Below are 128,541 nucleotides of genomic sequence, written 5' to 3' on the forward strand. Positions count from 1 at the left end.
TATTTTGAGGACATAACATAAGAACAGCCCTGCTGGACCAGGCCCAAGGCCCATCTAGGGGTGTGTGTGTGTGTGTTTTAACACATTTTTTATATCCCGCTCTTCCTCCAAGGAGCCCAGAGCGGTGTACTGCATACTTAAGTTTCTCTAAACAACAACCTTGTGAAGTAGGTTAAGCTAAGAGAGAAGTGACTGGCCCAGAGTCACCCAGCTAGTATCATGGCTGAATGGGGATTTGAACTCGGGTCTCCCCGGTCCTAGTCCAGCACTCTGACCACTGCATCACGCTTGTCCAGCATCCTTTTTCACACAGTGGCCCACCAGATGCTGCGGGAGTTGAGGGCATGCCCTCTCTCCTGCTGTTACTCCCCTGCAACTGGTATTCAGAGCCATCCTGACTCTGAGTCTGGAGGTGACCTATAGCCCTCCGACTAGTAGCCGTTGATAGACCTCTCCTCCATGAAGTTATCCAAGCCCCTCTTAAAGCCATCCAGGTTGTTGGCTGTCACCACATCTTGTAGCAGAGAATTACACAAGTTGATTATGCATTGTGTTAAAAAGTACTTCCATTCGTTGGTCCTAAATTTCGTGGCAATCCATTTCATGGGATAACCCCTGGTTCTAGTGTTATGTGAGAGGGGGGGAAATTTCTCTCTATCTACTTTCTCCACACCATGCATGCTTTTATAGACTTCTATCATGTCCCCCACTTGTCTGCACAAACCGGCAGCAGCTTCTTTAAGGTTGCAAGCAGGAGTCTCTCTCAGCCCCATCTGAAGATGCCAGGGAGGGAACTTGGAACATTTTGCATGCAAGCATGCAGAGGCTCTTCCCAGAATGGCCCCAACCCCTGAGGAGAATATCCTGCAGTGCTCACATTTGGTCTCCCATTCAAATGTAAAGCAGGGTGGACCCTGCTTAGCAAAGGGGACCAGTCATGCTTTTTACCACAAGACCAGCTCTCCTCCCACAGACCAGCTCTTCTCGCATCTACTTTCCCTATATATGTGGGAATCAGTCCTAAGAACCTGATTATAAACAGAGGATAAAAGTGCATTCAGCTTCCCTCCAACTCACTGAACTTACAAAGGAAGTTGCTTTATACCGAGTCAGACCATTGGCCTAGCTCAGTATGTCTGCACTGACTCACAGTGGCTCTCTGGCGTTTCAGGCAGAGGTCTCTCCCAGTCCCACCTAGGGATGCCAGGGATGAAACCTGAGACCTTCTGCATGCAAGCAGATGCTCCCCATCCCCGAAGGGGAATATTTGGCATCAGGCTGTGCTCACAGGTAGCCATCCATCCCAATGCAAACCAGGGTGGACCCTGATTATCAAAGGGGACAAATGCATGCTTGCTATCGCAAGACCGGCTCTCCACCTCAACTTGTACAGTGTCATGGCTAAAAGTGTGAGCTGCAAGGCCCTTGTTCAAAACTGACATCAGTTGTACGTGCCTCTGGCCGCCTCTGTGGCTGGCCCTGGTCTTTGGAATGCGCTCCCTGTTGAAACAAGAGCTTCCCCATCTCTGGCAACTTTTAAAAAGGCACCGAAGACACATTTTTTTTCACCCAGGCTTTTAATTAGATTTATGTTTTTAAATTTTTTATGTTGGGTTTTAAATTTTTTTAATGATTTTAAATTGTTAGTTGATTTAATGTTTTAAATGATTTTAATTGTAAACCGCCCATAGACATAAGTTTGGGGCAGTATAGAAATATATTAAATAAATAAAGCAAAACAAATTTTTAAAAAATTGATTATGTGACTTTACACGAGCCACCTTATACAGTCCTATTCAAACAAACCCTTTGATGTATATACTTAGTGGTGCTGGTGGGGAGCCCTAGCTGCTGGCCCAACTCCTGACATCGGCACTTTCAGTGGACTGTATTAAAGGGGCCTATGTGTGCATAGCTGTATATACCATGGGTTGCACGACTGGGAAGCCCATATGCACATGCAGCTGAACATACATAAGCTTCTCTTTCAGGGACAGACCTTTCATGAGGTGAGGCATTTGCCTCAGGCAGCAGATTATTGGGTGCAGCAGAATGGCAAGATTCCTCCACCACCACCAGAACAGCTCTTCTGGCCTGATCTGACCCTTGCAAGTTTTATAAGGAGTGCAGGGAAAAGGCTGCCTTCCTTTCCTTCAGCTCCTTGCAAAGATTGCAAGAGGCACAGGAGGCTGCTGGTAGCCTTCCCTGTTCTGCATTCCCTTATCATGGCAAAGCTTGTAAGGATTGGTTTTGAAAGGGCGCTGATGATCCCCACCGAAGGTGTGGGGCAAGGCAGCTCATCTTCTCAGGTGCCGCAATAATTTAGGCCACTCCACCACATAGGAACAAAGGAAGCTGCCATACCCCTGCTAACTTGGAACCCCGGCTAACTTGGCAAAGAGGCACCTTTTTACGTGGCGATTCTCTTTATTTAGCAGGGGGAGAGTAACTGGCCCTATCCACCCCCTGCATAGTACCTCCAGTGACTGTTGCTGATGTCTATCTTATGTTTCTTTTTAGATTGTGAGTCGTTTGGGGACAGGGAGCCATCTTATTTGTTTGTTATTTCTCTGTGTAAACCACCCTGAGCCATTTTTGGAAGGGCGGTATAGAAATCGAATGAATGAATGAATGAATAAAATATAGAACCATATTACTCCTATATTACAGGAGTTGCACTGGCTGCCAATAAGTTTCCGGACAAAATACAAAGTGCTGGTTATAACCTATAAAGCCCTAAACAGCTTAGGCCCATGGTACTTGAGAGCATCTTCTTCTCCATGATCCCCATCGTCCACTGCGTATATCGGAGGAGGCTCGTCTGTGGCTACCTTCATGTCGTCTGGTGGCCACCCAGGGACAGGCCTTCTCTGTTGTCACCCCGAGACTTTGGAACGTGCTTCCCGTGGGAATAAGAGTCTCCCCATCTCTAGTGGCTTTTAAAAAGTGTCTAAAGACTCATCTTTTTACCCAGGCCTTTTAGCTTTTTAACTTTTTAAACTTTGGATTGTTTATTATTTGTTTTAAACTGTTTTTAGTATTTAATTGATTTTAATGTTTTGTTTTTGTTTGTTGTGAACCATCCTGAGACCTTGGGTTGGGGCAGTATAAAATGCGGTATAAAAATTGTCTACACAGACTGGCACTGGCTTCTCCAAGGTTGCGGGCAGGAATCTCTTTCAGCCCTATCTTGGAGATGGCAGGGAGCAGTGTTCCCTCTAACAGGTGTTCCCAGGCACTGTTGACTACAGTTCCCAGAATTCCCAGCTGCAATTGCTTTTGCTTGGGGATTCTGGGAGTTGGAGACAACATCTGGGAATTCCTGTTAGAGGGAACACTGCCAGAGGGAACTTGGAACCTAGATGCTCTTCCCAGAGTGGCTCCATCCCATATCTTACAGTGCTCACACATCAAGTCTCCCATTTATATGCAACCAGGGCAGACCCTGCTTAGCTAAGGGGACACGTCATGCTTGCTACCACAAGACCAGCTCTCCTTGCAATATCCCCCTGAATGCTGGGGGTGTGGCCAGCAGATCGGGGCGTAACTACCATTAGGCAAGGGGAGACAGTCGTCTTGGGGCCCCACTGCCTCAAGGGACCCCCAGAGGCACGTCACATGTCTCCCCACCCACCTGTGTTGCACTGCCTATGAATTATGTTGAGTCTCTTGGAGATTGGCAGTAGCAGAGAGTTAAAAAACAGATTCAATGTGAACTAGATATTCACCGTATTCATAATGGGGATGTGAGTGTGAGTGCACTATATATTGTGAAGTGTGTTTGTGTGTGTATATCAGCAAGGGGCCCATTTTAAAATCTTGTCTCTGGGCCCACTCCAACCTTGCTACGCCCCTGCAGCAGATGTGTCCCCCTCCCCGCATTAGCCCTATTCAGACTATATTGAACACTTGTACGATGACTGTACAGTGTTCACAGGAACAGATTTATACACAGGTAGTTTGTCACACCTTACGTAAAGCAGTACACTTCCTATCTGTACCATGCATTTGAGGGGCCTGTACCCAGGTTCCCTTTTTAAAAGAGCACTTTTTTTCATTGACACAAAAACTTGTACGAGTGTCTACAGACATCTGTACACTCATACAGCATAAGATCCAAACTGAGTATATTCATGGAAGGTTTTGTTTGAGTAGGGCTTCAGCTTCAGACCCCTATGTGCAATATAACAGTATTGGCCTATCTTAGAGGGGTGTAAGGATTACTCAGATGATATGTGAAGTGGCTTGGAACACTCAGGCCGGGTAAGCCAATGATTCTGGTCACTATACCAAGCCTAATGCTGGTGTAACCAAGCCCTAATCACATGTTATATGTAATCTGTATACAGTGTATGTGCATACAATTCTATACACATGTACAGTTTTTCATATATTATGTTCAACACTTACTCCATGTACCCTGCATTTCAGGAGGCCTGTATCCAGATCCATTTTTTAAAGGATGCATGTACAATCATTCACACAAAAGCATGTAATTGTGTACAGACTCCTGTACAACATGATGTCTGAAGCTAAGTGGCCAGATTTGGCTTTTTAAAAGGCAAATTCTGGCTTATGGCCCATTTGACCCACGAGTATACCCCTTAGGTTCTGGCCACCCTGGGAAGGGCTCTAGTTTAAACCCTATACTCAGCTGCAAAGAAGAAAGCAAAACAATATCAGACGGGACAATGGGGCTAGTCACATGACTTCACATGCGATTGGGAGGGCGGGGCTAGGGGAGGCCGGGTTCAACCTATCTTCCTCTAGATGTCGACTCAGAGTCCCAGCAGCACGCAAGCTGCACACTCACATGACCAGTGCTTCCAGGAGCAGCGTGGATAGTCATCCGGGCACCGTGGGTAAACAGAGGCAGGACTCATTGTCCTGGCCTCTGAGATTCCCAAAGTGCAACCCAGCGGACGACCCCTCTAGGCGCCTGTCTCTGTGTCAGCAATACCAGGAGCCAGATTAAGGGTGCATTTGTGCGGATCCTGGTGCTTCTCACAGGCAGCCAAGCCCAGTTAGCTGCTTAAGCCTGGGCGTGGCTGCTTGTGAGAACAGCTTAGTTGTCCTTAAAAGACAGCCTTGACAGTCTCAATTGGCTTGTTATGAAGATGTATACCCTACCTTTGGATCACTATGACCCCCCAATGCGTCTTGTGGAAATAATGTGCAAAATTGTTATTTTGCAAATAACAATGCAAAACAGCCCCTTTGTCCTCTGGCTGATGACAGAAGCCAGAATGTACTTTCTTTCACTTCTCTAGTCCCCAGATGACCAGCAGCTGGAGCAGAGATCTTTCAGGCAGGGAGGAGGGGAAAAACTTCCTGCAGCTGCTCCTTCTCTGGCCAACAACAGGTGCCAGTCTGATCTTCCCCTTGACATGGTGCTCTCTTTCTGGGAGGTAGGGGGTACAACCTCCCTATGGCTTCTTCCTTCACTCCAGTGGGAATGTTCAAGACATCAACCCTTCTACAGAGGTGATATTATGCTGTTGAAGGAAGGAATGGGTGATGAGCAAGCACAGGGTCCTCAGACTTCCCCTAGTCTCTTCATGTTCCATCTCAGCCCAGTTCTCCTCCTGAGCTGGTCTTATTTCACCAGCAATGGATACCATTGGCATAACAATGGCAGTATACCAATATATCCCTCTGCCAGTGTATCTGTGGCCTCCACTGGCACCAAGTGACAAGATCAATCCTATTAAGTCAAGGATAGGATCGTGCTGAAAAATTCTATACAAATACCACCCCGCCTACCCACAAAAAATGTGTCCACACAAAAATGCACTTCCTGAAGAAATACAAGGCTTAATATCTCCAGCAGCCTTCAAGACGTCCTTAAAAACACTTTTTTAAAAGCTAGACATTGAGGTTTGTTTGTTTTTCAAAATTAATTATTTGTTTTATTTTAAGGGTATGTTTTTTAGCTGTCAACTACCCAGAGACATTTTTGATTTGGTGATATAAAAATGCAATCAATCAATCAATTTTTTTTAAAAAATACTTCTTTAACCTGAAGTGCAATCTTCAACCAGTTCATCAAACCAGTATAAGCTTCAACTGCAGCAGGATAAGCACATATATCTGTTAGATATGTGAGGGTGATGAGATTTCTATCCTGCTTGGCCTTAGACAACAATTTCAAATGTGGCCCATTCATTGTAAGGTGTAATGCTTTGTGGCAATGCTGTGCTAAGTGTTCTGTTTGCATAATACAAGCTAACAGCATTTGCTGATTTCATCCCCAGAGAAAACAGTACTGTAATAATAAGAGTATTTTGTATCACCACTTCCCTGGCAGCCTTACTCTGTATATATGGAACTGGGATATTATTATTTCAATGATTATATTAAAGGAAATCTTAATTCTGTGTGCTTTGTCTATACATCTTCTAGAGTAGCCTCCTGTGAACAAAAAAAGGGACTACACATCTCACTAATTATGTACTAATCATGTACACAGATAATATCTTATTGAGGTAATGTGTTTTATAATTTGATATTTGACTCTACACAGAGCAAATATTTTTGTTTAGGATTTCATCAATTACTTATGTAAGGTTTGGATGATGCAACAGGGTGTGTGCAGCATGGGTGCATTCCTTGAAAGGCAAACAAGGTACACTATGATAAATATTCCTTCCAGGTTGTATGGGTTATCATGATGACCTTTCCAATTGAGCACCAAAATTGAGACATAATTTCAGTTTATGGTTTTCCCCCCACTTCAGTTTCAAATTTAAAAAGACACAATTTACCTGGAGGAACTTAACACATCATTTTAACAACTCAGAAAACTCAGATACCTATACCATCTTGCGTACTTCTATACCAAAGATGGGCAGATCATGTACCGCAGGCCAATTTCTGGTGGATCATGCCTGCAGGCTGTTTGGACTCCAGTAAAGAATGTTGGACGATGATCTAATGTTCTTAAGTAACAGTGTATATTTAAGATCACTTAACACTGACAAGTTATGCCTCTATTGTTAAGAGTATCTTGACAATGTACTTTTTAGTAAACAATAAAAAACACAAGTATACCAAGCAAGAGTGAAGTCAGCTCACTACTGTTCTATGCCAACAGAAACCATTCTAACAAGAGGGCAGGGCACTGCCTGATTAACTTAACTATTTTGTTAGCCTTCGTGCCTTATGGAAAGCAAGCTTATGAGATCACCCAGCAGTGTGTGTGTGTGCATGTGTGTGTGTCCCTATCAACTTCACAATGCCTGGACCAATATGAACCAAAATGGGTACATATTCAGGGATACATAGGGGCATCTCATTGGCAATAGTTAGTGATGACATCATCCACCCCAGTTCAAGATGGCAGACGCGTAAATGTTTGAGGTGCAAGTGGGCTAACTTGTGAACCGTCTAAACAATTTGAGCAAAATTTGGAACAATTGTAGTGAGTGACACATAGGGACACTTCATCGGTGTAGTCTGTGATGACGACATCCATCCCAATTCAAGACAGCAGAAGCATGAATGTTTGAGGTGCAAGTGGGCTAACTTGTGAACCAAATCTGAACAAAATTTGATTTGAACAAAATTTGCTACCACGGTAGGGACACATAGGGATGCCTCAACTGCATAGTTTGTAATGATGTAATCCATCCCAATTCAAGGTGGAAGATGCGTAACTGGCACAAGTGGGCTAACTTGTGAACCACCTAACCGATTTGAACCAAATTTGCTACAGTTGTAATGAGTGATACATAGGGACAACTCAATGGCGTAGTCTGTGATGATGTCATCCACTCCAAGATGGCAGAAGTATGAACGTTTAAGGCTGAAGTGGGCTAACTTGTGAGGATGGTAATGAAAGTAGGCAGATTACTTCTTACCAGAACAACTTGTTTCTCTTTTTCTCTGGGCACAGTACAGCGACCAATCTCTGTGCCAAGCCAAAGTACTTTGAAATCAGCTGATAAGACAAATGAGGTTGGGGTATGTGTTAGTGTGTTACACATGGAGCAGTAATTGAGAGTGGAAACCAGCTACTACTTAGCCACACTCAGTATTGTCTTATCTATGTAGTTGCCCATTGGGTGAGCAGCCATTATGACAACCAAAATTTTCCGTTGTGAGGTAGAATGCTCCATGTAGTGTCAAGTTGTTCTTTCTCAGTCCAATTCAACACAATTTATAACTGCAGATTTGCATAGTGAGATTTATATTAAACCTCTGTGAGTTGCTTGCCTTGCTTTGGTTTTTGATGTTAAATTTTAATCAACCATGGAAACATTCTTTTTAAGCTTCTTAGAGTAAGCAAACCATTTTAGGCAAGTCAGCTGCCCTAGAGAGGAGATATGCTCCTAAAACCATATGTATAGCCAAACTACAGTAGAGTAATAATGCTATTGTTATATTTGGGAGAGATAAATTATAGTGACCAGTGGAATACCAAATAAATGTAATCTCTAGTTCAAAAGAGAGTATATTACAGCTTGATTTTGAAGTCTGTGTGTGATAAAACAATTGCAAAGGTTTCAGTTTTGTATTCAAGAGGCAGCACATCTTTACCCAGATACTTGCCATAGCTTTGCTAGAAAGAGTTAAGAAGGTAGATTGTTGTGATGGCAATAGAAGCATAGGAAGCTGCCATATGCTGAGTCAGACCATTGGTCTATCTAGCTCGGTATTGTCTTCACAGACTGGCAGTGGTTTCTCCAAGGCTGCAGGTAGGAATCCCTACCCATCTCTGAATATAAAAGCAAAGAGGCCCCAGAGTCCAAACTGAAGTGGGTAGATACAGTAAATATTTTGGGGATTAAATATGGGATTAAGGACAAAATCTGGGGGGAAGAAAAGAAAAAGTAATGCCTAAAATCACCATGTGGAAAAAATGGAGCCTTGCCATGTACCAGAAAGCAGTTTACATCCGGATTTACCTGATACCCCCGGTGCACAACCTGGCGGTAGTCTACCCTCCTCCACTCGATCTCCTTCGGAGAGTTGAAAGCCAGGTCTTCCGTCTAGTATGGCACATGGCGTCCTTCCCTTTGGCCCGTGTGGTAGCATTTAAGGAGGTTGAGCGGGGAGGCCTAGCTCTACCAGCCCTGCAACCCTATTTTGTAACTGAATTCATGTCCCACAATTTTGGAAATTGGATTTTCGTGAATGTCCATAACATGTCCAACCGCCTGCAAAAAACCTGGGTTTCGCTTTTCGCTCTACGTTGGCGAAAGTCAACATGGGGCATAGCGTGGTGGGGGAAAGGTTCTTTCAATGGTAATATCACACAAATATTGAAAAGAGACCTCCTGGACTACTTGAGAGATTTGTTATTCACGCTAAAAAAATGGAAGGTTGAACCGGATTTATTTAAAGGATCCTCCTCAGTTAAGCAGCTAAGGAAAACAATTTATGGAGAGATTCTAGAAGTGGGTTTCTTAAAACCTGATTTAGAACATAAACGCTACAAACACCACACTTCACAGTACTTGTTGCAACCCGATCACCCTATCACTCTCTAAGGAGAAAAAGTTCCCATTTATGGGAAACGAGGTAGCGTTTATACCACCAAGTACTGCTGCTTAATGCGGCTAAACCATGGCTCCCAGAGGACCAGCAAGAGTGTCCTAAAATCACCTGCAAACAGAAAGCTAGTGAGCTAGGCAAGACATTCAGGGAAACCCACTCACATTTCTTAAAAGAGTGTGTGGTAGCCAAAAGAGTATAGCAGGGAGTAAGCAAGTTGTTAGAGTGGCCTGATTTGGAAAAACAGACTTGGGAAGAACTAACCTTGGGTTTGAGCAATAGAACTTCTTTTTGAGGTCCCAGAAAGAAACTTTCAAGGAAACGAGACGGAACGGGTGCCCTCATACTAGGGAACTGGAACGCCCCCTTCTCGTAATCAGGTTAGTAAACCTGTATGTCATTTATGCAATGCTCCTGCATAGGAATAGGGAGGGAAGACGCGACCAAAAGGTTCACGTGGATGAGACCGTAAATTTATTCTGGAAAAGTGTGTATGGTTATGTGCAAAAAGACAAGTGTATCTCTTCTAAACAGCAATGGGACAAATTGTGGAAATGGTTGTTGGACGTAACCCCCCAGATTACCTGATGTGCCTTGAAATCCCACCCCCAGAGTTATAGTATTGCCTGCATATACTTTATAACCCTGTGGGTTACCAAATCCTTGTGTGTAAATCTTTGTAGATATATGATGTACAAACAACCACTTTGTACATAATTGTGCTTTGATAACGTACTGTATGCTTTGGTAGTTTGTTGGTTCAAAAAAAAATCTTGTCCTATTTTAAAAAATAAAATAAAATCTTGTCCTATCTTGGAGAAGCTAGGGAGGGAACTTGAAACCTTCTGCTCTTCCCAGAGCGGCTCTATCCCTTGAGGGGAGTATCTTACATCGCTTACACATCAAGTCTCCCATTCATATGCAACCAGGGTGGACCCTGCTTAGCTAAAGGGACAAGTCATGCTTGCTACCACAAGACCAGGTCTCCTCCCCTATGAAGAAGCAGTGAGGAACTGGGATCACAGTAGTCTGGGATTACTGCAATGGTAGCATGGGAAGAAGGGAACTGTTGTATTCTGTCTAGTAATCTTATGTGTTTCATTGTTTGGCTGTTTGTCCCAGTGGGGTCATTGCCTGAGGCAATGCAAGGTCAAAAATTAGACTTCAAGAGATTATTTTTGTCATGCTTCTTGTTTCCCCTGCATTGAATCTGTTCAGGCGTTGTTGTTTTTGCCCCTCCCCCCTTACAATTTTGACATACGGCACAGATAGAACATAGGACTGGAAGACAAAGCAGCTTATTGGTCACTTTTGGTTCACAGATACCTTCAAAGCTGTATGCTAAAATATCAAAAGACTTCAGCATATTCTAAAGTTCAACAGGAATTGTCATCCTTGGAACGTTCTTCATGCTAGATGCCTCATATAAGTGGTAAATGCAAGGAATTACACCTGAAAAAAATGAAGTTAATCCATTAATTTTTTTAGTAAAAGGATGTCTACTGGAAAGTGTGGGAGGCTGAAGGAGGCAAGCAGGAATGTCTGAAATACACATTAAGTTACCGAACACTTGACAGTCTGCCCGGAGCTCTCAACAACCACCCTCATATTGTTAGAAATTGGAACATGGTTGATTTGCATATGAGAGAAGTGAAACTGAGATCTTGTTTCTATGATATAGTAAGGAGCACAAATCTCCTATAAGGAAATGAACAGAAATCACACCACTTATGTAATGTGTGAATGCTATCACACATGTGATGATCTGCCACACAACTGAAAGGTACCATTTGGCACTGGTGATCACTCCTCACTGAAGCATCTTAACAAGTCCGTGGGTAAGAAACTTGTGCTAAGTTTATTATTACTAAATAGTTTATTATTAAGCACTCCGCAATGCTTTCTGCACAAAAGAGAGTGCCATATTCTTGCAATCACTCCTAATTCTGACGCCATAGGGAAGAAGGAACTTATGAAACTGCCTTTTACCAAATCAGGCCATTGGTCCATGTAGCTCAATATTATCTACTCTGACTGCCATCAACTTCCCAAGGTCTCAGACAGGGTCTTTCCAACCCCATGAACTGAGATCCTTCAAAGGGGAGTCAAGGAGATTGAACTTGGGGCTTTCTTCATACAAAGCATATGATCTGTTGAGCTGCAGCCTTTGATCAGAGAGATTCAGGTTAGGTTCCAATGGTGCTTTCCCTTCAGATGAAGTTTGAAGAAAATTAGCCAATGCTATCTTTCTAATAGCACGTGTCATGGCTTTCAAATGAAGTGTGAGACTGTCTTTAAAATGGTCTGCTCATTTTGTATGTCTGAATTGTATCCAATCAATTAGTCTGCAACTAGGATTTTTTTTTTTGCATCTTTAGCTATTTGTTCCCTGATCTCCTACGTACCCTTAAGAATAGAGCACAGAAGTCTATCAGAACCAGGCCAGAGCTAATGCAAAAAACCTACAAGAGCACTTGCAAGTCTTTCTGTTTTCATGCATTCCTCCTGCCTGTTTTGCACTTCTCGGCACAAAAGTGACTTAGTCCTCCTGTAGGCTTTAATTATGTTGAGAGGTAGCCCTTAGCAGCCACTGGTTAAACCTTTCAAAAATATTGAGCAATGGTTGCTCCTTGTTTCAAGGAACAACGAGCAGTTTGGAGTTCTCTATGAGTTTTAATACAGCCATACTGTACTTATTCTGAAGAGAAGACACCCATGACCTTCTAGAGCGGGTAACGATTAACCGCAAGAAGGGTCTTCAAACTGGCAGCGCAGGAATCCAGCCGACGAAAGTACAGCATGCGATACGCCCCAGTGATTTAGGCACATTGTTGTTATGACGGGATCAAGGGTTTGGCAAGAAACCATGAGTTCCACACACCCCATTAACTTCTAGGAGCCCGAGCCTGCCTTTTTATGTAACCTCCTCAGGCGGACCATGTGCTTGTGCAATGCACAACACAACACAGACTCCTCCTTCCACAGTTCCCCTCCTACCAAGCACACAGGAAAAAGGAGGAAAAAATAGGAAGGTTGCAGGAGCTTCCTTAGACCCAGACTCCTCCCCGCCCGCTGCTTCTTCATCTTCCTCCTCCCCTTTTATCCTCCTCTTCCTCCTGCTGGCTGGAGCTTTTGTTTTTCTCCCCAGCTCTCTATTTCCCACACGTGATTGCTGTGTTGTTGCACTGAGGGCTTGGCGGGGAGAGTGCACCTATAAATGCTAATAACTTTGGCCCAGGAGAGGAGAACGGGGTGGGAAGCACGGCAGGAGCAAGAGGAGGGGAAGGCAGGAAGGAACGGAGGAAGGCGGGGAGGGGGTGTAGAAAGTCGGGCGCGCGATCCCTGCAGGCAGCCAAGAGGAAGGAGGGAAACATGCCATGCCAGCCCAAACTCCCCTTCTTCACCCAGCTGCTGCTACTGCTGCGCCCTCGCTTCGCTGCCCACTCCTAACCCTCCGCCTGCTGCTGCAGCCTGAGAGTTTTGGTCGCCGCCGCCGCGAGGATTATCATTCTTGCCCACTCCGAGGGCGGGCGGGAGAGAGCGGGCGCGCCAGAGACAATGGCGGCGGCGGCGGCTGCTCTTGCTGCCGCCGCCGCCACCACCAGCCGCAGCGGCAGCCCTGGTAGCGCCAACAGTGGCGGGGGCGCATTCCATCAGCAGCTGGAGCCCTGCCTGAGGAAACAGCCGTCGTCGCCGCAGCAGCCGCCGCCGCCGCGCATGGACCCCCGGCGCAGGCAGGCAGCGCTCTCCTTCCTCACCAATATCTCGCTAGACGGACGGCCACCGGCACTGCAGGACGACGGGAGCAGCGGCGAGGAGAGCGGCGTTGGCGCTGTAGCCGTGCCAGCACCAGCGAGGGCTGCTGCTGCTGCCTCGGCAGCCTGCAACAGCAGCGGCACCACCAGGACTCGCCACAGCCTGAGTGCTGCTTTCCAGTCGCCCGCCCCGCCGCAGCAGCACGGGGCTTACCCCAGCGCCTGCAGCAGCAGCGCCAGGCTCATGAGCCCCCTGGGAGCGGCTGGCCCGCAGCAGCAGCAAGATGACGCTGAGGTGGATGAGGACGAAGATGCCTTTGCCAGCGTGCAGGTGCCAGTGGCGGCCGCCTCCGCCGCCGCCTTCCTGGGCTCCTCCGGGACCCCCTCTGCGGGCGGCGCCAGGGGTCGCCTCAACTCTTTCACTCAGGGAATCCTGCCCGTCTCCTTCGCCAGAGCCGTCCCGCAGAACTACTGCTGCCTAGAACAGGGCCAGGTGGGCACCAGCGCCTTCGAGCTCCAGAGGTCCCGGTAAGTGAGATGGAGACCCTCTTCCACGTGCCGTCCGGAAGGCCCTTGGGTATGGGGCCTCCGGACCACATGTCTAAAGAGAGAGGCAGAGGGCCCGCGGCCTCTGATCTAGAAGCCTCCTAAGCCATGAGGTGCAGGGGACAGGTCGTGGGTACTTGGTGGTGACGTAAAGCCACTCTGCACATGTTCAGAGGAATTTGTTTCTTTATTCTTCTTCAGCTGTTCCAGGGCTGATACTCATGGTGCTCACTTATGCATTGCCTCAGATTAAACCCTCTGGCCAACGTAGATTTCAAACTATTGCAGACCTTGTATTATTTTTCTTTGTAAACCACTTTGAGAACTTTGGTTGACGAGCGGTATAGAAATGTAGTAGTAGTAGACCTTAATTTCTAAAATGAGATGTTCCAGAGGAGCTTGAGGAAGTTTACCACTAATCCCAGAGGTGTCAGTTGGCCTAATCTAATGGTGAGGGGAAAGTCACTCAGTACAGTGCGCAGTGCACACTCAAAAATGTTTTGTATTTTTACAGACATTCAGGCACTGACTAGGACTCCTGAGACCCAGCAAAGGGTCTTCTATAAAGCTGAACTCCAGTCAGCATTGGCTCTCATTATGCTCTGGGGAAAGAGCCTGGGATAACGCATTATCAATATTCTATAATGAGAATTAGTTATCAATAACCAACCCTTCATTAACATTGCTCTACTAAGTGGCACAGCAGGGAAATGCTTGACTAACAAGCAGAAGGTTGGCGGTTCAAATCTCTGCCGGTACTATATTGTTAAATTGTTTTTAGTTTGTTAAATTGTTTTTGGTTTTTGTATATGTTTTTAATTTATTTTATGCTATTATTAACCACCCAGAGATGAAAGTTTGGGGCGGTGTACAAATCTGATTGATTAAATAAATAGGGCAGCAGCAATATAAAGACATCATCTCAGACTGTGCAGGTGGAGGCAGTGGTAAACCCCTCCTGTATTCTTCCAAAAGAAAACCACAGGGCTCTGTGGTCTCCAGGAATCGAAATTGACTTGATGGCACACTTTGCCTTACTAACAGTCAAGATTGTTAAAAGGTTGGTTTCCCCCCACCTTGTCAGTGCAAGTCTACAGGTTGAGTGAGAAATCTATTCCATTATGTAGCTCTCTCTTTTGCAAATCTAGGTGCACCCAAACCCATTTATTTTATTTGGTTTAAAGGTAAAGTGTGCCGTCAAGTCAATTTCGACTCCTGTCGCCCACAGAGCCCTGTGGTTTTCTTTTGGTAGAATACAGGAGGGGTTTACCATTGCCTCCTCCCTCAGAGTCTGAGATGATGCCTTTCATCATCTTCCTATATTGCTGCTACCCGGTGTAGGCACACCTTTTTATGCATAAGACCAGGCATAGATCAAGATGATTTATAATAGAACTAGATGGGATTTATTCCAGATGAACTCTGAATCCAAATGTGAGATATCTATGTGAGATGTGTTGCTTGAATGTATGAAGTGTACTATTCTGTGAACCACTTGTAGAGCCTCTTTAATGTTGACTGTAAATTCCCTGAGCAGGGATCAGACTATGTTCTTCACATCATCTAGCATACTAGCAATATATGAATGTTAAATAGTAGACTATAGTACTAAACCTAATCCTGGAATTTACCTGCTAACTGTGCCTCTTTGGTTGGCAGTGCCTGTCTAACTTACTTTGAAACTGATTTGCTTAACTTCACAATGTTTTCACATTTTTGAATGTTTGGAAATGAAAACTCCTTAAATGCTTAGAATGTTCGGGAGCAAGGTATGATCTGAAAAAGACATAAATCAATCAGTGCTCTTCAGGTGGTAAGCAAATGCCTGTCATGAAGCTAATATATTAGAAATATTTTTGACAAAGAATGCTTCTGTTTTCCCAAAGAAACTGGGGTTTATTTGTGTCCACTTAACATAAAACAAGTAATCCTCCTTTTCAAAAAATTGAAAACGTATTTTTTTTAAAATAAAGTTCCAAAGTTATATACAAACTTTGTTTTATTTTGTCAAATAATTGGAGCATTTAAAGTTGTGTGGTCGAGTCAGTGTCGACTACTGGTGACCACAGAGCCATGTGGTTTTTGTTGTTTGAATATGTGTGGGGGGGGGATTACTGTTGCCTCCTCCCGTGCAGTATGAGCTGATGCCTTTCAGCATCTTCCTATACCGCTGCTGCCCAATATAGGTGGGAAACACACCAGTGGGGCTTCGAAACAGCAACCTCTTGCTCCCTAGGCAAGTTACTTCCTCACTGCTCCATTAGGTGGCACCCACCTTTATCACTCTTCTTTGTTCATGTAATATAAGTTGCTGCACCTTGTGCTCCCATGTGGGAGTGCCATATGTTCCCAGTGTAAATCTGGCAACATTTAGAAAAGGGCACGCTGTATTGTATTGATGCTATGAGGGCACCTTCATAGACTGGCCAAGTATCAGGACTTGATTTGGAATATCTAGGTTTGAGATTCTCCCCCCCCCCCACTATAGATGTTTGTGAGTGCAGTTACCAATACCACTTATGTACCAGCTTTGAATCACACTTTTAGATATGCTTTGCATGTTTGGCCCCATCATTTTAGAACTCCTACCATCTAATAGCCAGTCAAAGCCAGAGTTGGAACATATCTTTATGTTCTGCTTTCTTTTTAAATTAAGTTGTTTTAAGTTATTCTTGTATATAACTTAATTTGTATATAACTCAGGCCACCTCCAGCCTCGTCGGAGGGCTGTGGGCCACCTCCAGCCTCAAAGGCAGGATGCCTCTGAGTACCAGTTGCAGGGGAGTAACAGCAGGAGAGAGGGCATGCCCTCAACTCCTGCCTGTGGCTTCCAGCAGCATCTGGTGGGCCACTGTGCGAAACAGGATGCTGGTCTAGATGGGCCTTGGGCCTGATCCAGCAGGGCTGTCTTATGTTCTTATATGTTTTTAACTTGTTTTATGCTATTGTTAACTGCCCAGAGTTAAGTTTGGGGCGGTGTACAAATTTGATAAATAAATAAATAATAAATATTTGTGAAGTGTTGTAAGACTTTTTCTGTTTAGGCAAGTTCTTGAAAACTTATAGCATATAAGAACACTGCTAGATTAGGCCAAAGGTCTCTGAGAAGCCCACAAGGAGTGTTTGAAGGCAAGAGCTCTGTTCTGCTGTTGCTCCCCAGCAACTGGTAGTCTTGTGTTTTTTGAGACAGCAGATCTGACCACAATCACTCTTGCCTTGGTCGCACCAAGGCTTGATTACAGCAGTGCACTCTATGTGTAGCTGCCTCTAAAAAGCATAGGAAAATGTCAATTAGTTTTATTGTATTTCATTACTATATTGTTGTGCACCTCCTTACTATTTTACTATAATAGTAACCTGTGATAGACCTCTCTCCTACAAATTCTTCTAATCCCCTTTGAAAGACAACTAAGTCGGTGGCCATCACAACAGCATGGCAGTCTATTCCTTAAATTATGCATTATGTAAAGAAACACTTTCTTTTGCTTATCTTGAGTCTACTTGCAATCAGTTTTATTGGATGACCCCAAGTTCTAGTATTAAGAGGAAGAAAACCGCTATCTACTTTCTTTACAACATGCATAATTATATAAATCTCTTATCTCCTTCCTTACCCATTTAAAAAAAAAAAACAATTGTTAGCCATCCTGATAAGGAAGGTGCTCCCACCACCAGATCATTTTAGTGGCCCTTTTATGCACCTTTTTTCGATTTTATAACAGGCTTTTTGAAATGGAAATGTAGACTTGAGGATGTTGGTATCTCCTCCCCACCCCCCATGCTAACCACATTTTAGTGACATATTTTATATTTGCTCTTTAGACTATTTTGGTAATGTTGCAAGCTTTAAAAAAATATGTCAAGCCAAAAACACCCGGAAGAACTGGGGCCCCAATAATATCTTCTCGTGCAAGAGCAAGACAGGGCTTGACAAATCCCAGGTGCCAGGAATCCATGGTTCCTAGAAATTTAACTTTGGAACCTAGACAAGGATATTCAAAGTTATTTAATAATATTTTTGTTTGCCCCAGGTGCCCTGTTTCTGTTCTAAGTATGTTACTTGTAAAGAGGGTCCAGATGAAGCCCATTTATCCTCCAGCTCCACAGTGTCTTTCACTAACTCCAGTAGCTTTGTCAAGGGCTGATTGTGTAGCTCCCAAGTTTTGGGGCTGGTCCCTAGATCCAAAGAAAATTTGACAGGACCTGGAGTAAAGATCACACTGTGACCTGTTCAGCGCAAGGTCACCAGCAACCCTCTTTTGCCGCATGGCATGGCATTAGCTTGACACTCTAATGTTGTCAAGCATGACATTAGCTTGACTTGTTTTGGTTTGAAGACATACAAATGCATGTGTTTTTAAATGAATAACTTGGGAAATGTTTGTTCTTCATCTGGACTTTCCTGAATGTTCCTCTGTTGTAATTAAAATGCTTTTAGTGCCACAACCAGATGGTCAGAGTCCAGCCTTCCATCCCCTTCCACCCAGCTTTTGATAGTTTGGTCTGTCAGTAACATACAAAGTCCTAACAAACCATTTCTCTCTCTTTCTTCCCACCTCCCCACAAATCCCATCTTTTGCCAAGAACCAAGAAGTTGGTTTTTGATGACAAGTAAGTATTATAGAATGCTGTGTTGCTGCACTCTGCAAAGGAGCCCGCCCTGGCCAACTCTCTTGCAAATCATGAAAGAAATAGCAAAGAATAGCTTCGATAACTTCATTCTCTTCCCTTCCCCTTTGCCCTTCTGATGGCTCTGATAAGCTGTCAAGGTGAGTTTTAGCATATTATAAAGAGATCTGTAAACTTCTCTTTGAATAAGGTGCTCATTCCAGAGGATTATAGCAAAAATAATTAGAAGCTGATTTTTGCAGTGTCCAGGTGGTAAAACTAACAGTCTATGATATGAAATAATTTGTGTCTTTTAATCACTAGTATCTTCTTTGACTGTGATCTGTCTCTGAATCTGATATCTTAATCCCTTCATTTTATTCTCTGTTGTTATCATGCATTACTCATGAACTGAGGCACCACCTTCACTTGCATTCTGAAGCGCAGCATTGATCTCTATTTAATGGGAAGCTTCTACAGCATGTTTGTTTAAAGTGTAAGCATTCTGTTTACCTGTTTAAAAGATCAAAAAATGCTGTCTTGTAGGCAAAGATTAATGAAAAAATAACAGACTTTAACTGACAATGCACAGATTGCAGGAACTCTCCCTTAAATGCTTTGAACATGATCAGACCTTAATAATGGAAATCTTTAACAGAAGAGTGAGCATTTAGCTGCTGCAGGACAATTTAGGCATTACAGTTGAAATGATATGTGCCTGGGCTATGCTAGCTGTCAGGCTGATCTGAATTGAGTGGAGGGTATAATAAGACAATAAAACATCAGGAGCAGAGGCACATGAAAGCAAATATGTACAGTATTCTCCTTTGCTTATGTATGATTGTACTCTTGAAGACAGAGGAGGCAGCAAACTTTGTATTTCTCTCCTAAAGAAGACAAGGAAATCAATCAATCAATCAATTAATAAGAAAACAAAGGGGAAAGGACAAGATAAGCTTGATAAGACTAGTATTTTTCTCTTTGTACTGGAGCTCATCAGTATGGGATTAGTCACTGAGCATGCTTGAGACAGGCCAGAAATAACTGAACAGTAGTTCCTCTCACCAGAGGGTGCCATCCCCAGTTCTGGTCCTGTCTGCTTGAGGCTTGCACGCTGAGAGTGTTTGCTCTGCTGGAACTTGTTTTTTCTTAGAAATTCTCTTTCCCTACCCTGTTTTTCCTTTCTTAAAGTGTGCAAGGGCAGGAAGGAGCTTGCCTTAGGCCAGTTCTACTTCTTTTTCAACCATTCCAAAACTGTGTTTTCTTTCTAAATTCAGCTGATGTTTTTTAATTAACTCTTCTTTTATTGTATTTTTGTTTTTGCATTGGCGACTGCTGGGCGTGCTGCCTCCATTATGGAGCTTGCCCATGCTGAGGATCTATTTTGAGGCTCTCTCTCAGAGGGATCACTCACCCCTGGGCAGGTGATGGTGGCATTGCAGCCCATCCCTGCAAAATCTGCCCTGGCAGCTCCTTTTACTGCTCCAGCCACCCCTGCCCCGGCGGTGGTGCTTGTTCCGAGCTATCTCTCTTTGTCTCGCAAGGCAGCCAAAAGAACCAGGCACAATAAAGAAGAGAATAGGAGCAAAGGTAAGAAAGCTAAAAAGCTTTCAGACTCAGTACTCCTCAGTGAGCATTTACTCATTCAAGAGGTATGCAAGCGGTCCAAGGAGCAGAAAGCAAAAAAGGGGAAGGATGACCATCACCCGGTGGGTGAGCCATTGGTGTCTACTAGCACTTCCCCTGTGGTGGTTGTTGAGGGGGAACTGGCTGATCCGCACAGTCCCCTCGCATACCACTCAAACCGGCTGACAAAAAACAGAGTGCCAAAGGAGCCTTCGGGCTTGGAAGAACAGAGGGATCTCACTCTGGTTGGTGCCATGCCATCGGACCTGCTTCAGGCCGGGGGGGGACCCTCTCCGATGGGGGGGGAGATATTTTTCAAGGGGGTGCCTGCTACTTATTGCTCAGCCCCAACCATGGGCTGCTCTAGCTCCCTTGTGCCCTTACTGCCCCCCTCTGGTGGCGCCTGTTGGTTCTGATTGGCCTGTACGACCGAACAGACGCCTTTCATCATCCTCCCAGATTCCAGCCCAAGGAGGGAGGCGATTCCTCTAATGGAGTGCGGACGGTTTGCCCCCAAGCCACTCGGGCTTAAGACGCAAATACATCATTCTGTGTCATCTTCTGGCTCTGAGGCTGATCTGAGGGCTGCAAAATGCCCCCAGAAAACCAGGTGGGCCCAGTGCTTCTGCCTATTCGGCCTCCTCCTGCCCAACCCCTCGTTCCCCGCCCCCCTTCCCCTCATTCATTCTGCTTCTGATCCCGTCACCCATTCCTGTGCATCACCATGACTCCAATAGGGAGGAGGCATATCTCTTAGAGGAAGAAACCACTCCTGTGGTACCTATCTCCTCTCGCCTGTTTTCATTGGCTGACTTTGATGTCCTCTTATCCAAAGCTAAACAGGCAATTAATAATGTATCACCGGTGGACATGGTACAACCTTCAGAAGTAGATCAGAATCTGTTCCCTTTCTCTTCAGGGCCCTCGGCTTCTGTGCCCTTTCCATCTTTGTTTAAACAGGTTTTACTGACAGAATGGCAAAACCCATCATCCTCTAGGCCTATTGGTTCCTGCCCTAGGAAGCATTATATGTTATCACCTGAGGTGACTTCCTTGCTGGCTATGCCCCAGGTGGAAACCTGCCGCCGCCGCCATTGTTCAAATGGTTTCAGGGACTCTCCTGAATATTGAGAGCCAGGAGCGACACAGGTCTACAGAGGACAGAAAATGTGACTTATTGCTTTAAAAGGCCCTTGAGGCCTCTTCCACGGATATTGGGCAGCCACAGCTAACTCAATTTTTGCCAGGGCTTCCATTTAATGGGCTAAGCAATTGGCCCCTTTAGTGCCCCCAGGAAATCCCAAATTAAGACTGGGCATCAATAAAATGGCTAAGGCTGTGGCCTTCATTTCCAACCTGTCTGGAGCATGCTCAGGGACTAATTCCATACTGATGAGCTCCAGTTACAGGGAAAAAGAACCCTTCACAGGTTTCCTTTCTAAGGTTTGATTTCTGGCTGGCTGGAAGTGGGTTTTTTTGCCAGAGCAGTTAGTCTTAGTGGGGGATTAGCTCCAGGTGAGTGACTCACCTTGTGGGAGGGACCACATTCCGGAGGTGACTCAATTTGCTAGCAGATCTTGAAGACAAATCAGAGACCAGAGGAGCTTTACAAACTGGTATCGGGAGAATTTTGCAGGCATTTTGTCATAGTGTAGCAGAACTCGGTGGGGAGGTACACAAGTGAGGGGTGAGCTCCACTTGAATCAAGATGGAATCAGACTGCTGGCACTTAAAATCAAAAAGGTAGCAGAGCAGCTTTTAAAATGACACCTGGGGGCTTGCAGACGGGAACTGGATGGTATCTGGTTTGGTGAGCAAAATTCCCTAAGTTGTAAGGGTGCAAATATTTTGGATAAACCAGAAGGGGCAGAGTAGAACCAGGAGTAGAGCAAAAAGAAACATGACAGCTAGTCAAAAAGGTCAAATAATGCTAAGGGAGAGAGCATGCACCAACACTAGGTAAGAGCCTAGGTGTATAGGTGTCTATATACTAATGCCAGAAGCCTCCAAGCAAAGATGGATGAGCTGGAGTGCTTGGTTACAGATGAAATCCTAGATGTAGTGGGCATAATGGAAAGCTGGTGGAATGGTGAGAACCACTGGGACAATGTTATTCCTGTATACAAACTCTACATAAGGGACAGGGAGCAGATGATAGCAGGGTGGAGATTCCAACAAGCTAGATAACCTAGGAGAACCAGAGTCCTCCACAGAATCATTACGAGGACTGAAAGGAAATGTGTTACTAGTGCTATCGCCCTCCAGATCAAAACACTGAGAGTGACCAGGAGTTGGAGAAGCAAATCAAAGCGGTGTCAGAGAGACAGAGCGATAATAATGGGTGACTTCAACTACCCACTCATAGACTGGGCAAATTCACATTCAGGTGATGAGAGGCCACATTTCTAGACATGCTAAATGTTTGTTCCTTAGAACTCATGAAACCAACCAGAGAGAAGGAAACCTTGGACTTAATTCTGAGTGGTGCCCAGGATCTGGTGTGGGATGTCAGAATTGTAGAATTGTTGGGGAACAGTGACCATAATGCGATCTAATTCCGTGAATGAAGCATTGTAAAGGAGGTCGAACACAGATGCGTTGGACTTCAGATGAGGAAACTTCTCAAAAATGAGAGTGGTAAAAAGGAAGCTGAAAGGGAAAGTCAGGAAGGTTGTTAATGGAACTTCTTCGGGGTGACTGGTGAATACCCCTAACTGCATTTGGGCAGGATTGTGTGGGGAAATTAGCAAACTAGAATGGAGGAGTCCCACATCAGAATAAACTTGTGCAAAGTTCTGGTCCGGGAAATGAACCAAGAGTTGGTTGAGATTCATGAATGCATTCGGTTTATTCAAGGGTTTAGGGGTACAGTGGAAAAAGTTGCTTATGGCAATATTATCACTGAAATATGCCACAGAAATTAATCAGGTAGTTTGCAAAGAGGCAATTTACCTTGGTGTCTGAATCAGGCTGGCTAGAGGAAGAGGGCTTTAGAGAAACGGGTTTTTGGATTGAGGAAAGAACAGGGATAGGGAGGAGCCCAGGATGGGGGGCACAGTGGTGGTTATACTATTTTGCTCCTTCCTTTTAGTGGCGATTGGACCCTTATGGCTCGGATGCAACTAAAGGACCTCAGGAATGGGGCTGGGAGTCAGCAGTGAAGAACTGAACACCATTCGGGGGTTAGGCAGCAGGGGTAAATTCAAAAGAGATCTGGTCCCATGTAGGGAAGATTGCAGAGAAGTTGCTTCTTGTAGCAGCAAGGTGTGTTGCCCAGATTGGGCCAGCTGAGAGTGGGAATAGTACAAAGTGCAAGACACAGCCTGATATTATGGTGGGTGTCAGTTCAATTGCCCAGACAGCAGGTGGCTCCAAGGTGTAGAGACCAAAGGAAGCTCATGAAACTAGGGCCAGTTATAGCCTAAAATGTGCCCTGGGGCAAAGTGCTGACCGCTCTTCCTGCCTGAGGAGGGGAATTCCTCTGAATCACCAATTGTCTTTGTTGGTTGTGTTAAGTAAGGACAATGGTGTGGAAAGGTCAAGAACAACCTGTATGTAAATGGATGTCCAAGGGCTTATCTGTCAGGTCAAAAAGACCCAGTAAATCTACCAGGTTTTTCTTAATGAGCACATCTCCTGAGTTTCTTTGGCCATTGTCCTCTTTTGTTGGGGAGGGGAGTGACGTTGGGGAGGGGAGTGGCATTGGGGAGGGGAGTGGCATTCGTTCACTTGCAATGCCTTATCTGCTTTCCTGCTGACATGATTAGTTTTCGTTGTTTGAGGCAATAAAAGAAGGGTGGAATAATAGGGTCGGTCTTTGGGCAGAGAGACCTTGACGTTAATTCGGGTCTGGATGGAGGAAAAGGCTCAAATCAAATCCTCTTTCGATTCACAAGATAGCTGGCAAACTTGAGGGTAATTGTCCCACTGCCTGCTAAGTTAATTGTCCATGTATCAACAAATGATGATCCCATGAGGGTTTGAGCATGTTAAGAGTGGGAACTACAAGCCTGAAGTCCTAGACATGAGCAGAGAGGCTTCTGGAAGCCTGCAGAAAGGCTGTGCTGGCAACAGGGTTGAACCACTCCAGCAAGCATGGAGCTTATTTAAAACCACAACAATAGAACCTCAGTTGGAATGTATACCAAGAAGGAGGAAAGGTTCCACCAACTTAAGAGGATGCCATCATGGCTAACAAGTCAAGTCAGGAAATCTATAAAAGGGAAAAATACTTATTTCAGAAAATGGAAGTTCTGCCCAAATGAAAACAGGAAGGAATGTAAACTCTGGCAAAAAACATGCAAGGAGACAATAAGGGATGGAAAAAGTGTTTGAGGAGCATATAGCTAGAAGTGTCAAGGGGAATAACAAAAGCTTCTTTAAATATATCAAAAGCAGAAAACCTGCCGGGGAGGCGGCTGTACCCTTAGATGATGAGGGTGTGAAAAGGATTTTTAAGGAGGATAATGAGATTGCAGAGAAGCTGAATGAGTTCTTTGCATTTGTTTTCACGGCGGAGGATACTGACCATATACGCACTCCAGAACAGATCTTCTCAGGCGTGGAGGCTGAAGAACTGAGCCAATTAGAGGTGCCAAGAAAGGATGTTCTAAACTGTCGTGAAAAACTAAAAATTAACAAATAGCGAGGGCCAGATGGCATCCACCCAAGAGTTCTGAAAGAACTTGAATGTGAAACTGCTGGTCTCCTAGCAAAAATATGTAACTTGTCCCTATAATCAGGCTACATGATTGTATTCTTTTCTCTTAAATTTTTTTTCTCTTTTTTTAAATAAACGGAAGCCATTTTGTGGCTCCAAGAAATAAAATATTGGCCAGAAATGACCTCTGCAGTTATTTCCAGCCACCTCCGACCTGCAGATAAATGAGGTCGACAAGTCCCTCCCCCTGCATATGCCGAGGTTGGATGTCTTTTACCTGAATGCGAATATATGAATCCGCAGGATAATGAGCTTTCCCTGTATTTTGATCTGATGAGAACAGAGAGAAGGATGGATGCTTGTTTCTGCAGCTATACTAAGCTTCAGAGCCACCTGGAAAGCAGCAAAACAATCTCACTGTTTCCTTAGATTCTCCAAAGTTAAGTATGACGTCAGAGAAAAGATCCTGCCTCTCCCCAGCTAGGAAGGAAAAGGATAAAGGGTATGTTCTTGACATTACATTGGTGACCATAAACCTTGTATGGCTACTATAGCCAAACAAAATGTGTGTACTCTCACTGCAAATAACTGATTTATGCTCGTAGTAGTAGTCTTCAAAAGATTTATTCAATCAAGTGACACCATAATTGCCCATAGGTATACAAATATCAGGAAAGGTGAAGGTACACAGTATGAAAGCTACTTTTACTCCCTGTCACCATGTTGTATGTATCTCATGGTTTTAAAAAGCAATAAATATTTCATAGTCACTGAGAGACACATTCTGCCCTAGATTACATTCTGATCTGTAGTTCATAATTCAAACATGTTGCAGAGGGGACAGGTAAGAGAAATAGAGTATTTTTGTTTGGATTTTTTAAAGCTTTGGTGAACATAGGAAGCTGCCTTATACCAAGTCAGACCATTGGTCCATCTAGCTCAGTGTTGCCTACACTGAGTGGCAGCAGTTCTCCAAGGTTTCAGGCAGGGGTCTCTCCCAGCTCTACCTGGAGATGCCAGGGAGTGAACCTGGGACCTTCTGCATGTAAAGCAGATGCTTTTTCACTGAGCTACAGCCCCACCCTCAATTTCAATGGTATGATGCAGGGACATTGCTATGCCTGCAAAGGATGTGAGACTTTAAAAAATATATATTTTTTAAGGTTCCTCCAAGGTGAGGGCAGCCTTCTCCACTGCCACTGCTCGCCTCCACCTCAATGGCAACAGCGGAAGAGCATGCCACTGCCCCACATGCGAAAAGCCAGCCAGGAAGTGGAGCATGTGCACCTGCCACCAATTCCCTGCTCACTTTTCACATGCTGGCGGCACACTGTTTAGCTCCTCTGCCACCATTCTTGCAGCAGCAAAGGAGCAGCTCAAGGGGTGAGGCCAAGCTCACGCACCTACGCTTTTCACTCCACTGGAAGTAGGCTTCAAATTGCAGCACTTCTCCACAAGTACAGCCATGGTCCAGGGCACACACCCCAAAAACACTGGGGGCCCCATACCCCCTGGGGTTCCCTAATGATGCCACTGGTGATGACTAAATGCAAATAAAATATAATAATAATTATTATTATTATTAATTCGATTTCTATACTGCTCTTCCAAAAATGGTTCAGGGTGGTTTACACAGAGAAATAATAAATAAGATGGCTCCCTGTCCCCAAAGGGCTCACATTCTAAAAAAAAACACAAGATAGACACCAGCAACAGTCACTGGAGGTACTGTGCTGGTGGGTCGATAGGGCCAGTTACTCTCCCCCTGCTAAATAAAGAGAATCACCACTGTAAAAGGTGCCTCTTTGCCCAGTTAGCAGGGGATCTCGATCTCTTGAGCAGTGAGAGTATAGGTTATCAGATATTAATGCTTTATTGCATTCAATTCAATATTAGGATTGCAAAGAAAGAACTATAACAACCACCAGTTTTGATTAGGCCGGATCAAAAGATGCCACCTGCTTGACCTGCTGAATGATATGATGAAAGGCTTGAGTCAGTATTGTGCAAGGGGCTGGAATGTCTAGCCACTCCCAATTTCATGGTTTAAATACTAGTTTAAAGGGGTGCAATGGGGCTACTGTTTAGCCTCATGGCACATGTCATGGGGTCCTGCAGCATCACATCCTGCCTCCTTTGCTTTTTCGTATCTACATGGCGGTGTCATCAACATGCTGATTCTGATACCACCTAGTTCTCATCTGATACCTGTCTTAGATGAGACAGCAGACTTAATCAGTGTTGGACTAAATGAGGCCTTCTCTGTAGCTGCTCCTGGGCTGTGGAATGCGTAATCTGAGTTCATTATTGGCCTTCAGGAGAGCCCTTAAAACCTATCTGTTCAGCCTGGTTCTCTAGGGTTTTTAACTGTTTAAATGTTTTAACTGTTAATTGGTTTTATTCTATTTTTATAGTTTTGATTTTAATTGATTTTAATTGTTTTTATTTTGATGTAAACCACCCTGAGCCATTTTTGGAAGGGTGGTATATAAAATAAATAAATAATCAGTGTTCTTAGATCCAGCATTGTCTGTTAAGGTCCAGGTGCCCTTTTTCAGCTGCAGACCCTCCTGGACATAGACTGGCCACTGCTATTCATATCTTCTGAAGCCCTCCTCTGAATTTTCATTTGAGGTGAGGAGAAAAGACGGAAAAGGGTGACACCCTGTTTGTAGAATACTCTCCCGGTGAGGTTTACCTGGTGCCCACTTTGATGTCATTTTAGCACCACATGACAACTTTTCCCAGAATTTTAAATCTTAGAATTGTTATATTCATTTTAATGCACCTCTTATCTGCTGTTTTGTATGCAATTTTATTGTTGTTGATCAACATCCAGTGCTGCATAATTCTGGCAGTGCTGCTCACAAGTGGAGCTCTAGCAGTCTTCCACTTTACAAAAATTTCAGTTAGTGTGCCCACGCTCTGGAAGTGCTAGCCAGATTGGAAACACGTTGCTTACAGTCAAGCAATATGTTTCTATATAGTGCTTCTGAAGCAAAGGTGTCCTAATCCAAGTATTTGTGCTCTTTCATAAAAGCGCAAGACCACCAGTTCTTCACTGTGAGTCCACAGTAATGTGGGTAGATGAGCTTGGCCTGTGTATGCCTCCCTGGATATCAGCTAAGATGTGTATGTATGTCCATAAAATAAAGCTGCTTAGGCCTGACTGACAAGAACATAGGAAGCTGCCATATACCGAATCAGACCATTGACCCATCTCGCTCAGTATTATCTACACAGACTGGCAGAGGCTTCTTCAAGGTTACAGACAAGAGTCTCAGCCCTATCTTGGAGATGCCAGGGAGGGATCTTGGAACCTTCTGCATGCAGATCCTCTTCCCAGAGTGGCTCCATCCCCTAAGGGAAATATCATACAGTGCTCACACATGTAGTCCCCCATCATGATTTGATTTTAATCTATTTTATTTAAATCAAATCCTCCCTGGTTATAATTGGCTTGGCAGAAACTAGTAAGTCGTTCTCCTGCTTAGTTTCTGTTTCCTAGGCCATATAGGCCAACTGTGTTTTCTTCTTTACCATTTCCAACTTTGGCATTCCAGTCTCCAACCACCAGCATCACATCTTGCTTGAATGTTCCGTCAGCTTCAGACTGAACTTGAGCATAAAACTCATCAATTTCCTCTTCTTCTACATCAGTCGTTGGGGCATAGACTTGAAGAATTGTCATGTTAAAGGGTTGTCCACGAAATCTAATTGATATTAGTCAGTCACTGGCTGCATTGTACCCAAGTACTGTCATTGCTATATCCTTCCTGACTGTGAAAGCAACACCATTCCTTCTTTGTTTTTCGTGTCCTGAGTAGTAAACACTATGATTTTCTGACGGAAAGTGTCCTATTCCAGTCCTTCCTATTCGCTGATGCCCAAGATTAATCTGTAGTCAATTAGTTTCATCTTTCACTGTGTTGAGCTTCCCATATTCATGCTTCTTATGTTCCACATTCCCATTGTAATTCTGTCTTTGAAGCTTTGGATTTTCTTTTCCTCTATGACAACATCAGCTGCTAGATGTCTAAAAGGCGTTAGTCTAACTGCGTCATAAACACCATTGGTACTCTTGAGAGATCCTCAGCTCTTCCTCAGTAGCATGCTGAGTACCATCTAACCTGAGGGGCCCATCATCCGGCACTACATTGACAATCATTCTATTTTGTTGATCCATGTGGTTTTCTTGGTAAAATACAGGAGTAGTTTACCATTGCCTTCTCCCACGCAGCATGAAATTATGCCTTTGTCGTCACTGAAGTGATTTTCCGCCTCCAGCACCTTCCTGTATCACTGCTGCCCAATATAGTTGCCTGCTTGCTTTAGCTGGGATGACCTTCGCGCTTTGGGTGACCCTACTGGGAGTATACCTCCTGGCATACTTCGCTTATCCCTCCCAGGAACCCCACCACCACCATGATGAGGCAGCATAGCAGGACTTGGGGACTGTGGTGGGGCAGTACCTATATTAAAATGTAGTTTGTTTAAATATATTGTTTGGAAATTAGCTGCCCAGTTAATTGGAAGTTCCTCCTTGATAGAGTATTAAAGTTAGTATATAACTTTTCAGTCCTAATTATTATTATGCACTTTCACATTATATTTTACTGAGGTTCAGTTTTCAAAGTGACGCAGATATAAGGTGAATTGTAAGTATTTATAAACCCAAGGACTACTTAAGTGTGACTGCCCCCCCCTGCCCACCATATATGGAGATGCAGTTGACAGAAATGCCTTATCAGCAAGATGAGAAGGTGCAGCACTGAAATTACTTGTGAAAGACATTAGCTCAGTTCAAGGTTAGTCATAAGACAGACATTATCAAAGAGGAGCCATGTGAGGATTATAAGAAGTGGAGCATTAAAAGAAGAGGATTAGGTTTTTCTTTAGTTGTGTGTTATGTCGGAGACTTTTGGACCTTGTGCTGTTTCTACAATTTGAAGCTACAGTTGAAAGAATAACTATCTCTGGTTGGATTTGTGCCATCTGTTATAAATGAAGTAATACAGTGGCTTTCTGTTACCACATCACACAAAATGTATTGCACTACACATTTTTGTTTTCACAAAGCTTTTTGAAGCTGCTGTGAACCTATAATCAGAGTTCCTTGACTTTTCTGTTTGTGTTAGCAGTTTAGGTAATTACATACTACATTATATTTTACAAGGTTATCATTAATGTGGTTTGGGTTGTGCATGTATTCAGAAGAAATAAACTGTAGCAAAAAAAAAACACACACACACACACACACCCCAAACTACCACCACGGAGCTTCTAGCTGTTCATGTGCTGATACGTCACTTTATGTATGAAGAAGAGATGGGTTTTCATGTCAATTAGTGCTTCTAGATACTTGGAACTGTGGATACAGGATGTATATTTCATTGCTTCTGACACTTGCTAGGGCTTAATTCTGAGCTGTTTGTCAGTTCTCTTATAATATCCAGAGAGCCTTCATTTCACTGCTGAGCAGCCACACCTATCTGCACATATGAAATTATTCAGGCCTTACAAATTTTCTTTGGATCTAGGAGCCTGCAAATGGTCCCCTGATAACTGAATAGAGATACCTTTTTTAAACTGCTGGTTCTCTTCTCTTATATTTAGCAAGGGAAGAGCAACTGATCCTATCCAACCCCAGCACAGCATCCCTCCAGCAGTTGTTGTTGGTGTCTGCCTTATATTTCTTTTTAGATTGTGAGCTGTTAGATTGTGACAGGGAACCATCTTGTTTGTTTACTATTTATTTTAATGTAAACCCCTTTGAGAACTTTTGTTGAAAAGCGGTATATAAATCTCAATATTTGTATTGGTAGACTCTTGACATGGATAACTTATCTGGACTTAGTGACTGGCATGATGTTGGGGGCAGTAAATGGACTTTTCTTGTAAATGTTCCCTTTACAAGTAACAGAACAGAAACATGGCTGCTTGGGACAACTTAAATATTTTATTAAATAACTCCACCTCTAAATATCCCAATCTAGACATCATGGTTAATTTTCTAGTTGCTATGGCTCCCTAGTACCTGGGATTTGTCAAGACCTGGGTTTATGAGAGAGATTTCCAAGTTAGAAGGTATGACTTTCAGTCAGGCTTGAGCAGATGGGGAAAAATCAAAACCTTTTGTGATTGCATAGAAGTTTGACATAGATTTCAAGTACATATTTCCTACAGAGATTAGCCTATGAAGTTGTTGTGGTCTAAGGAATATTTATTGGCAGCTGCTTTCATAACTTTTTGTCAGTTCAGAAGGATCAGTTCCTTGAATTTTTGGAAGTGCCAGTTGGTGGCTTTCTTAGTTAGGAAAGAAGTGCTTGATATTGAAGCACATAATAATAGTTTGGAAACTTTAGACCGATGATGATGATGATTAATTCACATTTTAAAAAAAAATTTACAGTCTAGGATTTCAGATACTGGATGACATCCAGACTAATGAAGTGTGCATGTGGTGTGCTGCATTCCAGACTAAAGTAGCAAAGGCACTTGTGTGCGGAGGGGAACTTTCAACACTATCCTTTTACGTCTGAAGCATTATGTGGCACCCCAAAATATGTCCCTGAGGGCCATGTAAAAACTGCCCCCTGTGAGCATCCGCTCTGCTTAAGTCTGGAACACAGCATGCTGCATGAGTGCTTCCTTTGCTGCACACATGCATTGTTATCTGGATGTCAGCTTGTGTGTTCTATTTCTCTCTCTCTCTCTCTCTCTCTCTCTGGCTCTGTTTGCTATTATGACTTCTCAAGTGTCTGATGAAGGCCATCACCTATTCTTCAATTCTCCTATCTGCAAAAGTGTTTCTCCCTTGAATGTTGCCAGATTAAATTAAAGATTACTTTAATACTATGGATGAAAATCTTATAATATATGTAAATTAGGGTTGCACTGTTTAATTGATTAAAGATTATCCATGTTTTAAAAAGCATCCCCAATTAATAAGACACTATTTTAGAGGACATATTTCCCTGGTATCTCTTTCTCTTCCCTCTAGTGCTTGCTGTTTCTCCACTCCTTCCACTTGGATGACAGGGTGGGGAGAAGGAGTTCGAAATGGGCCATGGGTGTCCGCAGGACTTTCTCCAGTGGCCTGGGGTATGGGGTCAAAGCCAGCAATCCAGTACCCCCCCTCCCTGGGAGTATGCCCCAATTGAATTCAGTGGGATCTGGCTCAATCCAGTGGGGGCAACTGCCCCCTCTCCCCCCCACCTGCCCCACTGGATGCCCATAATATGGGCAGTAAAACTTGGAACTCACATGTCCTGGCACCGTTGCTAGTTCTTTCCTCGTCTTTTGAAGGAGGTGGCTTAGCAAGGAAAAAGGACTATCATCAACCTAGACCACCAAGAATGCAAGACAAGACATGTCACTGGGCACTTCTGAACAGGTATAAAGTTAACAGTTCTGCAGATATCCTTTGGAGTGAACTTCATTGGAAACAGCAAAACTTACTTCCAAGTAGCCTTTTTCCTCCTTTGGAAATATTTGCTTGGGTTAATTTGATTTAAATCACAATTTAAATCATGATTTAGATTGCTTCACAGAAGGACTTGATTTTTATAATTTAAATAACTAATCAGGAAGATTAACATTTTCTGGTAAAAGTACATTCTTGTCTAATATAACCTTAATACCTATTCAGAGAGAGATGTAGGTTCATTTTTATAAGGTAGGTACACACTTCTCATAATACTCTTTCATTTGGGCAACGAGGCCCTGCATTTTGTGGTTGCAGTGTTTGCATTTTGCACGCGTTCCTCTTTCCCACAGTTATAGGGATTTAATTAAAATATTCCAGATGGGGTCCCTTTACAGCCTGCAGCCATGATAGATGTTTCCCTTCTACAATGGAGGATAAAGGTAAAGTGTGGCATCTAGTCAGTGTCGACTCCTGGCGACCACAGAGCCCTGTGATTGTCTTTGGTAGAATACAGGGGTGGTTTACCAGACTGCCTCCTCCCGTGCAGTATGAGATGATGCCTTTCAGCATCTTCCTAAATCGCTGCTGCCCAATATAGGTGTTTCCCATAATCTGGGAAACATACCAGCGGGGATTTGAACTGGCAACCTCTGACTTGCTAATCAAGTCGTTTCCCTGCTGCATATACTCCGAAAAAGTTTCCTCAGGATTACATGAATAGGTTTTGTTTGCTTTTTTTCTCACTTTCTATTCCCTTCCCCTATCCCTTGCATTTATATCCAGACTCCTCATTGCTCAGGTCTACTCCCCACCATTTGTCCATTTGTTGACCACCTTTGTCTTTGGGCTTTGTGGGGCGGGATGGGGGGAGTTTGTGTATTCTGCATGTACACCACCTGCAGAATAGGATTGATCAGGTCTGTTATCTGTCATCCCCATATACTGCTCTTAACATGTTCATAGAACATAACTAGAAGTAATGATTAATATTAATTGTGATATCTGTGACCTAGGTTCTTTTTTATTTTTTAAAATTAAAATCCAATTTAAATTTTAAAATATTTTTTTATTTTTTTAAATCGATTTTATCAGCCCTATTAATATGAGAATTCATGGAAATCAACTAAACCACATACAATTAATAGCTGAAGATGTATATAGCAATAGCACTTACATTTATATACTGCTTTATAGCCGGAGCTCTCTAAGCGGTTTACAATGATTTAGCATATTGCCCCCAACATTCTGGGTACTCATTTTACCGACCTCGGAAGGGTGGAAGGCTGAGTCAACCTTGAGCCCCTGGTCAGGATCGAATTTGCAACCTTCTGGTTACAGGGCGGCAGTTTTACCACTGCACCACCAGGGGCTCTATATGATCAGATAATTGCGCTGTTTATATTTCTATTGTATTTTTCTATACTATATCCTTAAGAGAAAGATACTCATGTTTGAGTATCAAGCTAGATGCTCAAGCATGTTATCTGCTACAAAAACAGAAGAGATTTAAAGGAATCGTAAGCCTTCTTCTCAGTGAGTCTGTAAACCTGTATCAGGATTGTGCCACTTCAGATGGTGGGTGTTAGCTCTCACAATTTTATACATCTTCATAGAAACACACCCGTGTGTCAAAGCTTTAGGTCTAGTTTCTGCATGACATCTAAGTTTCTATATGCAGGGATTTAAAAAATTGCTTTTATCGAGGAACATGTGAGTCCTTATCTGCCAGGGGCATTGTTAGGTACTTTAAAAATCTGGACCACAGGGCCTAGCTTAGGCCCAACTCCTCCCCATGTTAATAATTAAACCTTTTCATGCTTAAGGAATCCAACAATCTCTTCCAGTTTTTGAAGCCTTAATCAGCAATGCTTCCTCCTTGTAGCTGTTGTGTTCTGGCCCAGAGTTTTGAAATGCAAAACAAAGAATCCATTTTGTTGAACAGAATATCCAACCGCCTGTACTTTTCAAACCAGTGATACTGAAAGCCAGTAGCAGCAAGCTCAGCAAGTTTCTTCAAGCTACCACTTGCCTCATGGTGGTGGGAGAGGGCAGGTGAAGAAGGCACTGTCTGAACTCGGCATTGCACACAGGCACTTCTGGCTGGAGCTTGATGTGCATGTATTGCACCGTGAGGAGGCTGCTGACTGCTATCATCGCACCATGGGGTGAAGTGCTTTCAGAGAGTGCAGATGCAGTTCAGTGTGCATGGCATGGGACTGTTAGGAGTAGCAGCACACCCAGCTTGTCAGGCTGCGCAGAGGATTGGGGCACTAAAGAATTGATCTGGGATATGTGCCCCAGTGGCCAAATGCTCTCAACACCCCTGAGTGATGTACCCCAGGCACAGTTTTACCACAGTGAGAACTAGGCTATAGCTGGTGAAATTTCCTATATCAAACTCAGTTTATCTAACAGCACCAGTAATCTCAGTTGGGTTATTATCAGACAGTGTGTGGATCATCTTCTAGATCATGAGGATGCTAGTTTCAGATAATTCCAGCCTCTGATAAAGAGTCTGGTTAAAGGTTAATCAAGGTACACAGGAAATTCTTGAAGCATCCACATAATTTACAGTATAGTTGCTGCCAAGTCGCTGAAGCCTTAACTACTGCAATTAAAGACTGCATGTTATGGGTTCCTCATGGACATCCTGAAAAATTCTGATGTGTGGCAGTAAATCCATGCACAGCTCCACAACACTTGCAATTTGCTTACCACATGGATAGGACCAATCTTGTGGAGAACCTCCATGGCGGCTGTGCACATACCTAGTGACCATTGGACATGAGATCTTTTTTTCTAGTCCCATTTCTCTCACATTCTTTAACATTCATAAGCAATATGACATTCAGAATTTTCCTTTTTGGTTAAAAACTAACAATCTGCAATAACTTCCTAATTACCTTGTCTAGCCAAATAACTATTTTGAATAATGGTGCACTCATCTAAAACACCATGTGGAATCTGCTGAAAATGGTCTCTGCATGATGACGTAACCCTCTCATGACTTGAACATGTAGTGGCAGCCATGGCACTGGCTTCTGTTCAGTGTTCCCTCTAACAGGGATCTCCAGATGTTATGGCCTACAACTCCCAGCACCCCCAGGTGCAGTGGTCTTTGGCTAGGGATTATGGGAGTTGTAGTCTACAACATCTGGGGATCCCTGTTAGAGGGAAACACTGCTTCTGTTGTGAAGAGTTTCCAAATTGGCATTGGCAACCCAGATATGGTTTGGCAGATATTTAGGCTCTCTGCACCAGGTGCAGAATGTGATATATGGTGATACATGTTGCAGTTGGTTAGGCAGGACTAATCATCCTAAGAGGTAGTTTCCACTGGTCTCCAGCGGTGTTTCCTCTAAGGCGTGCATGCGCTCACAATTTTTTTTATGTCTGCTCAGTTAATTTTAGATCCTGCTCAGGCCCCACACTGAATGCACACACTGCCTTGATACAGTCGCCAAGAACATACCTCATTCCATGCACAGATGAAAAAAATTGGAGAGTACACTGGTCTCCCATTTATTTCCATTATGTGTGTCATGACTCTTTATCTGAGACTGGAATTTCTGAAATTAGCATCCTCATGATCTAGAAGTTGATCAGCACACTGTCTGATAATTTGGAAGGCATGTTTTTCACACAGCAAGGGCAGATGGTAGTTTTGGTTATTTGTTGCAAATCTGGAATACCTCCACTCCAGGAACTCAAGTGCAAAACTTGGCCTGCTGCATAGGATGTCATAGCTGATTTGGTGCGGATGGTGAATAATTTGATCAGTGATTAGAGTTTGCTCTGCATCTTGGCATTTCATTTATTTTGTTGTTGTTTATATTATATTCATTTATATTGTTTTCTCAGGCTTTTAATTAAAACTAATTTTAAACTGTTTTGTTCTGTTGTTCTTAATTCTTATTCTGTGGAAGTGTTTTAATTGTTGTAACTTGGATTATATACACTGTCTCTATCTATCGATACAGAGATATATAAATTTTTATCATATCATGGTTTTTTCCATTTCACCTGCTCTCTTATGTTTGCTGTGATTGTATTGATATTTTCATACATAACATTGAGTTTGGAATAATATAATTTTAGAGCTGGAAGAGCCCTTGGAGGTCTCAAAGTCCAACTCCCTTCTCAGTGCAGCAGTCTGCTACAATATGGCCACCCTCTGTTTGAAAGCTCCAGAAAGGGAAAATTGAATGCCGCCTTGAATGCTGTTTGTAGCAGAAAGATAGCATACAGTTTTTAAATAAATAGCAAGAGATAATGTTAAGTAAGGTGTCTGTATCTCTTCCACCTTCATGAATCTAAATATTTGAAATCCTACTGTAGCAATGTCATTATTCCAAAATAAAGAAACTTGCTTTCTGCTAGTGTTCTAGAAGAAATTAAATCCTATTACCTGTCTAGCATTTAGAGGATCTTTGTCAACAAATAATTCCCAGCTCTGTTATATGCAGTAGAGAGTCTGTTGTGAAAGGACTGAGTAAAATTTGAACTATCAGAGTTAAATACTAAGGAAAGGTTCTGACTGTGTGATCTTTCAAAGTATTTAAATTTAGGTAGCGGAAAAATTTCTTCGCACACATTTCAGGTTATCTTTTGTCCTCTCATTCAATATAATTAAAAAATGCAAGTCTAGGTCTGTTTAGTCAGAAAGTATTTCAGAGAGTATAATCTCACATTATTGATTGCGTATTGTGACAGCAATGAAGCTACCAACTATAGATTTCTTCTCTACTAATGTGCTTCAGGGTTGATAATACTCTGAGTCAGTATCATTCACAATGAGGCTGTTCTTACGATCAGCCAAAAACAAGCTAAGAAAGCCAAGCCTGATCTTGGCTGATTGTAAGAACTGCCAGGAGCCGTGGTGGCAAACTCACCAAAGAGGCCAGCCTCTTAAACAGAGCGAGCGCACCCTTAGCCCTGGTTTATAAATCGTCTGTTAGCATCAGCTGCTTGCAGCCGGGGATGGGAGACTATGGGGCTCCCACCCATTGCTGGGGAGATACAATGTACTGTACACTTGAGTGGTGCATTGTGGGAGTTCCAAGGGTCGGGATGACATGTCCTGGCCCCCGACCGCACTGCTAGAGGTGGCCGCTGCACATCTGGGCTCATGATGTCTATACCCAGACCAACAATTGTTGGTGGGGAGATAAGCTTTCAAGCCCTCTTCCCCACATATGCCTTCTAGCCCTTTCTCACTGATTGTGAGAAAGGGCTCAATGTGTTGCCTGAGGGAAACAAGTTTTGTAAACAAAATAGTAGAAGTGAGCCAAATCTTGATTTCTGTCGCATTCCACCAGTAAGGAAAATGTAACCTAGGAAGCAAATACCAATAATAATGGAGAAAAGGAAAAGAGAGAAAAACAAATGTTACTTGAATGATTTAAGAGCATGCAATTAAAGAATCCTTTTTGGAGATTATTTTCCAAAATGACAGGGTCCAGGCTTGCATTTATTTATTTATTATTTTTTATTTCTATACTGCCTTTCCAAAAATGGCTCTGGGCGGTTTACACAGAGAAATAATAAATAAATTAGATGTATGGATCTCTAGCTTACTGGAAAGCTCTGTCCCAGTTCCATAGACATGAGGACCTGATGTGTGCTGTCAGAAAGGCTAAACCATGCAGGGAGACACTGTTATAATAAATGTATGACAGTGAACTAGGACAGTCAGCACCAACCAAACATCTTGAAATGTCTTCACCATAAAGGCAGGGGCTGATATCCTGACTACTGAAGCACACAGGTAACAAGAGACTGTGAGGATGCGACTGTGGCTCACATAGAACTCAGCAGTGTGGGGACGCTTCGCCTGCTTGCTCAACAGGAATTGGGGGAATTCTGCTCGAACCCCAGTTGCATCCCCATAGTCCCTCATTACCCATATATTTTGGTAGTCAGGATGTCAGTCACAGATTATCTCAGATTAAAAACACTTATGATACCCATTTAGTTCCATTTAGTTTTCATTTGTTGTGAACAGCCCCTTATACAATAAAGGGCACTCACATCATGTGAAGCTCTGTTCAGGGAGAGTGCTGAAATCTGGAAATGATGTGGCACCTTGTGGAAAAGGGAAGTAGTTTTAATTTGAGACTATGTTTGACATTGTTGAATTCTGGGAAACTGATACTGAAGCTGGTCCTTGTTCTAATAAAGTTTTCTGAAAAATGGGGAGCCAGACCAGCCAGTGCTGCTTAATACAGGTTGGAGAACAGTGCTGAACACTCCTGGCGGGGAAAGCGTCTGCTATCAGCATGGAGCTTCCAGCTTGACGGAGCTATGTCCAGTGACATGGGAGGTGAGACAGCATTACAGCCTAACTGATTCTGGGGACGGGGTAGGGCTAGTGAGGTGAAGATGCAGGGTTGATTTGATTTACATCAAATGATTTAATATAAATTGCTTCAAAGAAGGACTCTATTTTAATAATTTAAATCATTAGTCAGAAAGATTCTATTTAATTATCATTTTTCTAGTAAAAGTATGTGCATGTTATAATATAACATTAATACATATTCTAGGATAGATGTAAGTTTCATTTTTAGAAGGTAGGTACACATTATTATAGGTACAAACATCTCATATCTAGACTTTGCATTTCTTTGTTGCACTGTTTTCATTTCACATGCATGCCTGTACCCACAGGAACAGGAACTTCATGCATGCCTGTACCCACAGCTACAGGAACTTCATTAAAATATTTCTTAATGGGGCCTCTTTTTACTGCCTTCTGCCATGATACGTGCTTCCCATTTAAAATGGAGGATACACTCCGAAAATGTTTCCTTAGGACTGTATGAATGTGTTTTCACTTTCTATTCCCCTCCCCTATCCCTTGCATTTACATCCAGACTCCTCCTCCTTGCTGAGAGCTACTCCTTCGTTCCTGTTCATCCATTAGCCTTCTTTAGCTCGGTTCAGACACTATGCTGTACAAGTATACAGATGTCTGTACACTTGTACTCATGTTTATGTGAATGATTGTACCTGTGCTCATTTTAAAAATGAACCTGGATACAGGCCCTTCAAATGCAAGGTACAGATAAGAAGTGTACTTCTGAACCTTCTTATTTTCTTAAGTTCAGAAGAAGATTAATTCTTATCTATTTTGTTCACATAACATGTCAGTGACTGTACTTGTGTACACTTACACTCGTCAGATAAGTGTTGAACATAATGTGTGAATGGGCCTAATGTCTTTGCACTTGGGGGGGGGGCAAGGGCTTGACTATGTGTGTCTGTGTGCGTACGCTGCATGTACCCCACCTGCAGAATAGGATTGATCAAGTCTGTTATCTCTCATCCCCATATACTGCTGCTAACATGTTCATAGAATATAATTAGAAGCTATGAGTAACATTCATGATGATATATTTGACCAAGCTTAAAAAAAATCTGATTTAAATTTTAAAATCCGGTTTTTATTTTAAAAAGAAATCATTGATTTTTTTAAAATCAACCCTGTGAGGATGCCAGCTTTGCTTCAAACGGCACCTCTCCTCAAGTTACCCCTGAAGACGGGACACCACTTCTGAAAGGTTGCTAACCTCTGCAACAGAGGCATATATGGTCTTGTTTGGGCCCTTTGAGGAGCAGGCCTCTGCACGGGAACCCGATCACACAGAGACCCACTTGGACTCTGTATGATCATGTGGTGGGTTCAGTTTACATTGGATGTTATCTGTATGTGGAGGAGGATGCCTTGCACCTCACCTCCCTGCCCTTGTATTTCAGTGACACAAGGGTTTATTTTTTTCTGTGGAAATGCAAACTTCATTTTCCAGAGAGAACAGCTCTATTGTTTTCTATTCATTTTCCTCTTGATGAACTGCAGTATGAATAACCCTTGATCTCTTCATCCCAAGAAGATCACACTTTGAACTTGCTACAGCCTGAGGGTTGCCCCAGGCTGTGTATACAAACCCCAGGTTGAAGCAAGTTCAGGGGCTGTTAATCTCTTTTCCTTCCAGATCGGCAACCTCAGTTTAAACTTTAGATCTGACTAAGCCATGCTCTCATTTAGTTATGCTGATGGGATATAATATCCAAAACGTCAGATAACCTTGCATCTGTTACACTCAGGTCTATATGCAGGATTGTTTTGATATTCTTTGCTCCTGATTTAGAAACACAAGCACATCCTGGCACTGATGTAAATATTGTCATCACTGTCTTAGACAGCAGTCCCTATTTCCTTCTCTCCAGGATTTAATAAACAATGACCAACATCCTGACCAGGGCCAATGAGGTGAGGGGGGGGGGGGAGGTAGTACAAATTACTGGGGCCTGACTGTTCAGAAGGGGGCCGGGCCCTGACTATGTTGCATATGTTTTTGTTTCCCCCACGTGCCCCGCACCCACCCAGCAGCCCTTGAGAACTGCGAGGCTCTCCACCGTCAACGCTCGATTCAAACTGCACAGGCACACTGGAGTGCCTCACAGTTCTCAAAGGCCTCTGGGCCAGACAGACAGGCTCAGCGACCGCTCCTACTCCACTTGCTGCCATGGGGGTGGCCCCATCCTCCAGTCACACACATGGCAGCTAGAATTATTTTAAAGATTGGCGGTTCGGCCTTGTGGTGGCAGCAGCAGGTAGTTTCACAGCTGCGGCAAGGGGGGCCTTGCTGTGGGGGCCTGAATTTTTTCTTCTTCACTGGGGCCTGAACCCACTCTCGGCAGCCCTGATCCTGACTAATGAAGCACCATTGCATCAGGAGAAGCAGCAGTGTAGCACCAGTGTTTCTGAAGAGTTCCAAATTAGTCCTGCATGGATGCTAGCGTGTGGGCATAGGAAATTTAAGTGCCCTCTTCCCCCAGATGCCCTCTGTGTCACCCAAATATACAGCAGCTGCTGCTTGCTTCATTCATTCATTCAATTTCTATACCGCCCTTCCAAAAATGGCACACAAAGAAATAACAAACAAATAAGATGGAACCCTGTCCCCAAAGGGCTCACAATCTACAGCAACAGTCACTGGAGGTACTGTGCTGGGGGTGGACAGGGCCAGCTACTCTCCCCCTGCTAAATAAAGAGAATTACCACGTTAAAAGGTGCCTCTTTGCCCAGTTAGCAGGTTCTGTTCTGTTCTTACAGAACATAAATAAACAATCAAAAAGGGTAAATAAAAAAGTTATTTCCCGGTAAAAAGAATGAAAGAACCAGTACAATTCAACCTTTATAATGTGAATAAAACTTGTGCAGATGGATTGATTTGGTTACCACAGCCATATGGCTGCTTTCCTTTCAGCCGTATTTTTGGGAGGACTTTCTTAACTTTGTATTTTTGTTTAATCTCTTCCATTAAAGCAAAAACAGGGCTTGGAGGTAGTTTTAATGTTTAGTAGATACAGAAAAATTGCTAACTGCAACAGAGAAACTGGAAACAGTTTTCAAAACCTTTGTCTGCTTCAAAGAACAAAAATGAATTGATGATAATTCCAACAAGTTACCCTTGTGCCCTTTTTTTGCCCATCAGATTCCTCTGAAAACTTTCATTTTTTCAGTGGTTTATCTTTCAGTGACATGCTTTCATGTTGGCATGAAAGGCTAGTGCTAACATCCTTGTAAGCAGCTCCTCCATAACAAAGCAGTTTTTAAACATGTCATAAGGGCAGATTTTTCTTCTATTTTTCAGGATTAAAAATGGCTTGCAGTAGTTGTATTAAGCATTGGCAAAACTTTCCCTTATAATATGCCAAAATTAGACTTCCAGTGGGATACCTGCCTGTATTGATCAGCTTGTGACATACCCATCCCAGGGTTCTCCATTTATTCTAATACAGGCTGCTAACCATCATCTGAGGCACTCTAAGCTTCTGGGCAGCTCAGAAACTGCATGACTGGAACTGCCATGCTTGTAGGAAGCCATAACATTTCTAAAGGAGTGTTAGAGCACTGAGCCACTTCATTTCAGTCTTTAACTTTGTGACAGACTGGAGGATTATTACATTTCTCTAGGTTACACTCTTGGTAGAGAGATGCTCTGATTCCACTTTAGGTAGGCTCTAGATAGGTTGCTAACAAATGAAGGCTGGTGCAGAGTCACTAACTAGACTCAGATGTGGCTCCAACAAACCCTAAAATTGTCCAGTTTGAGATTTCCTGACATAGCCCAGTCAAAGCCTATAACACCCAGCTCTAGACAAACTGTATATTTTAAAGGTTAACTCTAAAGACAATATTATTCATTTATTACATTTATATATCACCTCATACAAATGTCTCATGGTGATTTACAAATAATAAAAACAAACATAACAGTTTAAAAAATTATAAAAACAAAACATTCAAACAACAAATTAAAAAGGAGTAACTACAACCATAAAAACCAACTTACAGCTGACTGAAGACTTGATGGAATAAATGCATCTTGAGCACTCCTTTAAAACTTGCTGGAGATGGGGAAATTCTTACAACAGGGAGCTTGTTCCAGATCCTCGGGGCAACTATAGAAAAGGCCCTATCCTAAGTTGACACCAGATGAGCTGGGGGCAGCCGAAGGTGGACCTTTCTTGAATATCTTAATAAGCGGTGGGGTCTTGAAGCAGAAAGTACTCTCTTAAATTTTTATTTTATTTTATTTATTTTATTTCTATACTGCCTAATATAGAAATCTGTAGGCAGTGTACAGATTAAAAATGCCCTGGACCGAAGCTGTTTAGGGTTTTTTAGGTAACCACCAGCACTTTATAGTTTGGCTGGAAACAGATCAGCAGACAGTGTAATGCTTTTAAAGTTTCTTGAGATGAACGACCTCAAAACGGTGGTACATATGCTGGTAACCTCTAGGCTGGATTACAGCAATGTGCTCTGTGTGAGGCTGCCTTTGTATGTAGTCCGGAAACTGTATTTGGTTCAGAATGCGGCAGCCAGGATGGTCTCTGGGTCATCTAGGAAAGACCATATTACTCCTGTGTTGAAAGAACTACACTTGCTGCCACTATGTTTCTGGGAAAAATACAAGGTGCTGGTTATTACCTATAAAGCCCTAAATAGCAATAGCAATAGCACTTACATTTATATACCGCTCTATAGCTGGAAGCTCTCTAAGCGGTTTACAATGATTTTTAGCATATTGCCCCCAACATTCTGGGTACTCATTTTACCGACCTCGGAAGGATGGAAGGCTGAGTCAACCTTGAGCCCCTGGTCAGGATCGAACTTGTAACCTTCTGGTTACAGGGCGGCAGTTTTACCACTGTGCCACCAGGGGCTCTTATAAATAGCTTAGGCCCTGGGTATTTAAGAGAACATTTTCTTCACTATGAGACCCACTGCCTGTTAAAATAATCTGGAGAGGTTCGTCTGTGGTTGCTGCCAACTCATTTGGTGGCTACTCGGGAATAGGCCTTCTGCGTTGCTGCCTCTGGTCTTTGAAATGCACTCCCTGTTGAAATAAGAGTCTCCCCATCTCTTGCAACCTTTAAAAAGACACTGAAGACACATTTATTCACCCAGGCTTTTAATTAGATTTATGGTTTTAATTTTTTAATGTTGGTCTTAAATTATTTTAATGTTTAATGTTTAAATTATTTCTTGTTTACACAGTCAGACAGGTGTTATTGACTGGTTTGTTTTATCCAGACATCAAGTCCTTCCCAAGGACCTGGGATGGCTGAATTTTATTGTCAATTGTTATAGATATTGTCACAGAATATAGGCTGTTCCCAATAAAGCTGCTTTTTGTAATTGGCTGATGGTGATTTCTGTGACCCCTATGGTGTGGAGGTGCTCTTCAAGGTCTTTTGGAACTGCACCCAGGGCGCCAATTACCACTGGGATTATTTCGGTCTTTTTCTGCCACAGCCTTTCAATTTCAATTTGTAGATCTTTGTATTTGGTGATTTTTTCTATTTCTTTTTCTTCTATTCTGCTATCCCCTGGTATTGCTATGTTGATTATTTTCACTTGTTTTTCTTTCTTCTCGACTACAGTGATATCTGGTGTATTGTGTGGCAGATGTTTGTCTGTAGTCGGAAGTCCCATAATATTTTTACATCTTCATTTTCTTCAACTTTTTCAATTTTATGGTCCCACCAATTCTTGGCTACAGGTAGCTTGTATTTTTTGCAGATGTTCCAGTGTATCATCCCTGCTACCTTGTCATGCCTTTGTTTGTAGTCAGTCTGTGCAATCTTTTTACAACAGCTAATTAGGTGGTCCACGGTTTCATCTGCTTCTTTACAAAGGCGGCACTTGCTGTTTGTGGTAGATTTTTCGACTTTTGCTCTTATTGCATTTGTTCTTAGTGCCTGCTCTTGCGCAGCCAGTATTAAACCCTCTGTTTCTTTCTTCAAGTAACCATTCTTAAGCCATTGCCAGGTCTTGGTGATGTCTGATTTTCCACTTATATTGTGCAAATATTGGCCATGCAGGGGCTTATTTTTCCATTTTTCTGCTCAGTTCTTGACTTGTTCTTTCTTGTAGGCCTGCTTTGTTTCATTGGTGTTGAATAGTTTCGCGTTATTGACCATTTGAAGTGCATCTTCTTCACTGGCCTTGATATATTCTTCAAGGCCTCTTTTCTCCTCCTCTACTGTTTGATGGACTTGCAGCATTCCTCTTCCACCTGAGCTGCGAGGGAGGTAGAGCCTATCGACATCACTGCGGGGGTGCAGAGCATGATTGATGGTCATTATTTTCCTGGTCTTACGATCTAGCATCTCTAGCTCTGCCTGGGTCCAGTCTATTATTCCTGCACTGTATCTGATAACAGGTATAGCCCAGGTGTTGATGGCTTGTATGGTGTTCCCACCATTGAGTTTGGACTTGAGGATTTTTCTAACTCTCCTGATGTATTCACTTCCAATTTTTCTTTTAACTTCAGTGTGTGCGATGTTATCAGCCTGGAGAATGCCCAAGTATTTGTAAGGTTCTTTCTCTTCCAGGTTCTTGATGTTTCTTCCATTGGGCAGTTCTATTCCTACTGTTTTTGTTATTTTCCCTCTGTTCATTATTAATGCAGCACACTTGTCTAGTCCAAACTCCATTGCTATATCGCTTCTGAATATACGGACAGTGTTTAGCAGTGATTCGATTTCTGACTTGGACTTTCCATACAACTTCAGATCGTCCATGTACAGCAGATGGTTGATTTTAGTTGGTGTTTTAGATGTTTGGTATCCGAGGCCAGTTTTGTTTAGTATTTGTGAAAGTGGGGTCATGGCGATTACAAACAACAGAGGGGATAGTGAGTCCCCTTGGAAAATGCCTCTTCTAATGCTAAGCTGTCCAAGTGTCTCGCCATTGATTGTTAACTGTGTACTCCACATGCTCATTGCTTTTTAAATAAATATCTGAATGTTTTTGCTGACACCAGTTGTTTCTAAACATTTTAGTATCCATGTGTGAGGCAATGAATCGAAGGCTTTCTTGTAGTCAATCCATGCAACACTTAGATTGGTTTTTCTTCTCTTGCAGTTTTCTAAAATCCTTTTGTCAATCAGCAGCTTGTCTTTTGTGCCTCTGGTGTTCGGGCAATTTCCTTTCTGTTCAACAGGAAGCTGTTTGTTAGTTAATAAGTGTTGCATGACTTCATCTGCTATTATTCCAGTTAATAATTTGAACATGGTTGGCAGGCAGGTGATCGGTCTATAATTACTTGGAACTGCACCTTTTGCTGGGTCTTTCATGATGAGATGAGTTTTCCCAGTTGTTAGCCATTGTTCAGTATCACCGACTTGCAAAATGTGATTGAACTGTTTTGATAGTTGTTTATGAAGGCTTGTTAGGTGTTTAAGCCAAAAGCCATGCAGTTCATCGTCGCCTGGCGCAGTCCAATTTTTAATTTTCTTTGCTCTTTCACTTATTAATTCTGGTGTTATTATTAGATCTTGCATTTGTTGGTTACATTTTTTGACCTCTTTCACCCAGCCTGCTTTTTTATTATAATCTATTGGATTGTCCCAGAATTTCCCCCAGAATTGCACTGTTTCTTCTTTATTTGGTGTTTCTATGTTTCTTGCAGTTTCTCCTTCTATGCTTTGGTAGAAACGTCTCTGATTCGACTGGAATTGGAGATTCTGCCTGTGTTGTGTAGTTCTGGCTTCATATCTGCTGATCTTCTTTGACACTGCTGTTATTTGCTGCTTTATTATTTCCAGGACTTCTCTAATTCTCCTTGAATCTAGGTGGTATTTTTGGATCAGATACTGTTTGGTGTTTTCATTCTTCAGCTTCTTGTCTTTCATATCTTTCAATTTACTAGCATCTGATCTAAGACTGGAGATTTTATTTTCTAATCTAATCTTCCATTTAGGTGATGTACTACTTTCTTTTTTACAGGTCCATTGATCTTATATCCGAGCTCTTGTGTTGTTATTGTTGCTGCACTGTATATTAGTTGGTTTGTTTCTTGCAAATTATTGGTTGTTATTTCTGCAAGTGCAGCATTGACATCTTTTAATACCTGAGCTTTTGGCAACTGGCAATCTTTTAATACCTGAGCTTTTGGCAATACTTTTAATGCCTTGTTTTTTGGCAACTGTTTTTAGAGCTGGAAGTCGAACCCTGGTGGTGGTTTGGTTCATGTGCTCAGTTATTTTTTGCTTTAGTTCTTGTTGCTTTTCTGTTAAACGGCATTTGGGTTTTTGAGGTGAAGGCAAAGGGGAGGTTGCCTGGTTTTGATTTTGAAACAGTTCAGCAACAGTGGCATCCTCTATTTCCAACACCTCCTCCACCTGTGCCTGAGCAATTGCTTAAGTTGGTGGTAATAGTTCTTCCAGCTCAACTTCTGTGAATACTTTATTTCTTATTATGAATCTTCTCTGGTTTGCTAGCCTTTGTTCTGTTGTTTCTGTGTCTGGATGCTTCTCTTTCCAAATTTGGTACATTCTTTTTAAATAACTTCTTCTAGTTGGACTAGACTTGTAATAGCAGATCATTATTTCCTTGTTGGCATTTTTCGTATATTTTTTTCGGTTAAGCGACGTTTCTTCCAGTAACTTTGCTGTCTTCAGCCCTGGTTGCTCAACTGAAGATCCTGAGTCCTGTTGCCCACTTGCCACCAGATGTCCAGGGACTCCAGCACCTGGCGCGGTCCTTGTTGACCCGGGCGACGACCGATCCGGTATAGATTTATTAAAGTTACGTCTCACCATATTGTTGATGGGAGAGGCACTCTTTGTCTGGCTCCTCTGGTGAGACCTGTCCAGTATGGTTGGACCTCTGGCATAGCTCTCACCTTCCTCAGAGCACGCAAGCCCCACAACCACGCCAAGGTAGTGCCTCACTGGGGGTTGTTGTTGTTATTATTATTACATTTATAACCCGCTCTTCCTCCAAGGAGCCCAGAGTGGTGTACTACATACTTGAGTTTCTCTTTCACAACAACCCTGTGAAGTAGGTTAGGCTGAGAGAGAAGTGACTGGCCCAGAGTCACCTAGCTAGTTTTTATGGCTGAATGGGGATTTGAACTCAGGTCTCCCCGGTCCTAGTCCAGCACTCTAACCACTACACCACGCTAGCTCTCTTTAATTGTTTAATTTAGTTTTTATTTTAATTGTTATTGTTTTGATGTAAACCACCCTGAGCCGTTTTTTGGAAGGGTGGTATATAAATCTAAATAAATAAATAGGGTAATGTGGTCTCTTTGGGTTGCCTTAGAGACCAACCTGGCTGCTGCATCTTGTATCAACTGCAGTTTCTGGACTACGTACAAAAGCAGCCCCACGTAGAGCACATTGCAGTAGTCAAGTCTGGACGTTACCAGCCAATGTACCACTGTGTTTAGGTCATTCTCCTCCAAGAATGGCCATAGCTGGCGTATCAGCCTAATCACCCCTGGCCACTGCCTCAACCTGAGAAACCAGAGAGAGGCCTGTGTTAAGAACTACTCCCAGGGTCTTGGGCCCCTCTTGGCAGGAAAAGTTCCCTGGAAACTGGTGAGTTGACAAATGATCAGCCAGTAGGAATTTTTAGCCAATCAGATAAAGCACAATGGCATAAAGAAATCTTGGGCAGGATCGGCCCTTCAGATACTTCGCTCTGATTGATCAACTTTCCACTTTGAGAACTGGGCCATGCACACAGAGATTAATTGGCATATAGGGAAGAAGAGGCACAGTTCTAAAGAACAGATCATTTTCCTCCCCATTCGCTTTGCTGTTTCTAGACACAGCAGAAGGGCCTAGCTTCACTGGATGGAATTCAAGGTAAGTAGACCTAGGCCTTTATTTTCAAATCTGTGTTCCAGATAGGCTTGGCAACTCCTACTGACGCTATTCCTGCAGGATTTCCACACACACACCCAATGTTTTTCACAGTATTTACCCAGGTGAAGCGCCTGCCTGGCTCCTGTAACAAGAAGGGCAAAATTTTGTTATAAATGAAGATTGGCGTACTGTGAGGATTAAGAGCAGCTGCAAGGGGAGGTTGGAAGCTTCTGCATATTCACATTTTCAAAGAATTTGTCTAGTGATATATCCATTTTATTATATTTGTGTGTACATAGGAGAGATTGTCTTTGGGAAATATGGGAACTGGTGTTCAGTATGGTGAATAATAGTATTCATATTAGTTTCTGAGTGTTAAAAGTATTTCAGATACAATTTCATAAACCGTGATAACCAGGTTAGTTGCGGCAATGGAGTTAAACGATATCAGTTGGCTACCTACTAAGTTCATGCAGAAGCTATACTACTACCCTTTGAATCTTTAAGGGCATATCATTGGCATACAGTGATTATCCAAAAGCATATGCCCCCCACAAAAGTATGTGTGGTTGTAATGGTGTGACGAAAAGCCCAAATTGGCCGCACCACCTTCAAACTTTACCAGCCGCCACTGGTAAAGTAGCTTGACTTATAATATCTGTTGAATGGAGAGTACTGCACATCGTGGACCAAGATTCATTTGGCATATATACAATGAATACAACAATGAATATTTATATACAATGAATATTTATATACTGCTTTTTATCAAAAGTTCCTAAAGTGGTTTACATAGATAGATAGAATGGCAACAACACAAACCAGAGATCAATGTGCATATCCTTTGTCCCTTTCTAATAGAAGCCTTTCTTTATCTTCTATGTTCAGCTCAATAATATAGCATAATTAGAGGTATATGACTGACTTAAAATCACATTTTTTCTCTGTTGACATTTCCTAATACTTGCTTAAGTAAGCTGTCTGCAGAACTCTGCAGAATTTCTTGAAGCATGTTGGCAGACAAATGTTATTACAGTGAGAAATGTTTTAAGAATCTAAACAATGTAGCATAATGTTGATACACATATCAGGCAGTATATAAATATTCATAAATTTGGCCTTGTGTGAAATACAGTGCTGGGATGTTTTGATAATCGCAGTAACTAAGGCACAAAGGATAGCTGCTCTATTCAACATTTTATTTTAATGCTTTAGGTTAATCTCCAAGTTTGGGTGATAAATCAGTAACAGGCTCTTCCAATCCCCAATAATTGAGGATTCGACATATCTGATTATATTGGACACATATCATTACTGTCAACACTGATGTTAGCCACTTTGATTGGGAGTTGTTTGCATGACCAAGCACTGCTGGAGTTATTTTTGTTGTAATTATAGCTGCAATGGAATTAATAGACTTACTGTAAACAGGTGAAAAAACACCATTGGTTATAAGGGAATACTATTCAATTCTATGTGTTCCCACAAACAAAGACATAAAATTTTGTTAGTTTCATCAGAAAGTGTGATCGTTAAGGGGAAAGGTTGGATAGAATTTATAGCATATTGGAAGGCAATTAAAGAAATTTAATTTAAAGAAATGGCCTCTGATTATCTTTTTTTTTTAAATTAAATGTTTCTGGTAAAGCTAGAGCTCCAGCTTATATTTCATGCAGCACTTTAATCTCATTGACTTCTGTAGGATTATGTTGGTGTTTGGGGTCCGTGAATCATCCCTTTGGTATGATAAGGCAAATGCACAGATGAAGCTATGCTTTGTAGGCATAATTCTAGTAAATAGTGCTGATATTCTTTTACACACACTCCCCCCACCTTACAGCAAAGCTTCCATACATGTGATGAAAGAGCCCTTGAAGTGTTTTCTGAAACATTTTAATGAACCTCTTGCCCTTTGTGTAATTCATGTAATGCAGTCCATTTAGTCAGAAAACAAGTGCTTCTTTTTCAGCTTTTTCAGCTTTAGGCTAGCCCATGAAATAAACACAGGTCAGGTGATCAGAGAGAGAGAGTCTAAAAAGGCAACTCTTTCACATGTGAAATAATGTACAGTAAAGGTACAGCAGAATAGTTATACACAGGGTCAACTTGATTTAAATCATGATTTAAATCACTTCACACAATTTTAATTATTTAAATCAGGATTTAAATTACTAGTCAGGAAGACTCTATTTAATCATCATTTTCTATAGAAGTACATTCTTGTTGTCTAATATAACCTTAATACAATTGATAAGTTGGCAATGCTAAGCACATATTGACTCCTAACACTTTTTCTACCAAGACCTCTTTATTACACAAATATAAAAACCATCCACTAGATGTTACAGGTTAAAAAACAAAACTGGTTTCAATGTCAGTTATTGGCTTCGTATGGCTTCAATGGGAACTGTACAAGCTGTGGTCTATACATATGAAGGAAGGGCATGCTGGATGAGTGGAAGTGTGTTAACCTTAAACGTATTTAGAGACAGATGTAGGTTTCATTTTTAGGAGGTAGGTACACACTATAACAGGTACATACTTCTCCTAGTGCTGTTTGATTCGGGCAACGAGGCCCTCTATTTCATTGTTGCCCTGTTTGCATTTTGCATGCATGCCTTTCTTACCCACAGGTACAGGTACTTCATTAGAATATTCCCAAATGGGGTTTCTTTTATGGCCTGCTGCTGTGATAGGCATTTCCCTTTTACAATGGAGGATACACTCTGAAAGAATTTCCTCAGGACTGCATGTATAGGTTCTGTGCACATTTGATTTAACTTTCTATTCCCCTCCCCGACCCATCCCATGCATTTATATCCAGACTCCTCCTCATTGCTCAGATCTATTCCATCCCCAGTATTTTCAAGCAATTTTTAACATCTACCATTCACCAGTGGCCATGTAACTAGGCCCTAAATCTCACAATTTCTGTGAGGTTAGTACATATTATTTTTACTTTTTATTGCTTACAAATGCACAGGGCAGTGACTTCTCCAAATCACCTCATTTAGCTCTGATTTACCTGGGATTTGTCTTGTGGGCTCCTAACTCTTAGTGATGTTATACAGTAGACCATTTCAAGTGAAAAAGCAGCTGCAGACAGCATGACTTCTATAAAATGTATCTTTTAAATTGTGGTTTATCAGTATGTTAGCTCTTTACATAATGCAGACTAACACATTCTTTTTCCAAAGCTCTACTTTATAAACAGCACGACAATCCATGATGTAAGAAAACAGGAATTTCTGTTGTATGAGAAAAATGACATTGAGTAAATAAGACTGTAAATAGGATGAAATAGGATAAAATCATTTAACAATTAAAACAGAAATTATAAAACAGCATAAAACAACAATTAACAATTAAAACATCATCAAACAACAATTAAACAATAGGAACAATTTAAAAACCCTGAAAAACCAGGCTACAGTAGTAAAACCATTTGTAAGAATTTAAAAACCCTGCAAGGTTAGGCCAAACAGATAGGTTTTAATGACTCTCCCGAAGGCCAATAAAGAATTCAGATTGCGGATTTCTGCAGGGAGTGCATTCCACAATCCAGGAGTGGCTACAGAGAAGGCCCGCCTCTGAGTTCCCACCAGATGCACCGGTGGTAACTGGAGATGGATGTCTTCATATGACCTTAACGTGTGGTGGGGATCACGCAGAAGAAGGCGCTCTCTGAGGTAACCTGGGCTTAAACCTTTCAGGGCTTTAAAGGTAATAACCAGCATTTTGTATTTTGCCCAGAAACATATTGGCAGCCAGTGCAACTTTTTCAAAACAGGCATAATATGGTGTCTCTGGGTTGCCCGAGAGACCAATCTGGCTGCTGCATTTTGAACTAAACTGAAGTTTCCGAACTACCTACAAAAGCAGCCCCACATAGAGCGCATTGCCTGGAGGTTACCAGCTGGTGCAGCACTCCTCCTCAAGGAATGGATGCAGCTGTCGAATCAGCCGAAGCTGATAGAAAGCACTCCTGGCCATAGCTTCCACCTGAGATACCAGGATGAGGCCTGGGTCTAGGAGTACTCCCAAGCTGTGCACCTGCTCCTTCCGGGGAAGTGTAACCCTATCCAGCACAGGGAGATCTAAGTCATCCCACAGATTTTGAGCTTCCACAATGAGCACCTCAATCTTGCTTGGATTCAATCTCAATTTGTTATACCTCATCCACCGCGTTACTGCCTGTAGGCGGGGCATTTAGGGAATGAATGCCATTTCCTGATGATGCAGATGAAAAGGAGAAGTAGATTTGGGTGTCATCAGCATACTGATAACACCCAGCACCAAATCTCCTGATGACCTCACCCAGCGGTTTCATGTAGATATTAAAATGCATTGGTGACAGAATGGAGCCCTGAGGGACTCCATATAACAGCTCCTGTTTTGAGGAGCAACTGTCACCAAACTCCACCATCTGGAATCTACCCAAGAGATAGGAGCGGAACCACTGCAAAGCAGTGCCCCTTATTCCCAACTTCCCCAGGTGATCCAGAAGGATACCATGGTTGATGGTATCGAATGCCGCTGAGAGATCTAAAAGAACCAACAGTCACACTCTCTCCATCGATTCTCCAGTAGAAGTTATCCATCAGGCCGACCAAGGCTGTCTCAACCCATAGCCAGCTCTAAAGCCAGTTTGCAATGGGTCTAGATAATCAGTTTCCTCCAAAACTACCTGGAGCTGGTTGGTCATCACCCTCTCGATCACCTTGCCCAACCAAGGGAGATTGGCCTATAAGTATCCATCACTAAGGGATCCAGTGAAGTCTTCTTAAGAAGAGATCTAACCATTGCCTTCTTCAAACATGGAGGCATCCTATCCTCCCTCAGTTATTCCTTTATGATATTAATAACTAGGCCACCTCCAACAATCTCCCTGCTAGATAGAAGCAGGCAAGTTGGGCAAGGATCCAGAGAACAAGTGGTAGGCCGCACTGCCCCAAACAGCTTGTCCACATCCTCAGGAGTCACAGATTGAAACTGATCCCATCTAACACTGCAAGAGGGATTGCTGGACACCTCCTTCACAGACCCTGCAGAAATAATGGAGATTTTGTCCGCAAAGAACCCATTAAATGAGTCACAGCAGAACACCTCTGGGAACTGTTTTGAAGCAAAGGGAGCAGATTGAAACTCCTCTCAACCCAGGATAGCTCTGTTGAACGCGAACCCACAGATACATTGCACACTGACTGAAATCCCTTCTTTGCCGCATGCACTGCTACCACATAAGCTTTCAAATGGGTCCTATGCTGCATCCTGTCAAACTTGAGCTGAGTTCTTCTCCACTTGCATTCCAGTCACCTACCCAACTACTTCAGCACTCGCAACTCCTTGGTATACCATGGAGCCATTTGTGAAGCAGGTTGGGAGGGACGCTTAGGAACAATAATGTCTACTGCCCTGATGAGTTCCCTATTCCATGTTCCCACCAAGTCATTGACCATCACTGGCCTCACCAACTTCAAAATCCTCCAATGCCTTTTGAACACCTACTGGGTCCAGCAGCCTTTTTGGGCCGATCATCCTAAAGGTCCATCATCCCTGCAGGGCTGGGTCGTGGCTGTGAAACCAACCTTAACCAGGTAGTGGTCCATCCATAACAATGGGGAAACCACCAGATTCCCCCACTCACGGAACACCCCCCTGATCTGAACAAAAGACCAAATTGAGTGTTTGGCCGGCAATATGAGTTGGTTCAGAAACTAATTGGGATAGGCCCTAAGAATAAGAAGATGATGATGATGATTAGACATGTGCACGGTCCGGAGCAGTCCGGACCGGCATCGAAGGGGGGCCTTCCTTTTAGGGCGGGGAGGGCTTGCTTACCCCTCCCGCCTCTTTGCCTCTCAGCGCCCGTATTTAACAGAATAAAGGGGCGCTGGAAACCAGCCGCCCCCCGCCGCGAGCAGATTTAGCCGAAAAACTACCAATACCACTGCCCCCGCCGTTGCCCACCAGCCCTCCCTCCCTCCCAGCCGCCCGCCCGCCCGCCCGAGTCCTCACCCGATGCGCCGGAGGCCCGGTCTAACCGGCCTTTTCCCGGCGGGTAGACCGGGCCTCTGGCGATCAGTGTCCTTTGTGGTGCGCGCATGCGCGCGCGCAAAGCTTCAGTATGCTGAAGGATTTCCTAGCGAGAGGAGCTCTGTTCAGGAGCTCCTCTCATTATTTACAAAGCATCGGGTGAGGACTCGGGCGGGCGGGCGGCTGGGAGGGAGGGAGGGCTGGCGGGCGATGGCGGGGGCAGTGGTATTGGTAGTTCTTCGGCTAAATCTGCTCGAGGCGGGGGGGGGGCGGCTGGTTTCCAGCGCCCCGTTATTCTGTTAAATACGGGTGCTGGAGGGGGCAAAGAGGCGGGAGGGGTAAGCAAGCCCTCCCGCCCTTAAAGACATACCCCCCACCCGGACCCGGACCAGCCAGGGCCGAACCGGTCCGGCAGTTCGGCCATTCTTTAGAATGGCCACCAGACCGGTTCGGGCACACCCCTGATGATGATGATATGAAGCAACTCATTCTTCAATAACAAATACAAGTTGCCACATAATAATTACTAAAGAACTTTAGAGTTTTTGTATTTATTTCAGTGCACTTTGGATCACCTTAACTTTATGGTGACTACATTTCTTGCTTTTTTCTTCACTGATTTGTTCTTTCATGACTGATTTGCTGCTAATACAAAGCAGTACGAGGGATTTTCGGAAGACATATTATATCACAACTAAATTAGTGATAGATGGAGTTTTTAATATGTTAAAACCCTGCATCATAGTGCCATCATAGTGCCAAGAAATACAGAGAAATCCTATATCCAGTTGGTTTTAAAACGCTACAGACCTTAGAGTTCAAGACAAATTTGCAGCATCAAAATATTTCAGATACTAGCATTGCTGGTTATGTTTATTTCACAGGTGAACTTGCATCTGAAAATGACTGTACACTGCATAAGATGTTGCAATACATGTTGTAGCTGGCAAGTAATTATTAATTGTGGAAATGCAATAAATCTGCAGTATCATGATTTTGTGTCTCCTATTTGTACATGTACATTTTTTTTTTAACTGCCCACCATGAAAACCTGCATGGATTGGAGGTGCACACAAAGCTGGTTTCCTTGGTTTGGTTTTGCTCCCTCCGAACCAGCCTCCGGTTCAAGCTTGAATCAAGCTGGTTTGGATCAACTTGAAGCCCTTTACTGGCAGGGCTTCAAGTCGATGCTGTGATGGGGATGGATAGGGCCAGTTGCTCTCCCTGTACTAAATATAAGAGAATCACCATTTTTTTTGCTCAGTTAGCAGGGGTATTCCCCTCTACGTTTAGGCACCCCACACACTCCGCTCATCAGATTCGCCTTCACCAGTAGAGCATCAAGCTTGTCCAAACCCGGTTTGGATTGAAGTCAAGCCTTCAAACTGAACCGGTTCACACTTGAACTGGCTCGATTCCAATTGGATGCTAATGGTTCAGTTATAATAACATCACACTCTATGTCTTGCACTAGTTGGCAATTCTTTGTTCTCTGGTAGTTCCATCACCTTATTGATGTCCAGAACATTTTCTGAATAGTATGAAATAAGCTGTTTTTGCAGACTATATTACTATCTGGCTTATCTCAGGACTTCAGTGATTCCTGTATAAGTAATGAATTTCTCTTAAGTTGGGACAAAGTTAACATGAATATGACCAAACATTTTGCACATTTGGCTAAATACCCTTGATTATGTAGCTCCATCTTTCAGTTGAGAAGTACACATTGTAAGTCTTTACTTAACAAATATGGAAAAATTAAAAATAGTAATTATGTGTATTAAGTAAAGTGTGCTGTCAAGTTGGTGTCGATTCAGCCTTGTCTTTGGTTGAATACAGCAGGGGTTTACCACTGCCTTTTCCCATGAAGTATGAGATGATGCCTTTCAGCATCTTCCAATATCACTGCTGCCTGATATAGGTAATATAATTAAGAGAGTCTTCTCTCTTATGTTCCTTTCCTTTTCTCCCTAATATGTTTCTTGTCTTAGTTTATGAGTTTGTAGGCAAGAACAGTGTTTTTTAAATGTCTGTTCAGTATTGGAAATGTTAAATAATAATAATGCTCCAAAGACTCCTCATTGCCTGTGGAGGAGTCAGATCACCTTTACAGAAGCTTAGCTATCCTAGACTACCTTTCCATAAGCATTCCTGTTTTTAAATATGCATTTCACTTGTATTTCGGTTAATGCAAGATTCCTGGTACCAGACTCTCAGAATACATTTATTTTGTGTAGGGCAGGAAAATATCTATGCACGAAACCTGTAATAATTATGCTAGAAAATCTGCTGACTTAACATCATTTAGAGTTTATGGTGGTGATAGTATTATCTCAGCTGAAGCAAGTGTTCATTGATGGAGGAGCTATGAAGAAGAGCAAGCAGGGTTCAAAGAAGGGAGGTCTACTGTTGACCATTGTTTTGTTCTGCATCATCTAGCACAGAAATATGCTCAATCCTTGCATGTTGCCTTTGTAGATCTTAGGTTTGCCTTTGACTCATCCCACAGGATAGGCTCTGAGATAAACTGAGAGCCTCCTCCATTGATCGGCGACTCTTAGCTCTAATTAGAACCTTACATGTATCGCCAACCATGAGGGTTAGGTGCAATTCATAGGGAGGATTTACCAGAGCTATTCCAATTGGAAAGGTGGTCTGACAAGGATGTGTGCTGGTGCCCTTGCTGTTTAATTTTTTTGTCAATAATATGGTGACCCATCTTGATAGCAGTGATTTCCATTCTCCCAAGCTAGCTGGAAGAAGTATCTCGGTGTTGCTGTATGCAGATGATGCCGCCATTCTGGCTGGAACCCCGGTTGGTCTAAGGAGGGCCTTGGGGGCATTGGCTGTTTATTGTAAGAGAGAACAGCTGAGTATTAATTATCAGAAAACGAAGGTGCTCTCCTTTGCTAGGAGACCTAAGAGACAGGTATGGAAGATCAATGGACAAAGGATAGAGCAGGTCCAAAATTTTGTATGCTTGGGGGTAACTGTTCATTCATAGGGATCAAGATGGACCCATGCCTCTCATGTGACCCAGACTGCCCAAAACAGTGCCCAAGCTATTTTGCAGTTCTTTAGAACCAGAGGCGGGCATTTTATCCCCACGGCCTTAAAACCTTTTCAAGCAAAATCATTGGCACAGTTACTGTATGGTGCCCAATTGGGTCCTTACCCAGAACTGTCCCCCCTAGAAGTGGTGCAGTCTAAATTCTTGAGAGCAATATTTCCGACACCCAAATGCACCTCTAATGCGAGACTCAGATTGGAAACGGGTCTCATTAGAGTTGAGGCCAGATGCTGGCAAATGGCGCTGTTTTATTAGCTGAGGGTTTTTTCCTCTGACACAGGGCTGAGCCGCTTAGTATTAGAGGATTCCTGTCAGTCAACCTGGAAGTGTGCTCTGAACCAAAAGATGACTGCCTTGGGCCTCGATCAGTCTGCCTTATTTATGCAAAGTTTGGAGATAGCTAGGAATACAGAGAATAGAGGATATTGAGAGACAAACGGATATAGCGAGGGCACCTGACTTTCAGAGCCAGGAATCAGTCAGGTATAGTTTGGCCCCAGCATCATATTTCACTATCTTGGAGGTGCCCCCACTTAGAAGAGTTTTTACCCTGGCAAGATGCAATGCCCTGCCTTCAGCCCTCCTAGAGGGCAGATATAGAGGGACTCCCTATGGGGAGAGGCTCTGCCCATGTGGGGAGGGTCAAGTGGGAACAGTCACCCATGTGCTATTGGAATGTTTGTTCTATAGAGACCTGCGTCAGGATCTCATTTACCCTTTGACAGCTAAATGCCCAGGTCTTGATTCTCTTCAGATGATTGGCAGGCTGTTGGAAGGAAGTAATTCCAGTACCACCAGACAGGTAGCTAGATTTTGTAGCGCAGCCCTCTATTTGCGTAAGAGCTTAATAACAGGAAAATAGGTGATGGATTTAAGGCCAGAGCAACTTTTGTAGCTACAATGTGGCTAACTGCAGGTGGGCACGCAGGTATTGGGATCACTTGTATATCATCAGTCAGTCTAACAACTAAATTTTCCCAAGCTCCTCAATTGTTTAACCCCTCTCAGACTCAGGAGTCGGGAAGGCAACTGTTTGAGTTTTGATTTGTGTGTAATAGTCTCATAAGTATGAAATATTGCTGTCTCCTTTTATTCTTAGTTATGTATTTTTAGTAGTATTTTCAGTACCTTGATCTATGTTCAGGAGGACTTTTTAAAATTTATTTGGTTTTTTTGTTTGTAGTAGAAGTTTGATTGTCTTATCTTCTACATTTGTTTTAATTTCATGCTGGTCGCTGACCAAAATAAAAATATTTCATTTGATGTTCAGTTTTTAAAACAAAACAAAACACCAGAAGATATGACATTTAGTACAGCTACTTACGAGGAGCAAAAGATCAAAACAAATAATGTATAACCCAACAGAATTTAAGCTTGCTATTCTCTTGGGACCATAGTTAAACTGTTGCATAGGTAATGTAGTAATCTAATTCTCTCTTAGATATAATTAAATTCACTTTGACACATCCTGATTCTTGAGCATTACCAAGAAACTGTTCATCTTGCCCTTTATAAATTTCATTTACACTCAGACTCCCTGTGGAGAGAACTTCCAACAGTTAGAACATGTAACCTTCCTTTGTTTTATGACTCCAGCAAGGCTATCACTCCACAAGTGCTGCATCACCACTTACTACTGAATGTAATTTTAAGTCTTCACTGCTGATTAGAACATTGAGATGTGTTCTCAAGAAAAAGAATATTTACCCTTTTATTTTCACAAAACAAGTTTCCAGTATTTTGAAAAGAATACAGTCAAAACTATACTGAAAATATCAGTAGATCTAAACATGAGACTTATTTATTTTATTTTATTTAGTATATTATGTACACCACCCCAAATGCCGTCTCTGGGCGTTTATGTAACAAACATAAAACAAATGAAAGCACAAACCATTTAAAACTATTTTTAAAATATAAAAAAGCAAAACAAGTCTACTAAATATAAATAAATACTTGTTTGCCTTCATTTTTGCACCAACATAGGAAGCTGCCCTATACCAAATCAGACAGTAAGGGGTCAAGAAATGTTGACTCAGTTCACCAACCAGACAAAAATATTTTACTCATCAAGATGGTTCCTTGAGTTATATTGGTGCATTACTTGTCAGGACTTTTTCTGCTCATCAGTCATCATTTTTTCACTTGTCACAGACTAGTTGAATTTCCTGAGCCCTGCAGGCCATTGATCCATCTAGTGTTGCCTACACTGACTGGAAGAGTTTCTGAGGTTTCAGACAGATGTCTTTGCCAGGGTGATGAACCTAGGGTCTTTGGAGATGCCAGGGTGTGAACCTAGGGTCTTCTGCATGCAAAGCTTAGCACTATCACCAAATTTCATCCCCTGCACCCTGCTAAGCAAAAAGTCAGCATTGTACCTTGGCTGGTGACAGACCAGTCTGAGGACATTCTTGTCACTGCTACCTCTCATAGTAGTGGGCCAGAAGCAATGACAGCAGCAGTCTACTAGCGGAATCTAGTCCTCCCTTGGGACCCCAAAGTGTGATTGCTCCTGGCAACTGCCCTAATGTTCCATATGCTGACACCAACCCTGCAGGGAGGAGAGCATTGTCAGTAGCCATTTGTCATGATCAAGTTTTATTGAGCATATAAGAAACTGTTTGCATTTAAGATGTTTGTAGAGCTGTGCAAAACTGATGCTCCATGATGTTGCACAACTGCTAATGGAAGACCTTCTCCAGGACACATACAAAGTATTATTACAAGGTTGAATAACCAGTTGTGGTACATTCTGTGCAGCTTGTCAACATCATCTGCTAGCACAAGAACTTGCTTGGAACAGACACTTATTTCTTTGCACAAATACCTTGTGAAAACTCCTTTCCTATATCCTAAGACTGGATGTAGGCTGTTGTTGTTCGTGTCATTACACTTTTGCATTTTACTGGCTTGAAATCTTGCTGTTTCTTCAAGACAATATGATTTGCTTTTTTATTTTATGTATTGTATTATATTATATTATATTATATTATATTATATTATATATTGTAGAGTATCGAGTTATCCAAAGAAAGTTAATAATGACCAAACATGACTGAAATAAATTAGACAAAGCTGTGACTAAATTTCTTTGGATACTACCCATTGTACGACATTTGTTTTATGGTGTTTATCCTCTGTTGCAGTTTTAATGGGATCTTTTAATTAAAAAATGTTTTTAAGATTATTGAGGAATTAGGGACAACAGTTCCAAATGGGACCATTTGCATCCTCCCGCACTTAGCACCACTGCTTCTCCTTCTCTCTCTTCCTGTCCATCCCTGTAATATCCACCACCACCACCCCCAACATTTCATTTTCTCCTTTCATTCCTTTTTCTGCAGTTATTGCTTAAAAGCTAATCAGAACTGTAAGGTAGGGAAGAAGTGATGCAGAAAAGAGAACAAGATATGGATTGATGACTGATGAGCCAGGTGGCAACAAGCCATGCATCTGACAGTTTGGTCCAGTGGTTGCTTGCTGCTGCTGTATTAGATTCCAGAGCCATAAAAAAGAACATTTCTTTTCTAGAGATTCTAGAGATTTTCAAAAATATTTATCTTACTTTATGTATTTATTTCATAAATCCTTAGTATTTAATTTAGTTGTAATTGTTTCTTTCCTCTGCAGACGCCGGCTGATTTCCCAGAGGTCTTCACTGGAGACTTTGGAAGACATTGAAGAAAATGCTCCATTACGGAGGTAACTACATATAGTTTCTTCATGTTTCTGGAATGGAAATGCAGCATGGTTCTGCCATTCGCTCATCTGTGCAATAGGAATTCTATGGCAGTTTGTGTCCAGTACAGGTAGCCATGATGTCTGCATTTCCTAAATGCACAGGAAGGTTCAAGTATTCAGGAACTATGATTACTTCTGTGAAACAAATCTGGTCTACAGGTGGCTGCTGCTCCTGATCCTCTTCCTCTTCTACTGAACCAGGCAAACTTATTCAGTTCACCAAATGTATCAGCCAATGCTAAAAATTTAAAGTCAAGCCTAGTCGATAAGCAGTATTGTTGACTGGTTGGTGTATAGAGTGTTCAGAAAGACTGTGGAGATATGGGCTGTTGCTAGAGTTGGACAATGCTTCGGAGTTCTTAGTGGAAATTAGTAGTAGAAGGCAAAGACAGCCATTGTTTGTATATACTCTGTTTTATAATAGAAGGCATGGGTGTGACATAACCAGCTAGGCATGTATAGATAGAGCAGAGATATTTTTAAAAAAAAACATTTTAGGAAAATCTCTTGCTGTGATAACGCTTCTGTGGTCCACTAGATACATTCTTTGTGGTCTGGCCTGACTAAAGAGCATACCCCCTTAATTTATTTTTTTAAGAGCTGGACTAATGCTGGGGAATGACCTGCAAATTAGGGGCACCACTTGGTTGGTTGTGGGTAATTACTGCTAGCGACCAGTCAGAATTCTTGTAGGCTTATTCCTTCCCTACCACAGCCCTACCCACAATTACATAAGTTGCTGATCTAGTGTGTGTGTGTGTGTGTGTGTGTGTGTGTGTATATATAATGCTGCTTCCATTTGCTACCAGACTGCTTCTCTCTTAAGCTAGTGGCAGCTCTCTTTCCGGGACTCTTTAGGGCAGGGGTAGGCAACTTGCGGCTCTCCATTTTGCTGAACTCCCAACTCCCGTCATCACCAGCCACATGTTACTACAGCTGGGGAAGATAGGACTTGTAGTTGAACAACATCTAGAGAGCCACATGTTGCCCACCCCTGCTTTAGGGGCTGCACATGAACTACTTCTGTGGCTCTTGAGCCAGTGTGGATATGCTTGTATAACCACAGCCCCATGCCCAATGCAAAACTTTGTAAAAGTTGTTTATTCTTCAGCATCTGAAACTTAGCTTTATGTCAAAAGTATTCATTGAAACAAAACACAAGGTGTTTTATAAAGGTTTGTTCATCTGTAAAGTTGATTAACCAGCCCCCACAAACCAGTACAATCTATAGTACTTGACTAGTGCAGCCTACTCTAATATGAAATTTAAATGATCTATTTGCCATTTCAGGATAGTACTACACTAGAACCAGAGGTCATCCCATGCAATTGATTGCCAGGAAATTTAGGACCAACAAACGGAAGTTTTTCACACAATGCATAATCCACTTGTGGAATCTGTCACAAGTTATTGTGACAGTCAACAACCTGGATGGCTTTAAATACCAGTTGCAGGTTAGTAACAGCAGGAGAGAGGGCATGCCCTCAACTCTTGCCTGTAACCTTCCAGTGGCATCTGGTGGGCCACTGTGTGAAACAGAATGCTGGACTTGATGGGCCTTGGGCCTGATCCAGCAGGGCTGTTCTTATGTTTCATCAAAGCATTTGTGTTAACCAGGAATAGGGGATCAGTTGTTATAGGTGAAACTTCTAAAGAAAACCAATATAAGCTTATAGAATAAGGCAGTAGGTCTTCTCACAGCCAGGTCTATCCAGGCTAATGCAGCCCTATCTGGGTAGATCCTACTTTGAATACTCCTGCATCTAAAGAGAGTAGTTGGTTTCTTCCACTTTAATTTTTTCAGCACTCTATAAATACACTGGTTGATTAAGTGCTGTCAAGTTGGTGCTCACTCTTAGCGACCACATAGATAGATTCTCTCCACGATGATCTGTCTTCAACTTGGCCTTTAAGGTCTCTCAGTCGTGTATTCATTGCTGTTGTAATCGAGTCCATCCACCTTGCTGCTGGTCATCCTCTTCTTCTCTTTCCTTCAACCTTTCCCAGCATTATGGACTTCTCAAGGCTGCTGGATCTCTGCATAATGTGTCCGAAGTATGATAGTTTGAGCCTGGTAATTTGTGCCTCAAGTGAACATTCTGGGTTGATTTGTTTGTTCTATGATCCATTTGTTTGTTTTCCTGGTTGTCCATGGTATCCTCAAGAGTCTTCTCCAGCACCAAAGTTCAGAAGCATCAGTACTTTTTCTATCTTGCTTCTTCAAAGTCCAGCTTTTGCATCCATAGAGTGTCAAGGGGAAAACCATCAATCCTAATCTTTGTAGGTGTAGACACATCACGGCATCTAAATATCCTTTCCAAGGCCTTCATTGGCTTGGAATCATGTGCTAGTCTGCAGTGTATTTCTTGCCTGTTGGATCCTTTACTGTTGATGGTCAATCCTAAAATGCAGAAGCTATCTACCACTTCAGTGTCTTCATTATCAATTCTGAGGCTGGTTGCTGTACCCATTGTCATTAGTTTAGTCTTCTTTACATTAGTCATAGTCCCATTTTTTTCACTGTGCTTCTTGACTTTCATTACTAGAGCTTGCCGATCATCCACATTCTCAGCTATCAGAGTGGTGTCATCAGCGTAGCACAGGTTATTGATGTTTCTTCCTCCAACTTTAAAACCACACTCTTCTTCTTCCAATCCAGCTTCTCTCAGTATATGTTCAGCATATAAATTGAATAAATAAAGAGAAAATATACAGCCTTGTCTTATTCCTTTGCAAATCTGGAACCAGTCTGTTTCACCATGATGTTCCATCTGGACTGTGACTTCCTGTCCTGTGTATAGGTTTCTCATGAGAACAATGAGATATTCTGGGATGCCCATTTTCCTAAGGATATTCCACAACTTGACATGGCCAATGCAATCGAAGGCTTTTCTGTAGTCTTAGTTGTTTCAAACTACTTCTTGTTTTAAATAACTCCAAAAGATCCTTAATGGAGCCAGATACATGCCATACCCAAAATTGTCTTCCATTCTATGAATATCCATAAATCAAAATAGAAATACACAGTCTATAAAAATCATAAGAATTCTCCTCAACTCCCAAATACTGCAAATTTTAATATACTAAAAATATATGAAAGAGAATGTGCTTAAAGGCTAGCATTTGTAAAAGCTTCTCCATCCTGTATATTTTGCCTGTTGTTCAACCCCTACGCTAAACAGAAGCTTTATTAAGTTCTTTGTTCATCAAGGCCCAGTAATTTAGGTTATTAGTCTTAATTTGCTACTAAAATTCACTGATTCATTTTTTAAATGAGTTCATTCTTGTTAAATGAAACAGAAATTGGTTGTCTTTCCCCCATCTCCTTAGGGGTGAGAAGAAGAATGGCAGAATTTGCATCAGTTTTCCTATTAACAATACTGTGTTGTTTTTATACAGTTTGTAACACAGAATTCATGAGAAAATTATGAAGTACCCTCATAAATTATTCAAATACAGCTATAATTGCCAAAAGAAATTGTGTTTAATATTTCAGATGGTTTACTTGAGGCTGACTTTCCAGTGGAGATATGTCTACAGTGGGGTTTCTTTTAATTGGAACCCATTGTGGCTGTTGATAGGAAGGTATTACAATGGGAGTGTGCTTAAGGGGAGAAATGGACATACCCAGGGGAATTAGGCCTCCACAAAGAAGTTGTTGTTCCTCTGTAATTCTGGGCAGATGGTAGTCAATCCCTCTAGTTTAATTGGTGAGGTATCACAGCAGGGAAATGCTTGACTAACACGTGGAAGGTTGCCGGTTCGAATCCCCGCTGGTATGTTTCCCAGACTATATCAGGCAGCAGCGATATAGGAAGATGCTGAAAAGCATCAACTCATACTGCTCAGGAGGAGGTAATGGTAAACCCCTCCTATATTCTACCAAAGAAGACCACAGGGCTCTGTGGTCACCAGGAGTTGACCCCCTACTCGATGGCACACTTAATCTTTATAAGCCTGATATCTGCCTTGGGGCCAAACTACATGTTGCATGCAGTGCTAATCTTTTCTCTGACATTTTGTCTTCTAACCGAAAGCAGCCTCAGCAAAGGAATCGAGAAAGTCTGCTTAACCAGGATAAAAATAAGTGATTTAATTAAAATTAGATTGTTCTTATATATAAAAATGCATGTCCATAATTGTCAGTGTTCCACTGTGTGGAATGTTGGCCACTATATATAAAATTACACTCTTTAAGATCCCTCCCCATCCCGAAGTTGAGCTGAAAGACCAAGGCAAAGTATGGGTTTGTGGAACCTAATTTGTAAAGCCAGGATATATGAGACTGTACAAAGTCTTCACTGCCTTACACGGCTTGGAAGTTAAGGTGACCATCTTAACTTAGCATTTCTGTGCTTTTTAGAGTACAAGTGGAAATTGCAAGCACCTTAACTCTTATCTTAAACCAAAGGGTTTTAAAAAATGTGTTAATTCAGTTGGGTGAAAATAACTGCATCTTTTTACAGTAGTGAGTTGTATGTGGACCCTATCTCTTCACCATCTCTCACTGCCGTATTTTCCCCACCAATCACCCTGGTCTGGAAGTCCAGAAAAAGATTTATGCTGAGAGAGTGAACATAAGAACAGCCCTGCCAGTTAAGGCCTATCCAGTCTAGCATCCTATTTCCCACAGTGGCTCACCAGATGCCTCCGAGAAGCCCACAGGCACAAGAAGTGAGAGCATATCCTCCTCCTCCTGCTGTTGCTTCCCTGCAACTGGTATTTAGTGGCTGTCACGGATCCCACCATGCTGCTACCATGTGTCACAGCCTGGCCTCAACACCCTTCCAGAGCTCTCATTCAAAGTTAGGTAGGGTGGAAATGCTTCTAAGTGTGGGGAGGGGAAACAGATAGAAGCTACAATTTTTTAACTTCAAAACAAGAAAACTTTACTTTAAAATAGTTCAATTTTAAACAATAGTTCTTTTGGAAAATTTAGTACAAAACAGCAACCATATGAGCACAAGGAATAAATAAAATGTGAGAAAAATGCATCCAATCTATCCTGCACTAATACTGGGCCCTAACTCAGAGTCCTTACCAAGAGACCGCTTGCAATCACCCTTAGTCAGCTTCTGCAGCAAGCCTGGCTTGTCCCTTGCTCAGCCTCAGGTCCTGTTCTTCCTTCCCGGTTCTAGGGGTATGATCCCAGACTGTTCCTTCATTCTACTTTCCCCCTCCATTTGTTTTTTTCAAACAAACCAATCAAAACTCCAGTTCACTCCATTATTTGTAAACATATCAAATCAAATCAAACCTTTGTTCTCTCCAAAATTAAACCAGTACAATTCTCGCCACCCACCACCCCAAAAAACCAAACTGTAGAACAGGAGCTGTGAGCTTCTGACCCCTGCACATTTCTTTAACATTGGGAGTAAATAAAGCAATTGCAGTACAGAGGTTTTGGCCACATTCCTTCTGACTAGTAGCCATTGATAGACCTGTCCTCCGTGAATTTGTCTAAACCCCTTTTTAAGCCATCCAGGCTAATGGCTGTCACCACATCCTGTGGCAGAATTTGCCACACACTGAGTTGACACTTTCAATGAGCTGTCCACAGTGACCCCAAGATCTTTCTCTTGGTCAGTCACAGACAGCTCAGTGTATATGTGGATATATATACATCTCTTCTAGAGATTTTATATAGTCTTTGCTGTGGATGCTAAGACAGATCTTGATCACATAATAAGCACTAAGAGTTAATATTGGTATTGAAAAATCAAATATGATCATAAAAGGGCAACCTGTTTGCAATAACTAATCTTTTTTTCTGTTAAATATGACTTTACTCAGTTCTGATTCCAAACTATGTCTACAGAATATCTTTGGAGATTTCTTCAAAGGCCAGTTACTACTCACCTTTACATAGATCAAGCTAATCAAATTGGAGATAAAATACACAATATTATACACTGTCCTCTATATAATTCACCTAGGGAACAGTTCTTTTCTTATTTTCAAACACACTTTTCTGTTGCATGCCCTCAATCTTTCTTCCCCTTGGCCCTGTTCAAATTACTTAGATATAGGGACTGTGTCATTTCTGTGCTGCTTTTAAAGTGTGCCATCAAGTCTATTTCAACTCTTGGCACCCACAGAGCCCTGCGGTTTTCTTTGGTAGAATACAGGAGGGATTTACCATTGCCTTCTCCCTCACAGTATGAGATGATGCCTTTCAGCATCGGGGATATTCTCTCTCTCTCTCTCTCTCTCTCTCTCTCTCTCTCTCTCAACTTAATTTTAATGTTATCTGGCTTCTAAGTGTAATTGTTTTCATTTTTGCTTAGACTCCTAATTTGGAGAGGGAAGGGGTGACTTGTATAATGTGTCTGTTCTTTCCTTCCTGCCTTTGTATTGAGATTTTTCTGCTATACAGCAGAGAAGTTAATGGTTTCAACTGCTTTATTTTTCAGATGCCGGACTCTGTCAGGCTCACCCAGACCAAAGACCTTTAAGAAGGTTCATTTCATCAAGAACATGCGGCAGAATGACACAAGGAATGGCAGGTATTTTACAGGCAAAGAACTCTGTTCAGGAGGTAGAGGCAGAATGTCATCAGTGGTTGTCAGGGGAAATCCTCCAACGGTGTCCAGATCCGTTTCATTTTGGTGAACAGAAACTTTGGCTTCTTTGACATCCCCACCCCCACCCCGCCAATGTAACTCATAATAGTGGCCGAAATCCTCTGCTACGTACCAGGTTTTTCCCCAAATATTGAGGGCAGAGTTCACCCCAATTTGAGCTTGAATCAATTAGACTTGAATCAATTTGCACATCTCTACCTGTCACCTTGTCCTAATTCCCTCCAAATGCTGCTACTGCTTCAGCAGCAAGATAAACCTCTGCCCTTTCCCATTTCTCAACATGATCATCATTATCAATTTTATTACAGCCATTGGCCAGCAAGAATAGAGGTAGCAAATACGTCTAATACAACGATCAATAATCAATACTAAAATACAATAAAACAAAATACAATCAACATGATCAATATTAGAGGTTGTCCAGATAGTTCTCATTTTGGGGACTGGGAGCATTGGTTCTGGCTTATACTATAGTACACTGGGTTAAGCTTTTTAAATGATCCCATTATTTAGTCTTGAAGATCTTTTGCCCCATAAATGCCACTAAATATGCTTAGAAATGCCTTTGGAGCTTAACTTATCTGGCATAACTAGGCTAATTAAATATTTGATTTGTTTTGCAGTTTAAATAAGGCTTTCAATTTCATCACAAGTAAGAAGGCCTTCTAATTCAAGAGAAATGGCCAGTCAGCTTCTGATGTTGTGTTTTGTGCCCCCACCCTTCATTTGTAGTAGGGCAATGCAATTCTACTTAGAAATAGTTAGAAGTTCATGCTAAACTTCTAGGGGGAGGGTTTAGGCTAAGTGCTTCTTAATGTTCAGTGCCTGTGTGCTGCCTGCTGTTTAAAAGAGCATCCCTAGTACATCAGCATTGAACACAGAAGACATCCTGCATAGCATATTGTCCAGAATTCCATCTGTATTTCCAGTTGGAGGCTTTGAGCATCTGTCACCAAATTCACCAAATGTGTCGCCAAATAGTGGTGTGCATGGAACCGCTGCAGCGCGGTCCGGCACTGAGGGGGGTCTACCTTTAAGGGCGGGGGGTAGTACTTACCCCTCCCGCCGCTCTTCCCCCTCCAGCGCTGCATTTAAGATCAAGGTTTTGGGGGCGGCAGCGTTCCTCCCTGCCGCCCCTGCCCCCATTGTTGCCCGGAAGTCGAATATATACGAGCATGCATCGTATATATGTAAGTACTACCCCCCCGCCGCCCTTAAAGGTAGACCCCCCCTCAGTGCCGGACTGGTTCCGGACCGGTTCGGAGGCCTCTAACATGGCCTCCGAACCGGTTCGTGCACATCCCTATCGCCAAATGACACAGAATACATGTTCTGAAAAGACTATCATATCGTTTGAAAAACTTAATTATTACTATGAATTGTAGCAGTTAGTTTAACTTTTGTGTGAAAACACAACAGAATGAAGCCGTCTTTGATGTTAAAACTTGTTAGTGTATAATTGGTTGGATTGTCATCTGATCAGCAGGCTACAGTTGTTGCATTTATGAACTCTGTCTAGAGGACCCATCTATTTTTTAACCATCTTTGGCAGAGCATCAAACAGTGACATCAGCTGTCTGACCCATTGGTCGTTTCCCCTTGCTGCCTTGTCAGAGATATTTTTGACAGGACTGCCTTGTCGGAGATACTTTAAAAATATGACAAAGAATTTTTTTTTTCTGGAAGAAGTATGCCATTGTGCAAATTAAAATGATCAAAGCGAGATATTTTTTTCTCTTTCTCAGTTTTATTCAAGATATTGAGCAGCATCAGTCATGATTAACTCAAGTCTCATTAATTTCAGGGAGACAGCCATAACTAACTTGGTCTGTATGATGCCTGTTGTGTTTACTCCTCAAATTTAACAGTCTTTTTCTAGATAATGATGCATGCATTGTCCAATACATGCATTACTTCTATTTGAACAAACATAATAAAATTCCCAATTTTGTTTTTATCTCCACCAGGTTAAGGATCAAACTACACGTGACTTGTATTAGCCCCTACAGGCTTGGTTTTTCTTAGCTATAAGAAAACCAGACCAGAGTCACCATGATTTGGTCCAACATGTGTAGAGGGACTTTAACTTTTCCTCCTTCCCACAGTCCTGATCTACAGACGTCCCTGTTCCTACCTTGGTAAAAAAAAGGTCCCAGGGTTAAAACTAGGACTGGGGTTGAGGTAGTTGACCCCAGCATTTCAGTCATTTTCCTACACTGTGGGAGTTAAAAATCCCTGTCACACTTGTGGATGCCCGTGAAAGACTTTTTAACTTCAAATTTGGGACATGGGGTGGGGAGTTACCTAAGCCAGCAGCACAGAGTAGTTCTTACTTTTCAACACAAAAAAGACACTGCTCTGTGTTCAGAGGCTACGATCTTGCATCCTTCCCTAGTGGATTTCAGGAAGGAAAGAAATAGAGTCACACTCCCCCCCATCAATTCCTAATTGGAGATCATCCAACAGGTTGACCAAAGCCGTCTCAACCCCATAGCCTGCTCTAAAGCCAGTTTGAAATGGGTCCAGATAATCCGCTTCCTCCAAGACTGCCTGGAGCTGAGATGCCACCACCCTCTCGATCAGCTTGCCCTACCATGGGAGGTTGTAGACATGCCTATAATTGCCAAATTCAGAGGGATCCAATGCAGGCCTCTTCAGGAGTGGTCTAATTGCCTCCTTGAGACAAGGAGGCTTCCTGCCCTCCATCAGAAAAGCATTAATGATCTTAACAAGGCCCTCTCAAATAAGCTCTCTGCTAGATAGTATAAGTCATGTTGGGCAAGGGTCAAGGTGAGGCACAGTGTCCCAAGTATCTTGCCCACATCCTTGGGAGTCACAAACTGAAATTGATCCAATTTAACTACACAAGAGGAGCTGCTGGACACCTCCACAATAGACTGCAGTAAGTGTAGAGTCTAGTTCAGCTCAAATACAAGAGATTTTATCTGCAAAAAAATCATTAAAAATGTCACAATGGGTAACTGATCACTGGATCCAAATACTGATTCGGGGAGGAAGGGCATGTACTAGCCCTCTCACAACCCTAGACATCGCTGGATGTGAGCTTGCAGAAGCAATGTGGGCAGAAAAGAACTGTTTCTTTGCTGCACGCATTGCCAGAGCATAGATCTTCAAATATGCTCTATGTTGTAATCTGTTAGATTCGAACTGAGTCTTTCTCCACTTGCACTCAAGCTGTCTACCTTGCCACTTCTGCCCCTGTAGTTCTTGCATATACCAAGGGGCTAATTTAGAAGCAGTTCAGAGAGGGAGCTTAGGAGCATTCATGTCTATTGCCCTGGTGAGTTCATTATTCCAAGGCTGAACCAGGGCATCAACAGAATCGCTGGCAGAACCATCCCCAAAGGCTTCTTGGAAGCCTATGAGATCCAATAGCCTTTTTGGGCGGATTGTCCTAATAGCTCCTTCACCCCTGCAGAGTAGGGTTGAGGCTGTAAGTCCAACCTTAACCAGATGGTGGTCCGTCCATGACAATGGGGAAATCACAGGAGTCCCCCACCCACGGAACACCTTCCTTATCAGAGCAAAAAACCAAATCGAGAGTTTGACCAGAATGTGCATTGGTCCCGAGACCACCTGGGATAGGCACATAGTTGTCATGGCTGCTATGTTCTTCTGAGCTGATCCTGACAAATTCGTTCCAAATTAAACATTAAAGCCCCCCAGAACTACCAGTTTGGGAGACTCCAACACCAGCTCTGCAGCCAAGTCAGCCAGCTCAGTTAGGGACTCTGTTAGGCAGTGAGGTGAACGGTACACCAACAGAAGTCCCAGTCTATCCTTGGTCTCCAGATGTAGGAACATACATTCAATATAGTCCAATTCCCTGACAGGAACCCTTGTAATTAGTACAAATTCTGTCACTTGTCTTGGCAGGAAGCAGGAAACAGTTTTCTTGCTGGCAAAGTCAGGAACAGCTTGCACTTAGATTCTAAAGTACATGGTACATTGAGATGTGGAGGCAGGCAGATTATTGACTAGAATGATTGTCCAATCATTCAGAGCTGATTTGAGCCCATTGGTTCGGAGACATGAGAGGCAGGAGCCAGAATGGAAGAAGATGCTTCAGCTTGGTGGAAACGGGTGAGGGGCGAAGAAAGAAGTGATGCTGCTCCTGCTTTTGTTTTGGTTTTGTCACATTTTATTTACTTATTTATATACATATAATACATGATATGTCTACCTATACACAATTTAAAACAACAAACTTAAAACAGAGTAGAGACAATTAAAACAATTTCACATAATTAAAAAGTAAAAAAAGAAATTCCATGAGATAAAAACAAACAGTTGAAAACTAATTTCAATTAAAATTTATTGTCATTTCCCCCCTAAAATGTATATTTCCATGTATTAGAGCTCTTATGATCTCTGAGAAGAGCTAACGGGGGTGTTCTGTGGGGAAGGAGGCTTAAATGTACCTTCCCTGTAAATGATTGACTTGTAGTCCCTGGGCGGGTAGATCACCCGCCCAGACGAGCAGCGGTTCCTGCTGCAGCTCCCAGGGTCGAGCTGCTGGGACACTCTGCCTCATGTCGTCCTGCCCACCCCCCTCTCCGAATCAGAATAATGTAGCACATGAGTCTGTGGGGTATTACTGGGATACCCCCCGCCTCCGAGTGTAACAGCCACAGATGCAAACGATTAAAAAACCTTAACCTCGTTTAACTGGGTGGGTCAATAGGCAGGTTTGTTGCCGAGTAGACACTGGGATCAAGCCTGATCCCGGTGGTTCACACAAGTGTGCAAAACCGGTTTGGGCTCCCTTAGCCCAGTTTTGCACGCTCATGTGAATAGCCTCATTATATGCATCATGGACTGAGGCTGTTTATAGCATGAAAACTGAAGCAATTGTGGATATGCGTTGGCCCAAATCCAGAGCTCCTCATGCAGCACATAGAAGGCTCTTTCACTTCTTCCCACTGAAGATATGATTAGTGCTCTTTCAAATCATTGGCCACCTGGTTTAAGACAAAATGTTGGCAGCCTGTGTGCTATATTTGTTCATAGTGCCTGGATGTATGAATTGTGGGTAAATCATGGCATGAAAGAAATCCTTAGTGTACATCAGAGGGGGTGATAAGATTTTGCCTATCAGGAATGTAAATTTGAACTGAACTTAATTGCTGCATTTCCTATCTTATATCATAGCCTTTGTTTTATTTTGTTTTCTAGAATAGTCCTTATTAGTGGCAGAAGATCTTTCTGTAGCATATTTTCAGTGTTACCATATCGGGACTGTAGCCATGTCGGGTATGTATATTTTTTTCATACCACCAAGATTTCCTGGATATACATTATGGAGGCACCTTTTAACGTGGCGATTCTCTTTTATTTAGCAGGGGGAGTGTAACTGGCCCTATCCACCCCCAGCACAGAACCTCCAGTGACTGTTGCTGGTGTCTATCTTGTGTTTATTTTTAGATAGTGAGCCCTTTGGGGACAGGGATTCATCTTATTTATTTATTATTTCTCTGTGTAAACCACCCTGAGCCATTTTTGGAAGGGCAGTATAGAAATCGAATGAATGAATGAATATACATAGTAGGAATACAACTGTTATTTTTACTTATTTAGAAAATGTTCATCTATGACAGAATATCTGTATCTGCAGTTCCTATCTATCTATATATATAATTCTCCTGGGTGTGCCCAGGAAAAATGCGTCCCAGCAGCCCAGCTGATTGGCTGGGCTGCGGGGGCACCTGATTGGTCCTGGCGCACACCCAGGAGAATTCACTGGCTGGGCGGCTGCGGAGGCACGGCGGCGGGGCCCAGCAAGGCGGCGGCGGGCCCGGCCGCGGGGCGAGGCGGCGGGGCCCAGCGAAGCAGCGGGCCCAGCGAGGCAGCGGCAGCGGGGGGCCCGGCCGCGAGGGCGGGGGCCTGACCCAGGACGACAGTGGCGAAGGTGAGCTGGGCCCAATTAGAGGCACAGATGCTCTGTGCCTGGGCCCACTAGTGTAAGTTAATGTAAGCTGTAGTTACTCTGAAGCATTTGAGACCTGCAATTTACCTTATCAGAATGTGGCATATTCTAAACCGATCAAGGAATACTGGTATGCTCTTCCTAAAAATGAATTGCCTTTGTCACAAAGAAAGATGACTGACATCTAGACTAAAAAAGCACTTACGCAGCATTTGCACATGCACACACAGCACTGGTGCTACACGAGAAGCACCAGTGTAGCACCAGTACTAGAGTTCCAGACTAATGCTGCATTGATATGTGTGTTGGGGAGGAGTGGGTTTTGACAACCTCTGCTTCCTCCAGAAGTACTCTGAAACACCCAAAAATATGTACGGAGGGCCATACAACCCTCAGGGGACATATTTTTGGGTGGCAAAGAGTGCTTCTGGGGAAAAGGAAGTTGTCAAAATTTCTGTGTGCACCACCTCCGTGAGTGGTGGAGCTGAGTTATGTGAACTCTTCAGAAGTGCTTTTCCTACTGATGCTTCATTAGTCTAGATGTCAGCCAGTGTTTTTTCTGACTAGAAGGGATGCCTGATCTGATATGGGACTAAAACTTGCATCACCTGGGCCTTCATTATGGATAAATAATGTGGAGAATCTGAATAAACATGTGCTGTAAAAAGGAGTTTTACTTCATCTAAGATTGTGTATTTAATCCACTCATCATAATGGTGGATCCTTCTGTGGAACCTTGTAAATGGCTTCTCACTTCCTTGTGTTTTAACAACAACAACAACAACAAATATTTATATACTGCTTTTCAACAAAAGTTTCCAAAGCGGCTTACATAGAGACATAATAAATAAATAAGATGGATCCCTCTCCCCAAAGGGCTCACAATCTTAAAAATACCACCAAAACATGATATACACTAGCAGCAGTCACTGGAGGTAATGTACTGAGGGTGGATAGGTCCAGTTACTCTTCCACTGCTAAATAAAGATAATCACCTTGTTAAAAAGGTGCCTTAAACCATTCTTTCAGGATCAGAGTGCTGCTGCAGTGTCACATATTGGAGCTAGCACTGGTACAATCCTGTCCCACTGCGGCACTTCCGATTTGCCTCTAATCAGGTTGCATGGTGTGTTTAAGGGATGCGGTGAGGAGATAATGTATGAAAATTCCAGCATGTCATGAAATGATCGGTTCAGACAACTATTTCTATCCCATAGCAGGGTAACTCTTTACAATTACCACATAGTCAACATGAAATTTGGCTGTTTGAAGGGATGACCTACATGATCTCCACGGCCATTACCCTTTCAGCAGAGTGCATATCCCATGCTTCTCTGTACTGACCCAACCCAACATACAAACACTAAGAAATATCTTAATAGCTTTGTGAAAAGTTATGTGATCATAGAGCACTTCTCCAATAAGAATGTATTTATTCATAAATTTTATGTGACTTCATGCATGAATTATGTAGTTGTTTTGGATATGTTCAGTGCTATTTTGTGTGAGAAATTGGAAGGGCTTAAACTGAGCAATAAATCCGAAGATTTTTCTGGTCTAGTGTTTCAGGAAACTGACAAAGCTGCATACATTCCATATGTTATTTTACACATATGTAAAATAACATGCGGCATTATCAGAGCTAGAGCAGGCACTCAGTTATCTTATGTGAAAAGTTCAGTTTTATTGTGTGTTACCATAAAAACGTTTTATATAGAACTGCATCAACATGGATTTTTCGGTTAGATGCACAGCATATCCAGATAATTGGGAGATTCTGTTAATAAGGGCAACATAATAAAGAGCTTTGCCTTATTGTCAGTCATCCAGACTTTATTCATTGAGCTTTAGCCATCACAAGAAAATTACACAACCAATAAATGTAATCTATGAACTAATAGAGTAATGTGGCAAAACAAGAAAACTTAATCTATGCAACACGTTTCCCATTAAAAAAAACCCCTTACTTGAGCAAAAATATGGGACATAAATACATACATTTCAGCAGGTTCTCTGCAGCCAAACCTTTATTTATGTTTAGCCTCAAAAGAAGATCTTCCAGAACGAATGTTTGATGTTAGATGTTTCAGGAGAAGCCAAAACTTTGTATGAAGGATGAATTGGCAAGGGGCGGGTGGAAATCATAGAGGGGCGGGGGAGTCAGCAAGGTAGAGCTCAGTAATGTCCTGGATTCACCAATCCTTATAAAACAAAATTGTTCCTTCCTATGAAATAATTTGGGCCTAGATTGAATGTGTTTTTAGTCACTGTCATTGTGATATAAGTGGCTGCCAAGACTCCTTGCCACAGGCGTAACTGTAATTGGGCAGATGTTGTAAAAGAACAAGAGCCACCAAGGAACCTCCAAAAAGAGAGGCCACCCTCACCTATCGACCTTTAGATTGTGAGCTCTTTGGGGACAGGAATCCATCTTATTTATTTGTTAGTTCTGTGTAAACCGCCCTTGGCCATTTTTGGAAGGGCAGTATAGAAATCGAATGAATGACCTGCCAGCCCCTCTGCTGCCCACTGTTTTCATGTGGGAGCCAGCTCTAGCCCTTCAGCACCACCCTCTGCCTTTCCAACACCTCCTGCAACCTCTGCAACCTCACCTATCTTCTCTGCTGCCTCCTCCAACTCCTGCTGTTGCCCCCACCTCCGCCATCATCTCCTCACCAGCAGTTACGGCAGACTGTGTCCTCTCCCTTGTGAGCAAACGAGAAAACAGCCTATCTGTGCACTCCCCACCGCGACTACCCAACTGGAGGTGGTGGTGGTGGTGGTGCATGCGCCCTGTTGCCAGCATTTGGTTGTATGTGTGTCCACATTTCCCAGCCGGCTCTTGCAGTGGAGAGTAAATAGATGGACTGTTTTCTCTCACATGTGGGAAAGGAAACAGTTCATCTACTTGTTCTCCCCCACAACTGCCAATGGAGAAATCATGGTGGCAGCAGCAGTAGGACACAGAGGCGGCCAGAGGATGTAGCAGCAAGGCAGGGGCAGCTCTAGTGCCAGCCTCCAAATAAAAATGGTAGGGAGCGGAAGACTTGGCAGGGCAGCAGGGGATCTACCTCCCCAAGAACATGGGCTGCTACAGGACATCCTACCTCACTGCTCTTTGCCAGATTATAATTGCTCTGAAGGGTCATAGCAGCTTTTGAGTTGCCATAGTGCGAAAAATGGTTGGTGGGAACAATACTTGCCCAAGTTCCAAGAATGGAAGGTAAGTACAAAGGTACAGTTCGATGGATAGCTTGAGTGAAAGGTTTGGTAAAACAGTGTAAGATAGGCAATCAAAAAGGAGTCCTTTTGTGCAAAATATACCTTAGTCTGAGTTTCAGTGAAGATGAAATATTTTCAGACAAAACATCTGTCTGCAACAAGCCATATTTTGTTCTACAAATATATGTACCATTCCATGGATTGACTTTCCAAATAACATTGTGTTAGGCTTCTGGTGCTGCAGGGAGATTTGGCTTCTCATTTTATTTTCAGGTTTTAAAAAAATGTCTGGTTAATATTTAATTGTCTGTTAAATTATTCACATTCTAAAGTCTTCAGCTATTGTTTTCTCTTAAAGAACAAATGCCTAGCAAACTCCTGCATAGGTTTTCAAAAATACATTTACACCCATATTCAAATAATCCAATAAATGTCATTCTTATTGAAACCGTGGTGTTGGAAATCCCTCTTTAAGGAAGATCGTTCTGATTTTGGTTTGTTTTTCTGTATAAGCAGTACAGAAATCTATACTGTAGATGTAACCAATACGTTCAATGTGTTTCACTTTTAAATAGGAAAACTGCACCAGGAAAAAACAGAATAATACTATGCCTTCCCGTAAAAGGCACAGAGAAGATTCACAACCAACAGATCATATTCTTTTGTAACAGTCTGTTAGGATTAAGCTAGACATGTGGGAGATCTCTGATCAGATCTCTCATTGTTTTTCCTTTGCTTAAAAGCAGCCACGGGGCAGCTTGATTTGGATTGGAACTGTGGATGCTGCAACATGCTACACTTGCTCAATTTGTGGTCAACTAACACAGCTAGATCATCTTCACATGTACTGCTGCCAAGCCAAGTCTCTCCCATTGTGCATTTTATTTTTCTTACCCAAATGCAGGACTTTACCTTTGTCTCTGTTGAACAACTTGTCGGTTCTGGCCCAATATTCAAGCCTGGTCAGACAGAATCTTGATTCTGTTTTCTAAAGCATTAGCTCACTCAATGCAGGCACTAGCAGCAGCCGCTGGAGGGATGCTGTGCTGGGGATGGATAGGGCCAGTTGCTCTCTTCCTGCTAAATAAAGAGAATCACCACTTTTTAAAAAGTGCCTCTTTGTTCTGTTAGCAGTTATCACCCTGATCCCAAGTAGTACTTCTGGGAAATGTTCAGAGGTAAACAAGGATAAAGCTAGCAAGTGCTGCTTCCTTTTGCTGTCAGAAAACAAAATACTAGGTCTGCATGTTTTCTGCAATTTTAAACTAGAATTGTTTAATTATAGAGAACATAAATGCTGACATCTGCAAGCAAGCATGGGAGTGCTACTCTGGGCCTTGTTTATTGCATTATCAAAATAATTCTTCCCTTGATAATTGTTTTTATTGGAGTTTAACTTTCATCAAAAATAAAAACACAAAAACTCCTATTTTATCAGTCTGCATCTGCATTGTTTGGATGGCAGGCAGCAAACCGGAGCCAGAAAATTGCAACAGCAGCTGCTCTCTCCAACATATCTTTCAAGATACACTTTGGAGTACCTTTGGGGGAACATTTCAGGTCCCAGCTACAAAAGATCCCTTTTCATATTTAAAAATATACGCCTGAGAACTTTTAGTGTGGCCCAGTTAAGTTATTTCTGTTTCAAGAGAAGATAAATAACTAAGATTAGTGTATTGTTTGCTGTTTCACAGTTATATTCCCTGAAAAGGGAAACGTACATCCATTAAATCAAAAAGTCTAAAAATAATAATGATAACCTGAGGACACTTAGAGTGCATGCAGTATATGTTGAACAGGAATCAGTTTGTTTTATTTTCTTATTTTATTGTATCTTATTTGTTTTTATTTTCCACTCTTCAGAAAAACAGGTCTAGCAAGCAAGCAATTGCTTTTCAGATTAGATGTTATCATACATTATGGTTTCCTTCTGTTGCTTTTGCAGCTTTCACCTTGATGGTGTTTTTGAGTTATGGTACTTCACATTTAAAATCTAGAAACATGTTATATGATTTAAATAGGCCTTTTCAGAACAAAAGAGGCAAATTTTTAATTACAATTTCTCAGATAACTTTATATATTTCATCAAGAGATAAATGTATTGCTATCTTATTCTAACAGGAACTTGATGAGGGTCAAACATGTTACACTATAACCACTTGTAATGAATCCCCAATGGCCCCCAGTGGCAAAGTGTTCTTGCAAAAGTGCCCTTTAATTTGCACTGGGGAAATGAAGGAAGTGCTTAAACTTTCCTTTGCTGGTGACATCCCCCTTAAAACACCCCCACCCCCTCTAGCTGCTTCTATTCTCACTAATGTTCCAGAGTCATGTTTAACTCCAAACATAGGGTGGCTTTGCATGACTGCCATCAAGTGAGTAGGAGGGAAGCAGAGTTGTGCTACATTCATTCCAAGGCATTGTACAGTATGTTAGCCTTTGTTTTCCTCCGTTTTGCTCTTGTGCCAAATAAGTGAAAATAGCCAACATGTTCAGTGAACCACCTGCACCACTGCAAGCACCTAAAGATAACACTAACTCACTTGCACAAGAGTGTTCCTGTGTGCATACTTAAACTTCTGTGATCATACTTCTGCAGCACCGCTTATATTGCAAATACTGAAAGTAGTGTCATGGAAATGTGATCATTCCCACTTAAGTGTTTGCACAAGAACACTGTTTTCTTTAGGTGTTCATAGAAATTTCACTGTGCAACAGGTCAACCCATGATGTTTTCCCCTCAAACCTGCTTGCAAGTGAAATATCAGAAACAAGTCTGAAGGTTAAGTAGTAGTCTTCAGTATTTTGCAAAAGAGGTCTTTTCCATACAATTAACATTATTTTCTTATTTGTGTTTGTGTGAAACCTTGTGGAAATACTGTTTGTTCTATACATTCCCTCAAAGTGTATTAACTACTGGCTTCTGCTCCCCAGAGATATGAAAACAGAAGGTGGGCGGCAGTGTCATTCTGCTGTAGGAGTTTGCTTGAAAGATATTGTTGGCCTTGAAGGTGTGGAATTAGGAGCTAATGGGAAGGTAAGGGTACTTAATCTACCAAAATATAAGTGCCTCATCCAAATTCACATTTAGGTTAGCTTCCCAGGAGAAATGCAATATCCACGAGTATACTCCAAATCTTCTAGGAAACACTGACTTCTAAACAACAAATTCAAAATCACAATATGCAACTCATAAATACATGTTTAAAGCAAACGTATTTGATAAATGGACTTTCCATTAATTTCTAATGTTGTGAAACAGTGAGACACACATTTTTCTGTTTTTTGTTTTGTTTTGTCTAGACTGTTTCTTACACCCAGTTTCTCTTTCCAACCAATGCCTTGGGAGTGCGGAGAAACACCATAGACTCCACCTCATCCTTGTCACAATTTCGCAATGCAAGCCATCGTAGCCTTTCATTGGGAAGGGCCAACAGCACTCAAGGGAGCATTGATACAGGTAACCTAAATGTGCACAATTGAACTCATGGCCTAAATGGCCCTTTGTGAAGTAATATAGCTTTAGGTATGTTCTGCAAATGGGCTGCACTGTGCTCCTGCTTTCCAACCTGTGAAATCTTGCTATCACATGACCTATGGGCAGCTGCTGACCCTGCTAATACTGAAGGGAGATGTTCCAGTAGCTCATGACCAGAAGGTGACGTGAGGCTGTTGTATAGACCAGCAGCAAGCATTGTTGGCATTTGTTGCATTACCTGTGGACCGTGCACAGCCTTAGTCCGGTCATGCACAAGACTTGCTCAGTGCAGGAAAGCCATTTGTAGATCAGGCTCTTTAGTTAATTCAAAAACAAATATTTACATACCACTTTTCAACAAAAGTTTCAGATCTATCTCCAGTATAGAGAGAACTTTCCATATACCTCTTGTCTCAATGAAAAAATATTTCAAACCACTTGCACTGATATTTGTTATTAGAACTGGTTTGAAATACATAGGTATGTTATAATCATTCAGATAAGAATTCTGCTGTTCTATCCCATTTACATCTTCTAGCTAATTTAATTTGCTCAATTAAATAGGATCCTTTTTGCTTCCGTGCTTGAGGCCACCTTGGCCTCCCTTTCATACCTCACCCTCCCAGTCTTGGATATGTACTTCAGACATGAAAGGCAAAAGCAATGCTATGTATGCTAAATATGCTAAATCATTGTTAACCTCTTAGAGAGCTTCCAGCTATAGAACGGTATATAAATGTAAGTGCTATTGCTATTGCTATTGCTAAAAGCAATGCTATGTAACTGTTGTTAGCTGCCCAGAGACGTAAGTTTGGGTGGGGTATAAACTTATGAAAGAATGAATGAATTTGTCTGTTGTTACTTTATATCTCAAACATTACCTTACACGTTTGCTTGTTTGCATTGATCTTCATAGGCAGTGACTTGGGAGATTATGTTGAATATGACCCTAATCTTTTAGATGATCCTCAGTGGCCATGCGGGAAGCACAAGCGGGTGTTAATATTCCCTTCATATATGGTGAGTAATGTTATGATAATATGACAAAAGTATCAATTTTTAGTTGTAGACTGACTGTAGCAGTGCAGTCTCATTTGGCCAGACTGATTGCTGTTATGTCTGCTGAGAATAACAAGTGGAATTCATATCTTAACTGTCAGATTTGTCTTTGGGAAGATGTAAAAGTCACTCAATGTGGGTATATGGAAGGGTATATGTCTTTATATTTCTGTATCTCATTGACATTGAATGTGAATGTCAAATGTTTATGCATTTATTATTTTTCTCTTCTTCAAAAAAGCTAACTCCTCCTGTCTATGGCACGTGGTTTTTCAGCTTCAGTATGCTGCTGCCACCCCCATTCTAGAAAACTAGGAAAAATCATAGTTTTGTACACAGCTGGGGCTTTTCAACTGGCAAGCTTTACTGTGGCAGGAAGTGGCTTAATTTAGTATGAGTTAGGACAAGACTATATAAACCACCTTTATGCACAGATTAAGTGTAAATAAACAAAAATAGAAGTAACTCTGAGTCATTCACATTGCTGCTGCCGCCGCACCTCTACTATCTTCTCCTTCCCTCCACCTCTCTTCCTGCCTCTGCTGCCCAGCGCCTGCCAAGCGAGTGGGTGCCCATCCAACCTCCCGCTGGCAAGCCAGCTAATAGAGCAGAGCAGTTTTTCTTGCATGCAAATTAAGAAGGAGCCCCCTCCAGCCTCTTATCTCACTCATGTGCAAGAGAAAGGAACTATGCTAGCCCAACAAGGTGGCAAGATGCTGGAGCAAGCTCCTTTTTTCCCCTTGCATGTGCAAGAGTGAAAGGAACCACTCCATCCAGCTTGGCAAGCTGGTGGAGGTAGGAAATAAAGGCTGGATAGGAAGCAGGAAGAGCAGCAGGCAGAAGCAGGGAAGACTAAGGCAGTGAGTGGGCACCTGTCCATGTCAGGCAGAAATGACATAGTATCCCACGGAACGGTTTTTAAAAGTGCAACTTTTTTAGGACTCATTTACCATGCGTTAAGAGTAAATCGCCAAGAAAAATGCAGAATAATGCTGCTGGCTGTATGAATGTATGATGGCTATTGCCGTACTGATTTATTGATTGATTAAGTGCCATAAAGTCGGTGTCGACTCTTAAAGATCACATAAATAGATTCTCTCCAGGATGATCTGTCTTCAACTTGGCCTTTAAGGTCTCTCAGTAATGCATTCATTGCTGTCGTAATCGAGTCTATCCACCTTGCTGCTGGTGATCCTCTTCTCTTTCCTTCAACTTCCCCAGCTTTATGAACTTCTCAAGGGAGCTGAATCTTCGCATAATGTGTCCAGATTATGATAGTTTGAGCCTGGTAATTTGTGCCTCAAGTGAAAATTCTGGATTGATTTGTTCGTGATCCATTTGTTTGTTTTCCTGGCTGTCCATGGTATGCCGTACTTGAAGTCACTGTAAATTCCTGCTTCGTATGAATGCACCCCAACCCAAAATGTAGGGAAGCACCATAAAATTGCTGTTTGGAAAAGCCCCCCTGCACACCATAGTACTATTTAGACAGAAGAACAGCTATTTAGACTCTGGAATGTTCTTCATAAAATTCCTGTTGTGTGCAGGCTGTTACAACCAGTTGCTCTTTGCCTTCTCACAGTAAGAAAACCATCAATACAGGCTATACATTTTTCATAATTTATGAAGCTGTAACAATTTAAGCTCACAATTCTGTCTTTATTTACTTCCTGCTTCTCTCAGTATCTTATGTTCAAAAGATAAATGTCTCAGCAACTTTTTTAAAAGTATCAAACTGATACTGTGTAATTTTGAATTCATTTATTAGCAGGAAGGGTTTCCTCATGGGAGAAAAAAGTTCATTTGTTTAACAGCATATAAATAGCATAGCCAAAAGAGAATTAGAAAACAATGATAATACAGGTCGAGAATCCTTTGTCTGGACTGCTTGGGACCAGAGGTGTTCCGGATTTTGAATTTTTCTAGATTTCGGAATATTTTCATAAATGAGATATCTTGGGCATGAAAGGTTACTGCTTTTTGGTTTTTTTAAGGTTTTATTTAATATACTATACTTCTCCTTCCCCTCTCTCAGACCGGCTTGAGAAGCATGTGTGTAGCGTGGTGTGATCCCATTCACAAAACTGGCTTGGCTCTGCCACAAGGAGGGCTCTTCTCGGCTGCTGAAGCCAGCGTTTCTCTCTTTCTCTTCTCATCTATTCCTGTTTGTTTGTGTTTATTCTGCTAGATCTTTACTCATCTGTGTGCCCCTGTTATCCCCTAAACTCTTATGTATGTATACCTTTTAAAAAAACAAACCTTCTTTCGTCTTCCCCTTCCCCCCCCTTCCCTTCCCTTCCGCTGGGAGCAAAGCTTGAGAAGGCAGTAAACAAAAGGCAGATAGCAAAGCATGAGGGGAAGAGATAAGGATCGCTAATGAGCTGAGGAATCAAGGGCCCTATCGCTCCTGCAAACTGGAGGAGATAGAAGCTACAAGCATTTCTCTCTCTCTCTCTCTCTCTCTCTCTCTCTCTGCGTGGTGCCCAGATTTTGAAGTTTTCCAGATTTCAGAAGTCCAGATAAAGGATTCCCAACCTGTATGAACCTACAAAAATGTATCTATACATCATCATCATTATTATTATTACATTTATATCCCGCTTTTCCTCCAAGGAGCCCAGAGCGGTGTACTACATACTTGCGTTTTCTCCTCACAACAACCCTGTGAAGTAGGTTAGGCTGAGAGAGACATGACTAGCCCAGAGTCACCCAGCTAGTATCATGGCTGAATGGGGATTTGAACTCGGGTCTCCCCGGTCCTAGTCCAGCATTCTAACTGCTACATCACGCTGGATCATGAACTTGTGTGGAAACTTGGACTGCAGCATTAATTAGCTTCCTTTAATCAATTAAATAATTCTGACTTGATCAGTGAATATCACCTGACTGCCAAGCCAACCTATGTGAATTAGGTTTGTTGGCACTGTCTGCCTCTGCTGTCTTGGAGCTGCAATTGGGCATAACTGCATTTGCAGTGAAAGAAATACAATTGGCATTGTGTGCTGCTGTGACTCTCATGAACTAGAAGAGTGTTTCTGAACATGTCCAAAGTGTATGTTCCCTTTATAACAGCTAGTTTCCACAAATTTTGAAAAACCCATTTTAAAATTTAATTACTGATACCACATCTTCCATGAGTCACTTGACTGCCATCTCATTTCATTCTTGGTAGGACATCTCAGACTCAGTCAAAAAATGAGAATGTTAGACTCTGTTGACATTTTAACAGCTAGAGAGAGAGAACATGAAGTGTGTTCACTCCATACTTATATTTTTAAGAGTTCATTTTTATGAATATGCAAATATCTCATTGTCTGCCCCACCTCAAAATCATCTAGAATAATTTAAATATATCACAAATTATTTGTGCAGGAATTTTAGAATGGTGATTAGGTAGTGTATTGGAAATCACTGCAAAAAATCTGGTTAAATTGTGTTTCCAGAGATGGCATAGGTGGCGTTGGATCCTCTGTACAATGATATCAAATTATTGTTAGTGCTTTTCAGAAGAAAGGTGAAAAGGGTGAAAGGTGAAAAGGGCAACAATAATTTTCTTCTAAGACTGCCCCAAGTACACTCAACTGGAATTAAGTTTCATCAAAATCAGTGGACTTGTATTTCAAATAAATAGCAATCTTGCTGATTATTATTTTATAAACTCTCCAGTGTAAACATGGTTGAGTGAGGCAGGTCTGTGTCATCTAGAAACCCTGATTTTCGCTATATCTTTAAGGAGATGTGCGATGTTTTGTGTGCTGGCTTACTCAGGCAATAACTGCTCACATAACCAGTCTACTTGCATGAGAAGTGTGACATAGTAAGAAGATTCATGGAGGACATAGCAGTTTACATCCAGACTAAAACTGCACTGGGGCAGCAGTGCTGCAGTCCGGACTATTGCTGCGCTGTTTCGCAAGTGGGAGAAAGATTATTGATGGCCCTCTGTCACTGGCTTGCCTCTCTTCTGTCGGGGACCATAGACTATAGAAGATGCTAGAATCACTGGTGTGTTCTACAGTCTCAAATCCCTTTCAGTTCTGCCTTTAAAACCTAAGCTGATGCACAGAGCACTGGAGGAAGAGGAGAAAGACAGGTGAAGTGAATCATGTGGTACCCCAGGCAGGGAGACTTGGCACTCTAGAGGCTGACTCCTATGCCCAGCCATAGGAGCTCCCCTGCTGAAAGATGTGAGAGTTTGAGTTTCTTACTCAGATCTGGGAATGTAACGTAATGGGCTTTCCTGTTGAATGCAGGGGTTTTCAAACTTGCGTTGTCAGATGTTGTTGGGCTACAACTCCCATCATCTGAAGCCACAATGACTTGGGATGGTGGTAGTTGTAGTCCAAAAACATCTGGCAACCCAGTATTGAGAAATCCCTGCAGTAAGGCTCAGGTGCTTCATAAGGCAGTATAGGTCCAGGACAACATGGGGGCATCTTTGCTGGTGCTAGGCACTCCATCCTCCCCATTTTGATTTTGGCCTCAAAGACTAAGGAAGAGTGTGTGTGTGTGTGTGTGTGATAAGTTGTAAGCGGGTACAGTTTGTAACCTTGCACAACATCGTTACTGATCACATGACACATCTATTAAGGCATCAGCGTTAGGTTCCAATTTGTGGAGTTTGAACCAAAATGATATAGCCTTAACTGGCAGGGTTTTTTCTGACTATCTAATATTTATATACCTCTTATCAACAGACTGTGACAAGCAGTTTACATAGAAAAATAAAATAATAAATAAGATTTTCTACATGACCGGGGCCGATACACAAATACAAATATGACCGCCGTCACATAGTTGGACCCTTAAAGCAACTATAGATAGTAACATATAGGTCTGCAGTGAATTCTTCACACAGCAGGCTTTACCGTAAGTTTACTGTAAGGCTTTACTGCGAATTCGAAGCTGTCCCCCCAAAAGTGGATTTTTTAACCCCAGATATAAATTGGGCTACACTCTAACGCTCACTGAAAAACCTGAATTGTGTGTGAAGTGCTCCGCAATAGTTCACAGGGACTTTGTGGTAAATCTGCCCGATATGTGAACGCACACCTTCCATTCCGGAGGAGATGCAAGCTAAAGCACTTTAAAAGCCCTGTGTGAAAAAAGCCCAGGCTAGAACAGAATACAGCTTTAATTATTACAGTTCACCAGTGGGCAGAGCTGAGAGTGGCCCTTGTGTCAGCATGGAACATTTTGTTCTCTTTGTGTTGAACTCCGGTTTGCAATTAAGCTTTCATTAGTTGGCAGGCTTTTGTCATTAGAGCTTGGCAGCTGCAGCCCTGTAGAAATTATTTTCCCTTTTAGATATGGGCAGAAATTATTAAGTGAATGAAGTGAGAGAGAGGGAAACAGAAACACACGAGGAAAAATGTAAAGATTATTAGTCATGTAAATCAGCTTTTTGCCATTATATTCAAAATACAGCAACAGTAAACCATTGTTGTTTTTGCTACTTTAGGATTTTGATTAGAGTCATTTTGGCAGATTAGACTGACCAAATAAGGGCTGCAAAATCTGACACAAGATGGAGACACAAACTTTTAAATTGCTTTGGGGGTTATGCTTTTTACAGCAAAATGTTTACATTTGGCTTTGTTATCCTAAGCGACACTGAGTACTTGCTATTCTTTATTGAGCACAATTTGAACAGGAGACGAAGCTGCAGAAAACATGTAAATAGTGGGTGTGTTTTCCAATTTCTTCTTGCTCAAATAATTATATCTGACTTTGAGGAGGCCAGCAACAGCTGCTGTTGTTGCTACTGCTGAAGGCAAAGAAGAAGGGGGACAAGTGTGTTGCAAAAAAGGTGTGTGTGTGTGTGTGTGTGTGTGTGTGTAAAACTTTTCATGGAATACAATGGGAATGTCTTCCAGTGGCATGGACCACAGCAAATTGAGATAGCCTGGCAAGAGGCAGTCCAAATTTGTTGAATTCATGCCATTGGGAGAAATTTCCTTTGTGCCTCTGTAGAAGGCAACTTGCTGAAATCTATAGGGTCTATAGAGACACATTTTCATATTGAATTTTCATTACAATGTAAAGTCAGAATAAATCTCCAACCCACCCCAGTGTTCCCTCTAACAGGAATTCCCAGATGTTGTTGACTACAATTCCCATAATACCCCCGAAAAGCCTGTGCAGCTGGGGATTCTGGGAGTTGTAGCCCACGACATCCGGGAATCCCTGTTAGAGGAAACACTTACTCCAATGACTATCTTAAGGGCTGTGTTATTTGATAGGCAAATGTGTCTATTACCCAGTGTTCTGTCATTGTCTGTTGCTGACAAATGTCCTAATGTGGTTATCATTTTTCAGCTTGTGAAAGTCATGAGAAAAGTACAAAACCTTGCAGCCTGGCTTTCGAGGTTAAAAGAGAGAGACCATGTGACTGGACTGCATCATAAAGCAGTGTTTCAAGCTGACATCACAGATGCACACTCTGCTCTCACTGATAAAAACAAATATAATGCTAGACTTGAAGAATTTCAGGGGTGGAAATATTTATAAAATAGAATAGAATTGCATTACTTTATTCATTCCAGTTTGGCAATAAAAAGGCATAGAGAGAGACTGTACATCAACAACATGGTTCAAAATTGCATAAAAAGGAATGTGGAATGATTGTAGGGTTATATCCTTGGAACTATCCCAAGGAATATGCAAATCAGGATTATAAAGTCTAGTCAAATAAATGTTTGCAGATTTTAAAACTAATTTTGCACATGTTTTGGAACGATAAATAAGCCTTAAATAATGAGAACATATTTCTCATCCTGAGCTGCTCTTTCCTTTGAGTTTATTAAACTAATTAACAACTGCTTTCTTAAGAGTTGCCTTTTATCTTCTTGTTCTCTCCATTGGCACTGTAGGGTCCTACAAGCATGTTGTAATTCTGTTAAGGCCTCACTGGTCTCTCTGCCTTTTACTTTGCCCTGGCCAGAAATCGGTGCTATCAGGTATTTCTCTTGATTCCACTGGCAACATCTAAAGTATTATTTTTCTAACCTGTTGAAGTGCTAGTATGATAGATTCAGAACCTCTTTGCCATACCCAGTTCTTCTGAATGGTCTCTGTCCCTCACACAGATTGGCTTCACACTTGTGTGAAGAAACATTTGGAAAACCTCACAAGCTTTCCCCCCTATATATATGGTACTAGGCTCCTCCCCTCTAAACCTAGTTCACATGCTCCACGCCCTCCTCCTCAGTTCTTTTTCGTCCACCAAAGAAGAATCATCCTCAAGTGAAACTTTGCTAGCTTTCTGAAAGAAACTGCAAAGAATTTGAATTTGTATTTTATTCTGTCTCTTTCTCTCCTTTTAAATTTTCTGTCTATGAGTTTTGCATTTATTTGTTTTTAAATCACGTTTTCTGTCCATTTCTCTCCCCTTTTTTAGTTCCCCTACAGGGGAAGGGGAAGGGGAAGATTTTCCCACACAAATATATGGCTGGTAAAGTGACATTTAAACATTGCTCTTGTTGCCAATCATCCATACCCTCTTCTGACAGGCATAGCCTTTGACTTATTTGTCTGGGAGAAACTCATTTGGTCTCCTTCTGTGTGCACTGTCAACATATCACACATTAGGCTATGAAGAACAGGGCCTGCAGACTTCAACTGTCTCTCCGGGAACGAGCCCTGTCAGTTCCTGCTGTAATGGAGCAATTTACTGCCTCTGCTGCTGCTCAGGGGAACATGAATGCAGCTTCTGAAGCAGGTTCTAACCCACTGGGAGGGCCTGGGACTCTAACATCAACTCCCTCTGCCTCCATAAATGTGTTGCCAACCGCTCCAGCATTTCCAACCACACTACCACCTCAGGGGTCATCTACCTCAGTGACAAGGGTTTCTTCTGCGGAGAGCCCTGATTTGGGCAGGAGCCCAGGGCCCAATACCGGGGCGCTGCCCCAGCACTTTCAACAGAAGAAAAAGAAATCAAAATTACCGGTGGTGGCAGTGCCCCAGCTGAAAAGAGGAAGGCGCTAAAGCCTGACCAGGCACCAAAAAACTCTGATTCCTTGACGGCCATGCAGGTGCAAATGCTCCATTTGAGATTGATGCAGTACACACCTCACATGCAGCCGACATAGGAGGACTATGAATTTCCAGACCCAGAGGGTGAGGATAGCAGAGATTATTATGACTATGACAGATAATCACCATGGTGTATTTCTTGATTATGGAAGAAAGGGTTGTGACTATGATAACCGCTGGGCCCGTAGTAGTAGTATTTCCTATAGATCTAGATCTCCATGAAGGGCATATACTGCTAGAACTCACAGTAGATGGTCCCCTTCACCAGCTCACAGGAGACATCAATGCTGTGAACATCCTGTTTTGTTGGAGAAACATGAGGTCTCGCGCAACTCAGCTTCCATGAGTATGGACCCAGTACCTTGTGCACCTCGACTAGAACACCTGTTGGGGCCTCCCCAAATGTAGCCGTTGGTGAAACCTCCACCTCTGGATCTCCCGGCAGCACCTTTGGGGAAAGTGTACCACCCATCGAAAAAGTAACTCCTGTACCACCAGAAGTTTTTTTGGAGTCCTCAGACTCTGACTCGAGTTCAGAGGAAGAGTCAGATACTACCGCCTCTCAGGGTGATACTTCTGGCTCTATGCACCAAGATCTGGTAGCTAAGCTGCCATCTCCCTCGGAGGACCTGAAATCTTTTTCTACTCAGGTAACCAAGAAGGCTGCAGCCTTGGGGTTGAAACTCCAGGAAAAGACTAAAACGTCATCTAACCCTTTCTTCAATGTTATTGAAGGGGACTCTCAGAAATTGGTTACACTACCCATGAACTAGGCTCTTTTAGAGATTACACAAGGTTTTTGGGAGAAGCCATCATCAGTCCCTCCCACTTCTATTAAAGTGGAAAACTTCTATAAGGTGAAGATGTTTTTTGCATAAACACCTCACTCGATTGTGGTGGAAGCAGCGCAATCTAAATCCAGAAACAGAATGTTGTGTATTCCTATGGAAAGAGAGGGCCATGAAACTGACACTATAGGTGACTGTATTCCAGTTCGACCTTACAAATCAAGATAGCAAACTACCAGGCGTGTATGTCGTGCCACAATCATCTGTTTTGGGAGAAACTCACACAATACCTGGAAACTTTGCCATCAGCGGGAAAGAGCACTATTCTTGCTTTACAGTGAGAAATTTATAAGTTGAGTAAGCAGTTGTTGCATACTTTGCGTCACTCCACAGACTGTGCTGCAAGAGCATGGGCAGGTTCAGTCTCCCTCCATCGCCACACATGGTTACACTCCTCGGGCCTGAATCCTGAGGCCAGGACGCACATAGAAGACCTGCCTTTTTGATGGGTCAGCTCTCTTCAGAAACCAAACAGATGAGACAATGGAGTGGGTGCAAAAGATGAGGAAGACAAGAAAATCTATGAGTTTTTCTTCCTTGACAAGTTTGAAGTTCAGTAGGCTTTTTCATTCACATAAATCATCTTCGTCACAACCTCCAACAGCGTCGAGCTACAACTAGCCTTTTCGCCAGTCCCAGTACTCACAGTACAATACACAGTATAAGAAGCGGCCATTCTCAAACCCCAAGTCTAAGCAGCAGAAGTCCAAGACTGCTTCCTTTCACAAAAGAACCTGACTGTTCTTAGGTCAGGACACATCTGAAAGATGGGAGCAGATAACATCAGACGCCTGGGTGTTTTCCATCATTCGCCTGGGATATGCTATAGAGTTTATGAAATGACCACAAAATGGTGGGAGAAGAGTCACACCCCTGGATTCTGTCCTACAGAGGGAAGTAGAAACTTTGCTTCGGAAGGGAGCTATAGAGCCGGTTCCTCCCCACTTAGGAGATGGTTTATTCTCCCCCTATTTCACAGTGCCAAAAAGGGACGGGGGCCTACGTCCCATCTTAGACCTCAGACTGTTCAACTCCTTCTTAGAGTACAAACACTTCAGGATGCTGACAGTCACCGACATCATGGTGCTTCTCTTTAAAGGGATGTGGTTCGTTTCCATAGACCTAATGGACGCATACTACCATATGTCAATTTGTATACTCAGCACAGAAAGTACTTGTGTTTCCAGATTGGCACAGATGTGTTTCAGTTCAAGGCCATTCCCTTCAGTCTGTCCTCGGCCCCAAGGGTATTCTCAAAGTGCATGGTGGGACACTTGCAAGAAAGGGGAATTCAGATTGCCCTATATTTTGATAACTGGCTGCTGGCAGCGAGGTCTCCAATGTCTCTTTGAAGGGACCTTCGAGAGACCATTACTCTATCGGATCAGCTTGGTCTGAAGGTCAATTACCAAAAATTGCAACTGACTCCTACACACAGGATACAATTCTTGGGTGTGATGTTTGATTCTACCACAGCTGCGGTGAGTCTACCAGGGGTTCATATTCAACAGATTTTAGATCTAGCCCTCTTTTTGTGCAACTCAGCTACCCACACCATGTGGCAGATTCAACGCATGTTGGGGCTTTTGGCCTCCACCACCACTGTCCTGTCAACAGCAAGACTACACATGAGACTTCTGCAGTGCTCATTCCAGGACATCTTCCATCCAATGAAGCATCACAATTCGAGATTGTTAGAAGTACCAGCTCGAGTCCAGACCAACTTGTCTTTGTGGATTTCTCTCAATCTACACCAGACAAGTCCTCCGGCCCATATTACTACAGACGCCTTGGAGGAAGGATGGGGTGTGCACTTCCAGGGTCTTTACCTGTAACTGGACTTCTTCTAGTGGTCATCTGTCCAGTCACACACACACATCCATCCCCACTGCAGAGCTGTGTAGCAGCAGACTTAAGAACTGAGGAGGAGGGTGCGGAGTATGTGACCTAGGTATAGATGGGAGGGGCCTAGTACCATATATGTGTGTGTGGGTGGATGGATGGATACGTAGCTGGATAGTTAGCTGGATAGATAGCTTGTGAAGTTTTCTCAATGTTTCTTCACATTAGCGCGAAGCCCATCTGCGTGACTGGACAGATGACTACTAGAGAACCCCAGTTACAGCTAAGTAACCTGAAGTTCTTTATGAAGAAGCAGGATGATCTATGCTATAGCTTGTTCTGCCTGGTTCATTCAGCTTCTTCTTAAAACCAAATATGTTAGTTCTGTAATGTACTTAATGTATGTCATGTTTTGAGTTGGGAAGTTTTTGTTTGTTTATTTCAATATTCAATCCAAAGCTAAAATCCTGTGTATATTTACCTGGGAGAAAGTCCCACTGAACAAGTAGGATTTACTTCTGAATAGACTGGCAGAGGATTGTGCTACAGAGCTAGTATCCTGCCACTTAGATCAACTCATTTCCTGTCTTACTATGTGTGACAGCACAGAGCAATTGACCCCTTCTGTCTCTTTCAAATATTTGAAGATTAGTATAATCCATACCTTTTTGAGAGGAATATCAACACTCCCATTGAGTTGAATGGTGCTGAGTTGTAGCCATGTTTACATCAAATACTCTCTTTAGTTTTCTTCTCCAAAGGAGAAATAAAAACAATTCCTTCAAGTTCACAACTGTTTAAACTGCCAGAGGTGTAGCTATACTATTGCAGAGAAAACAACAAAAAATCTTGTGATGCCTTAAAGACTAACACACTTATTTTGGTACAAACTTTTGTGGAAGGGAACCCACTTCATCAGATGCATGAAGTGTTATCCTTAGTGGGCAAGGACTTACAACTATTTATGAGGTAAAGGAACATAGGAAGCTGCCATATACTGAGTCAGACCATTGGTCCATCTAGCTCAGTATTGTCTACACAGACTGGCAGCAGCTTCTCCAAGGTTGTAGGAAGGAATCTCTCCCAGCCCTATCTTGGAGATGCCAGGGAAGGAACTTGGAACCTAGATGCTCTTCCCAGAGCAGCTCCATCCCCAGAGGGGAATACCTTACAGTGCTCACACTTCTAGTCTCCCTTTCATATGCAACCAGGGTGGACCCTGCTTAGCTAAGGGGACAAGTCATGTTTGATACCACAAGGGTAGATCTGGGTCGAGATCAATAAGAAGTGGGGTACTGCGCCTGCGCAGGGACCATGCGGTAGCTATGCCGAAGCTTGTCGAGGTGTCCTGGCCACGCCCCCACGCTCTGCGTGTGCTATTTAAGGGCGGCCAGGACGCACCTTCCTCAGTTCTTTTCCGACTGCCGTTGTGATAGGACCTCGGTCTGCCGCTAGTCGGGAAGTTCCTCATATTTCTCTAGGAGTTTGTGACTCGTTTTTTCTCCACGGACTTGTTTATTCGGTTTTTTTACTTGGACTGGCTGACGATCCACGCTTTCCTCCTTGACTCAGACCGGCTGACGTACTCTCTCCCTCATTTTTGAAATCTGACTGGCTGACGGACTCTTCTGGCTCTCCTAACTTATTGACTGGCTGACGATCCTTCGACTCTCGTACTGCGAGATTGCTGACGAAAAGAAATCCTTTAAGAGGTGCGAACGCTGTAAAGCAAAACTCCCCTCTAAGGATTTGCATGACTTGTGTCTCATCTGCTTGGGAGAACAGCATAACGTTATCATGTGTAAGATATACCTGTCTTTTCCCAAGAAGACCCGGAAAAACCGTGCACTACATCTTCGCGCTGCTATATATGACGACATGCTGAGCCCCTCGACGCCGGGGACGCCCTGCCCTTCGACATCAGGAAGGAGGACCCCTCCTAAGTCCTCCTCGGCTCCTCCGTCAACGTCGACCTCGCACAAACCTAAATCGCGCACCCGAAGAGCCTCGAATTCGAGTCCTGAACGTCCTTCCAAGGTGGTTCCGAGTAAACCCTAGAAGCGAAGCTCGACACCTCCTTCAATGCCAAAAACCCCTTCAACATCTAGCGGGAAATCCACATCGATGCACAAGGAGGACCGCTCGTCGACATCGACCTCGGGATAGAAGGCTGCTCTCCCCTCGATACCAACATCGCCAAAGCGCAAGAGCACCGACCCCTCGACACCGAATGGGAAGCGTCAAAGGCTTATCGACCTGACGGTCGAACATACTCCGTCATCCTCGACTGTGCAAATTCATCCCCCCCCACCAGGGCCTGACTGCACCACCTGCGCGACACAGTCTTCCATCGACGCTGAGGCTTCGATCCCAGTGCAGCAATCTACACACACGATTCTGAAGCCGACTGCTACTGTTCCGAGAGCCCTTTCCCTTTCACCGGCTCTGACGCCGATCGCCTCTTCTCCTCCATCCACGCCGAGGACGATGGCCCTTCCTCTCTCAACACTTCATACGCCAGTGGTCTCTGTATCCAGACAAGTCTCTCCTCAGTACCAACCACCGCCACTGACCTTCAACATCAATGCTGGAGAAAGTGTCGATCCCACAGCATCTCTTGCTCCGACGGAGTCGAATGCACTCCTTACCGTGCTGGACTCGACATCGAACACTCCATCGACGTCGATATTTTGGGGTTTTCTTCCAGAAACGGAGCATCCAGAGCCTGCATCCTCGCTCGCTCGTCCATCATCTACACTGACAGCAGCCCACCTGCAGAGCCCTCTCTCATGGCACACATGCGGTTTCACCCACACAGAGTCTATCCAGGGTCTTGGTTCATCCTCACGGGCGGCTGCCTACGTGTGTGATACAGCCAGACCGTGGAAACCTGTCTCTCAACTTCCTCTGCCTGAAACGTTGCCTGTGATTACACGTCCAAAACGCACCACAGTCTCCACGCAGACTAATACCGCTCCTCTGACACACCAAGCCTCACAGACTAGATCTGTTGGAACGCGCTCAGTGTCCACCCAGACGGATGCCTCTGTCCATCAAGGGACTGCTGCAGTAACCCAGACCATAATACCTGCCTCACTGTCTACCTCTCACTCTGACCACTGTGGTTCTTCTGATTTCGTATCAGACCAGGAGAAGGAAGAAGAAGTTGTTGTAGAGCCGCCAACTGATGTGGCCCCTGCCACCTATGTGTCACCAAATGAAGAGCTCAAGACGTATCACAAACATGTGCGGGCTATGGCTGAGGCGTTAGGACTGGATCTTCGCTCAGAACTAGCCACCATAGATGACCTTGTCTATAATTTCATGCTTAAGACCCAATCAACAGCACCCGTTGCTTTGCCAATGCTTCCTGTTATAACGCGGGCCGCCAAGTGCACCTGGGAGGTGCTTCACACCTCCACCCCAACGTCTAAATGCCTGGAAAACTTGTATCTCATCCAGGACAAGGATAATACCTATCTCCTCAAACATCCTGCACCAAATAGTCTGGTAATTGATTGTGCCTCTACATCTAAAACTGGAAAGCGCTACACAGTGCCACCTGACAAGGAGAGTTGAAAATTGGATCTCTTGGGCAGGAAGGTTTACTCAACCTCCTGTCTTTCTATCTAGGTGGTTAACTACTCCTCCTGTACAGCTAAATATAGCCACAGCATCTGGGAAACCTTACTTACAGACTTGGACATTTTGCCCCCAGATGAATTTAGAAAGAAATTCTGCTGCACTTTGGAATGATCCGGCGACCTGACCAGACATCTCCTTAGCATCGCCAAACACTTGGCAGAAAGTGAGTCCCGGGCAATGACAGCAGCAATCACTCTTCGCAGACATGCCTGGCTGCGCTCCACCAATTTACAGCCCGATATGAGAGAAAAAATAGAAGGGTTGGCCTTTGATAGCAGTGGCCTTTTGAGCGAGACAACCAACTCGACAATGGGACAACTAACTTACGGTGAAAACTTTTACAAATCAAGCTTCCACTTCAACGTCCTACCAACCACGGTTCTGCTCCTCCTTCCAGAGGCAGAGACCACCATACCATCGACAGGATCGCCGAGATTACCGCAAACCATACACCCAGTACCAAAGGAAAAACTATCAGGCCAAATCAAAATCTGGCCAAGCTCAGCGCAAATCCACCGATGCCCAGAAGCATCCCTGAACCATCTGTCCGCCCACTGACACCTCCTCTTTCCCCTTCCCTGCCTGCGGGGGTTCAACCATCATCTGCACCGCCACATTACATCAGACTGGCAAGCCATGCCCCCGCATGGCACCGCATAACATCAGACCGCTGGGTCCTGAAGATCATATCCTCAGGGTATGCCATCAAATTCAGGACAATACCACGGTTCACAGGAATAAGGTTCACTCCCCCAACGTGTGCCTTACAGGAAGAGGTAAACAAGCTACTTCAAAAAAGAGCAATAGCCCCAGTGTCGTGGGCAGACAGGCGGAGCGGCTTCTATTCCCGCTACTTTCAAATCCCCAAGCGAGATGGGGAATTCGTCCCATTATGGACCTCCGCCATTTAAACAAGTTTGTACGCGTCCAAAAGTTTCGCATGATGGCGTTGCAACAAATTCTTCCTCTCCTACAAGGAGAAAGGTGGCTTGCGACGCTGGATCTCAAAGACGCCTACTTCCACATCAACACCAGAGGAACCCGTAGGAACCCAAGTGTTCCAATACAAGGTATTACCCTTCGGACTGTCCACAGCCCCAAGGGTCTTTACAAAGTGCATGACCCCAGTGATTGCCCACCTACGGACACTGGGGATTTCGATTTATCTGTACTTAGACAATTGGCTCTTGACCTCAAAGAGCAAAGGCGAGTTACTTTCGCACATCCGCTGTGTATTGGACCTACTTCATGACCTGGGCATCCAGGTGAACTGGATGAAGTCTCACTTGGACCCGGTCCCAGTAGCCACATACATAGGCGCAGTCTTGGACACAAACAGCCAAAGGGCATACTTGCCAGAAGAGCGTATCTATGCATTCGGGACCTAGTAGGTCTATGCCAACGATCCCCTGTTCAAACGGCTCACACAGTACAACACCTTCTGGGCCTAATGGCCTCTTGCAACACCGTAATCCGCTTTGCGTGCTTGAAAATGAGGAAACTGTAACTGTGGTTTCTGTCGGTCTTCCACATGACCAGACACAGCCAACGAAAACATTTAGAGACCCCGTCCCTGGTCCTGAACTCAGTCACCTGGTGGATGGAAAGAAGGAATCTCCGCAAAGATGTACCCTTCCAAACCCCGATTCCATCAGTCTGGCTGACGACAGATGCCTCTCTTCAGGGATGGGGAGCACATTGTGGCCGCCACTGGACTCGGGAAGTGGACTCCGAAGCAAGCCAAATTGCACATCAATTTTCTTGAATTGCTGGTGGTTTTTCTTGCACTACAAGCCTTCCAACCGCTCCTCCAGGGCTCGTCCGTGCAAATTCAACGGGACAACACGACAGCTCTGGCTTACATCAACCACCAGGGAGGGACGGTGTCTCGCAGCCTGTGTTCCCTTGCTGTTCAAATATGGAATTGGTGCCTCCGGCACCGAGTCTCACCTGTGGCTGTCCACATCAAGGGGATGGACAATGTCCTAGCAGACGACCTCAGCCGAGTTTTCCTCCAGGACAAGACCCACGAATGGGAACTCAAACCAGAGTATATCACTCCCATTTTCGACCGTTGGCTTCAACCGACGGTGGACTTATTTGCAACAGCCTTGAATACGAAGTGTGCCCGCTTCTGTTCCAGAGCAGGACACGACCCACTGTCCTTGGGGGATGCCTTCCAATTGGACTGGACACAAGAATTACCGTACATGTTCCCCCCTCAGCCGATAATTGCCAGAGTAGTGGCTCGTCTGCTAGCAACTCCCATCCCTTGTATCCTAGTGATGCCATGGTGACCAAGGCAACCTTGGTTTCCGCAGCTACGCAGACTGTCCAGGAATAGGTATCAACGCCTTCCACAGGTACCAGATCTGCTATCTCAAGACGATGGCCTCATTCTCCACCCAGACATACACACCCTGAAAGTGACCGTGTGGCGCGTAGGATTTTGAAAGAAATCCTCTTGAATCGCAGGAAGGAGCCCACCAGGTGAAATTATGCTAGTAAATGGTTCCGTTTCCGAAACTACGCAAGAACCAGGGGGTTTTTGCCCCAGCATGCGTCTGTAAAGCAAGTATTACTTTACCTCTCCTCCTTAAAAGTCCAAGGCCTGGCTAATGTTTCTTTAAAAGTACACCTGGCTGCCTTGTCCTCACGTCACCCTGGTTCGGATGGCACGACCCTCTTTTCTCACCCAGAAAGTAAGGCTTTTTTGAAGGGCTTGGCTAACGTCTATCCTCCAGTTAAACCGCCTGTGGAATCTTGGAGTCTCTCCTTGGTTCTCTCCACACTCACTGAATCGCCATTCGAACCCATGGCAACAGCGCCTGTGAAGCTAGTCTCCTGGAAGACCGCTTTCTTGGTCGCCATCACGTCGGCCAGACCGGTTAGTGAGCTCGTGGCTCTAAGGAGCGACCCCCCATACACTCTATTCTACCAGGATAAGGTACTGATGCGCATGGACCCTACCTTTCGACCTAAGATAGTCTCGGGTTTCCATCTGAACCAGGACATTGTCCTCCTGACTTTCTTTAGGAACCTATCCAGCTCTGGAAAGATCCATGCACTCTCTCGATGTACGCAGAGCTCTCCTATTTTACCTGGCACGGACAAAGACATTTCGCAACACCGTACAGTTGTTTGTGGCCTATGCAGGCTCCTCCAGGGGCACCTGCATCTCTCGTCAACGTTTATCCAGATGGCTGGTGGACCTGATACTGTTTACATATAAACTTCAGAATCGAACCCCTCCAGAAGCAATCAAATCCCATTCTACCAGGGCCCACGCTTCCTCGGCTGCACACCTCTCCAGAGTGACCTTCATGGACATCTGCAAAGCAGCAGCCTGGTCCTCCGAGACTACCTTCATGAAACATTATGCCATAGACGTTCACTCTGCTGCAGAGGCTAACTTTGGGAGGAGTGTTTTAAAAAGGGTATTACCCTAATTGCTACTGCACCCTCCTCCTTTTTGGAGCTTGCCAAACACCCACTTCTTATGGATCTCGACCCAGATAAACAGGTTGCTCACCTGTAACTGATGATCTGGTAGAGATCCGTCGACATCCATAAGACCCTCCCTTCCTACCCCTCTGCGGTAGTGTGCCAGGTGTGCAGCATTTGTTTCCATAAGGAAACATATGTGTCTTTTTAAAAAAACCCTTCACAAACTCACCTGAATGGTCCTCATCTTGGCGGCGGTCGTCCAAGAACTGAGGGAGGTGTGTCCTGGCCGCCCTTAAATAGCACACGCAGAGCGTGGGGGCATGGCCAGGACACCTCGGCAAGCTTCGGCATAGCTACCGCATGGTCCCTGCGCAGGCGCAGTACCCCACTTCTTATGTATGTCGACGGATCTCTACCAGATCATCAGTTATAGGTGAGCAACCTGTTTATCTCCTCCACAAGAAAGAAAAGAGAAAGAATAAATATTCAAGAGTCTATGGAATGCATAAGCTGTACATTGAAACCATTACTATAAAATGTTTAAAAGAGAATGACCATTATTTTGAAATGCTTAAAAGAGAATTCGCAACTGCGGTGATAGCGCACCACCCATTGAAGAGGGACACATACATATGGCTTGCAAGCCGGCCAAGAGCCCATCCTTGCTTCTAACAAAGGCGGGGGAGGCTCTATGCATAATCTCTACTGTGCTGCTACTGCCATTATGCCCACTGACAGAAGTGGTGTAGAAGTGATTATGCACAGCTGAGTGTGCACAGAGCCTCCCCCACCTTATAGCCCTAGCCAGAAGGCAGCTAGTAGCTGTGACTACATTTGCCAAAATTTTTTTCCAAAATGTGCTCTGAGTTAAACGCCAAAAATAAGTAAGTTGAATTGCCGCCTAGCTTCCCTGGGGTTGCCACCATTTTCCCCCTGACAGGATCTCTGTGCCTTTGACACCTGCACAGGAGGCAGAAATGCAATAGGTCTAATATTCCTCTCAAACTAAAGCAGATCAGTAACTAGTCATCATAAAACATCATAAAAACAAAAAATGTGGAAGCAATAGAATTTTTTAAAAAAATCAATAGCTTGTGCAGTTTTTCTTTTCTCCTGTCATTTCCAAAATGCAATAAACAATGTGATTGGTGGAGACAGGCCATTTTCAGGAAGATTAACTGCCGAACGTTATGCATCTTCTGGATGATAATACAGACTCCTATCTGGAATGCCCAAGAGAACACAAACATATGTGGTGTTGATTTATTGAGAATACTTTAAAAAGTAGAAACTGGTGATCACTTTATTAACGAATGTCATGTGGAGCCACCAAATGTTTGTTTGTTTCCACAGTAAAGCAGATATAAATTATTCAGGTTGCCTTTTACAGTGATCTTCTTCTTCTTCTAGTGGTGATAAAAGGAATCCCCAAGATCATATTTAAAATTCTGTCGCAGACCTTAGGCACATAAACTATTCATTATTTCCATGAAGCAGAGAGCCACAGCTGTTCAGGAGAACACAGGAGCAGGCTACTCCAGCATTGGTTCATTATATTACTTGAAAATTGCATTGCATTACTTATAGTTTGCTGCTTGGTTGAGTTGGATAGCAGCTGTCCTTGTTAAACACCCGAGTAGCAAATTATAGCTGTGCCACAGTGTCGAGGCCTTCTCTTCTTTAGTATGGAGAGCTGTGGGTTTGGACTTCAGTAGTGAACACACTGCCATAGCAAATGCATATACTGTACATAATTCACTTTCTCCCAGTTTGAAAAGGCTACTCGCAGGAAGGGTTGTGTTACTTAATGTGTTTTGAAAAATGAAGGAAGTTACAATGTTGGACACCCCAATATTGTTGCAGTGCCTAAAGCTTTATAGACCCTAGAAGAGTGATTGTACTGCCATCATACTGATGGGTGCAGCTCAGTGTGTAATTGCAGTGCGTATACCAACATTATCTACCCCTGCTAACTGGGCAAAGAGGCACCTTTTTAACATGTTGATTGTCTTTATTTAGCAGGGGGAGAGATTAACTGGCCCGATCCAGTGTTCCCTCTAAGGCATGCGCACATGCACACACTCGGATGTTTTTTTATGTCCGCTCAGTTAATTTTAGATCCTGCTAAGGTTGAAACAGGAAGGCCCCACTATGAATGCATGTGCACACACACACTGCCTTGACACTGCCGCACAGAACAAAACTCATTCCACACACAGATGAAAAATATTAGAGAGAACACTGGCCCTATCCACCCTCAGCACAGTACCTCCAGTGACTTTTGCTGGTGTCTGTCTTACATTTCTTTTTAGATTGTGAGCACTTTGGGGACAGGGATCCATCTTATTTATGTATTATTTCTCTATGTAAACCGCTTTGGAAACTTTTGATGAAAAGCGATATATAAATATTTGTTGCTGCTGCAATACTGGCACTGAAAGTCATGTTTGCAGCAGGATTTCCCACAGCAAGAGCATTTCTGCTTGAATGGCACAATTGGTGCAATGACTTTGGTTCCCACCCTGGGGCCAGCAGTGTAGACACACACTTTTATTTTATATTTTATTTTATATTTTATTTTAACACTTGTATCCCGCTTTGCCTCCGAGGAGCTCAGAGTGATTGTACTGCCATCATACCAAGGGGTGGAGCTGGTACATGGTTATTTTGATCCTCACAACAACCCTGTGAGGTAGGTTAGGCTGAGAGATACATGACTGGCCCAGAGTTACCTAGTGAGTTCCATGGTTGAATGGGGATTCAAACTCAGGTCTTCCTGGTCCTAATCTAACACTCTAACCACTACACTATACTTTGAAAAATGTGCATTACAAAGACTTCGGGGGAGCCTAGTGAGGTCTGTAAATGCAATACTGTAGTTCCAAACAGTTAAGTGATATGAACAGCTTCATCTTTTGCTGGCTTTGCAGTTTGGCAGAGATTTGTAGAAATACAGTCTAGGACTGGATATCCACTGCTGGAGTTTTGCTTTAGCTTGCTGCTAACTTGGCTGGATGTTGGAAAACTTTGCAAAGTACTTAAAATTGCTTTCATAGTCCAGAAGGTCTCCACAGTAACTTGTCTCAATGGTGGGCCATGGCAGAATCTCAACACTGGCTTAACACACGCCACAGGGGAGCAGCCCGTGTTTAGTTGTTGCTCTGCTGAAGGGAATGGCAGGTCACTGCTGCACTTGCTGTGTCTGGCTGCAGTTGAATGACTGCCCAGATAAATAGCTACCAGTTCCAGCAGACTCGTGCCAGCTTTTCTCTGAGTTTAAGTGCTAACAACATATTTCATGTCCTCAAAAGAAAAACAGTCTGCCATGTTAATATATTTGAGTTACTTTAGGGACTTAACATTCTGGATTGGTCACTGGGCCAGTTTCTTGTCATCTATATTCTAAATGTGGAGATCATTGTGCTTTGAGTGGTTGGAATGTAAAAGAAAAATTGTTTCCTTCATAGAATTTTTGCCATTTAAAATACAGAAATTTTAATGCTTCCTTGAGAACAAGGGTGTGAGTGGCCTTTTGAGTTCAGTACCAAGTTCTAATAGTTATCCGACAGATCAGAAATAATGGAACTAATACACTAAGGGCGGGAGGGTGGTCCAGTGATAAGCGATGGAAATTCATCATGATTCCAAATGTGCTACTTTAGTATTGTATGTGAAAGGGAGCTTTTTGACATGGGGCACTTTCAAACAAGTGACAGGCACCATTATCCCATGTTTATCTGGGGTTGTACATTTCCCTGCCTGAATGTTTGAATTGTACCTGAGCCAGTTTATAAGTCAATATAGAGCTTTTGTAGATTTCCACTGTAGATTTTGCACTGTTCAGCTCATCTCTTTTTTTGGTGCTTACACAAAATATAGCATGTATAATAACAAAGCTACTCTAATAGGCTGTTTAAGCAAGCAAACGGCTGGAGAATACCAGGCATGCCTTTTTCTAAAAACATATCACTACAATGTTTGTAGCTTTGTGTTTTTGGAAAACCAGAACTGTGTACTTGGATTTTGACAGTAGTTAGAAAGGGTCAACAGATCATGGCCAAACTGGGAATGGTGAGCATTGTCTTGCCACACAACGTTCCTGCCATCCAAAATATGTGTATTTTTCAAGCTAAGCAGTTTAAGTAACTTCGTAGAACAGTGAGTAAATAGTTCAGCAACATTAATGGAAGCAAGAGTGAGACACAGCAAGAGGCAAGCTGCAAGAGGAAATTAGCCAAGAATATATAAGTCAAGAAATGTGTGTTGTGGAGGGTCTAGAACATGATCAGCTGGTCTTTAAGGGTCCTGTGTCTGTAAGCAGCAGTGTTGCTGGGTTTGGCATTACTGTCACTTCCCAAATATGTGATCTTGCCTTCCATAGCCTCATCGTCCCTCTCCCTTTTTTTTTCTCATGGTGCTATGGGGTGATTCCTCTGTCCCCTTGACAGTGGTGGACTTTGCAGAGTCTGGCTGAGACTGTGTTGGTACTGAATAGTTATCTGAGAGCAAGTTTTGTACACAGAGCATGTTTATAAATCCAAGGTTTTATTTCATACAGTTTGCACACTTCTCTGCCTGTCCCTTAGAAGCAACTGTTATACTAAACCTGAAACAGTAAGTGGCATATTCAACATAGAGAGAGCTTTTGAAAACTGTCAGTGTAAAAGTCTTCAAGAATTCTGAATCTGTTTTCAACAAGAGGTAAGAAGGCCTCTGAGCACAGATAGGTTGTATGTCATTGTGAGCCTGGCATCAGATTGCGGTGGCAATGTGGGTGAGGTGGGCAGAAGAGATAAGCTGAAGGTTGAGGTCTCTGTATCTTATTCTGGAGCATATGTGAATAATGGAGCAGAAAGAGTGCCTCTGAACATGGACAGAGAGTATTCCATGCTGTCCTACACTCTGTGCCCTGCCCCCCCCAGCCCCTGTGATCCCCAGCCGCCATTGGTCTAGCAGCCTGCCTAGTCAAGGTCAAACTACCAAACACTTTGATAGAAGATTCAATGAATTAGATTCTAAGTAGAGCATTTTGCTCATTACTAATACTGAGACGTTTCACTTTAATTTCTTAAAACCAAAATGTTATTTTTGCCGACTTCTAATTTTGCTAATTTCTATTTAAATGGATATAAAAATTCTCTTGCCTTATCTGTTATAGACGACAGTGATTGACTACGTGAAGCCATCAGACCTTAAGAAGGATATGAATGAGACTTTCAAGGAGAAGTTCCCTCACATCAAGTTGACACTCAGTAAAATAAGAAGGTACCAGCACCATGCAACTACCATCTCGTATATGTCCCAATAAAAGTGAGACAATGCCCTTCAAACATACAGAACAAACCAGCTCCTTTCTTTGATCAGGAAGTTGTGTAAATAAGATAGAAATCACATGGGCCTAATTACTGGCCTGTGATGCTTTAAAACATTTATCTAAAGCCACTGAAAAGTAAGGGCTTTTGGAACAGAACTTCAGGGGTTCTGTTCCACCGATTTCCATGGGTAACGAAACCGCAGATAACAAGGCATTAGGTCTATGGCAATTTTGGGGTTAGGTTCCTGCAGGGCAAAAAAAAAAAAAAAAAGGCTCAAAAAAGGTGAAAACAGTTAAATTCTTCTCAGAAGAGAGCAACAAAATGGCTCTGTGCTGCAAAATGGTTCTGAAGTCATTTCTGGCCACCCCAAAACTGCAGCTACACTAAATTTTAACTCCCTTTCCCCCCACGTATACAGAAGTCAGGTTTCAATTGCCCAAATACAGATATGCAGAGCTGTGGCTGTCGAGGCCACGAATGGCGATTTTTTTCCTGTACTGTTGTTAAGGTCAGGTGGAAAAATCTCCTCATTCCCAGGAGAGACTGACAATTTCTCATATTAGTAATAGTTGATGTAACCATGTACTTATCAAATGTGAGTCCGTTTTAATCGATGTAAGGTTGTCCTTTTTAGTGTTGCACTGAAAAAGAGTTATTGCAGAAGCTTTGGCCACTACATATATTGCGTCATGTACTTTACATTTCATGTATCTTGTCAGAAAAAATGTGTATCTTTTAACAGTTATTAGTAATAGAACAAGTGCTTTTCTGCTTTGTTTTATCTATGCATTGAAAGAGGTCTTAAATCTTGTCTGGAGTAGGGGAGTATGCATATATCATCGGCATTATATTGTCTCTGTCATTTACACAAATGGGCTTTGCACACGCACGAAGACCACACTGGGAACCTTCCAAGGGTCTTTTCTCCTGTTTTGGCAGGAACCCCACCCCCAGCTGCTATATGCAGCTGTGCCACTCCTCATTACCTCAGTCTTTTGTTGTCTGCACTTCAGTTGACATCATTAGGCACTTCTGAGCTTCTTTCTGCAAGTTTAAGTGGTGGGGGGGTTATTTCTTAGCTATCTCCTGTTTCTATCTCTGATTTATTATTTTTATTATTCAGGCAGTTACTGCTTTAATTTTTTTATGGGGCAAAATTACCATCTTCATATACCCACATTAAATGTTTATTCTGCCTGGGTCAATCACACATTGTCAAAATTCACCAAGCAGGCTAGGAAGAACAGAGCTTCTTGCCTGTGTTCTGCATTGTGGGATCAGGCCTTGTGCTCCTTGCAGAACTTGGTCACTACTGGTGAGAATAAACTCTGTTGCCACTATAAGGAATTAAGCCTTTGACTCAGAGGCAGCTCACATGAGGGGAAAGAGTGTTGAGCCATCCCCTCTGAGCTGCCTGGGTGGGCTTCCCTTTTTAAACTTCTTACTTTAGAACTTCAGTAGATTAAAATACTGCCAGACACTCTCTTATCACAGACTGGCCTGGAGTGCCACAGCCTAGACTTCTCTTTATATCTTGCAAATATAAAAACCTTCCATGTGTATGCCTGCACGTGGTGAGAAAACAATGATAGTTTGCTGAGCTCTTGGAGATGCTTTGCACTAGAGACTCCCCCTTCTGCCCCGCTTTCTCTAGCTGAGTTAATAACCAGCTCTGGGAGGCTTGTAAAAAGAAAAGAACAGAGAAAAACCCTTTTATTCAGTTACTACAGACTGGTCCATCTGAGGCTTTAGCTTGATAAATGCACTTGAAATGGCTTAGTTTGGTTACAGAGTCTTTTGCAACGCCCTAGGTAGTTTGTGCGTAGGCTGGTGTTCCTTATTTTAGTTACAGTTGCAGATAAGCAATAACCGAACATTATCAGGGATATGCAAAGCAAAACACTCAAAGAAAAATAAATTCTAATGCAAGTTCTTACTAAACTTTTGAAGACTTCTGAAGCCACAAACCTTGGCTTCCCATCCCTTGGACTTAACCAAGCCCCCTGAAATCTTGTCTCCATTGCTCCTTTCTCACCTGGGCTACGCACCTTCTTCTTCCCAGCTGCCACCAGGAGCCCCCTCAAGCCCGCCCACCTGGTCAGTTTATTGGTTCATGACCTAGGGTCTCCAGTCTGTCATCAAGGTCAACTGCTTTTCCAATTAACTCTACCAGTGCTGGCTGGCTGCCCACTACAGCCACGACATCGGACACTGAAAAGGCGACACCTCTCTTGCCTAAATTCCTGTTGGTACCGACAGCACCAGTGCCAAAGGAACTCATGGACCCCACACTAAACATTCTATCTACATCCTCAGCTACTCTGCCGTCGACATCTATGCCATTGGGGTCGATACCTCGGCCTTTGGGCCTGACGAACTGCTCAGACACAGAACCGGTGTTGCCCATGAAGAAGAAGAAGGGGTTACAGACACAATCTCCCTTACCAGCAGACCAACACTTGCCACATATTCCTAAAAAGAAGCAACCACTGGACTCTGAAGCCATTCCGGCAAAGCCAAAAAAAGGAAAAGGAAAATCTGAATGGCTCTAAGCCTACACTGGCATGTCTGTCATCTTCGAAGGAAAATGTTCTGGACCCTAGCACACTGGAGAATCCCATCCTGAGGAATAAATTGCCACCGGTTTCAATGAATACCCTAGATGCAGAGAACTCTCCAGACTTTAGACCGACTTGGTCTCATTCTCTGGACCAGGAAGACCCGGAATACCCCTACTCAGACACAAGCGATTACTACAATACAGAGGATTGGGACTGTGAGTCACCAAGGCCATGGCTGCCACCGAGACTATAACCCAAGGACCTAGCCTGTCAAAACCGGGACACATCAGACACACTTACCATCATAAAAGCCAATATTGCTCCAGGGATCGCAGAAGGGACCAATCTCTCCTAGGCTCTTTCTATTCTGAGGACCATGGGGATGGATCTCATCACGGATGGGAGCCCGGCTACCATGCCTATGACCATTGCAGAAGCACCTATGGTCCAAGGGAACTACGTGACTTGTGCTGACAAAGTTATTGCACAGCACGTCTGCACAGTACTAGGAAGACTTGGAGAGCTGGTCTTGTGGTAGCAAGCATGACTTGTCCCCATAGCTAAGCAGGGTCTGCCCTGGTTGCATATGAATGGGAGACTTGATGTGTGAGCACTGCAAGATATTCCCCTCGGGATGAAGCCGCTCTGGGAAGAGCAAAAGGTTTCAAGTTCCCTCCCTGGCTTCTCCAAGATAGGGCTGAGAGAGAGTCCTTCCTTCAACCTTGGAGAAGCTGCTGCCAGTCTTTGAAGACAATACTGAGCTAGATAGACCAATGGTCTGACTCAGTATTGTAATTGTAAGTTTATTTACAGTCATTGACCAAACAGAGAGTAAAAACCAATAGACATTAAAGTGTGTGTGTGTGTGTGTGTGTGTGTACACATTTTATATATATACACATTTTAACACATCATCCTAATTCTAAACTCTGTGTGTGTGTGTGTGTGTGTGTGTGTGTGTGTGTGTGTGTATACATATACATACATACATACATACATACATATACACACATAGTTTAGAATTAGGATGATGTCCCATTATACCTCTTAAAAGCAATATAACTAAACTTAGCTACAGAAATAGAGATTGAAGCATCTTTATCTGAAAGCAGATGTTTTACAAGATTATCATCGGATTGATCTACCAGTTTACATATTAAAGGAGCAATAAGACGTTCCCTAGGATATAAATGGAATTTACAATGGAGAAGAATGTATGCAACAGTTTCTGTATCTCCTGACCCACAACTACAGTGTCGTTCTTCTAAAGGCACACCCTGAAACCTCCAAGCTAGAAGTGCAGATGGAAAGGAGTTAACCCTTACTCTCATAAATATCCATCGAAAATTAGAGAAAGTGATTGTCGACAGATATTTTGCGGGGGAAAGGTCCATCTTAGTTCTTATTACTCTATAAAACTTTGGAAGTACAGCCCAGTTTTCTTGGATCTCAATATCAACAAGGCGTTGTCTCACTACTCTTTTCGCATTCGCTAGACCCAGTTCCAGCAATTGAGCTGGATCTAAGCCTAGAAAGGTGAGTTTATTACTTACTGTAGCACACCATAGTGACTGGGGACTAGCTGAGAGAAACTCAGGAATTAAACCAACTGGTCGCAGATGTATTTTCAACCAAAAATAGATAATTAGAAGCCAGGCCCGAGATTCAATTTTTATAAAGCCATCCTCTGTCCTTAAAGTCACATTCGCTGTACATTTTGGAGTGCCAAACAAGTTCCTCAAGAACCCTGATTGGCTTCTTTCCAGAATGTGAAACCTTGAGTATGGACCTAATTGAATACCATACAATAATTGCGGAATGACCTTTGCAATATAGAGCTTTAAAGCAGCTGGAATGAAGCCTGCACCCTGAGTTCTAAAAAATCTTAAGATTGCTGCTGTGCTATGTTTTGCTGACTCTGTGACCATACTTATATGTGCTGATTTCCCAGCATTTTGTTGAAAAATTACCCCCAAATATTTTATTTGATTTACCTGTTCTAGTCGATGTCCATCTAGCATCCATACAAATTTTTTTACTTTATTGGTGAAGCACATAATTTTAGATTTGTCATAATTGATCTGTAGATGCTCCTCTCTGCAGTATAGTGCTAAGGCATCTAACGCTCTTTTAAGCCCAACCCTGGTTTGCTGACTCAGTATATGGCAGCTTCCTATGTTCCTATGTAAGACTCTTATAATGATATGGAGCACTGTTCCTATGGCCAGAACTGAATGGGCCGTTTTGAGGGACTGCATCAGATCCACTCTCGGTCCCAATCTCTCTCTTTGGAAAGCAGAACCAGCCTGTGTCACAGCAAGCAGACAAGACCAACATCCATCGAAACCAACACAGCTCATGAGAAAGACGGCTCCTTTGAAACCTAGGAATGAGGAGACACCATCTTATCAGTTTCCATAGGTTCCAGCAGAGCCACCCAGAGGACTGACAGCCCCAAAAGAGATGGAACCCACTGAGTCTGAATGCTCGGATTCTAACCAAGAAGAAAAGTTGGAGGAGGAAGTCCAGTCATCGCATTCTGAAGGATGTCTGTTGCACTGGTGGTAGACTTGGACCAACAACAAAAGAGTGACTTATTCAGACCCTTGTTCAAACTTATAGATGCGGACACCCGCATTCCAGCTTCCTTGCCTATGAATGTGGCCTTACTTGAAATAGTGAAGGGGTATTGGAAGAAGCCATCGTCATAATAGTTGTAGAAGCGGTATTGACAAAAACAAGGACATCAACCTCAAACCCCGGAGACAGAGAGGGCAAGAAATTAGACACATTTGGAATGCATCTTTATTCAGCAGTGGCTTTGCACCTGTAAAATGCCAATTATCAAGCATTTAGTGAGAGGTACAATTACTTTCTTTGGGATAAGGTGTCACCCTTCTTTGATCAGCTGTCTCCAGACAAGAGAGACCCAGCAAATATTTTCCTTAAAGAAGCTTCATAGCTGGCCAAGCAAGAGTTATACTCTGTTAGGTACTCAGTGAAATGTGCTGCCAAGGTAATGGCATCCTCTGTAGTGGTTTGCAAACATGTGTGGCTAAAGTAATCAGGGCTCACGTATGATTGAGGACTGAGCACCTTCCCTTTAAAGGGCAGGTCCTCCGAGACCCTCCAAATAGTTCAAAAGATGATGAGCAGAGCACAGCACTTTCTATGACATGCCAGTCCAATACATTTTGGATGCCAAAGCAAAATAAATGGCCACGTTATCAGTCTTGAAGCTTCTCCTCCCAACAGACCTTATCAGATCGTTCCTTTTGCCCTCAGCGATATTGCTTCAGCAAACAGTCTGCATTCAAGGAGCATCAAACCTTACCTGTTTCCACTGATTTTGCTGCTACTGAGAATCCTTCTGAAAATCAGAAGGGAAGGGGTGAATTGCATTCTGTAAGCGCCAAGGAGGCCATGGTTTCCACAGCTGATACACAACATGGCTGCAGAATATGTACATGTCTCCGAACATACCTTCTGTCTCAGATGGCCAGCAAGATTCTACATCTGGATATGAAATCTGATGGCTTAGCCTTAGAGGATCTTGACTCCTTCCCCTTAGAACTGCAGGAAGTCCTTAAACATCTAGCAAAACTGCAACAACGAAGTCTTATGGTCACAAATGGAAAAGATTCTGCAAATTTGCAGTGCAACACAAGTTTAATGTATGTTCCTTAAATATTCAACAAGTTTGTTTATATATGTTGTACCTGAAACAGTCAGGCTTAAAGTTATCCTCCTTAAAGGTTCACCTAGCTGTAATCATGGCCCACACATCACAAGCTGGACAGTTCTGGTTCAAAAATGTAACTGTAAAACAGTTTCTCAAGGGCTAATTTCGGCTCTTGATAATGGCCCCAACTTGGGACCTTTCCTTGGTCTTGGTTTTGGCTTGCCTATTAAGCCCCCCATTCAAATCCCTGGCCACGGTGGACCCTGGACTTCTGACTTGGAAGGTTTCATTTTTGATTGCCATAATTTCTGCATGATGAGAGTGAGCTACACGCCTTGCAAGTGGGGGCACCCTCTCTGGTCTTTTGCAATGGTAAAGTTCGCACATAAGCAGCTCCCTCTTTCTATCAAAGCACGTTCTACAAGGACAACGGCTTCCTTAATTGACTTTGATAGGGCAGTGCAGATTGAAACCATCTGCCTGGTGGCTCCTTGGGCATCGCCAGATTCCTTTATCCAGCACTATGCCATTGATGCCCAGGCACACCACTTTGGCAGAGCTGTTCTTCATTCCATTTTTTACTAGATCCATCTAAGTAAGATGGATCTAGCTAAGTCAGCTTGTCATGCACTCATTTGTGTAAAAGACAGAGAAGAACATATCAAAGAACAACAGGCAGATTACCTGTAACTTCAGTGGTTGTAGTGGTCATCTGTTCTTTTACATGCCCTCCCATCCTTCCCACAAGGTTCTCCTGAAGGCAGACTCCTAGGCTGAGGGGATGAGGAGTGCTGCAGCCGCATATAGTGGTTGTAGGGTTGGGTTTCCGCCAAAACAGAAGCCTAGAAGCTTCCAGACATCATCTCTGCATGTGCACACAGCTCATTTGTGTAAAAGGACAGATGACCACTAGAAGAACCAGAGTTACAGGTAAGCCACCTGTTGATCTCTGTGACACTGCGCTGTGGGGCTGCTGTGCTTTTCAGTGGCAGTGTTGGGGTGTGCAAAGCATGCAGTTGTGCAAGCAGTGCTTCCACAGATTTCCCCTTTTGGGACAATGGGGAAATCTGCAGATGTGCTGCTTGTACACCCAGCCAATCTCGGCACTGCATTTGAAGGGCAACAGCCAAAGTCACCTTAGCAAGACTATACTTAACTGTGTCTAGTTCATCAGTGCTCCAACAGCACAGATTGAAAAGCAAAGAGGAAAGGTTCTCCAAGGTAGGGCAGGGATCAGGAGGAATAATGGAAGAACTGTCATTTTACCAGAACCTCTACTTGTTGAGAAGTCTTGCGGGAGAAGGCAAGCTTTTCTCCCCTTTATCTAGTCCAGCTCTGCTCAGCCTTGGGGGGCCCCAGCTGTTTTTGGACTAAAACTCCCATAATCCCCAGCCACAGTAGCCAATAGCCAGGGATTATGGGAGTTGTAGGCCAACATCTGCAGGAGGGCCGAAGTTGAGCAGGCCTGTTCTAGCCCCTCAAATTAAAAAATGCCCTGTATAGTTCCTGTCTATATGCCTGATAACCTACCCTAATGTCCGTCACAACAGACCCGTTCATACATTATGTTCAACACTTTTATGAGTGTACAGTGTTCACAGGTACAGATCTATACACAAGTACAGTCATTCACATGTTATGTTGAGCACAGGTACAGAAGTACACTTCCTATCCATACCATGCATTTAAGGAGCCTGTATCCAAATTCACTTTTAAAATGAACACAGGTACAGCCATTCACACAAACATATGTACAAGTGTACAGACATCTGTACACTTGTGCAGCATAATGTCTGAATCGGGCTAATGTTAACTGCAGATTTGGTACTCAAGGAACATGCTGAAGTTGTGAACAATGCTGTGACTTTTGACAGGGATGTTTCAGTGTTCAGAAATTCAGGAGACATATTACAATTTTATACACCAACAGTAAAGCAAAATGTAGCATAGACATGACAGTTAATTAACTAGAGTGCACACTGTGGGCTTGTATAAGCACTCTGTGACAGTTATTGTTGTTATAATCTTTTGAATTATTTGGCACTGTATGCTTTCAGCCTGAAGCGAGAGATGCGCAAACTAGCTCAAGAAGATTGTGGTTTTGAGGAACCCACTGTGGCCATGGCCTTTGTCTATTTTGAGAAGCTTGCTCTCAAGGGGAAGCTAAACAAGCAGAACAGAAAGCTCTGTGCCGGCGCATGTGTCCTGCTAGCTGCCAAAATTGGCAGTGACCTCAAAAAGCACGAAGTCAAACATCTTATTGATGTAAGTATCTCTAGACCACCAACCTTTGTCAAAAATAGGTAAAAGTGAAAAAGAATGGATGTAGCCGTGGCTGTGATGAAAGGACTAAATTGCCATTTTCCCCATCATACAGTTTATTGGCTTTTTGCTTGATAAGGAATTAAGGGGATTAAAAAGACCTATTTTAACATGTAAATAATATGTGGGAGAAGTTATTTCAAGGCACTAGCACACAATGGCACAGCAAGGAAGTAACTTACCTAGGGAGCAAGAGGTTGCCGGTTCAAATCCCCGCTGGTATGTTTCCCAGACTATGGGAAACACCTATATCAGGCAGCAGCAATGTAGGAAGATGCTGAAAGGCATCATCTCATACTGCATGGGAGATGGTCAGTGGTAAACTGCTCCTGTATTCTACCAAAGACAACCACATGGCTCTGTGGTTGCCAGGATTCGACACCAACTAGACAACACAACTTTACTTTACTTGAATGCACTAAGACCATGTTCTTCCTTGCAAGACTTGTGAGCCAGTGGTGGCTCCCATGAACTCGGTAAGTGCAGCTCCCTGACTAATTATGATTCAGTAATCCAAAAACCTTCAGTTTAAGATGAGAGTTAAGGTTAAGATGTTAATTTTTATATCTGCTCTAAAAAGCATGGAAACTGCAAGTTGAAGTGCCCATCTTCACTTACATGCCATATAAAGGTGTAACACTTTGTGCAGTCTGGTATATTATGCTGGCTTTAGAAATGGGGCTCCATGCACCTACACTTTGACCACATCAAAGAGTGGCTGCATGGAGCCTCATTTCTAAAGCCAACATAATATATGAGATTATACAAAGACTTTACAATTTATGCAGTGTGGAAGTTAAAATACCTCACCTTACTTTGCAATTTTTAGAACACACATGAACATTTAAAGCACCTTTAACTCTCATCTTAAACTGAAGTTTTTGGATTTCTGAATACCCAGGCTTCTTAAAAAGAAACACCTGACTGGATACTGTGGGAAATGAAATGGTTACCCAGACTGACTTAGTGGAATCTCTACATTCATAGGCAAAGATGTAGAATGTTCATGTTCAAACAGAGAGGTCTAGGTGCTCATAGGGAGCCGGACACCTCTGATGTAGAAATTCCATACGTAGAACCTCTGTGTTCAAAGACAGTCCACCACCCCTTTGCATGTCCTCGCAAGGCCCCCCACAACCCTCATAAGTCCATTTACCACCTTCCCACCCCCTTCATGCCCCTGCCATCTAGATATAGCCTCGCATTCTCTCATGTCCATTTGCCACCTTATGCTACCTTGCATTCCCTTGCAAGTCCATTAGCCACCGTGCCACCACTTTATATTCTCTCACAGTGCCATTCACCACACTACCACTTCCTCACTTGCCCTCATAAGGCCCCCCCAGCAACTGGCATGTCTCTCCACCACCTTGCTGCCCCCTCACATTCCCTTGCCAGGCCCCCAGCCACCTCACCTTCCTCCTTGTGTGCCCTTGTATGGTCCCCTACCACCTTGCTGCTGCCTCAAAGGAGAGCGAAAACAAAAGCCCATCAAAGGAAAAGGAAGTGCTCCCTGACCCACCTTTTAAAAGCCACTAAGTTCCGAACCAGGAAGTTGCTCTCCAGGACTTACCCCTCCCAACTCTGGCTTCAGAATGCTCAGGGGGCAAAATAGCTAATCTGCACCCTTTGTTTTTTTTAGCCTGTTGTTATGGGGACATCAGAGGCTGATGACTGAGAAATACTGGATGGGTTTTTTTCAAAGTTACACGGCACCACACAGAGGAGACCATTTCCTCTATGCAGTACTGTGCTTTGCCCAGCACTGATGGGGCTCCCTTAAGGGAAATTGAGCCGCTTTGAACCCCAGCACCATCTTGGAAGTTGCATGAGAAGCGCTGGAAAGTGTGGTCCTTCCCAGCAGTGTTCCCTCTAACAGGAATTCCCAGATGTTGTTGACTACAACTCCCAGAATCCCCAGCCAAAGGCCATTGCAGCTGGGGATGCTGGGAGTTGTAGTCAACAACATCTGGGAATCCCTGTTAGAGGCAGCACTGCTTCCCAGCGCTTTCCCCATAGAGTGGTGCTGGAAGGCACTGGGAAGGACTGCTCTTCTCCAAGCACCTTCCAAGATGGTGCTGGGGCTCAAAAAGGTTTGGTTTCTTCTAAAGGCCTCCCCTAGCACTGGTAAAAGCACAGGATCGTGTGGTGAGCAACGGGTTTCACACTGAATGTTTTTTGCCCAAGTGCCCCCCACCCCCGGCCCAGAAAAATAGTGAAGATCATTGCACTAAAATGTATCTATTTGGCTTTGTTACAGAAACTGGAAGAAAAGTTCCGGTTGAACAGGCGAGAGCTGATTGCCTACGAATTCCCCGTGTTAGTGGCCTTGGAGTTTGCTCTTCACCTCCCTGAACACGAAGTGATGCCACATTATAGACGTTTGATCCAGAATTCCTAGCACAGGCTACCCTTCCAGGAAGGAGGAGGGGTTTAAAGACTGTTTTCTCTTGAGCTCAAAGGAGTAGCAGTTACTACTGGAAATGCAAAAATGGGGCACAGATGCCCCAACCCCCCTTTTCTCTTTTCAGTGCAGTTTTCCTACCAGATAATAGGAATAAAGCACTGAACTGCTTAGGACTCTCAGGCTAGATGAACTGTTAACTATTCAGAGTGAGTGATGAACGAGTTGCATGTGAGTGAACAGTGAGTGGACCAGATTCTTACCACGTGGACCAAAAGAGAACTTACTTCCTTGAGTTGCCCATATTCCTGCGAGAACAAGAATGAACAGCAGCCACACTCACACTTTTGTTTCCTAATGAAACCATCTCCTTCTTGTGAACCTCATCAGCTTTCCTACAAGCATTTCCAACTTACAAAAGGATTCCTAAAGCAACGACAGGTTGTGATAGATATCTTCACTGTGTCAACAGCGTGCCAATCTATTTTTGTATCTGTTATCAAAAGTGCACTTTTTCTTTTGGGTGGGTGGAATGTTTAGTGGTGAGTGAGACGCTGAACCCTGTTAGAAACCAGGTGGCTGCTTTGGATCACTGCTAATTGTTTACTAAAGACCAGGCAACAACCTTTCTCTGTTTGCTTAAACATAACTACTGAGAAGGAAGCGGTTTGGGGGGGGGGGTCATTTGCATAACCTGGGATGATATTTTGTAATCCCTGATTTCCACCCCCCAGCTTCTTTTATTTTTCTTACAATTGCACTGCTAAGAAAATTACTACACCTACAAATGAGAAGCCGAGACCCATATGTTTTCACTCTTGTTATGTGGTGCTGTTCAAACGTTTAGTATGGAAAAAAGATGTCATTTTGCGAGCATCTTGTTTTAAGCCACATGCGTATTTCTAACCTCTGCACTTTTCCCTCTGTGGAGATGGTCAGACCTGCACTCTGTAGTGTTTGTATTTTGTGCTCTATGTTAGAGTGCATTCTGAGCACATTGATTGTGCTGTACATTAAACAATGTTTTATAGAACCGGCTTGTACAGCTGAGGAGAAGAATTGGCAGCCTAGGATCTCAAGGCACGCACCTCAAGCAGGCACACACTTCAATGTGCGTATTTTTTGTTAAGTTGTTGTTTTTAAATAGAATTGACTGTACAAAATCAAATGGGAGGGGCACTGAAATTGCTACATTTTTCATTCTTCTCAGATATTTCACTACTCTAGAATCTTATAGTACCTTAATTGAGTTAGTACATTATAGAGTCTGGGCTGGGAAAGCAAAAAATACAAATGGAATCTCTCTGTGTATCCTATTTTCTAAATAGCTGGATGTGCTTGCCAATATGCTAGAGAACATGCATTAAAAAATTAAATTACTATTTTTATATATAGTTAACGTAAATGTCTCACTTTTTCCAGTGCTGATTCACTTGACACAGTCCATGGCTGGATCTACAATGTCAATAAAGTCAAGTACTTTACTGCTGTAGTGTAATACAAATTAATTGAACCACAGGTGTGTCAACAAGAAAATGTTATTGCTATCTTTATTCTCTCTGCACCAGTAAAACAGTTATTAGTGACGTACTGGAAATTACAGGTAATACCTGTAAAATTTAGAAGGAATTGCCACTTTATTGCTATAGCTGAATTGTCTTTTTCCTGGTTCTATACACTAGTTGACATCTAGACTAAACCCAGTGCTGGTGCTCTAATGCTGTGCTTGTCCTAGGGAGGAGGGATGATTTTTGTCCATCTTCCTTTTGCTCTAGAACTCGCTGCATGACCCTCAGGGACGTATTTTCAGCAGGCAGTGTGGCCTTCAGAGTGAAGGAGAAATCAACAAAATTATCTCGTCCTCTTAGCACCCGCACAGCATTAGAGTACCAATGCTGGGTTAGTCTAGACCAGTGATTCTCAAACTTGGGTCCTCAGGTGTTATTGGACTTCAACTCCCATAATCCCGAACCAAAGGCCACTGAGGCTGGGGATTATGGGAGTTGAAGTCCAATAACACCTGAGGACCCAAGTTTGAGAATCCCTGGTCTAGACGTCAGCCACTAATTATCCCAGTACAGGGAAACCTCGCTATTTGCGGACTCACTCTCCGTGCATAGCCACAGGTGTCTGACACTTGATTTCATTATCCGTGGATTGATTTATTTTGATTAAGTGCCGTCACGTCGGTGTCGACTCTTAGCAACCACATAGATTATCTCTTCTGTCTTCAACTCGGCCTCTTGTTCTCTTTCGTTCAACCTTTCCCAGCATTATGGACTTCTCAAGGGAGCTGGGTTTTCGCATAATGTGTCAGAAGTATGATAGTTTGAGCCTGGTAATTTGTTCCTTGAGTGAAAATTCTGGATTGATTTGTTCTATGATCCATTGGTTTGTTTTCCTGGCTGTCCATGATATCCTCAAAAGTCTTCTCCAGCACCAAAGTTCAAAAGCATCAATACTTTTTCTATCTTGCTTCTTCAAAGTCCAGCTTTTGCATCCATAGATTGTCACGGGAAAAACCATTTTCCGAACGATTCTAATCTTTGTAGGTATAGACATGTCATGGCTTCTAAATATCCTTTCCAATTGCAACCCTACCAAATGCTAGTGTGTGGCGTATTTCTTGACTGCTGGATCCTTTACTGTTGATGGTCGATCCAAAAAGGCAGAAGCTACCCACCACTTCAATGTCTTCATTATCAATTCTGAAACTGTTTACTTGTACCCGTTGACATTAGTTTAGTCTTTTTTACATTTAGTTCCATTTTTTCACTGTGTTCCTTGATTTTCATTAGTAAAGCTTGCAGATCATCTGCATTCTCAGCATACCTACTGACATTCTCAGTGTCATCTGCGTAGCACAGGTTATTGATGTTTCTTCCTCCAACTTTAAACCACGCTCATCTTCTTCCAATCCAGCTTCTCTCAGTATATAAATTGAATAAATATGAAGAAAGTATACAGCCTTGTCTTACTCCTTTGCAGATCTGGAACCAGGAGAGGACTGCTGGTCTTGTGGTAGCAAGCATGACTTGTCCCCATAGCTAAGCAGGGTCTGCCCTGGTTTCATATGAATGGGAGACTTGATGTGTGAGCACTGCAAGATATTCCCCTCGGGATGTAGCCACTCTCGGAAGAGCAGAAGGTTTCAAGTTCCCTCCCTGGCTTCTCCAAGATAGGGCTGAGAGAGATTCCTGCCTGCAATCTTGGAGAAGCCACTGCCAGTCTGTGAAGACAATACTGAGCTAGAAAGACCAATGGTCTGACTCAGTATATGGCAGTTTCCTATGTTCCTAACCAGCCTGTTTCTCCGTGTTCCATCTGGACTGTGGCTTCCTGTCCTGTGTATAGGTTTCTCATGAGAACAATGAGATGTTCTGGGATGCCCACTTTCCTAAGGACATGGTTGATTGAGGGCTTTTCTGTAGTCAATAAAGCACATATTGACTTCTTTTTTGTATTCTTTGGATACTATCCATGGATTCTAAAAGGTTAACGCCCATGTATCCATGGTTCCTAGAGGCCAGAAGTTACCATGAGGTCACTTCCTGCCATCATTTTGTAGGTGTTTCTAAGCAGCATGTAAGCAGGAACCATTTTGTGGATCATTACTGTTTTAAAGGGGCATTATTTGTGGTTTAGTGGGGCATTTTTCTGCTTGCGGCGGGGGGGGGCATTGCTGGGCACAAGGAGTCTGCAAAGAGAGCCCACAGAGCAAGGTACAGTTGTTTTTTCACCTTTTGGGTGACATTTCTTGCACTTTTTATTCAACCCAGGAACCTAACCCCCCTTTCCCCAAGGGCATTCTATCTCATTACTTGTGGTTTTGTTACTCATAGTAGTAGGCAAGGAACAGAACCTTTGCAAATAATGAGGTTTGTCTGTATCAGATCATTCCCTTGAAACTAACATTCAGTTATTTATGCATAAATGTGCAATTTTCTCAACTGGACTCTCTAGCTGCATGATACAATTGCTGAAGAAGCCACAAATCTTATAGCAGGGCTACACACCACAGGGATCCATAGTCAACTAGGAGACCCTTGCAGCGTGTAATCCATATCAAGTGGATGTGTGTGGGTGTGTGCATATATATACTGTCAGCCATTTGTTACATTTTGAGCTCATAGGATCACACACTAAAAATGTAGTGAATATTGCAGCCTTTAGAGAGAGCTAAAATAAACAGAATTACTAAAGCACACTTGCTGCACACTGATGTTTTGGTAGGTAGGACTGAAGAATTCAGAATATACGTAGTTTTCAACTTGCTGAGAGCAGGAAAAAATCACATTTGAAATGTAAGAGGCTTACACTTTAAGCAGAATCACTTATCCATAGCTGAAGAAAAATATATATTCTTCATGGCCCCAAGACAGAAAAACCGGCCTACCTCAAAGATTAGTGGATAACATGATGCTTAGCACTGCAGCTTTTCAACATGGCACCCCAGGGCTGCTGCAGACTTTGAAGGCAGCCATGAAGAAAGCAACATTTCTGCAGGTTTCCCCATTATTGTAAATGGGGAAACGCTGATTCCACAATCATGGCTTCTGAACAGTGTTGGGTCTGCTTTAGAAGTCCACAACAGCTTCAGGGCACAGCATTACAGAGCAGTCACACTGCACATCCAATTAGCCAATATAATTTGTATTACTGGCCTACTAGGTCAAGGATTGGTTTTTAAATATTTCATTTTACAGTGAGTCTGTCTGGGGCTGCAATCCTGTGCACATTTACGTGGAAACCCATTGAATAAAGTGGAACTTGCTTATAAGTAAACACACAGGATTGGGCTGCACATATTTTAACTCCTTTACCATTTTTCAGGGAAGACAGTTCTTTGATTGCAAAATGCAGAGTGAAGAATGACAGCAACTTTTAGACTAAATGAGTACATGGTGTCCTGGGCAGCATGGGCACCAACCAGAAATAGTATTTGTTTCTTCTTCAGCAAAACAAAAAATGTGCCCCTCATCACCTGAGCACCCTCTGTTGTTGAAGATTATTTACCCACTTTCCTATCTGCTGTGGAAAAGTATTCCTGCTAATTAGAGCACACTGGAGAGGATGTTAGCTGAAAGGCCTCCTTTTAGTGCCAGTGCTAGAGACAACACTACCCACACTTCCCTTGCCTGAAACTTGTTAAAGAATCAGGCAAGATCTCTGGGACACATCAGCTTACCTCAGCATGTAGTGTTATTAGTATTAATTAATAAAGAGCTCAAAATAAGTTTACCTTTTCCTTGTCCCCCTTGCAAGGTGGCTATGTAGTGTAACAACCTGCCTAGCATAACAGCGGACTGTGCACCTGGAGCTGATACTTGGTAAACTTTTGTCTAGGGCTACCAGGAGCCAAAACTGAATGTCATACCAGTATTTCAGTGTGTGTTTATGTAGTACAAAGGTACTTTTGCAACATTTCCGTATTTCCCATGTGGGCATATGCCAAGTCAAGAGGTGATAATCTTAACTGTGATACGCTCAGATCAACTGTCTTGTGTTTTGAAATCCAGCCCTAATCCACCATTCGGGCAGGATGGTTAGAAAATTCCAGTTTGGTCTTGCAAAAGTGTTTAGCTGCTGGTGGTTTTGGTTTTGTTGCACTGCCCACTTTGGGACATAAGATGACACCTTACTGGTTGACATGAACAAGACAATGCACAGAACTAAGTGCATTCTGGTGAAACTAGACCAGTGTTCCCTCTAACAGCGATTCCCAGATGTTGTTGACTACGACACCCATAATCCCCAAGCAAAAGCCATTGCAGCTGGGGATTCTGGGAGTTGTAGTCAACAACATCTGGGAATCCCTGATAGAGGGAACACTGGTCTAAACCAGGGTTTCTCAACGTGTGGGTCCCCAGATGTTATTGGACTTCAACTCTCATAATCCCCAGCCCCAGTGGCCTTTGGTTGGGAATTATGGGAGTTGAAGTCCAATTACATCTGGGGACCCACACGTTGAGAATCCCTGGTCTAAATTACAGCACTTCTTTCTCCACCATTGCATTAGAAATAGCAATGAAGCGTAAACAAAAGGAACATAGTATTTTTGCCTACTGTGACACAAAGAATAAATTGTTCAGAAGAAATTAGCTTGGGGAAATATTCACTCCATTACTCTTCATGGTTGGAGACAATATACTATGTTCTATAGTGTACCGATTATTATTTTGAATAGCTATTTCCTCCCCTACTACACACATACCCCAGGCAAGTAACACTTATATTCTTGACTGTAGTGCTTGCATTGGGAAGAGGTGGTTTACTGCTGTTCAAACATAAGATTAAATGATTGGTGTTTCTTGTCACCTTTACATTCCTGCACTGCAGCATATAGCAATAGCACTTACATTTATATACTGCTCTATAGCCGGAGCTCTCTAAGCGGTTTACAATGATTTAGCATATTGCCCCCAACATTCATGCTAGATAGTTAGTTAGCTAGTTAGATAGAATTTTTAAATATCTATGCAACTGAAAGAAAACAGCTGCAGTTCTCAAGAGAACTTAGTACAGTATTATAAGCATGTTAAATGGCTTTGTTTGAAGCTTATATAGCAAATACTGTCTGCAGAGATAAGAGAAACGGAAATCTTGTAACCAAGCAAAAGACCACAAGACAGAAAATTCCTTGGAGCTTTTTCAGATGGAGATTTTACCGCAACTTTACTTAGGGAGGGTGAGTATGCGTTCAAATGTTGGCCAGATTTACCCCAAAGCCTGTGCAATATTTCAGAGAGCACTTAACGTGTGATTCGGGATTTCCCCACTGTATTGGAACCCCCTACACCTTAAGTGGTGCAGCGGGGAAATGCTTGACTAACAAGCAGAAGGTTGCCAGTTCGAATCCCTGCTGCTACTATATCAGGCAGCAGCGATATAGGAAGATGCTGAAAGGCATCATCTCATACTGTGCGGGAGAAGGCAATGGTAAACCCCTCCTCCCTACCAAAGAAAATCACAGGGCTCTGTGGGCGCCAGGAGTCAAAATTGACTTGACAGCACACTTTACCTTATTGGAACCTGGCCCGATTTATGTCTGGGGTAAAAAAATTCTCTTTTTGTATTGGAGTATCTTATGCCCTGAACACTCGGTAAAGCCTTCAAGTGATGGTTAGCTGCCAGTAAGAAGGGCCAATTACAGTTTCCAACGCAAGTGAACTTTGGTTACAGATTATCATTTATTATTAAAAGCAAATGTCCCTAAGGACTGTATTGCACCACAGGAATCTTGATGTAGGATTGATATCCACTTATCACAATGCTTTCTGAGAGACTACACAAGACAACTTTATCCCAGATCTGCATTTGATATGTAAAATTCTCCTTGCCAGTTTGAAAGATGATACTTGCCAAACCCTATGGGTTGAACATGCTCATGCTGAAATATTAACTTTTAAAATAATAATTGCATAATGTTAACTAGACGGGTCTGCTGTAAGTTTTTCGCCTTGGAATTACAGAAGAACTATAACTGCTGGATTTGTGTATGTTGTAAAAACAACCTTGAATTCTTCAGGTCTTCAGTGGTCTCTCTTTTTTTGCAGTTACTTTTTGAAGCTAGAGTAAAACCATAAAGCAACAGTGTTGCAGCATTTGTTGAATGGTTAAAAATGTTGTGAAGTGCTAAGTTTAAGCAATCCTTTTTATAGCATATCCCAAATAATTACACACAGATTTATGAGGAGATTAAGGGGAAAATATTATTTCAATGAAATGTAAGACTTCTGTGTGTATTAATCTGTAACTGATAGTCCCTAAAATAGAATGGGAGTTGTACAAAATTTGCAGATACAATCATAGCAAGCCAAGGAGGTCTAAAGGGTGATATCCCTTAGAATGATATAGGTTGAATTTAAAAAAAAAATTGTTAAAATAAATTATTCCTGAAACAAAAGTGGAAGTATCCAAGTTTAAATAGCTTTGTTCCATTTCAGCAACTCTGTTCTATTGAAGCAAATGATATCATATGTGTTAAAATCCCATGCATTCACCTTAATTTATTTACATCCCTCTTGGTTGAGAATTTTCATGTTTAAGTAGATGCAATGACAGCCATAGCGGAGCTGTGGGTGAGATTTTGAAGCATGATGTTGCAGTCCAGAAAGTGGTTACAGAGCATTATGCCCCTTCACTTTGTGGCATTATCGCAGAGCTGAAAGAGAACTTTGGAAGTCCAAAACTCATTTTTGCAAGAGGTCCTTTGTTTTGACTTCTTGAGCATTCTGTGCTCTGTTTAAGAGGCCTTTCACCAGCAAGAAGCATCCACAGTCAGCTAAGATAGCTTTGCATATCCCATGCCATGGAGTGAATGACAATGAGCTGCGAGGCAAAGCCAGAACTCTTCCATCATGGGGCATTCCAGCTGTCATGAACTACGAACTGGCCCATTTGCGCTATTAAGAGGCACTTGAGTGTTCATGTTTTTGAAGTCATTTTGTAGTCTTTTTCTTATAGAAAAGGGTTTAACCTGAAGTCTTGTGACATTTTTTTTTTTAAAGGAAATATTGGTAATAAGGGCTGTGGACCAATGAAAACTATTAGCTCCTGAAGCAGCTGCCTTTCAAACAGATTATATTACTTCTGCATATAAGTTAAACCAAAACCAAAATAGGTATCCTGTTGAGATCCTGGAGGAAGCAGGAGATATACAAGATATACAAAAGTACAGTTTAATTGAAAAGATATCACTCCATCATTCATTGGGGTGGATATGGGTATTGCATGAACAGAAGGAAGCTCATACAAAGGAACGTTCTTCCCATGGCTGCATCCCTCAAAGTGTCTTTGAAAATGGGATGGGATGGGGCAGGGGGCCTGCAGGAAGAAGGGGGAATTGCTGGAACTCAGGCAGAAGCACACGCTATGATTGGAGCGAGAGGGCAGGAAAGTTCTCTTACACAAGCATCCTTCCACTCATAACAATATTTGTATCCAACCCTTTGATTTTAAAAAGGATTCATCATTTAGAAGACCTGCCAATTTTGAATGTGTGGAAGTAGCAATATAAACCAAACATTGACCAAAAAAAATATTATTAATTTTTTAATAATTTAATTTAATAAAAAGTCTCAGCTGTCAATAGGACATTCACAGCAGTCTTGTTAGGAAAGTGTATTTCCCTCTGCTGCTGGCTTATTCCTTGGATACAACTGATGCAAGAGATTCTATATGGGGAGGGGGGGGTCATAGCTCAGCAGCAGAGTCCATGCTTACCTGCAGAGGGTACCTAGGTTCAGCCCCTGCCTGGCATTTCCAGGTAGGGCTGGGAAAGACTCCTGACAGAAACCTTGGAGAGCCACTGCCAGTCAGTGTATACAGAGCTCGATAGACCACTGGTCTGACTTGGTATAAGACAGCTCCTATGTTTCTGTCTCCAGTTTTAAAAGGATCTCAAACAGCAGCACTGGAAAAGAGATCTGCCTGAAGTCCTGGAGAGCCATCTAGGGGCAGTCCAAGACATTTTGCTGCCTGCAGTGAAGGACAATATTGTTGGAGCTAGGACCCTGGCAGCATCCGTTCTCAGCTGCAATGTCTCATACTGACCACTGGGGGGGAGGTTACGGTCATGGATCAAAGTGCTGGACTCCTCCCCTCTTTGTTCTCCCAGTGTTAGTCTCCATTTTATCTCTCTAGAGATGGCTGTTCTTTTTTGGTCTCTCTCTTCAGCCATGAGCTACCGCTGAAATTAAGCTGCAGGCTTTTTCACATTTGTTTGTAACCTTTTCTTTAAATAAATCCACGTAGTTCTTCAATGCTAAAGAACTGTCTCAAAGTTTCTTGCTTTGCTGCTTTCTCTCCAAACTGGTTTTGCTCTGCTATTTGGGGACTGAACTGCCATTCTTCCCATACAGATATGACACATGCCTGGCATCTGCAGGTGGGTGCCCAGCATTCTCAGGCCATGCTGCTGGATTACCAGTAGTTACACTAGCACTCTCAAACAATGCCACTAAGCCAGGCAGTGGTGGCAGGGACATTACTTGCTCAAGCTGGGAGAGGCAGAAGGACGGTTGTGTCCCACCAGGTAAAGGTAGAAGAATAACACCCACCCACCCCAGTAGGGTGAGGGTGTTCACAGCAGGCAGAGGCCCAGCATTGACCAACCTCTGTGCCCCTCCCCATACTGGCACCTCAAGCAACCACCTCACCCTGCCTCATGGAAAGGCCACCCACAGAGGCATCACTAGTCAGAGTACCAAGCTAGGTGGAACAATACCAATTGTATGGCTCCAGAAAAGGCAGCTTCATATGTCCATACTGGTCTGTTGGTGAGGTTACACATCTGGTACAATGGCCTTGCTCTGATATAGGGAGTTCCCAGCACATTGGACACCCAGAATCACAGGGACCATGTGGGTAAGTATCTCAGATAATGGTGAGTCCAATGTTGGGTGGAGGACTAGATCCCACCACTGCATAACTGTGCCCCTAATTATAGCTCTTATTCTCCCCCCACCCTTTGCCTTATAACTGAATGGCCCCATTGATTTTCATAGATGATACTACAACACACTGACAGGCATTTACTAGTTGTTAACAGTAAACAGCAGTAATACTGACTGACTGACTTGGCTTCACTGGATATAATCAGGTTTAGTATAGCTGAAATCCAATGTGCTTGTTAAAAATGCAATGACTTCTCTACAAACCCCTCAGCCCAAATGGGGCTCTGAGAACGACTGGTCTTTGCATTTCACAGATCGGTTCCTAATGGTTTTTCATGCCACACACCTTAGTTGGCAAGTTATGAGCCCAAGCTCATTTACTTGCAAGTAGATCACTTTAGGAGCAGAGTATATAGCTGTGTTAGATTGCTTCCATGACAAATACTCCTGCCTAGCAGAATAAGTTAGGATCATGAACTGCTAAGAGTAGAGAGCATGCTCACGGCTGCAGAAAGAAACATATAGCAGCATCCCAACACTAAGGCAATCTCATGATTCAAAATGATAAAACCTGTTCCAAGGAAACAAGCTGCTAGCAGCATGCAGAGGATGGTAAAAGCAGAGGCTACCCTCTGAGTTGTATCAAATGATAGCAGATGAGAAAGAAAGAAGCTGATAAAAGGTGTGTCTATTTAAAGATAGTTCTTTAAAACGTTAGGAAATTGATTCACAATTTTTGACCAAAATTTTAGGATAAAGCAGCTGAGCATGCCTTATTTCTCAGAACCTCCATTATGCGAGATCCTGTCCTGACTCTACAGATTTACAAGCAAATATACTGACCCTGGGCATGGTTTCCAAGTTCTGCCCACTGTTTTATGTTAACGCAGGCTGTTCCCATAGCACATTTTGGCTGTCTGCTTCCTCCTACCCCTGTCAGTTTGCTTCTGGACAGCTGCTTGTTAAAAGGCATTCAGATATGTCATTGGCACTCTTCATGCCCTCAAAAGCAGTGAATCATATATTTTACTCAGCTATTACTCAGCCTCATGCAAAACAGAAAGACCCACACCACAAGCTCCAAATGGCTTTTTAAAAAATCAGATACAAAAGCATTAAATGAAAACTGGCTATGCAACCGTCAAATTAGCTTGTGCTATTTGAAACAGTGCACAGAAGTCATACATTTACAGTGACCTCAATATAACAATGCAGTATGTACCACATTATTGGGGAGGGGGGAGAGATCAGTCTTCTTGACCACCAGATATGAGCACAAAATGGGTACAGTCTGGGCCTTTCACGCCTGCAGTCTTGTTGATAGTATGGATGGAGGGTGTGAGCAGGGCCAATCAGAGGGGGGGCCCAGGAGAGCCATTTGGCCTGGGTCTCATGCTCAAAGGTGGGGGGGGGGCTCAAATTTTGACACATTGAATTTTTGGCATTTTATGTTTTGCAACTTGTTTTTACGTGCATCCATATCAGATCAAAATATTTATTTATTTATCTATCTATCATATTTTTTATATTGCCTGATATATAAATCTCTAGGCAGTGTACAAAATTTAAAATATTTTAAAAGTCACAAATTAAAATACATGATAATAAAAACAATAAAAATAATTATTAAAACACGTTTTTAAAATTATTTCTAATTAAAAGCCTGAGAAAAAAGAAGTGTCTTGAGGTTCTTCAGAAGGAGATGCTCTGACACACCCTCTCAGCTTAGAGCAGCAAATCTAAGCAACCTAAGAGATGTGATTTTGTAAAAGACATTGTATTTTGTTAACGGATACAGGTTTTGTCATATTAAAGAGTTTTAAAATGTTCATAAATATTAATTAAAATAGGTTGTTTCTGATGGCAAAAGATTAGTCCATGATGAATGTAACCTCTTAGATCAGTGGGTTATATAAACAAGCCCCTACTAGTGGCTGGTGATGGATCAAGTACTTGTTGAAAGGTAGAGAACTGATGCAGGTTAATGTCTTAACATTTTTACATCTAGATGACTAAGGAATTATCTATGTATGAGAGTCCCGCATTATTATCTTCAGTCAGTAACTAAAAGAGGTGACTGGCTCATTGGTTGAGCCCTAGCTTGGCCATTTTGTGAGCTACAGGTCCGGATTCAATGTGAAAATTTGGTTTAAATGTTTGGGACATTGTTTTATTATGGCGAGGGGACTCAAAAGCTGGAATTGCCCCAAGTCTCTCAACCTCTCAGAAGGCCTGAGTGTGGGTTGCCCCATTCCGCATCCAGCCTGTCAATAGCCTCATCCTTGTTCAAGGACTATGTCTCCCAAGTGCTCTTTATTGGGGCAGGCATTGACACAACCAAATCTGTCCTGCATTCTCAATACTTCAGCTGCCGGGTGAGGGGGACTTGACATGCCTAAAAGGCCACTAACTGAAATAAGAAATCAAGAAATATGTGGGTGTCCCATACAATCAAATAAACCTCAAGACCTAACTATTAGACATCTGCCAAACTCCAACACCAGGCAGGTTAGGCACAATCGGTTTAAGTCAATGTGCTTCAACAGGCCTAGTTTTGCCAGACCATGGTCACCATGTGGTGTGCTTTTCCATTCAAATCTACAGTGAAT

The 128,541-nt window shown here is 42.9% G+C and overlaps 1 protein-coding gene across 1 annotated transcript; it reads left to right on the forward strand.

Moving 5' to 3' along the window:
* The first annotated feature begins 12,599 nt into the window (after positions 1-12,599).
* CABLES1 (Cdk5 and Abl enzyme substrate 1) lies at positions 12,600-117,019 on the forward strand. Its single transcript, XM_053248655.1, has 10 exons — positions 12,600-13,778; positions 61,032-61,103; positions 67,556-67,648; positions 72,923-73,000; positions 79,830-79,932; positions 80,199-80,355; positions 81,290-81,393; positions 104,410-104,516; positions 112,867-113,074; positions 115,392-117,019. Exons 1-10 carry the CDS (start codon positions 13,054-13,056, stop codon positions 115,530-115,532), a joined length of 1,788 nt encoding a protein of 595 aa, XP_053104630.1. The 5' UTR covers positions 12,600-13,053; the 3' UTR covers positions 115,533-117,019.
* Positions 117,020-128,541: the final 11,522 nt, after the last annotated feature.

Source organism: Hemicordylus capensis, chromosome 4 (assembly GCF_027244095.1).
Source record: "Hemicordylus capensis ecotype Gifberg chromosome 4, rHemCap1.1.pri, whole genome shotgun sequence".
NCBI lineage: Eukaryota > Metazoa > Chordata > Lepidosauria > Squamata > Cordylidae > Hemicordylus > Hemicordylus capensis.

What these genes read in the sequence shown, in the direction of transcription:
- CABLES1 (XM_053248655.1), top strand. Translation starts at nt 13,054, where the DNA reads ATGGCGGCGGCGGCGGCTGCTCTTGCTGCCGCCGCCGCCACCACCAGC. An exon ending in CGGGACTGTAGCCATGTCGG is followed by an intron (nt 73,001 to 79,829) that starts GTATGTATATTT and finishes TCTGCTCCCCAG; the next exon opens with AGATATGAAAACAGAAGGTG. An exon ending in TCAAGGGAGCATTGATACAG is followed by an intron (nt 80,356 to 81,289) that starts GTAACCTAAATG and finishes TGATCTTCATAG; the next exon opens with GCAGTGACTTGGGAGATTAT.